The 142166-nt window shown below is 38.7% G+C and overlaps 1 protein-coding gene across 1 annotated transcript; it reads right to left on the reverse strand.

The window, feature by feature from the left end:
* Positions 1–49800: 49800 nt before the first annotated feature.
* On the reverse strand, positions 49801–117742 carry LOC134542722 (pickpocket protein 28-like). Its single transcript, XM_063387196.1, has 11 exons — positions 117411–117742; positions 111291–111527; positions 101866–101962; positions 100912–101063; positions 99200–99404; positions 87126–87429; positions 74539–74725; positions 74070–74161; positions 71894–72013; positions 63865–63974; positions 49801–49869 (listed from the first exon to the last, which is right to left on the reverse strand). Exons 1-11 carry the CDS (start codon positions 117740–117742, stop codon positions 49801–49803), a joined length of 1905 nt encoding a protein of 634 aa, XP_063243266.1.
* Between the last annotated feature and the right edge of the window lie 24424 nt (positions 117743–142166).

Here is a 142166-nt window from a genome sequence, read left to right on the forward strand (position 1 = left end):
CCACACACTGAGGACGGACAGATGCTGGACCACACACTGAGGACGGACAGATGGTGTACCACACACTGAGCACGGACAGATGCTGCACCACACACTGAGGACGGACAGATGGTGTACCACACACTGAGGACGGACAGATGGTGTACCACACACTGAGGACGGACAGATGCTGCACCACACATTGAGGACGGACAGATGCTGCACCACACACTGAGGACGGACAGATGCTGGACCACACACTGAGGACGGACAGATGGTGTACCACACACTGATCACGGACAGATGCTGCACCACACACTGAGGACGGACAGATGCTGGACCACACACTGAGCACGGACAGATGCTGCACCACACATTGAGGACGGACAGATGCTGGACCACACACTGAGGACGGACAGATGCTGGACCACACACTGAGGACGGACAGATGGTGTACCACACACTGAGGACGGACAGATGGTGTACCACACACTGAGCACGGACAGATGCTGCACCACACACTGAGAACGGACAGATGCTGCACCACACACTGAGGACGGACCGATGCTGGACCACACACTGAGGACGGACAGATGCTGCACCACACACAGAGGACGGACAGATGCTGGATTACACACTGAGGACGGACAGATGGTGTACCACACACTGAGCACGGACAGATGCTGGACCACACACTGAGGACGGACAGATGCTGGACCACACAATGAGGACGGACAGATGGTGTACCACACACTGAGAACGGACAGATGCTGCACCACACACTGAGGACGGACAGATGGTGTACTACACACTGAGCACGGACAGATGCTGTACCACACACTGAGGACGGACAGATGCTGCACCACACACTGAGGACGGACAGATGCTGCACCACACACTGAGGACGGACAGATGCTGGACCACACACTGAGGACGGACAGATGGTGTACCACACACTGATCACGGACAGATGCTGCACCACACACTGAGGACGGACAGATGCTGGACCACACACTGAGGACGGACAGATGCTGGACCACACACTGAGGACGGACAGATGGTGTACCACACACTGAGCACGGACAGATGCTGCACCACACACTGAGGACGGACAGATGCTGCACCACACACCGAGGACGGACAGATGCTGCACCACACACTGAGGACGGACAGATGCTGCACCACACACTGAGGACGGACAGATGCTGCACCACACACTGAGGACGGACAGATGCTGCACCACACACTGAGGACGGACAGATGCTGCACCACACACTGAGGACGGACAGATAGTGTACCACACACTAAGGATGGACAGATGCTGCACCACACACTGAGGACGGACAGATGCTGCACCACACACTGAGGACGGACAGATGCTGCACCACACACTGAGGACGGACAGATGGTGTACCACACACTGAGGACGGACAGATGGTGTACCACACACTGAGCACGGACAGATGCTGCACCACACACTGAGGACGGACAGATGCTGCACCACACACTGAGGACGGACAGATGGTGTACCACACACTGAGCACGGACAGATGCTGTACCACACACTGAGGACGGACAGATGCTGCACCACACACTGAGGACGGACAGATGCTGCACCACACACTGAGGACGGACAGATGGTGTACCACACACTGAGGACGGACAGATGCTGCACCACACACTGAGGACGGACAGATGCTGCACCACACACTGAGGACGGACAGATGCTGCACCACACACTGAGGACGGACAGATGGTGTACCACACACTGAGGACGGACAGATGGTGTACCACACACTGAGCACGGACAGATGCTGCACCACACACTGAGGACGGACAGATGCTGCACCACACACTGAGGACGGACAGATGCTGCACCACACACTGAGGACGAACAGATGCTGCACCACACACTGAGGACGGACAGATGGTGTACCACACACTGAGGACGGACAGATGCTGCACCACACACTGAGGACGGACAGATGCTGCACCACACACTGAGGACGGACAGATGCTGCACCACACACTGAGGACGGACAGATGACGGACAGATGCTGCACCACACACTGAGGACGGACAGATGCTGCACCACACACTGAGGACGGACAGATGCTGCACCACACACTGAGGACGGACAGATGCTGCACCACACACTGAGGACGCACAGATGGTGTACTACACACTGAGGACGGACAGATGGTGTACCACACACTGAGCACGGACAGATGCTGCACCACACACTGAGGACGGACAGATGCTGCACCACACACTGAGGACGGACAGATGGTGTACCACACACTGAGCACGGACAGATGCTGTACCACACACTGAGGACGGACAGATGCTGCACCACACACTGAGGACGGACAGATGCTGCACCACACACTGAGGACGGACAGATGGTGTACCACACACTGAGGACGGACAGATGGTGTACCACACACTGAGCACGGACAGATGCTGCACCACACACTGAGGACGGACAGATGCTGCACCACACACTGAGGACGGACAGATGCTGGACCACACACTGAGGACGGACAGATGGTGTACCACACACTGAGCACGGACAGATGCTGCACCACTCACTGAGGACGGACAGATGCTGCACCACACACTGAGGACGGACAGATGCTGCACCACACACTGAGGACGGACAGATGCTGGACCACACACTGAGGACGGACAGATGGTGTACCACACCCTGAAGACGGACAGATGCTGCACCACACACAGAGGACGGACAGATGCTGGATTACACACTGAGGACGGACAGATGGTGTACCACACACTGAGCACGGACAGATGCTGGACCACACACTGAGGACGGGTTGATGCTGGACCACACACTGAGGACGGACAGATGGTGTACCACACACTGAGCACGGACAGATGCTGCACCACACACTGAGGACAGACAGATGGTGTACCACACACTGAGCACGGACAGATGCTGTACCACACACTGATGACGGACAGATGCTACACCACACACTGAGGACGGACAGATGCTGCACCACACACTGAGGACGGACAGATGCTGGACCACACACTGAGGACGGACAGATGGTGTACCACACACTGAGCACGGACAGATGCTGTACCACACACTGAGGACGGACAGATGCTGGACCACACACTGAGGACGGACAGATGGTGTACCACACACTGAGCACGGACAGATGCTGCACCACACACTGAGGACGGACAGATGGTGTACCACACACTGAGCACGGACAGATGCTGTACCACACACTGAGGACGGACAGATGCTGCACCACACACTGAGGACGGAGAGATGCTGCACCACACACTGAGGACGGACAGATGCTGGACCACACACTGAGGACGGACAGATGGTGTACCACACACTGATCACGGACAGATGCTGCACCACACACTGAGGACGGACAGATGCTGGACCACACACTGAGCACGGACAGATGCTGCACCACACACTGAGGACGGACAGATGCTGGACCAGCCACAGAGAGCGCGCAATCTGTCGAGGCCGGACTCTTGTTTGTGTGGTGGCGGCAGTCTCACATTGAAGCGTTTCTCACCTCTTTTTTTTTTTTTTTTTTGATGGTTCATATTTATTTCTTCAGTTTTGTGTCTGGTTAAGGGCGCGTCCATTAATTACGTGAGGCGATTTTGGCAAGTTTTCGACACCCCTCTCCCCATGGTGAAATGTTGTGAGATTTGTCTCGACACTCTCCTCCCTAATAACACGTTAGTTTTTTTAATGCGTAGTTTTAGTGTAAATGCGTTAATTAATGTGCTTGAATGCACCTTATTTATGTAACAAAACATAATTTGCTTAAGTATTTTTTAAGACTAGTAAAGAAAGCACGTAGTCTAGAATCCCAGTGAGAATATCGAACAATGAAATACTTAAATAGGAACTACTAAAATTTGTAAAAAAAAAACCTGAAAAAAAAATCATTCTAATTCAGGCCACGGGAACTCATGTGTCGTCTCAAGTGTGACGTTTTACTTTGCGCATAACCGCGATAAATAGGATTTAGCCAGATTTTAGTGGAGAAACATGTTTTACTTAATTGAACAGCGTGTTCTCGCCATTCTACACTGTTTCTTGCGGGGAAAAGAAAAGTTGCATGATATTTCCCGAGACCCATTGCCCCCCCCCCTCCCCAATTAGTGAGATTGGGGGAGATTCGGCTCGATCCCCTTCCCCCGTAAACGCCTCGCGTAATTTATGGACGCCCCGTAGTTGGAAAGTTTGTTAGTAAGATAAATGGTAAATTTTTTTTAAATCTTATTTACATTTCCTGAGTTTAGTTTTAAAATATGTATTGCTTAAAAAAGACAGTGTAACAGAAAGAAGTAGCTGTTTGCCGGCTGCGGTGCGGCGCTGCTGTCTCGTGGAGCGCCAGACAGGCGGAGAGCAATAGTGCAGAGCTCGGCGGAGCAAGGCTGGACCTTGCCATGTGCTCACAGGAGTGTGTCACCACCACCTGCCAGTGTGTCCCCCCCCCCCTCTTGATCAACAAATATATTCTACTGCGAGAGGTGGGAGTCAAGTCTTCAACGGTTCAGAATTTCGTGCGAACCACCGAAATGAACTTAGTGTAGCACTAAGTTTATTTGCTGAGTACTTGAATATTTCACAAAAAAAAAAGTGTATTTGAATTGGGGCGGAATTGCCGAATTGTGAATTGAAAGAAGTTAGTTTTTTTTTGTTGCCTCACAAACTAGTAATAAAAAGTTGCTGCATTTAGTCATCATATAAAATGGCTGTGCGTTTGGTTTTTAGTCCTTCTGAGACGTATGAGTAATATTCATTTTTATTTTAGCGAGTCGTGACTACTGTAGAGAAACGGTGTGTGCGATTACTAAGCGTAACAATGTTAGATTTTTATGACAAAAATATTTTGTTATCAAATTGCGAGGCCGTAAAAATGTAGTATATTAGTTCATCGGTATAGACGTCAGTTGGTAAGAGGTCACAAAAATGATGAAGGCTTAAGGAAAAAATAATGCATAGATGCTTGAAGTTTGGGGTAAAACATTAATGCAGGCAGTGTACGAGGTTCACTGCATCGCCGCGGGATCCCCACATAACTTAGAAACACATGACTTAGAAAAGTAATAACTTAGAGCTAAAGAAAATTCCACATCACTTATAACTGCCATAAGTTAGAACGATCATAATTTTGAAACATGTAACATAAAAACACATTACGCTGAAATACACCACTAGGAACATTATAACTTAAAAAAATCTTAACTTAGAACTAACATTGTGAGTAATGAATTGTTGCCAATAGCAATTTCGTGTTTGTTTCGAATTGTAAATATAGGAGTTAAATTTGATATGTTTTGATCATTTTTGTTCTTTCTGCGCAACTATAAAATTTATCCCAATCGCTCTGAATTTGTTTTTCTTTGAATTTTTTTATCATTTTAAAACCAACAGCGAACTCATTTGTGAAAACTAAAGACCAGTGAAGTTGACAGATCTTAAAGTTGAGTTTTCTTAAGATCTAACTCGCTCCCAGATTAAAGGTGACTTTACCTTGCCTCCCCAGAATTAGGGTAAGTAGTTCCGACACGTTGAGGTAGGAGAGACCCTTGTTTGGACATAGTGGCCGTGTGTTTGCCTCTCTGGAAGAACGCTGCGTGAAAGCCCGCACTATGGGCCGTTTGGTGGTGAGGTCGGACAGGCGCTTGTCGAGGCACTGCTCAGCGCAATCGGCCCGATCCACCCACCTCGCTCTGCTGATCGGCAGGGAGAGTTCAGTCCACCTGGCGGTTGTTACGTCGCGGGGCGGGAGATGTATCGCCACGTGTAAATCATCGCGGCTCGATTGAGCCATCGCACACTCGCCCCGGTCGAGCAGGGAGTTAAAGTTCATCGCTCTGCGCACGCGCATCTCGTTAGCAGAGGGTACACTTTCAGCGGGCAAGCTACTAACCCAAAAAATACCTCTTTATCTTTAACACATCACACTTTTACTTTTTCTCAGTATCGGTGAAGAAAACTAGAGACGTGTTCAATCAAGCCGACACGCCAATTTGCTATTAATATTGACGTGTTTCTTCTATTAAAATAATTGAGATATATAAACGAACATATCTTTGTAAGCTTTCTAAGTCCACTATACTTAAAAGGGACGTATCGTAACGGAGGTCTTTTTACCATCCCCATAAAATATTTCAACATTTCCAAACTCTAAACACATTTATGCCCTACCTATGATTAGAACCAGAAATCCTAGATTTTTTGCCTTTTGCCTTTATAGATTTATACATCTGCTACATTCGAATTCAAGCGCCACCACGTGACATAGGATCGTCCATTTATTTTATTGAGAATCTTCTCCACCAATTACGTGTCACGATACATAGTTGGCTGTAACTCTTCGGCATATAAGCCACAACTGGTAGGCTTGTGGTCCAAATATTCGGTTTATCGGTTCTAGGCTCCGATTCAAGAACATGGGTCACATGGATTTACTTTTAATTACGAGACGCGGTTCTCCGCGGGACACTTCGCGTCGCGACTGCAGACGGACCTTTTCGCGATTATCGGCGAATCGAAGAGACACAGCAAGACTTCCATCCGGCCGCAACCGACTATGTAGTTGCCTAAATAAGGGATGCTATCCCTATAATCTTTTCAAGTAGTTTAGTCCATCTGCATAGTACAAAATGTAATAATTATTTTTCTTTTAAATTTTTTTGAAATGAAGAAATCAACCTCGCCCAGCCGCGTAATCGCGGGATCCAGTTCCTGGCGGGTGACGCATCAGTAAACAGAAGCCAACTCCCCTGTCTGGTGAGTGACGATCCGCGACTTTCCCCAACCTCCCCTTAACTTTTCTGGGCATTTTCTGCCCCGTATACTGTCTGTGTTCTAGTTCTGATCAGTTTTGATTCGGACTGTTCCAGACAGGGTCCGAGAGCCGGACGCCGAATTGGCATTTTCATCTCCCTTCCACAACAGGACACAGGCGTCCTGGCATCATGTACCCGCATGATCTCCGGGAAACGAAGCCCCGACCTCCGGTGCTTCTGTATCTTTTGACCCTTTTCTGAACTTTCTTTAAATTACGTCGTCAGATGCAGTTAATTAGATAAACATAATTTATGGACTTTAAGTATATAACCTGGGATCGTTTAAACATATTTGTATATTTTTTTATTGGATTATGTATTTTTAGCAAATAAAACTTTTGATAATTCCATGTACGGCCGGCCGATATTAATTTTTTTTTAATATACCTGAGAGCTGTGTAAGAATATAATTAATATTGTACGTTAATATTTTCTTGTATCTGTTATAAGTTTCCTCAGTATGGAGTAATTATATTTCAGACGGAATCACACCTTGTTTTTGTTCTTTTCTAATAAACTGGTGAAACCTAAAGATCCACTTAGCAAGGCAAAGATGGTAATCAGACCGTGGTTTTCTGCTACAAAAATAATAGCAGTTAGCATGGTTTGAACCTTGCTACAAAAATGGTAGCAGAGCGTGGTTTCGATCCACGGACCTCTGGGTTATGGGCCCAGCACGCTTCCACTGCGCAAACTCTCTGATATATAATGTGCCATTCGAGCTACATTTTTCTGGCTGCAGATTCTGTGGCTAAGGAACGAAACTCGCCAAAAGACTAGCTCGATCGACGTGGGCATAAACTCTCTTGACGAGAAGTGCAAACAGCGCGATATTGCGTATTCCCTCGGCAAGGATCTGGAATAAAGGCACCAAGCCGACGAGATCCTGCCTCAGGAAGTCGAAAATGTAAGTAAATCGCAAGGCGCAGGACCTTGTTTACGGATATGTGTTCATCCGTGTATTTTTTTGTCACATGTATTGTTACTCTATATTGTATATTTACTTAGTATGTTTTTCTTACAGTGTTATTTCGCGTGATTGTGTGTTTTGTTATTGTATGTTTTATATGTTGATTTATATATAGCTCCAGCTGTTGGAAGCTAAAACCAAAATAAAAAATTAAATAATGAAAAAACCCACTGAATTTTTAAGAAACATAAAAATGTTGTAAATCACTTGGGCTAACAACTTCGCTATTTACATACGAACATTAAAATTAAATTAACTATAAGTTAAAAATGTGTTTTTTTATGAAGTATAATTGGTTGTTAGGCATTTAAAGTTATGTTTATCACTCATAATGTGTTACTTAATTAAAATTTTTGCGTAAATTTTAGTAACCAAGTAATGTTAATGCATATAATTACGTTTATTCTAACATCAAGTATCATTCAAATTTAAATAATAATAAAATTTTCTTATTTGACATTAATTTTCCTATTTTGCATAGTTTCCTAAACGTATGGCCAAAGCAAATAAAATAATCGGACACTGTTCTTTTAAATTCATTAATTAATTTATTATTTTAAAATACGAAATTTTTAGATTTTACGAAAATATCTTTGTAACTAAAAATATTTTCGTGAATATATTTTAAAAATAATCTTAGAATATATATTTTTATATATTTTTCATGAAAAAAAATTGAAGCGGAATCATTCTTCAATAAATATTAGTTGTAAATTAAACATTTTCTTTTCCTGGAAGTAATGATTGGATTATAATTTTTCTCACAGAGTGTAACAATTTGAACGTGCTGAAAGTTTTTTTTTGCAATCTCGCGCAACGAGTGTTTGGAAATGATTCACGCAACCGGCGCGAGACAAGGTGTGGGCATGCTATACACGAGCGCACTGAGGAGTGTCCAGTGGTTCGAAAGAGGCCCAGTGTTGCAGAGATGCTGGCGAGTGATAGAGACGGCATGTTTTCAGGAGAGGTGCCGTGAGGCAACGTCTCTCCTCGCAGGCTGCGCTTCCAGCGCGCAAGTCCACTTTCATGTCGCAGCGACTGACAGCTCGCTGCCATTAACCCTGCGTCACGAGCGTCTCGAATAACGAGTCCTTTTAGAATCGCACAAAAGAAGCGTTTAAACTTTTACTAAACCTTACGTTGAAATCTTGCGAAAAGATTTCACTCGTATTGAAACACGTTATTGATGTAGTGTAACCTACCTTCGTAACATTGGTCAATCTACTATAAAACATTAACTATACAATTACTTGACATATCTGTCACTTACTTCTTTAAAGAAAATTACTATTAGTTACATTCCTGGGATTGTAAACATTAATAAAGTTCTGTTACTATGAATTTGTTATATTTTTATATAGTGGTTTTGTACGTATATCCTCTTAATAACTGTGCAAATCTGTTTATTTATACTTGTATAGCATCAAAATATTTTGGAAAATGTTTGTTGTATAATAATAACATTAAATAAAGAAAATAAATATAATGCAAATATTTTCTTAACAAAGTATGTTAAACTGATTTAATTCTTAAAAAAAAATAATATTTTTGAAACTTAAAATCCTTTTGTCAAATAGACCTTCTTTTTCTTGACTATTTTTACATCAAGATGTGGAAAAAATGAATCTTATTTGTTTGAACAAGAAAAACCGTTTTGGGAAACGACATAAGCCCAAGGAATTTGTATTTTCATTAAATATTTAATCACATTGCTTAAACATGCCTGTTCTTCCAATTTTATTGATTTGGTTGTTGATTTTATCAAAACACATAGGTTCGAAAACCTTAGCTAAATCTAAAATTATATTATAGTCCTAATTAAGATCTAGAATAATAATAATATCATTATTGAAATAAGTTTACATTATGAACACTAGATATGTATTTAATTTTAAAAAATTGTTCTTTTTCGTCTAAAGTTATGTGGATGGTTACGAAATTTAATCTCTAATGGGGCAAAAATATTTTTTAACCAATCACATTTTTGATGCTAACGAAGCAAAAGATAAAACATTTGATATTAAAGAAAAACCTACTGCAGAAGAAGTTAGTAGGAGTGTGGTGTTGGTGTCAGTATGCGCCATTTTCGAATGTGACGTCATAGCCGTCAACTCGGATAGAATTTATCTTGACATTTGAGCTTGGTCTTGACTTGGGTCACCATATTTAAACTTGATTTGATGGCGCTCGTGGTGACACAATCCTTTATTACCAATTTAATGACATATAACACCTAAGGGGATACAAATAGGGTGAAATTGGTTTAAAAAATAATAAACATTTCTCCAAAGCTAAAAATCTCAATTTTAGCTATCGAATATGAAAAATAAGTTAATTAGTTTTACAAAGTAATAATCATACCTTAGTATATTTTCAGCTATAATGTTTAAAACACTATCACTAACACTAAGTTGGCATTTTTTAAAACTATTCCATCGTTCAGGGTTGAAAAGCAATTCAATATTATACATTTAAATATTATTTGTATAATAATAGCCAAACAGAAATACACAGAACTTTAAACGGATAGCAGTCACAGAAAGTTATATCCGTTTATACTATTTTTATTTTATTTTTCATTCTTAATAATATTTTAAAACATAATATCATAAAATATTTCAAATACCTACTCACTTTTGTCGGGAATATTAAAATGAAAGTTATTAATCTAATGGAAGGTAAATAAAAGTTTATAGGTAATTTTTATGCCTTATAAATAAAACTTTATATCATGGGTTATATTAAACCACTGCCTCTCCGAAACAAATAAAGAGGGATATGAGAATTTCTCATACAAATTTTACACTAAAATTTTTAATTTTATTCTTTGTATAGAAGAAATTTAGAATTTGGAACTTCCGTTTAATGAATGTAAAGAATTTACTTCTTAATCGAGTATAAGAACAGAAATTTTGCTCATTAATATATGCAATAATAATTAGCATTCAAATGTTTTACAATAATTATATAATTTTATTAATAATTAGTTGAAAAAGAATCCATTATAATTTATTAAGGCTGGACATTAAATTTTAAATAACGTTAAACGTACAATGCGAATGTTGATATGAAAATTATTAAGGAGAAAATATTCCAACTCTTTAAAATATAATAACATATTAAGTGAATATCAGGTATATAAAGAGGATGCATATCTACGAACCCGTCTTGGCTGGAGATACGAAACTTTGACAAGTCATCTTGAAATTATTTCATGAATGAATTCATTTATGTCTGGGATTTCTTTGTGTTCTAAAGGTTATATACGAATATTTGGAAATGAACATATTATTTTCATTATAGCGCAGGTGGTAAGCTAGTATTTAGGCATATTTAAATATTAAATTAGTTTTTAATTTTAAAATGTTACAACAAAATATCAGTTATATTATTCACAAGCTTTATATATATACTATATATTTACTATTATATAACTGTAACTGTCTATTCGAATGTTTGATTGTGTGTTCGAGAAAAACTCAAAAACCTCTGGACTGATTGTAATGAATATTTATGTGTTGTAAAGCCTACAATTAGAAATTATTAACTGGTATAAATTTTATTTCTCTACGATTAGAGGAGCCAGAGATATAGCAGTAAAACTAAACATTACCCTTCTACCTGACAGATGCTAACGCGTGTGTAAATATTTCTTGCGTCGGGTCGGCGCGGAATGACGCGACTGGCTCCAGCCGCGCTGGGGAATTCTAGAAGTGGCACCTGTGATATATAAGCCGAGGACGCCGGCCTCAGAGTCAGTTCAGTGGAGTCGGGAGTTATCCCGCGGCGGAGTTTCCGGGCGATATAGCGGCGAAGTCCCTGGACGAAGGTTCCAGGGCGGAGATTTGAGTTCCGGGCGATAGTGTCGCGGGCGCGGCGGAGTCCCGAGCGAAGTTCCGAGCGAAGCGTCGAGTGAAACCTCGGTGAAGGGAAGTGTGACGGTGGCGGCGAGAGTTGCGCCAGAGGTGCGGCCCAGCGAGGTGTGCGATGTGTAAAAATAGTGACTGGGGAATAAACATTTTAAGTGTAATTAATTGTTAGGCATTTTTAGAAGAATATTGGTTAGTGATTTAAATATTGGCAATAAATAAAACTATGTAGTGAAATCTTTAATTGGGCTATCATTTACGAACCACGAAGATTTTCTATTTTAATAAATCGTAACAATATGAACATTTGGAGAAAGTTTGAGCAGATGTGGTAATTGGTACAGTTTGAACAGTTTGAGCAGTTGGAGCAATGTTCGAAAATTATTTGTGAATTTTTCAAAAAAATTTCCTTAGTTGTGTCTCCGCAACTAGTAAATATTTTTTTGGAGTATAAGCTTGTAATACAGCTTATTGTATTCGATACGCACATCAGCATATACTAGCACCGTAGGCCTCACAGTTCGTTGATTCTCGTCATACGAGATTGACATCGATTATGGCTCTTGTTTAAAAGAAATGTCGAGAAAAGAAAGAAATTTTGCTTCGAAGACGCTTGGCCTATTTTCCTGACATTGACATGACTTGGTTGAAATGTATGTCAAATATAAAAATATATGGCGTTGTTTTACAGATACGATTGGTGTATAAACGTGTCATTGGCTTTTACTTTGGCGTATTGCATACGTATCATTGACAAAGAAGGGTCTCTTGGTTCGGAGTCAAGTGACCTAAATGCTTGTATTAGGCAGTCTATTAGTCATAAGGTCACCTAATTCGACCTTCATGGAAGTCGTAATGATATTTAGAAAATTCATTCCTACGGCTAGTTGTCTTTTATACCGTTATTGTTTATTGAATTGAAGATAAGTAACTAGTCAAAAGGTAATGGGAAGACATAATTGAGTTTATATTTACAATAATTAACTTTTTTAAACTGGTTTGTTGTCATGTAAAACATTTAAGTATTTTTCTCTTCGTAGCTTCTTGTTAAAACTGTTGAAACATTGTATTCCTTGTTTGTCGTTATCAGTTGGTCCACCATCTGCTACCCGGTCTCTTTTTTCTACAAAGTGGCTTACAATTGTGACCCAAAAATCTATTACTACAAATAATTTCCCCCATCCATATCCACTTTTATAAAAAAGAAATGGGATGTTGTCTGTAAAGTCGGTTTACGGACGATGATTTAACGTGATAACGTCATAAGATAACATTTATGAAAAATTGCATACTTTTTAATTTTCAAATATTAATTACAGTTTTTGCAAATTTAATTTAAATAATTTGTTTAAATATAATCACGAACAATTTGTTAAAAACACCAGCATTTACCAGTTTGATATTATAGAAGATTTTCTCGCAGGTGGTTGGCCGGTTCTTGCACACTCGGCTCAGGCGGAACATGACAATGAGTCATGCTTTTTCGTGCGTGCAGCCGGCGTTCATCGATTTATAAGACGTTATCACGTAAGAAAAAAATATATATTTTTACTCCCGTAAATTTAATTTCCATTTTATTTTTTTCCAAAACTGTAGATCGTAGATGTTTGCAGCCATTAAAGGTGCTTGGCTGCACGATGAGAGGTCCCCAAGCAGTCTCACTAACGAGCGGGTCGTGTCTCCCGACTCAGCTGATTAGACACCGTGCGCCGTGTCTCCCCGGGGACTGTCTGGTGCTCGCCCCACTGGGCGCACAGGTCACAAGAGGCTGCAGCTGTTATCAGGGCGTGCCTCGCCGCCGGGAGCGATACGCCTGACCATCACTTAACCGGCGAACATGCGGGTCACGTGTTAATATTTTTGACGTGACTAGGTCTAATAAATCAATGAACGCCGGCTGCACGCACGAAAAAGTGTCCCGTTACGCAAATTGTTCCGTTACGCTGTGTCCCGTTACGCTGTCGGCGAGTGCAGTAGTAATAGGTTATGTTACAATTGACTAAAAAAATGATGGTAATCCATATAATTGATGATATGTATTTGATTACAGTTTATTTATATGAAAACTTGTTCGTAATTATATTTAAACTTTAAAGCTAAACGCCAGTTTTTAAAATTAATTACAAGTCATCTACACGTGAACTGTTTCGTCGACTGTTTATAAAGTGAAGTGAAACGATATTGTGGTTTTCATTGCTTATTGCAACATTAATTTCGGCAATAAAGGTTAATTATTCTTGCATTTTAAAAATCTGATTACTAGTATAATTTTCAGTATTTATTCTTTTATTATTAAAATAAAAATGATTCAATTTTATCCATAACAGTATGCAATCATTTCATCAATGTTTTGTTATGAAGTTGTCACGTTAAACTATCGTCCGTAAACCAACTTTGCAGACAGCCAATTTTTTAGTTCTTCGTAGAATCTTATCATTTATTATTTTCTACATGTTTTGTAAGAAGCCCAAGTAAAATTAAATTGTTGTCACTGGGTTGGCAGGTGTTAACGTAAATAATATAGAGAGGGTCGCAGTAACTAGAAACACATTTATTCATTACCAAGCAATTAACAATCATATCGTTTATTATTTTCTACATGTTTTGTAAGTTGCTCAAGTAAAATTAAATTGTTATCACTGGGTTGGCATGTGTTAACGTAAATAATATAGAGAGGGTCGCAGTTACTAGAAACACATTTATTCATTACCAAGCAATTAACAATCATATCGTTTATTATTTTCTACATGTTTTGTAAGTTGCTCAAGTAAAATTAAATTGTTATCACTGGGTTGGCATGTGTTAACGTAAATAATATAGAGAGGGTCGCAGTTACTAGAAACACATTTATTCATTACCAAGCAATTAACAATCATATCGTTTATTATTTTCTACATGTTTTGTAAGTTGCTCAAGTAAAATTAAATTGTTATCACTGGGTTGGCATGTGTTAACGTAAATAATATAGAGAGGGTCGCAGTTACTAGAAACACATTTATTCATTACCAAGCAATTAACAATCATATCGTTTATTATTTTCTACATGTTTTGTAAGTTGCTCAAGTAAAATTAAATTGTTATCACTGGGTTGGCAGGTGACAACGGAAATAATATAGAGAGGGTCGCATGAATTATAAACACATTTATTCACTATAAAGCAATTAACAATTTGAATGATTAACATTGAACAATACTTTTACACTTCAGTGGAAAACATTTGTCACCAAATACTTGCCGTTACTCGGTAATGACACTGCAACAAATAAACGAAACGTTACCGATCCTACTTTCACGAAATTATGCATAGGCAAATAGGATTTTTTACTAGTTACAAAATGTGACTTTGTGCTTTGTTGCCATACCAGACGTACGACGTCCCAGCAGCGAGACAGAGTCACAAAGAACCACTGCTTTCCTGGACGACAGACTGCTCTCTAAGCGTGCAAGCTCTGCGGGTTGCAAGCCCCGCAGGCGTCAAGTACAAGTACAAACTAAATAATAATAATAAAATTAAACCAAGGGAGAAGGCATGCACCTAAAACACAACAAAATCTTAAAAAATTGTAAATATCTGGCTGTCAAAGAGGCCCATTCAACTCCACCCTGTTTTTCAAGGCTATATTTTACCAAGCAAAATGTCATAATAGTGTTACAAGGTTTTTGCGAAGCCTAATTAAACTGACCTAATGTCAGTTATACCTTATTTTACAAAAACACTCTAGCGATAACTAGAGCACACTTGAATGAATGGTTTCGAGAGCCCAGGCTGTAGTCATATCTCTCCGCCACATGGATGAACATTGTCCAATCCTAGTGGTATGTAGGCGTGCGTTGACCAAATAAAATGTTATTTTAATGGAAATATAACAATAAAATGTTTATGTCCATACAAAATTAACCATTTTTAAAAGAAAACAAATTCAAACACGAAACGTTTTAAAGGACGTCTGGTTGAGGGACCGATTTTTGCATACACTGACATCTAACTGACTGTCTACCGCAGTGTGATGTGATGTTATGCTTCCAGTTCGAAAGTGGTGATCATTTTTCAGGGTTAATTTAAAAGTACCTAAACAATTATAAATGGTATGTTGCTGCTTTTAATGTTCCTTACCACCACGTCCTCAAATATAGACGTTAGTCATTTATTTCAGGAAATTTCTAAATAATTAAATAATTGTTTTAATAAAGGAATATGTATGCCAAAAAAATATATATATGTAAATCATGCAAAGGCTTTAATTTGTTATTTACAAGAATTACTGCAACAAATGTTCCATTATCTTAATAAAAGGTGAAATGAGGGACTTTACAATCGTAATTTTAATTGGATTTGATCGTAATTTAGACTTTATTATTTGAGAAATGTAAAATAATCAAAACTTTTTATAGAATTCAGCCGATGCCAAAACCCTGATTGGCGGTGAGCGAGCGGAAAGTGGTGGATGGTAAGGCAGCACTGCTGCACCACTTACACAATCATCCCCATTCCCAACCTCGCAAACATACCTCACTCCCCGCTCTGCCCCTGTAGCGTAGCCGCGGCCTTAATGCATAGCCTGGCAACACTATGCGGTTAAAAAACAATTCATGGTCCCTTCACAAAACATGTAACTGACCTCTGTTTCGATTGCAATGCTTGACTGCAAAGCGTGTTTTGAGACGTTTACTCTTATTACACAATATCTTGACATTAGTTTGATTTTCTTTAGATGTATGATTTTTACAACATTTTAACTTTCTTATCCCCCTTTCATCCCATTATCGAACGATTGGATACGAAATAAAAAAAATATTTTCCCAAAATGTAGTTTTATTTATTTAAATTATATATCTTCCTACAAACTGATCGTTTCGCCTTGAATATGCGGTATTATAGTCATTAAAATTAGACCTAACCTATTTTAATTACTTAAAATTAAATAGGAAATAGCAAAATGGTCATTTTAGTTTTATTGTTCACTATGCAAATATAATATTTTAGCTTAGATTAAATGAGCAAAAACTATTTTACAATCCGTTTATTGTAGGGAAAGGTTGCTATCGTTGGGCCGGCTCCTTCATCGGGCCTCCTCGATAACGCCACACGTATAGCCAAGTGGATCGCTCTGTTGATTGTAACGTGAACTACTTGAAGGCAAACACGTGCCATAGTTGTCACGAGTTGTTCCATGCAGCTGCACGGCACATATAAGTGAAGGTAAGTTTTACACATATTAATTGTAATTAATTAGTGTTACAGAAACAAGAATATAAGGGAAATGTTCATTATGATTTATTCTTCACTTACATTCACTGAAAGCATGTTTCATGCCCATTATGTTAGCATATTGATGTTATAAACGAATGTTTTACAAGTATAGAAATGGCCGTGTAGGTTAGGATAGTGCGAGTTGCCTCCAATGAGCTATATCGAGTCGCCTTGAATGGGCCACTGGCCCAATCAAGGAAACACTGGCTCAATGAAGGTAACTGTGTTTGCTGGCGATCACAACTATTATTTTGAGCTGTAGAATACACAATTGCGTCCGTTAATTTAATGCTGGAGTTAATAAAGCGTTTAACGTATATTTTCACACAAAAACACCTATTTTTCTGTTGTAGATGGCTGTACGTAGGAAATACGGTCGGTGGGAGGAGGATGATATGAGTCGCGCGTTAGCTGCAGCGCGGAATCATGATAATGAGCGTCAATGAGGCTGCCAGAACGTACAGCATACCACGGGCAACACTGCAGAGACACTTGGCAGGTAGGAATAGTTTTGCCGTTGAACAGAAAAAAATGACAGGCTGTACTGCTGATCTACCTGCAGAAGTAGAACACGAACTAGTTTCACATGTGCTAAAATTAGAGTAATCCATGTTTGGCATAACACCTACAGATCTGCGTAAATTGGCGTTTGAAATTGCTGTGACAAATGAAATCCCACACAGGTTTAATACAGAAAAACTATTAGCAGGGAAGAATTGGTATTATGCATTTATGAAGAGACATCCCGAACTCAGTTTGCGACAGCCAGAGTCAACTTCTTTTGCTCGAACGAAAGGTTTTAATAAGGAGAATGTGCATCATTTTTATGACATTATAGAGAGGACCTTTGATGAAAACCAGCTGGATGCAACGCTAGTGTTAAACGTTGATGAGACTGGTCTGTCAACAGTACAAAAGAAACCAAGGAAAGTGGTAGCTGAAAAAGGTAAAAGGGTAGTAGATTCGATAGCCAGTTGAGAACGGGGGTCAACTACCACGGCAGTTTGCTGCGCGAGTGCTGCTGGCCAGTATGTTCCGCCGTTAATAATATATAAGCGTTCTCGCACTGCTAACGAGCTGGAAGGAGGATCTCCACCAGGAACTATATTTGCATATAACCCAGAAAGCGGATACATAAACAAAGATATTTTTGCAGTTTGGTTGCAACATTTCATCAAGACTATACACCCTACAAAAGAAAGGAAAGTTTTGCTCCTTCTATATGGTCATTGTAGCCACACTAAAAACCTCAGTGCATTAGAGATTGCTCGTGAAAACGGAATAATAATGCTGTCGCTTCCAGGCCACACCACACACAAGCTCCAGCCCCTTGATGTGTCTTTTTTTAAGCCACTGAGTAGCTATTACATAAATGAAATTGAAAAGTTCCTTCGCCATAAACGCAGCGAAGGCAAACCTGAAGTTGTCACTCAGTTTCATATAGCTCGATTATTTGAAAAAAGCATATGGACAAGCTGCGATAGTAGGGACTGCAGTGAATGGGTTTGCAAAAACTGGAGTTTGGCCAGTCAACAGGGATGTGTTTCAGGATTGCCATTTTGTAACAGCAATGCAATTTGAAACATATGACATCCCCATTACTGAAACTCCAGAAACAGTCTTACCACTCAGTAGACACATTCATCCTACTACATTTTCAGCTGAAGAAGCTGTACCCTCTACCAGTAACGAAGATCAAGAATCACCTCCATTAGTTGAAACACTGGTATCACAAAAGTGCATGATTCCTTAGATAAAATCTCTCCATTTCCAGAAAAAATTTACGCTGGACGAGGTTCAAATAAAAAGGCACAGAAAGCGATAGTCATTACAAGCAGTCCTTATAAACAGACTCTGGAAGACACTGAAATAAGGAAACGAATGCCCAAGAAAAATCAGACTACCAAGAAACGACGTCTCCAATTTCATTCTTCCGGCAAGTCAGCAAGATCCAAACTCTGTTTTCCTTCACCTTTGTCAGCAAAGTCCCATTCTAAGGAAGAGGCATGGTTTTGTGCAATCTGTTCCCAGGACATAAAGGAAGATATGATTCAGTGTTTAGGGTGCAAGGAGTGGGTGCATGAAAGTTGTGCTGGTGTTAAGAAAGGGGTAAAATTATTCTTTTGTGAAAACTGTGACTAATTTGTAAAAGAATATCGCCTTGCCTGTTTTCTAGAATGGTTTTGATGGTAATTGTTTTGTATTAATATTTTCAATGTATTTATCTGCAGAAAACAGTATCTGCATGACTATGTAGGCCTATAGCTTTTATGTATTAATGACGAAATAGTTAGGCTATGTTTGGTCATAAAAACTTTGTTCATGTATTTTCCAAAGAGTTTTAACAGTAAACGATTGGCTCAGGCGGGGACCAGTCAATCAACAGAGGTCCCACATGTGACTATAAATACTGACAATGGAATATATTAACAGGTGTTTCGTGTTAAACAGTTGTTATACAACAGCCCATTCATGGCAACTGCCTGGCCCAATGATGGAGATGGGTTTTCTTCGTTGAGCCGTTTACACCTTTTTTAGTTTTTTAAATATGTATTGACATTTACATCCTTTTGGCTTGTAATGTTTATAAAGTGTTTATCAATAGACAGAGTTCACATTTACTTATAAAACTTGGAAAGTTTATTTAATTTAACGATTTTATGAAGAGTTTCGTTTAACTGGCCCATTGATAGCAACCTTCCCCTACACCTGTGATGCAGAAAATAACAAACAACCAAACAAAATTTTGTTTTAAAATATTTCTTTTTTCATTTTAAATAATGAAAATAGCCTGTCTGTTCCGTATGGATTTTAAAATAAAAAATGCTAAGACAGGTTTATTTCTATGAATATTTTATTATTTGTAAAGAAATTATTCCAAATTACTTTGGAAGAGAACAAATAATGGTAGACAAACAAGATTGGAAAAATTCCCCACATAAACTTGAATTTTACTCCATCGAAATCTATAAAAAAATATATATAGAGGACTTTATTAAAGATTTCTAAGATTTTACTTTTATATGTTTGGTCTAATTTGTTTGCGAAAAAAAGTGCAAAATTTAGGCCAGTAAAAAAAATTGTAAAGTTTAAAATATGTATAGCATCAGTGAGGAATATATTTTGTGTTCCATTTTATATCATAACAAAATTAAATGTATAACTATTTTTTTTTGAATGTGCGCCAGTAGTATATAAATGTATTTTCGGGTGCATGTATTTCCTAATGAAATACGTTTTTATGACTTGTTGGCTTATCAATCGTGATATTCGACTATGATCGGGCATGTTCGCCGCCTGATGCTTGTGATCAGGATCCGGGAGGCCGTTTAGTATGACGTCATGCCCATCATTTTATTTTTCCGCCATTTGACAATTTTTAATATAAGAATAAAAAACGCGAAAAACTTTAAATTAAAAAAAAATATTTTAATACAATTTTTAGTAAAAAAAAGACGGCCATCTTGTCTGCAAACTTGAAAATCTGTAAATAATAAGCTAGAAATCTGGAACAAGTTTCAAAAATCATTAATATAATTGCTTATTAAAATATTAACTTATTAGACTAATTTCAGTCCTTAGTTGAATCCTTGTACGATGGAAAAATGTTCTTTAGGTGAAAAAATACTTATTTAATAAAAAATTATGAAAAATGCTAACAGCTGTTTAGATTCCTCATCTTCCAGCCTCCAGTAAACAAATGATGACATGTGGACTACAAATTTTAAATTATGTAATTATTTGGAAATAATTCCGAAATAAATTTTTGAAATTCATAAAAACATCACTTATTATTGTACTGATAGATCAAAACGATTTCTCTCTTTGGTTTAATCCCTAGTCGAGGCAACAAATGTGATATGGGATAGAATATATTTGTTTTATTAGATTTACCTTTTAAGTGGGAGACTTGAAAGAAAAACAACAAAAATATAACAAAAAAAATATTATTTATATTCCACAAGTACTAAAACAAAACAAAAATTACTAGCGTTTTTTTAATTTCTACAGACTAATGGAGTGCGAGTCCGTTGCATGCCTTGACATGTGTTTTCAGGGTATTTCCGCATAACTGTCGATTAACCAGTCACGTCTCTTAAGTGGCCAGGAACGTATTTGAAGGCCAGGACTATTCAGTTGTTGGCCAGAAACATCCAGTTCGTGACCAGGACAACCAGTTGTGATCAGGCACATTCAGTTGTCTAATACCAGGCACAACTAGTCTACTGTCCGACCTATAGGCAAAGCATATCCGATCCAAGAGTCCTTTTTCGTATAACATAGTTAAATATTTTAAACATATATATTTCAATCTGACAAGTCTTCGAACTTTCGAATCTACATTATGGGTATAAAAAAAACAACTAAACTTATTTTACGCGTACATTATGACCAATAATCCATGAAAAATACTTTACCAAGACAAAGAGATGCTGTAACATTAAGTCATCAGTCCTGAATACAGACTTGACAATGCACTATTAACGAAAAGGAATTAAAACTGGGCGAACATTTGGGAGAAAAAAAGTAAGCACATTTAGAACCACATTTAATAAAGGAAGCACTATCTTCGGATCCAATTGCTCCAATGTTTTTGGCACGAACTTCTCCAACTGTCTCTGGCTCCAACTTCTCCAACGACATATTGGCATAAAATTCTCTAACTGTCTTTGGCTCTAACTATTCCGACTGCCATTGGCTACAACTACTCCAAAGACATTTTAGTAGGCCAGTCAACAAGAGGCAAAGTAAGCACTTTTTACCAGCAGACCTGAAAACTTATACAAGGGTAATTCGAGGACCCTAAATCGAATGGTGATATTTTTTTTTTGAAATAGGACGTGAAGTTTTTGGAGAAAGGGGTTAAAAATTGGTTTTACTCAACTTTTCTCAGAATCTAGACGTTTAAGCGAAAAATGTTACAAACAAAAGTTGTGGACAATTAAAAATTACATAAAAAAGGTTCTCATGTCCATCTTCGTATTTGCAAACATTAGCAATAAATATTGGAGAGAAAGTAGTACAGCATAATTGTAAAAGTGGGGCTAAAGTGCGTACGAGCGTACGTGTGATTTAAACAAAAACGAAGGGTCTTCGGCTATTCTCGGGTCTTCCCGTCAAGACTAGAGAGTGCGAGTGAAAGACCAAACCGTTTGTTCTCTCTTTCTATTTTCTCACGCGTTAGAGAGTAATTTTTGTCTTTGGCGTATCATAAGCTTACAAACGGTAACAATACCTCTGCTTACACAAAACTTGTATCTTTGTGTGTACATGTTCACCTAAATATTAACTATGTTTATCATTCATTGGAAAAATATATGTATATTATTAGTATTTTTTAGCATAAAGGAGTATTATGGTAGTAACTTCCGTAAACCGTACAACTAGGCATTATACAAAGTAATAAAGACGTTTCGATAAAAAGGAAGAACGCTTGTAAGCACATCAAGGTTAGTTTCCAAGAGGGTGGAGTGCAAGACCTGCGCACGACCGCGCCGATGGAGAACACGCCCCGCAGTTGCCACGAGGCCGGCCTAGAGGAAGGAACTGGTCGACATGGCAACACCGCACTCAGGCTGTCGTGCCTGCTGCCTAGACCAGGCGTGCCACAGATCCTAACCAAGGGTACAGAGGGGGAGACCTGCGCACGACCGCGCCTATACAGCGCAGGGACGGGAGCGGCAGACCACGCTCCGCAGTTGCCGCTAGACCACACTAGAGGGAGGAACTGGTAAACATGGCAACACCGCTGTCGCTCATGCTGGCTAGACTAGGCGTGGCACAAGGGGTTGAAGGGGGAGACCTGCGCACGACCGCGCCTATACAGCGCAGGGACGGCAGCGGCAGACCACGCTCCGCAGTTGCCGCTAGACCACACTAGAGGGAGGAACTGGTAAACATGGCAACACCGCTGTCGCTCATGCTGGCTAGACTAGGCGTGGCACAAGGGGTTGAAGGGGGAGACCTGCGCACGACCGCGCCTATACAGCGCAGGGACGGCAGCGGCAGACCACGCTCCGCAGTTGCCGCTAGACCACACTAGAGGGAGGAACTGGTAAACATGGCAACTACGCTGTCGCTCATGCTGGCTAGACTAGGTGTGGCACCAGGGGACGGATAGGGAGACCAGAGCACGACCACGCTAGTACAGCGCAGGGGCGGCAGTGGCAAACCACGCACCGCAGTTGCTGCTAGACCACACTAGAGGGAGGAACTGGTAAACATGGCAACACCGCTGTCGCTCGTGCTGGCTAGACTAGGCGTGGCACAAGGGGACGGAGGGGGAGACCAGAGCACGACCACGCCAGTACAGCGCAGGGGGCGGCAGTGGCAAACCACGCACCGCAGTTGCTGCTAGACCACACTAGAGGGAGGAACTGGTAAACATGGCAACACCGCTGTCGCTCATGCTGGCTAGACTAGGCGCGGCACGAGGGGTCGGAGGGGGAGACCTTTGCACGACCGCGCCAGTACAGCGCAGCGGCAGCGGCAGACCACGCACCACAGTTGCCGCTAGACCACACTAGAGGGAGGAACTGGTAAACATGGCAACACCGCTGTTCCTCATGCTGGCTAGACTAGGCGTGGCACAAGGGGTTGAAGGAGGAGACCTGCGCACGACCGCGCCAGTACAGCGCAGGGGCGGCAGCGGCAGACCACGCACCACATTTGCCGCGAGGCCGGCCCAGAGGGAGGAACTGGTCGACATGGCAACGCCGCGCGCGCGCTGTCGCGCCTGCTGGCTAGACTACGCGCGCCACAGCTCAGTGCACGGCTTGCGTCGCATCGCCACGCGGTCCGAGCATCTAGCAGAGAGGTGAGCTCCACCAGTTCTCGTCCCCTCGCACAGATCTATTATCAACTTTCATTCTTCGAAATCTGAAGGAAACCATTTGTAGAACACAAATTAATAAGTACTCTGTAGCAGTGCTGAACGTTTTTGAAGTCTTAACTTTAATTTAATCCTTTTCATATATTTTTTGGCAAATTAAAAATACTCATCACATCCATTCAAATTTATTATAAAATTTTTGAATCCCACAGTAAGTCCATAAAAATGCAATTTCAGGCTGATAGGAAAAACCATTTTACACACACCAATACTATAAAGTCTAAACATGGCCGTAAACCCTATTTTTTTCGCACCTAACAGTCTTTAAACTGCATTTAAAGAGTTCCCTTCCACTTCAAGAGGATACATACAGTCCATTCTCCTACCATATTCTTCTCCCCAACACCTTGAAGCAAAATACATGGGAATGGTTTTCTCTATATTGGTTACAGCAGTTGTGTCTAGAAAATAGTGTTTATGTATTATGTCACCCGCAATTTCTATTTCAGGGTTTCCCAACCGGTGGTACACGTACCACTAGTGGTATGTGGAAACGTTGCAGGTGGTACGCGATCAATTGCTCTCAAGTTAAGTTTCATTGACCCTTTATTGAATGTGTGATAATGGACAAACAGCAACAAGTTACCTACTAAATATAGCTGTTTTTTTATGAAAATTGATTTTTGGACTCACTTTAAAATAATTTCCTAAAATGTTGTTGTATTGGTTTTGTTGAATTTGTATTCATGTCTATATTTTTTTTTTTTTTTTCAAATTTTTCTGTTATAAAAAAATCTGCTATTTTGCAATAGACATTATATTTTTTTCCTAAATTAAAAAATGATTTATTAATAAATTAAACTAAATGATTAAGTACGATTTGTGCCTAGTGGTACACCAAAGTTTCTAAAATTTTTGAGTGGTACGCAGTTGCTAAAACGTTAGGAAACCCTGCTCCATATTAACCATTTTTGTTCCACATAAAGAGGATTTACTCACCCCATATCCCATTCTTTACTAATGCCTATTACGCACCCCTTTCCCCACCCCATGCTTCATTATTATTGTGTGTCACATTACAAAATTTTATCTTCGCTACGGTAATGTCACTTTAAGTATTTTATTTTTAATATGTATACTTTTATGAAATGTGATGGCGCTGTGTTAGTTTAAATTCATGATCGCAGTCAGAAGTCTTAAAGTCCAAATGCAAGGGCCTTAGAATTCAGAAGAAAAAAATAACACTAGACATTAGGAGTTGAATATGGTACATACGAAAAATAGCGATTATCTGTTTTCTTAATTATGTTGGGCCCCTGAGAAGCCTTACTTTATACTATTAATTGGGTTTTGTAAAATAGGCTGCTAAATGGTATCACCATAATACGAGTATCAGCAACCAGTTCGTCTACTTTCATGCCAGAACTTCCTTCAAGGGGGTGCCACATTTAATGTCAATATTATGTGCTGAAGTGCGAAAGTTATGTTTTACTTATATTCGTTCGACTGTCCGCTTTATACCTGAGGTTTCTTGTTCTTTGAGACTGTTTACCATATATAATTCCAGTGAAGGCTTGCATGGCTCAACACAGTCGTGAAATATTTTAATGTTGGGTTTACCTAAAAATAAAATAATAATATGTAAAAACAAATCAGGGTACAACACTTAAAATTCTTGTCAAAAAATAAAGTTACTGTATATTGGGGGGGAAGCCATATATTAAATCAGTTACATATACATAATTCATTGTTCTGGGTAGAGCAGTCATTATGCCCAAGTATTTTAAACTTGTTAAAATAGTTATATCAGGGATTGGCTAGTTTCCCTCCTGTAAAGGATTGCTAAACAAGTGGCTAATTATTTCAAGGGATTTTAATCAATTAGAAATGACTTAAAATTGTATTCAGTAAAAACATTTATTTTAACAATAAAAAATTACTAAGACAAATAAAATATAAGTATGTTACTGACGTTCCACAAAATCAGGTATTGTACCATTTTCAATTTTTTAATATGCTTCATAGAATTTTATAGGGAAAATATAGAAAACATTTTTTCATTGTATAGGTATTACGAATTACTTGATTTACGAAAACATCATAACTATCTTAACTTATCATTTCTTAAAAGGAGGGACTTCGTTTAGTGACTATGTAAAACTAGAAGCTTCGACGTCTTGAACTACCAACCCCACTGAATGGTTCTCTCCGGGAGCATATTCCCTACCAGAGAGAGACTAAATGGACTTACAGAGTGGAGCACGAATTTAATTCCTCAGTGCTCCTTACCACCGAGATCCAAGAACAAACTCAATAACCTGCTAAAATATCCGTGTATCTGGCTTACCAGAACGGTTCTGCTACTAACCAGGACAGATGAACAGGCTCTGAGAGGCTGAAAGACATAAGAAGTTTATACACGATGGTTTACTCTATGCCACAAGAAAGACAATTAATGTTATTCCCGTCTATAATACATGGTAGTGCACACTATCCTTTAGAACAAAATTGTTTATAATATATGAAACCCTATAGTGAGTAATTGAGTTTGCTGTATGAAAGTAACAGAATGTTGCTAAACAATAATCAAATGTAGTTTTAGTTAATCATAACAAGAAAAATATTTTTGTTATAAAGGATGTTCGTTTTGAACCAGAAGTTTATGATAATAATCATCAAAGAAGTGTTATCGTAGAAGGTTTCTGTATATGATTATAGTTGTTAAGCGTATCGCACTTCTTAAGAAAATTAATTTTTTTAATTTGATGCTATATAAATTATTGATTTAAATAAATGAATTTATCATACTACAAAAATTTCGTTATTCATTGCTGGACATTTTGATTACTGATGGGTATATTTCGTGGAAACCAACATTTATAATAATTCAGTAATATCATTAAACCAGAGGTTATTTTGATCAATAACCTAAGCCCTATTGATGAGTTAGCTGCCGGGCTATTAAAACTTGGATTTCTTTTTTAGGTAATGCTAAAGTTATAACTTAAACTAAAACCTGATACACGATTTTAAAGGACTGTTGTTATCGATGTGTGCAAAATTAATCCAGGATATGAACAATACAGTGTTGATACAATCATGTTCTGTCTATATGTATTAATTTTTGATTTATATCTAATATTTTGTGTAATACATTAAAACTGTAGTAGTATAGGAGAACCAGTCCGAACACTAGAGTTGGAGTGTGCTGCCGGTGTCAATAACTGCCATATTGGATTTTGACATCACGGCTGCCATCTAGGAATAAATACCTCAAAATTCCTCTAAAATTCCTCAAATTTACTAGTAAATTCCTTTTTCCGAGGGAAAAATTCCCGTTTTAAGGGAAAAATTTCCCATTTTATTCCTCAAAAATTCAAAAATATGAAATTCGAAAAATCTCAAATGCCTTAAAAAGAACCAAAATTGCTAAAAACCACTTAGGGCTCCTAAGAGAAAGCCACCCAAAGTTGCCAAGGTCAGAAACTTGAATTTGACCGTAGATATTAAATTTTTAATTTTTGTCCAAATTATTTAGAAAAAATTTTTAATTTCAATGTTCATTTAATCGATTACAGTTCTCGGTTCGATTCCCGACTAGAGTAAACAATTTATTTACGTATAAAAGATTAAAAAATTCTAATTTTAATTAAATAAAATTGGTTTCTAGAAACGATGCACTTTTCGCTTTTGGAAATATATATTTTTTATGCTACAAAACAGAGACAAAAATTATAATTTAATAAAAGATCAGTTTATAAAATATTTACACTTAAATAAATTTAACTATTTAAAAAAAATGCCATAATCAAAAACCCTAATTATTGTGCGATTTTAATTGAAAAACGATTAAATTAATACAAATGTATTTAATAAAATCTTAATAAAAACATTCTGGCATTTAATTTATAGCACGCCCGCCATTTAAGAAATTCGTAATTATTTTGTAATAAAATCAAGGAAAATTAAAATTTATTTAAAAAAATTACTAATCAAATAAATTTTAAGAAACGCACTTAAATCAAAGAGACTTCGGTTCGTAACAGGTGAGGGCAAAAAAAACGACAGATCTATCCTCCACGGAAACCATCGGCAAACTCACCTCCCCCACTAATGGCCAGTTATTATTAAGTCAAGTACGCCAGCTTATTTTCGTCTGCTGGAGGCGGACATCTAGCTTTCGTCTGTTGGAGTAAACCATTATGTTTTCTTCTGCTAAAGTGCACTGCGCCATGTTAGTTTAGTTTTTACCTGCTAGACTGCAGTGGCGGGAATGGGCCTGACCCTGCAGGGAAGGTGATTGTCCCCTGAGGTCGGAGCTGTTGCCGGCTCTAGTAGCCGAGACATGATCCAACAGGCTCACAGAATGGGTGCAAGGATGCGAATACATAGCCTCTCCGCACCAAGTGGCAATCTTCTGCCTCCCCGTGGGCACCGCTGCTGGGGGCGAATCGTGGTGACCATGCTGGGACGGGTAGCCTCAACCTTTGGTCATAGCATCGCCTTAACTGAAGAGGACAATGCCGGGCGTAACCCTGCCGCAGTGCATCCTCAATTGCATGTATGGGACCAGAAATGGTGGATTGGCCGAATCTGCGGGCAACAGCAGATGCGATTGAAACCTTTCTGGGGGGGTTCGACTGCCGAGCCTCGGTGCATCGGTCCCCAAAGGGCCCCATAGTGAATGTATCAGGCCTATGGTAATGGAAGGACCGAGTATGGCGCTACGGTGTTGCGTGCACCCGGGCATAAAAAAGATCTGTAAATCGCTCGACTAGGTGTGATACGTTCCCCAGGTCCAGTGTCAGGGGAGGTACCGAGGCAACACCGTGGCCATCCTGCATACTCACTGTGGTTACCATTTCTAGCCTGGGGCTTTCTGCGATTGTCGCCGGATGAGTTCAGGCACTTCCGGGCCTTAATCGGCTGTAAATCCGCCGGGCCGAGGTACGGCAGGTCGGAGGGTAATCCGAGGAGACGAGGACATCCAGTGGAGTAACTCTGAACAGTGACGATTTGGTTAGCTGCCGGCGAACTGTCTGCCAAGTCGACGCCAAGTTAGTAGTAGTACGGGAAGGATCCATCATTTTTGAATGGAGTCCCGCTGAGGTTTCCTCCAAGGCCCTGGATTCTTGTTGGATAGGCTTCGTACTTGGTATTGGTGGCTCTGATCGCTTGGAGCAGGCTCGGAGGGTTCCCTAGCCTGATGCGGAGTCGACGTTGTGAGCGACGACACAGCTCCGGTACTGGCCTGGACAGCTGGCAGAGGTTGGATTGGCCTCCACCGGACCACGGGTTCACTGGGTGTTTTGAGGGGTCTCAGTGTGATGTGGGAGATCGGGGTAAACGCCAGCTTTGCTGCATCTTTAGAGATTGGGACGCAGTCACTTGTCTGGTTAGCTGAGCGAGGCAGGGGGTGACGGTGGTGTCTATACTGGGATGAGTAGCCTCAGCCTCTGAGCATAGCTAGATCTCTAACACCTCTCCTGTTTCGCGTATACGGCATATCCGTATCCACGCCCGTGGGGGCCTATGGCTGGCAGGGCCCAACGGCTAAGAGGGCTGGGTTAACAAATAAAAGGGGGAGCAATCCCTTTGACATTCGTGCTAGACTGCAGTAATCATTTATTACTGTGGTGCCCGCCATCTTAAATGGGACGTCATCTTGGAATCTGTGATAATTTAGCTATGAAATCAGGAAAAATCCCAAAATGCAACAAAAATTTACTTATTAAAATTAATTTTAATTAAATCAATTCATTTCATTGGTCAGAAAATTGAACGACGAAAAAAATTTTAATTGATTTGAAAATATTTATTCAATATATATGAAAAAATCCTTAAGGCAGCTAAAATTCCTCTATTTCCAGTCTCCAGTAAGCCAAAGATGACATATTGGTCGCCATTTTGACAATTTGTATTTAGGCTATTAGGTTAGAAATTCGGGAAATATGCCTAAAATTATCAACAAAAAAATTACTCATAATTTACTGATTGAATCGATGGATCATTGTCTTTGCTTGAATCCTTAATCGATGAAAAAAGTTTACTTAGTGAAAATTACCAAACAAATTACAGGTTTGTTTATACTTAAAAGTAAACGACTTATAACTATGTTACAAAGCAACTAAGGCTGCACAAAGGGCTGACAGAGCAGGACTCAGCTGGAACTTGAGAGCGACATTTTACTTCCTTTGTCGAGAGAGCCACCCCCCCCCCCTCCTTAACCGTATAAACCCAGGGTCGAGCACTTCAACAGTTCCCAGATTGCCTTACTCGCTTCGTCCATTTTTATAGGGCAAAGCACAAAAACTATTTTAACGCATAAAGTAAATAAAATAAACATAATTTTTAATGGATTTAATTAAATAATATAACGATTAAATTCCACATTATTCTTGTAATAAGCACAAGACATAAGAAATCCATACGATCGTGCTGAGGTGAATATCTCAATATTTATGTGCATGAAGATCAAAGTATAAGGTTGGTATGCTGTCAAACTTTCTAACCTCAATACCGTAATTTCATGAAATAAAATCTACATTATATTATGAAAAGATATCGAAAAAAAAAATTGGTTGTCTGTAAATTCGGTTTACGGACGATAGTTTAACGTGACAACGTTATAACAAAACATTGATGAAATGATTGCATACTTTCATGAATAAAATTAATTGAATCATTTTTATTGAATGATTACTATTTTGTATGGATACAAAAAAGGAGTGAAATGAAATCTAACATTTAATTGAAAAATTAACTTTTATTTATACTTATTAATTCAAATATGTTTATTACTTTAACGAAGAGATTATTTTAACTATAACTTGTATGCGTGTTTGCTATTTAACTTCTTCCAATCTGTGTTATTCTGTTAAGGATAGGACGATGATAGGAAAAGTAGGAAACGAATGGGAGAGTTTCAAGTTTAATGTGCCTCGAAACAGTCAAATAGATGGTTGTTCCAATCGAGTGGAAGAGAGATAGATGCGGCGCAAGCGTACAATGAGCGTAACTAGACACAGCGTAACGGGTCAGTGTGCGCAACGGGACACATTTTCGTGCGTGCAGCCGGCGTTCATCGATTTATAAGACGTTGTCACGTCAAAATAAGAAGCGATTAAGAAATTTAAAATGGCGCGGTTAACACTTGTGTTGTTGTTTGTTCGCAGGTTGTTCTGGGCCCTGGTGATGGTGCTGAGCCTTGGGCTGTGCTCGCAGCAGATCTACAACATGTGGCTCAAGTGGACGTACGCCCCTGTGATCCAGTGTTGTTGCTTGTTCGCAGGTTGTTCTGGGCGCTGGTGATGCTGCTGAGCCTGGGCCTGTGCTCGCAGCAGATCTACAACATGTGGCTCAAGTGGACGTACGCCCCTGTGATCCAGTGTTGTTGCTTGTTCGCAGGTTGTTCTGGGCGCTGGTGATGCTGCTGAGCCTGGGCCTGTGCTCGCAGCAGATCTACAACATGTGGCTCAAGTGGACGTACGCCCCTGTGATCCAGTGTTGTTGTTTGTTCGCAGGTTGTTCTGGGCCCTGGTGATGCTGCTGAGCCTTAGGCTGTGCTCGCAGCAGATCTACTACATGTGGCTCAAGTGGACGTACGCCCCTGTGATCCAGTGTTGTTGCTTGTTCGCAGGTTGTTCTGGGCGCTGGTGATGCTGCTGAGCCTGGGCCTGTGCTCGCAGCAGATCTACAACATGTGGCTCAAGTGGACGTACGCCCCTGTGATCCAGTGTTGTTGCTTGTTCGCAGGTTGTTCTGGGCGCTGGTGATGCTGCTGAGCCTGGTCCTGTGCTCGCAGCAGATCTACAACATGTGGCTCAAGTGGACGTACGCCCCTGTGATCCAGTGTTGTTGTTTGTTCGCAGGTTGTTCTGGGCGCTGGTGATGCTGCTGAGCCTGGGCCTGTGCTCGCAGCAGATCTACAACATGTGGCTCAAGTGGACGTACGCCCCTGTGATCCAGTGTTGTTGCTTGTTCGCAGGTTGTTCTGGGCGCTGGTGATGCTGCTGAGCCTGGGCCTGTGCTCGCAGCAGATCTACAACATGTGGCTCAAGTGGACGTACGCCCCTGTGATCCAGTGTTGTTGTTTGTTCGCAGGTTGTTCTGGGCACTGGTGATGCTGCTGAGCCTTGGGCTGTGCTCGCAGCAGATCTACAACATGTGGCTCAAGTGGACGTACGCCCCTGTGATCCAGTGTTGTTGCTTGTTCGCAGGTTGTTCTGGGCGCTGGTGATGCTGCTGAGCCTGGTCCTGTGCTCGCAGCAGATCTACAACATGTGGCTCAAGTGGACGTACGCCCCTGTGATCCAGTGTTGTTGTTTGTTCGCAGGTTGTTCTGGGCGCTGGTGATGCAGCTGAGCCTGGGCCTGTGCTCGCAGCAGATCTACAACATGTGGCTCAAGTGGACGTACGCCCCTGTGATCCAGTGTTGTTGCTTGTTCGCAGGTTGTTCTGGGCGCTGGTGATGCTGCTGAGCCTGGGCCTGTGCTCGCAGCAGATCTACAACATGTGGCTCAAGTGGACGTACGCCCCTGTGATCCAGTGTTGTTGTTTGTTCGCAGGTTGTTCTGGGCCCTGGTGATGCTGCTGAGCCTTGGGCTGTGCTCGCAGCAGATCTACAACATGTGGCTCAAGTGGACGTACGCCCCTGTGATCCAGTGTTGTTGCTTGTTCGCAGGTTGTTCTGGGCGCTGGTGATGCTGCTGAGCCTGGGCCTGTGCTCGCAGCAGATCTACAACATGTGGCTCAAGTGGACGTACGCCCCTGTGATCCAGTGTTGTTGTTTGTTCGCAGGTTGTTCTGGGCCCTGGTGATGCTGCTGAGCCTTGGGCTGTGCTCGCAGCAGATCTACAACATGTGGCTCAAGTGGACGTACGCCCCTGTGATCCAGTGTTGTTGCTTGTTCGCAGGTTGTTCTGGGCGCTGGTGATGCTGCTGAGCCTGGGCCTGTGCTCGCAGCAGATCTACAACATGTGGCTCAAGTGGAAGTACGCCCCTGTGATCCAGTGTTGTTGTTTGTTCGCAGGTTGTTCTGGGCGCTAGTGATGCTGCTGAGCCTGGGGCTGTGCTCGCAGCAGATCTACAACATGTGGCTCAAGTGGACGTACGCCCCGGTGATCCAGTGTTGTTGTTTGGACTCAGGTTGTTCTGGGCGCTAGTGATGCTGCTGAGCCTGGGGCTGTGCTCGCAGCAGATCTACAACATGTGGCTCAAGTGGACGTACGCCCCGGTGATCCAGTGTTGTTGTTTGGACTCAGGTTGTTCTGGGCGCTGGTGATGCTGCTGAGCCTGGGGCTGTGCTCGCAGCAGATCTACAACATGTGGCTCAAGTGGACGTACGCCCCTGTGATCCAGTGTTGTTGTTTGTTCGCAGGTTGTTCTGGGCGCTGGTGATGCTGCTGAGCCTGGGGCTGTGCTCGCAGCAGATCTACAACATGTGGCTCAAGTGGACGTACGCCCCTGTGATCCAGTGTTGTTGTTTGTTCGCAGGTTGTTCTGGGCGCTGGTGATGCTGCTGAGCCTGGGGCTGTGCTCGCAGCAGATCTACAACATGTGGCTCAAGTGGACGTACGCCCCTGTGATCCAGTGTTGTTGTTTGTTCGCAGGTTGTTCTGGGCGCTGGTGATGCTGCTGAGCCTGGGGCTGTGCTCGCAGCAGATCTACAACATGTGGCTCAAGTGGACGTACGCCCCTGTGATCCAGTGTTGTTGTTTGTACTCAGGTGGTTCTGGGCGCTAGTGATGCTGCTGAGCCTGGGCCTGTGCTCGCAGCAGATCTACAACATGTGGCTCAAGTGGACGTACGCCCCGGTGATCCAGTGTTGTTGTTTGGACTCAGGTTGTTCTGGGCGCTAGTGATGCTGCTGAGCCTGGGGCTGTGCTCGCAGCAGATCTACAACATGTGGCTCAAGTGGACGTACGCCCCGGTGATCCAGTGTTGTTGTTTGGACTCAGGTTGTTCTGGGCGCTAGTGATGCTGCTGAGCCTGGGGCTGTGCTCGCAGCAGATCTACAACATGTGGCTCAAGTGGACGTACGCCCCGGTGATCCAGTGTTGTTGTTTGGACTCAGGTTGTTCTGGGCGCTAGTGATGCTGCTGAGCCTGGGGCTGTGCTCGCAGCAGATCTACAACATGTGGCTCAAGTGGACGTACGCCCCGGTGATCCAGTGTTGTTGTTTGGACTCAGGTTGTTCTGGGCGCTAGTGATGCTGCTGAGCCTGGGGCTGTGCTCGCAGCAGATCTACAACATGTGGCTCAAGTGGACGTACGCCCCTGTGATCCAGTGTTGTTGTTTGTACTCAGGTTGTTCTGGGCGCTGGTGATGCTGCTGAGCCTGGGGCTGTGCTCGCAGCAGATCTACAACATGTGGCTCAAGTGGACGTACGCCCCGGTGATCCAGTGTTGTTGTTTGGACTCAGGTTGTTCTGGGCGCTAGTGATGCTGCTGAGCCTGGGGCTGTGCTCGCAGCAGATCTACAACATGTGGCTCAAGTGGACGTACGCCCCGGTGATCCAGTGTTGTTGTTTGGACTCAGGTTGTTCTGGGCGCTGGTGATGCTGCTGAGCCTGGGGCTGTGCTCGCAGCAGATCTACAACATGTGGCTCAAGTGGACGTACGCCCCTGTGATCCAGTGTTGTTGTTTGTTCGCAGGTTGTTCTGGGCGCTGGTGATGCTGCTGAGCCTGGGGCTGTGCTCGCAGCAGATCTACAACATGTGGCTCAAGTGGACGTACGCCCCTGTGATCCAGTGTTGTTGTTTGTTCGCAGGTTGTTCTGGGCGCTGGTGATGCTGCTGAGCCTGGGGCTGTGCTCGCAGCAGATCTACAACATGTGGCTCAAGTGGACGTACGCCCCTGTGATCCAGTGTTGTTGTTTGTTCGCAGGTTGTTCTGGGCGCTGGTGATGCTGCTGAGCCTGGGGCTGTGCTCGCAGCAGATCTACAACATGTGGCTCAAGTGGACCTACGCCCCTGTGATCGTGTCCTTCGACGAGAGGAGCACGCCCGTCTGGGAGATCCCCTTCCCCGCGGTCACCATCTGCAGCGAGACCAAGGCTCGCCAGACCATCTTCAACTTCACGCTCATGAAGGACAGGTTCCAACAAGGAAACATCAGCAAATCGGAGTGATTATGGCAACTTTTTTTAATCTTCTCTCACTGGACAACAATTGCTCTGGTCTCTCTAGTAGATACTAGAAAAGTAATAGTCATTAAATACATTTTATATCAGAACCAAGCAATTTATATTTTATGATAAATGTAACATCATGGTTAGAGACCTGAAAAATTCACGTATTCATTCCGTGATAGGCTAGAATTAAAACACATATACCTCTTAGATAATTTTGCTATTGGCTTACTGTTCATCTGGACGAATCTCAACCAGTTATAAACACTCAACCAAAGAAGGATTGAATCGAAGACAAACCAGCTGAGACGACTTACAAGTCGGCAGCCAATGAACTTGCGTTATTTTCCCGAGTGTTCAGGGGTATGTGCAGTCTATCATGAAGGCCATCGAAACCGAGAATTTTGCAGGTCTCTAATCATGGTTTTTCGAGGGCTATAGGTCCCTCCATTAACCTGTACCTTTAGTGATCTCGTCAGAACTAATCATTTCGTTATAAATCTCACTACTCCTTCTGCTATGCTGTTTTTTGCTCACATTGCTTGCCTCGATCTTCCTGTGCCTATCGAGTACATATGAGCATGTGTGGGTGCGTGGTTTTGCCGCTTAGAAAATTTATCATGTGTCATTGTTCCAGGGAGAAATTATTCCAAACGCTTTCTGTGCATAGTATGAAAATAGATAATATTAATTTATTTAATTCTTCAATTTTTGTCCCCTGGGCTAAGTTCTTTTAAAGTTCTTGGTTTATGTTTTGTTGCCAAATATATCGCCGGGAATCAATAAATTAATTTATCTATGGGTGCAAATAAATGAAATAGAACATATTTTTAACTCTTTGTACTTACTTAAAAATTATTTCAGACTGATATCCTAAACGAATATATTTATGGCCGCTGACAGAGATTTTAAGCAAGTTTTTTTGTAGTAAATCATTTCAGTTAAGAAATTTATTACAAACAGTTGATGTAAATGCTATCAAAATAGTACTATTATTCCACATTATGTAAAGCAAAGATGCATATACTAATTTAAAGAAGAGTGTTCACCATTACGACAAGTATTTTCCTTGTGTTGAACGAGATTATGCTCATAGCTCTTCCGATCTCGTCAAAGAACTTAAATTGAAGAGCGAAGATGATTTATGGAAGAATAAAGACAATGGAAGAATCCTTAAAATGAAAAGTGAGAATACATTCCAGCCTAATTCAAGTAGATCCTACGTACTTTGTAAATAAGATGAACTCTTTAAAAAGTAAGCTTGAAGACGATGAAGAAACTTCGACATTAACGATTTGGTATTCTTACAGTAATCTGGATGAAGACATTGACTTCTACGATTGCGTCGACAGTGACTCTGAGGCTGGTGACAAAATCAAACGACTGTGAAGAAGCACCTACAGCTGTCAAGATCGAAAGCTGTGATAAAGCCCTGACACAGAAACGGTGGAAACATCGTGATAAAATAAATAATATTCTGAACAAGCTTATGATGAACACAAGGAAGATAGTGATCTTAAAAAGATTAGGAACCGACATTCCAGGAATATGGTGATAGAAAAAGAGATTGATTATATGTCATGGGAAGATCCTGACATATTTGTTGATCGCCTGAGACTATTGGTGGCATCTGTTCATTGAGGAAACTACTCACATATTTACGAAGTAGCATCCATACTTTAAGAACTGAGAAAACGTGGTTACATACAATAATCACTTGTTTAACATTCATGTGTATAATATTGAAAAATTTATTAATTATTTTGATTTAAAAAAAAAAATATTTCTGGTAAAGTGATTTCTAACTAAGACTGAGATCTCGTAATGCAGCTACCTCTTCGTTTATTGTGCTTCCAATTGTGCTTCCTTTTAGTTGATTGTGCTTCCAAATGTGCTTCATTTTTATCAAATGTGCTTCCAAATATGCTTTCTTTTCGTTAATTGTGCTTCCTATTGTTCTTCCTTTCGATGTTTGCGCTTCCGATTGTGCTTCCTTTTCTTTTAATTGTGCTTCCAATTGTTATTCCATTTCATTTTTTGTGCGTCCTTTTCGTATATTGTGCTTCCGATTATGCTTCCAATTGTTGTTTCTTTTCTTTGATTATACTTCTAATTGTGCTTACTTTTTTATTGTTGATCGTAAAGTCTTTACTCAGGACATGATTGGTCTTGAAGCTTGGTGGAGGGACCTCGACCTAACTCCACCAAGCGCGTATCAAAAAACAGAGAAAATGATCGGGTTCCTAACATTAGGAATGAATGCAAGTTCTAAGTAGTGTTGAACACATGAGTACCAAAAATATAAGCTTCTTTGCGATATTTGTGGCTAAATATTTAACAAAATAAAACTTAAAATTTGTGTATATTAATATTTATAGTAAAGCATAACACATTTTTTTTAAGTTATTGTTTCATCTGTGTGTAATTATTTTAAAATATTTAAATACTTTTTTTCAAGAAATACTCTTAGAGCATTAAATAAAATAATATAATTTCACTAGATACAGACTTTGGGTTTAATGTGTGGGATTCAATATTTCCCGTTTGGACTTGTTTGGAAAATATCAGATTTAATTAGGTGTAGAAGACAATTAAATTTCCGCTTTAGCGCATGCTTCATAGTCGAAATAAAATGTTTCATAAGCAATTACTACGATAATTATATAACTACTGACTTTTGGATAACAATTTTGATAATTAAATAAAAAGTGCGCATTCCTTGTTTCTATTATTTTGAATATAAACAATGCACAAACATTAACCTATATATCATTAATATTCACAGATTCGAAACACTGAGTGACGTATCCCTACTATGCGAAGAGACGCAGTTTGTCGTGGGAAAAGAGTTTACAACAGATGACGTAATACATGTTTTTAAAAATGTGAGTATTTTCTTATATAGATTACAGCACATTCGGTTAAACATTTACTAAGAAATAATTAAAAATTCTTAAACCTCATTACAATTCACGTTTAAAATAACACTTATATAAAACAGCATATTTATATAACACTTAAACAGCTTATTTATATAACACTTAAACGTACATATTCGTGTTACGATGTAAAGTAGAATGTAAAAACTGCCCTGGTATGAAAATGTTAAAAAAAATAGGTATATAAATACTTTTTTTTATTTTTCAGACCAAAATGTTTACCTTTGTATATTAAAAAACTGCTATTCATGAAAATAAAGTGGATGAAAACAAACAAAATTTAAAGATATAAAAAAACATTTTTGTATAAAATTATTTATATAATTTTTCTAAACATTTCTGAGTCTTCATGAAAATTTTAACGTGAAAGTAAATAGGTTTTGCCCTACAATACAGCTGAAGTTGTCTAGTTTTTTTATGAACAATTTTCTATCGATTACATGTTGTTAACTATTGGAAAACTACAAAATGCCTAAATTACAATATTTAAAACCACTAATTTTAGTATAATTAAGTAGAAAAAATTCCATAAAAATAAGTATGTACTTTGATAAAGATATAGAGGAGAAGGTGGTAATATGGACCCCGCTGATTTTATCGATAGCCTCAATTTCTAAGCAGTGTTGTGCTGCACTCTACTTTAGAGCTTCAACAATCTATTTATGAAGCACCAACATCAGGTAGATGTCGGAGAAGTCCAATAGTGTCACGTTATATGAACAGCGAGGCAAGGAAAGTTTCGAACGTTGTGAAAACCTTTGCAAGGTATGTAAAATGTTATTCTAATTTAATTTTAATGTAGGTTTATAACAAGAAATGTTATTTAACCATAAAGGTCAATATTGAGGCTGTAACAGTACATTGTCAGAGGTCGATATAATATGTTTTTGTAAATATTATTGAATTCCAAATCCAACATGGCACTGTCTGTATTATGGACCCTCTAGCATGTCTGTTTCTTACAAAAAAAATTACGAACTATAAATATTTCTCATGTTATTTAATGTATGCGATTCCTAGATTAATTCTTAACTCCAGAAAATTAAATGTTACAATATATAGACCAAATTCAAAATCCATAATGAAATTGATTACGAAAGTAACTTCATGAATTATTCATCAGATGTTATGAATAACGTAGACAAGTAGAGTATAATTTTTAAACACATGTATATATATAAATGTATATAAGATAATTAAACACTTTATTTTTCCTTAATTTTTGAACATATTATTAGCTTTATCTTTTGTAGAAGAGTTGATATTTTTTGTAGGAAGAATAAAAAAACTAAACATTAATTAGTGTAACTTTTATATATATTAAATTGTTTGATAAACAATTTTCTCCTCTTTTTTTTATCCTTTTTTTTTCGGGTTTTTAAAGGGTTGCAATGTTAGTAGTTATATTAAATAATCATTTATTATTTTCTTTCATTTTAACTATTTTTTTTATTTACAGATGCCTAGAAATTCATTGGACTGTAAACCTAAGGCACGCCCGAAATACATGGAATAAGGGGACGATTGCAGCTGCTGTGAGAATGGTGCGAGAACAGAATAGGAGAGTAAAAAATAGGCATCGAATCATTATGGTGTCCCAAAAACAATTTTGAGAAGGCTTACTTCTGAAGTTATGAGTGATCCCGAAGTTGTCGTAATGAAAAAATTGGGGAGAAGACCAGTGTTTCCTAAGTTATGGAAAAAGAGCTGTTACAGTATGTACTGCAAATTGAATCCATGTTATTTTGTCTTACAATACAGGATGTACGCAACAATATACAGCATTACCTTCATGATGAACAAGCAGGAAGCGCATAGCTCGATCATTCCCTTCATTGGCACAAGGAAATTTTGTCACTTAGGAAACCCAATAAAACATCATATGCTCAAGCATAATGTTTTACTCAAGAGCAAGTTCTTCATATTTGACTTGCTTGAAGACATTTACAAACAACACAATTTGACGGCTGAAAGAGTGTGGAATGTGGATGAGACTGTATTCAGTGTTGTGCAAAGTAAAACTCCTAAAGTCATTGGGTCGAAAGGAAAACGTCAGATTAGCGCACTCGGTGCTGCTGAGCGTGTTTCACTTGTTACAATGATATGCTCCATCAGTGCGGGTGGACCCTTTGTTCCACCAATACTCGTTTTTCCTCGGAAGAACATGAGCGATGAGGGTTTGTCCCCCTGGTGCAATAGAAAGAGCTCAGACTTCAGGATGGGTTCAAGAAAACCTTCTTAACTCAATGGCTTCAACACTTCATTGACAAAACGAAAACCCACTTCTCCTAATCTTGGATGGGCATTACTCACACACAAATAACCTGGACGTAATCAGGTTAGCATGGAAAAAACATGTTCTCATCCTATTTTTTCCAGCTCACACTATGCACAAACTTCAACCTCTAGACAGGACATTCATGGGGCCATTAAAAACGTATTACAGTGAGTTCATATGACAACAGCTATTCCATGAGGAGAAATGTATAGACCCATTATCATTGCAGGTCTGTTTTGAAAGGCCTACTTAAAATGCACAAGGGGGTCTATTGCAGTGAACGGATTCCGAGTGACTGGTATCTGGGCAAGAAACCGCAATTTTTTTCCAGAATCAGAATTTATCGCTGCAGAACCAGCTGCTGAAATACTTAATGCACATTTCCAAGCTTCCAGCATCTCCACAGTGTCCAACAGTCCACCATCCTTAATCTCCATACCTTTGCATTCTTCACGGACTGCAACGACCACTTCCATTATCCCTAGTTCTTAAGTTGGCCACAAGCCTTCTCTTATTTTACCTAAGGATATTCAGCTTCTTCTTCGACCCAAACATAAATCAGAACGTGGAAGGAAACAATCATCCACAAATGTAATAATTGGGTCCCCATACGAAACTGCTTCACAGGTGGTAATTCAAGAAAAAGAAGCAAATCAGTCGGGAAAAAAATAACAGGTTGAGGAAGTTGTGTAGGTGTCTCTCTACATCAACGTACAACACCTGGGCTGACTCAGACGCAATCATCTACATCTGGTCTTACCTTTCAGCACACAAGAACAGTAATATGTCAGAAGAAAAGGAGATTGGCATTTGAAGGATCAATTTATGGTAGTGACCCTTATGCATCGTGTGCCAAAGTCTCCCCTTGAACTCCCAGTGGGAGGAAAGGCTCCAGATACAGAAGATTCTCTCTGCATGTTTTGTGAAGTGGCATTCACTGATGACTGCAGTAGAGAATTGTGGGTAAGGTGCGAGATGTACAACCAATGGTCACACAGTGAGTGTACTGTGGTTTGAAAATGGCAGTTCCTATAAGTGTGACTTTTGTCTCTAAACTGTTTATTTAAGTGAAGTTTAGATTTCTTATATAGGTATTTAGTTGATTATTAACCTTAACATGACTATTGTGCAATATATTTGAATTTCCTAGGTCTGTGTTTTATTAAAGCATTTAAAAGCTGATGTAGACAGTTAGGAGTCCATATTACCAGCATATATGGGTCAGTTGGTATTTTTGCACTTTGAGAACAAACTAATGTCAGACCATTTGTGGGTCCAATTGAATTCTAGTCAACGCAAGAAATGTGTTCATGATAAGTTAGTGAAGTTATGCACGCATCAAATAATTGATCAAAGCCCTAAAGTGACAAGTAACTTTCAAAAAACAAAATGGGGGCCGTATTACCAACCTTTCCTCTAATACCTTAGGGATGATATTAGATATTTAAGTTTTTTTCTGTTTCATTATTATTTAAGAAATAAATAATCCTTAAATTTTTGTTCATGAATATATTATTTAATTCATAAATATTAGAAAATATGTTTTTAAACTCTGATGAAACCTTTAATTACTAAAATAATTTATATATCCTGTTTTTAGTTTGTTTTTACTAAATTTTTAGTACTATAAATGTAATTTAATTGATATACGTATGTTTCAAAAAAATTTTGTTATTGTTTTCATTAAATAAATATATTGAATAATCCCATACCTGTAGTTGCATAAGGATGTTACCTTTTTCAAGTAGGCTCATACTGTTTTGTCCTAAACATTTATATTAGAACTGCATTTTTTCCAGGTATCGCCTTCACTAAACGAAATACTTGCGGAAGTTTCTTGGTGCAAGGAACAGGTGCGCAACTCTGAAATATTTACGCCTATTGTTATTGGGGAAGGAATATGCTACACTCACAACATGCTCGATCCGAAAGAAATATTCACAAACATCACGTAAGTTTTATGGTGATAATCATATTCTCAAACGAAATATAAAGAATAATCATCCGTTAGTTTAATTTAAGGGATAGAATATAAGTAATATACATTGGCTGGAGCAAGAACTGGGTTCGGTTCGTGGAGCTGGCAATCTCCATCTTGGATTGTGACATCACGGCAGCCCTCTTGGATAAACTTGACTTTTCACTTGGACATATGACATTTAACTTGACCTTGGCCATGACCTTGGTCTTTGAACTTGATATTGGCCTTTAAAATGATCGTTGAGCTTGACATTTGAACTTGATTCTGACATAGAACTTTTCCTTTGAAATTGACATTTAAATTCGACATTCGACCTTGACCTTGGAACTTAGCACCAGCTGCCATTTTGGAATCCGCCATTTTTATAAATTATGACATGTTAAACATAATTAATTTTGACATCACTTCCGCCATTTTGGATTATGATGTCACAGCAATTTTCTTTAATTCTGAAGTCATCACCAACATATTGCTTTCGTCTGCTGGGGATAACAATCATGTATATTTTCTGATGGAAATCGTCATCTTTAATGATGTAATATAAGCCATATTTTTCCCCTGTTTGTTCCTAGAGTGTTCAAGTAGCTCTCTGGCTCATGCATAAGTTATATGTTCCATTACTTATCATTGTTTTTATGGCCCATATAGACATAAAATTTATTTGTTTATACAAAATACATCACCATTGAGGTGATTCGAACCATGACAGCTTGGACCTGTGAAACGGAAAACATACACATTCGACCACACGATCATCGAGGCTTTTACCAGACTGAGAAATAAATAAGTTATAAATAAAAATAACACTTACATATTTGGACTGGTAAGTTTTTTTAATATGGAGGTATTAAGTCGTCACCTTTTGAAGGCCGAGCCGCAACAGTATTTTTCAATACTTGCATACGAATGCTTGTGCTATGTAGTGCACATATCATGTGCTAGAGGGCGATGCCACAATATTTGTTTTCAGTGCTTGCTACTAGGAGTTTTTGTGTCACAGAGTACACACATCCTCCGCCAGACGGCGCTGCCTCCATCTTTGTATAATTTTTACCCAATAGAGTGCGGTAGTAGGTATCTATTACCAGATCGTAGTGTAATCCACCATTGTATCAGACATATTGGTAATTAATTAAAAAATCTATAACTATTAACTAAGAACGTCAAAAAAAATCACCAATAATAATCAGAAATATCACTTATTTATATATTGATTGATTCGATCTATTTCAGTCCTTGGTTATATCATCGATCAATTATAAGAATAATTAAATAGTGTCTCAATTTAATATTCTACTATAAGAGTTACAGCTACAAGAAAAAAAAACAGTTTCTTACCAATACAAATGTATTATATATTTAATTATACTCTTCTACAAGATCAAGACTCACACATCATAAACATAATTCATTCAATAACACACGATTTAAAAAAATGCCTTTGCTCCTCTTGGCAAGTCTATTCAAGGCATTTTGTCATGTCACTTGATTACCACAACCATCACACTTGTACCGCACTGGAGCCACATTTTTCGAGCAATTTGCTTCATGACATTTACGATTGCTATTATGTAAAAAAGTCAAATCGCAATAGATGCAAAAGTACCCAAGCGTATGCAATGATAGCATAGTAGTATCGGTAGATATTGAGGGCGGTGGTGTTATCAGCCCCCCTCGCTGACATAACTGTACTCACTAAAGTCTCCTCTATCATTACCGGGGTATTTAATACACCTTACACCATAGTATCCATCTTCGTTGGCATCGCTGACACCAGGCTCACTGTTAATGATGGAGTTGACATTTCTATGGTAACAGGTCAGACTGAACCGGAAAAGTTGCAACTTCTGATGGTAAGGATGCCATCAAAGTCTTCATCGTTGATGCTACTACATGATCAAGTCCGAGTAATAATTAACACTGTTAAATAACCATCAGGTGAGTGTGTCCTCGATTTTTCTCAAAAAAGGTGAACTGAGAGTTACACTGAAGATTAGCCATTAATATATATTTATACTCGAAAGTCTTGTTACATTGTGGAGTCAATGATATTTCAATTTGTAGCTGTACATGTTTTATGGTGCTTTTTGAGACGATTAGGACGACAGATTGTTTCACCACATTTTTTACACAGCAAAAAGTTTTATAAAGCGTTCAATTAATATTTGTTTCTTTCAATTAGTTTAACATTATATTTGTGGGAAAATACCTTGCCACAGTTGTTACAATTAGGTCCTTATGATTGTGCAACTAGGCCTCTGCAATATTTTAACATGCTTTTTTTAAATTTTCATATTTGATATATCGACTACAGCACATGCTTCACTGGTGTTAAACATTCAGAGTCATTATAAACACCTATCACATACCTACACAAATTTTCAGATTATATTATTTCCATAGTAGGGACACTTTAGTGATGGAACTGTGTCAGTTGATAATGGTTTGATCATTGAAGTAAGTGCAGCTGATTGTATAGATACCATCGAGTTCTCATGAATGGCCACCGAACTTTCGAAACAGAATAGTCAAACAAGAATACCCACACACCACGAAAGCTACAATTTAACTGGAGTCCCTTCCACCTGGAACTCACGTATATGCTTGCAATGACTGAAATAATAGGTGCGTTAAAAAACAACCATTTGAATTAATGGGTCATAAAATACACTTACTGTCACTTGTTTAAATAAGAGTTTTATTTTATAAAAAATTTAAGATAAAATATCAGATTAGATCAACAAATCCAATAGTGTACAAAACTAAATACACATTATGCCTGAGAAACGAAAAAGAATCCCTGATTTGTGATATGCTTAGTTTATGACCTTAGGTACTTTAACCTTACTACAGTCTTAACTCCACACTATCAGCTAAAATATCACACAGTTTAAAACACTTTTCTCATCTAGGACACATGTTGGGTACACATTTAACAAAAATTACACATACATGAAACTAATATAATCTTGAACACACATTTGTTCACACGTTTGTCATATAGGACACACAACTGGACACACACTCGTCGTATAATACAGACAATTGGACACAATTTGAAAGAAAATACACACATTTGGACATACTTTTAACGAAAAGGACACATTTTTGAACAAACATTCAAATTTGTACCGTACGATCAGTAGGATATAATTAGGTATTATACGATCAGCTGGATACAATAGGATACGATCAGTAGAATATAGCCTTCATTTGGCTCCATCTTGCTACAAAAGCTCAATCTGCATTTGGATCCATCTGGCTACAATCCATTCATCTAGCTATAGTGGTTCGCAACTGCAATGGCCTTTTGGTTCATAATGCAAATCATAAACTAACATTTAGGTCCATAGTAGCTGAGTCGTTGGATATACCAAAGTTCTATTACAGTTTTTAATCTTTAACTATAAGTAAGTACGTATTTGAAACACAGCAAAACTTTCTTAGTGTGACAAATATTTCACTAGCGTATTCCACTTGGTAGTTGGGAGGGAAACTCACAAAAATAATTCAAGATACAGAAAATAAAATATTTTTACAATCTCATTTCCGTGCATGACCAAACAAATTTTCTGTAAATCACAGAGACATAGTTATAGTTTTGGGTGTTGATATTGCAATTGGGCCTATTTAGATAGAACCGCTTCTAACTAACTATTTGTCTCTACTCCATAACACTTACTGTCATTCCAGGTGAATTAATAAAAATCTCATACATAGCTAATGGTAACAAAAAATGTTTAAATATAGTGTCAGAGTAAATCATTCCACAACACTCCATCTCGTTAACTGTGCTCTTAAACATAATTTTAATGGGATTTTAGAGTTTGTTCAACCAGCACTCTTTAAACCATCATTATACAAATTAAATTAAATGAATGTTGCTGAAAAAAAATTAAAAGCCAAAACTCTCACTTGTTTAAATGATTAAGGAACACCGATATTTGCCAATGCTTCACCGTTATTTGGCTGAAAAATATTAGAATCGTCGTTTTGTTGATTGCCCGCTAGATTTAAGAAACTTGTAATTGCATAAAAATAAGGGGATGATAGAACAAAATTTTTCCTATTAGAACAGCAAAGTATTTATCTCCAAGGAGTATCCGAAGTCAGCATCAAAAATTTCAATGAGAAAATTGTTATTCAATCATTTCTACACTATCACAGCGATTACTACTAAGTTGTTTGTCTTAGAAAAAATACTAAGTTGCTTTTTGGAAGCTTTTCAACATATTTTAATCTGTAAACTAAATCTTCTAAATTTGATGGTTGGTAATGAAGTTTTGGGTCATGAAACTAACCATCTCAGAATGGCCTTTATGATGATGTCAGAACAGGGTATTCATGACTTGTGATCAAGTCTTCACAGCTGTTTATGTTCACTGGTATGCATTTAAGTACAGTACAAAATATAATTTTGGTAGCTGGAAGTAGAATATTATTGTGATATTTATCGCTAACTCCAACGATTATCTGCACAATTAAAGTATACAACCAGTATATGTGTTCTATATGTAATATTGATCAGTGTCACGTTCTTGGTGTAAATGACAAGTATTTGTATAGTTTTGTTATCATCTCTAGCGAGCAGTACAAATACAACTTCACGTTCCACGGCCGGAGAGCGGACACTTGGAGCATGGACCGTGGATATGCACAGTCAGCTGCAGTGGATACTTATCCAAGGAGAGCTCTAGGGTCAGGGTTCAGCAACAGCCTCGTAGTGCTGCTCAGATCGTTCACCAAAGACATCGACTACATGTGCAAAGGACCCGTCCCTGGCTTCAGGGTGAGCATTAGTTACTTACTCGTTTCAAACTTTTAAACTTGCTGTTGACGCCGACCTTCGGTGCTCCCTTTGGTCGCACATGCCATTATGCCTCATCGACGTCACATTTCTGAGCGCATCACAGTTCTCCGATTTGAACTGTCCTCGTCCGCGCTGCTACCAACCAGTGAATGTGTGTGTTCTTTCCCCGATTGAAAAGTGTGTTTATGTAAAATTTCACCGCTGACTTCTATACAAAATTCAATGTTCTTCTTCTTACAAAGAACAAACAGAGGCCAAATTAAGAAATAACCTAACGTTACACAAACAATCTGAAAAGAACTGTGCACGGAAAGATAATTTAAGGATGCTGGAAATTTACAATATAATTTTTTTTTCGGAGTTCATTAGAAACTTACCCTCAACAGTAGCACACCTGGAATATTTGACATGGTATTTTTCATCGGGTCAGTCCTACATTTCTGAGGTGACCAAACACTTCACGCAGTTTCTGAAGATGCTTCGTACAACACAATATTAATATAATAAATTTTATATTCTGTATATTCAATACAAAATATAGTTTTCGTACCAATAAGAATGTGGTCTAAGACTCTCGTCTCTCCTTAGGACCTTACTACCAAGACTCACACCCATTGGAATCAGATGAAATTGAAATGATACCCAGGGTGATGAAAATGCTAAATATTTCCTGTAATATGGGTGCAAAATACATTGGTTGAAGCTGGTATTCAAATACATCACCAGGAATATTTTTCCCCAAGTTGCTGTGAGGGGCTCTCTACAATAAGAAGAAAGAAGTGGTCGTAAAAACCCAAGGGTTAATTGTAAAAATTTGTCAACAAGCCAGAGTAACTAGTCGTCTTTCTTAGGCACTTAGAATGTAGGAATGCTTTTAATCGAATACTGATGGAGTGATCACTTCCTTCTATGTATTTTAAAATGATGGACAGGATTTTCATTTTTGGAGAGAAACCATGTGATACTTAGAGTACTCTAATGTTACATCTTTCAAGTGAAATTTTTAGCACTTAAGGTCACATTAACAAAAGGCGGTTAGTAATAAATTACCTGGGTAAGACTGGACATAGACCACAATGGTCTTAACTTCGTGACTTTCGTCGCTAAAGGATTTGGTGGGAAAATTGATAGAACTCTTATATTTAGAGTTTAATTCACGTTAACCAAGGAATCGAAACTTAGCTAGAACTCACGAATGTACACGTTCATAATACAACATGTTTTACCCTTAATATCCAGTTAAAAATTGATTTGTAAAATTAAAAAACTACGATAAATTGCTAATTTCACAAGAATATTTGTATGCTAAAATACCAAATCATTGTTTGCCATAACTCATAACATTTCATTATGGAAACAAGTTAATACATTCCAACCATATCCTGCATTTTTCTGCAAAGCACGATGTCTGTGTAATAACTCCAGTTGGAACACCACGTTTATTCAGAACAAGGCGCAATTGTGTCAACTAAAGCCGGGTAAAAATCTAAATACCAAAACAAGTATACAAAATTAAGGGAAATATTGAAAGGACAGTTCTTATTTTACGATCGCAACAACCACCAATGGGCATGATCAACAATCGTTTCCCAGACACAAGGTACTGAAATTCCTGACCTGTTTATAACCGAAACACTTGCGCTGGGAAATATTGAGAGCAGTAAGCGAGCGCTCTGAAATTACAGCAGTTGGCGAACTTGAGCTGCACATTTAGATGGACAAGCACTTTTTTCCTGTTTAGGGCAGCAGTTCTAGCCCATCTAGCCGCGAGGCTCGTTTATACTGGTTTGAGCAGTTACACTAGGCGCAACATGCTTCAAGGCAACCTGATTAAGCTCATTTAGCAGTCAGCCACTAAGACTCCAGGCGCGATACTCTTATATTTCTACCCGGAGCCTCCCAAACACTCCCCTGAGATGGGAATGGAAAATCTTCATGGAATTTATGACCACCATCACACTTGGTTAACAAGGCCTTAAAAATATCTGAGTTAGTGACAAGCTCAAGGCAACTATCCATTAAACTTTCATACCAGTTTGGGTCACCGAATTCGTTAATGGGGCATTATCATTTCCATAAAATGATATTAAGTTCACAAACAAACTACAACTAAACACCTTATAACCAAACAAAAATTTAAACGACAACCAAGACTCGTTTTTAAAAGACATTTAAAAATCTAACTGTCATCGTCACCTAATATCTCAAGATATTAACACGACAATCACTTACTCTTTACACAGACGACATTAAATCTGTCTATATATAAACTCTTAAGGCTGAATAAGACTTACACAGCTCAAATGGACTTGTAGGGAGCTCAACCCTGCTCGAACATCTTCGCTATCGTCGGCTTGAAGGGAAAGGGGCCAGACGCCGAGGACACAACACAACAAAGAGAAGGAATAGGGTACACGTTGCCTCAACGCCAGGTATCTTTCGAACTTCTCACATTCTGAGTTAGTAGACTGTCACCAGAGCACTAGAATTTTATTTTTTAATAATAAATCATTACATCCAAAATCTTGTGTTTATAGTATCACTTATAAAAAGCATTATTAGTAGAAAGAAGAGTGTTAACTGCACAACAAATGTATACCATTTGTATTTATAACATTGGGTCGGGTATGGAAATATTCCACACTAAACTAACGATTCCTGAGTCTTTGGACCTATAACTGAATCAGCTATAGATTGAAGAAATAAAAATGGCCCTTCTGCGACAATTTGGGAATAATAGTTATGTAAGCCTCTGTTGGCAGGTGCTCCTGCACAATCCATCGGAGCTACCGTGGGTGAGTCAGCACTTCCTGCGCTCCGACCTGAACCAGGAGCTGGTGGTGTCCGTGAGGCCGCACATGATGGTCACCAACCAGGGCCTGCAGCAGTACTCGCCCTACGTGAGGCAGTGCTTCTTCCCCTTCGAGCGAGAGCTCAGGTACTTCAGGGTGTACACCCAGAACAACTGCCAGCAGGAGTGCCTGGCCAACTTCACGCTGCTCTACTGCGGCTGCGTCGGCTTCTACATGCCGCGTGAGTGTTCCAATAGTTTTCCCCTCAGATAACCCAGACTTCCCACTGCCCACGAGCTTTCAGGGCTTTTCCATTAAAAATTTAATAATACATCCAGTAGTATATTTTCGTGCGAGACTCTCGCCGTATTCTCATTAAATTAAAAGAACACCAATAAATTGAGAAGATATTGTTTCAAACCAAAACAAATTATTAAATAGATCAACCTGTAACTACGTAACATCCTCATCAATAATTATTTTTGAAAGGAGTAGTACGTAGCCTACTAATGTGATGTATCTGACACATTTATCTTCCTTGGAGGTTTTATTTTTTTTAAAACCTTCGTATTTTATTCATTAATTAATTTGATTCTTTATTTGTTTAAGATTTTTTGTATTTATTTTAATTAGTTAGATTTTTTTTCTTTTTTTTCTTTTTCTTTTTGGCTAGTAGGCGCAGGCAGAAGGCTACGGCTTCCAGAATGCTACAGTTCTTTTAATTAAATAAGTTAATTATAAGGCGGCATTACATAAATTATTGGGAAAAAATTGTATAAAGTTATTTTGTAATATTTCAGTCTTAATATTGCTGGATGTATTTTAAATGGACTTAAAATGTTAGAGCTCAATGAATGAGTAATTCACGGATTGTCTTTATGTTGGAGGCGTGCCTCGAGAGGGCCCGCGACTTATAGTTTTTGGTGCATTATCTGAAACGGAATGTATATTAGTGTTGTGTTTAGACGCTTAGAAGTACCTGTGAAAAATAAACTGTGGTGTTAATTGTGCCTACACAGTATGTCTATAGCACGGCTATGCGTGCGATACAATCTTACGTCAATCAGCCCTATGACGTAGCACGTAAGAGGAAGAATGCCGTTGTCGTGTTCAGGTAAGAGGTGGTATGGAGATTTCGAAGTAAGTGGACACGAACAATTATTATTTACGTCTAGCAGTGTGCCGCCAATTAGTATTTTTGGCACAATACTTAATATGAATTTTTGAAAATAATGTCGCCAATTATTTTTTTATGCAAGAACTTAAACTTTTTCCGCCTCCTGTACACGACCATTTAATCTTTGTCAGGCCAGTCTCCCCAATCTTTCCCAGCATTACATCTAATTGTTCCAACCATCTAATGACCCAGTAAGTGCTAACGTCTTATCCCCGCCTTGGTGCACATTTGTCGCCTGTAATTCTCCTCCGAGCCGTGACAAGAACTGCTATGTCCTGCAAGCTATTAGAGAAGCTAGGTTCTGAGAGCCAGCCTTACGCGAGCGATTCCAGGCACACCCGCGGCTCGTCTTAAACACCTCCCCGGCACGACCCGTGCCTCTGCCGAGAGAATTTCCCACTGGCAGCAGCCTTCCCAGGGAACCAGGCCCAGTTCAACGGCCAGCCGACAACCCCAGCTTGTCTCAAGGCCACGACACCAGTCAGTCTCCGAATGTATCGCATCTTCACTCTCGTGGCAGTGTTGCGAGTTATTTCCCCTGGGTGTTTACGCGCCCACTAAACGCCTGCCCCCTGGGGCCTCATGCAACAAACAGTGCCCGGTAGTTCATTTCCAAGCCACCAGAGCGCTGCACTAGTCCCCTCCATAAGCCCAATGCTTTAGCAGTTGCCTCGTGTGAGTCGATCTTTCCTTGTTTCGGACACCCCTCAGTAGATCGCGCTGACAACGGCCAGTACCACCAACTTTAAGATATCAAAGTTACTATTTCTCGACCACTCACTCGGAAATCTTCGGAACTTTTCGGTCCATAAGCCGAAGGCCCCACCTTCCTTTCTTTTGATTGACTTCGTATTTTAATTACGAGTCGCTGCCGACCCAAACTTACTTCGCGCCGCGACAGCAGACGAACCACACCGCATCTTCGGTGAGCCGCACATCAAGACTTCACTCCGGTCGTTGTTTAAAGATGTAATCAGCTAGGCAAGGGATGTGGTCCCTACGACTATTAGTAGTTAGTAATTAGTCAGTCTGCGTACCTCGTAGAAGTAGTCATGCTTCGTTGATAATACTTCATAATATTTTTCTATCTTTTAAATCATGGAAACGTCCGCGACAACCGCGTGTTCGCGAGTTCCGCACCCTGGCTGATGCTGGAAGCCGTCTCCTTGTATGGTGGGTTTTTAAAAAACCTTATTCGTCGACCACAATCATCTTTGTTAGTGGGCATTTTCTGCCTATTTTGCTAACTGTCTGTGATCATGTTCTGATCATGTTTGATTCGGACCTGTTCACAGACAGGGTCCAAGGGCCGGATGCGGACCTAACAACACCACCCTTGAGTCCTTCCTCCAGCAATCAGGACGACTAAGGTGACCTGACGCCTCGTTAACAGCTCAACTTCGGCCAGCGAATGTCAAACCTCCGATCCTTCAGCCTTTTTTTATATATATCTTCAGAATGACAGTTAGTTCACGATATTGAAAAGATCAGAACACCAGAAATTTTTCTTTGGGGACTTTAATTGCTCTAAGCTATCACACTGGGATTGTAAAACGTAACCTGTTTATTGTTTCGGTTTCTATTTTAATTATGTCCAATGAAACTTAAGGGTAATTTTCTAAATAGGGCCGGCCCATTCTTTAGATAATGTTATTTTAAATCCATGTTAATATAATTAAATAATTTTAATATATTTGTCACTCAATTTACCAAGTGTTATAATTATATGTGAAAGTAATAACAAGTTATATAAACATAGAGGTATTTATATCTAGACGGAATCAAGATTTAATATTTAGCCTTTTGAAAGTAACTGATCCACCAGTTACACAAGTCATCGAAAGAGAGTGAAGTGTGACAAAATGGTATCAGTTTACTGTTTACTCTGTTATTACATTGTGTAACAGCAGGATAATGTGTATTGGTTTGTGTGTACGAGACTGATAAACTAGACCAATTTGCAGTGATGAAATTGAGTCCCTAGATACTATCATAGACAGTGACGATTTTTTGCACAGGATCACACGTAAGAAGTTTAACTGCCTATTGTAGAGGCGTATAATTCGTGGTATGCAGAATTATGTTAACTTTGGAAATGCTGGGATAAAGTGTGAGGTTAACGATGTCACGCCCTTTTAGACTTGCAGATAGTGTACACAACGAACTTTAATATATTGGCCAGGCAAAGAACTGTAATGAATTTTAGTTCAATATATTTTTAAGTAATTTTTTCAGATTATTTAAATGCAATTACATAGTATTTAGACGTCTTGCCTAAGAATATACGGGAGCACCCAGATCTATTATGTAAATTGCAATAAAAATCAGATTCATACATATGTGTTATAACTGTAGCCTATTTCATTTTTTTTTTTTAATTATATTCGAGCTTGACAAAGTATGAAGGAAGCCGCATGAAATTATTGAAATGTGCTTGGTATAATAATAGGTTTATTTTAAGGCTACTTTTTAATACAAAATATAAGTTTAGCTAGAGTGATACCCAATTTATAAAACTTTTTTTATCGCTTGAAGATGAGTATAGAGTTTGTCTAGAAACAAATTAAGTACAAATTAATTTTTCAAAAAACAATTTTAATTGTTTTGAAGCGGAAATTCAGATTTTACCTTCTTTTTTTTAATTGAAAAGATTTTAAATGAATTGTAATTTGTATGTATTTTAAAATTGTGTATACTCCCTTAAGGAAGGGTTTAAATACGTCAGAATAATTGCACAAGGTTGAGTATTTAAATGATAATTCCATATTATGTTGTGCAAATCAGCTGTGAACCCTAGCCGATTGCGGAAGTAGTTGCCTTTAGCTCTGGTGCAGAGTAAAGGGGATGCGAGTTTGGTGGTGAACGTAAATTCATGTAGGCAGCAGTAATGCTGAGTATGCATACATGCAAAATTAATTCAAACATACTAGTTTAGAAAGAAATTTATAACCTATATCCCGGGGCTTGAAATAACATCGTTTACCGGAGGAGTGTTAAACAAGTTAGAAACCAATAACTGCGTCATTATGACCACTAAAGATTTTATGAAATTCAAATTAACTAATTTACTTAAAGCTTTGCAACAATAAGTTATATCTAATAAAACATATTATGTAAAATACATCAGAAAATATATCAAGTTAATCTTGCAGAATCAGGCTAGTAACTAAGAAACTATCGATGGTCAGAGCTAAATATAGCCCATAGCGTTTGTAACTTGCATACTTTGGTAATTTTGTATAAACTACAAAATTGTTGAAAGCTCAAGTTTAAATTTTATCCTTGTAGAAAAATACGATTTACTGAGTCGTGCGGCTCAAACTTGTCCATTTTCTTGAAGACATTCGTACACCTACAAGACGTCTGGCGCGCGCCTCACCTGTCCCCCACTCCTCCCTACGACCTTTCCCCTCCCTTTCCACCCCTCCTGAACTTCTCCTTATTTCCAGGCGATTCTCGTCCTGAACTCCTCACACGCTCTTGTGAGTGGCACCTGGGTTTCAGTTCACTCGTTCACTTCTCGCGGTTGAGGAGTTTTGCACGCCTCCGTTCGCTTTATTATTTTTTATATAAAAAATAATACAAATGTTGTAAATCGTTTTTGCTCTAGGTCTAGTGTTAAATTATAGAAAAGTTTATCTTGGTCAAAACGCCCTGTAATGCGCAGCAGCATATCGAACGCTAGCGCTTCGCTGTTTTTGTTTCAACTCGCGATCACCGCACGGCGCGGCAACTTTCGTAATATCAAGGAGGAAACCCAAAAAGATAGACTGGACGGTTTAGTTGGTCCGGAATAACAAAATTAGGACTCTGTTTATATTTTTATTTAAATATACCTTTCTTACATTTTATTCCCATCTGTTGTAAAAATTTTGTTTTGGTAAATAGTTTTTAAAGTATTGTATTAGTATTATATTTTGTACTGTTTTTCGCGAAGGCTGCAGCCCGTAAATTACCGTGAAGTTGTGTTTTTGTAAATTAACTTCAAGTCCATGTCATGCCGAAAATCTTGTGTTATTAAACAGGCTCAGGGCAGTAATATATTATTTCATTTCTGGTATCATCCTGTCCGGTTTTGGTTTCATAGTTTCCACGCTTTTTAGACATCAAAGCAGGCGAATGCGTACCCCGACTCGTGGTCGGAGTACCTCGAGCTACGCCTCACGGTGAGGGGGGTATTGATTTGTATCTCTTATTTAAGCTTAAGAAAAGCTTGGTGTTAGTGTGTCGAGGCGTAATGCGGTACAACCATTTCAATAAAATCCCTGTTATGTACATGCCAAGAAGGTACAAGATTGAAGAATCATTTAAATGTAAAGCCTAACTATGCTTCTCTAATACTTTGTCTAAATATCTGTTTCGGCGGCTTCCTGGATAGTTGTTTCCTGAAAGAACTAAGGCCATCGTGGTCTTCCGCATTTTCTACTTCCTTTTTGTGTAAACGAACATGGAATATGTACCTCTCCAAGCTGGGATGTGTCCCGCATTCCTGTCTTAGCCGTGTTTGGCGAATCTCGGGCTTTGTGCTTGATACGTCCTTAATTTGCGGCTCGATATTTTCCTGCAGAGTTTTGTGCTTGACGTTATATTTTTAGTGCTAATATTGATTGTTGCCCTTTTTTAATTTTACTGTAAACTCTCATTAATATGCACATATAATCCTATTTTATGTGCAAGAGCTCTTTATATGTTTTTAGTTTTGTGATCATATTAGTTGCCAATTTAATTTATTATATTAGCTATATGCATATTTGTGAAGTGGCTGTGGTGCCCTCTCATGTTTAACTGACTTGCTAGAACTTATTTTAAGCATCGCTGAATTTGTAAACACTGTTGTGGTATCCTCCCTCAATATATGTTTTGATAATTAAGCTGGCTGATGTGGTTTATATAATAAATGTTATATAGATATCAGTCTTTAACACTTTTCCTTTCATTGCTTTAACAAACACTGCCTTGTGCCTTGTGAATTTTTGTTGATTGCACGATTGGAGGCTGCTGAGGTTGTCAGAACTGACCAGTCTTCAGTCTAAAATTTAGTTAACGTAAATTTAATAGACAGCTTTATAACATGTACAAATTTTGTGTTTTATTTATTTGTAAATAACCAATTTTATTATTTAATTTTTATTTAATATTATATGTGAGACATGTAAAATATTGAAAGTTATGTATTTGACATTTTTAACTTTACTCAAACCTCACTACATTTATTTTTCCAGCTAGCGGTAACCGAATTGTTACTTAATAATTGATTATGATAGCATTTAAAATTTTGCTAAACATGTTAAATTCGAAAATGATTTATTACATGTATATGTTCATACTTATGTCCTTATAATAGTACTTAAATTTGTGGTTGGCTAAACAATGAGTATTGTAAAATGTGGGTACACAATACAAGTCATAATCTTGAATTTTTTCAAAGTTTGGTTCAAGCCATGCTCTCACGAAACCCATACTCGTTAAAGATATTGATTATGTTAAATTTCAGGTACTGCTCACATGAGAATTTGCGGCTCTGGTAAGAGGTCGTGTATGACTAATGCTGCAGGTAAGTGACAAAAACTAAGTTTTTCCCAGTGCAAGCTTTTTAAGTAATAATTTTATTCTAATTACAAAAAAATCATTAATGTGCTTATGCTACTTGTAATATTTTTGTTAATTAAGCTAAGATGTAATTATGATTAAAACTAATAAAGCTCGCTTCACATTTGTGAACATATTTAAAGTAAATATTTCTTTTTTATTAAATGAATATAAGAAAGACTTGTACCTATTTTTATAAACCTAAAGAAAAATATTTTTTCCAGTTGGTATCGCAAATGTGAAATCGTTTTGCATTATTAAGATAACCCGAATTCATAAGAAAAATAAAGGTGAAATCAATCACATTTATTTTCTTATCAACCGTGATTAATATGTTGCGGGTGTCATTTTGAGCCCTGTAGCTTGGACAGATGGAACCCCTGGTACCAGATTAACTGTAGCGCTTGTAAGCTTTGCAGGTGGCGTGCCATTCAGGCAACGCCCCGCGCGGCTAATGTTAAGTGACCAGAAGTATGTCAGGTGATACGCAGTGGTCACATGATCCAAAATCGTTATGTGACCCGGATAAAGTTCTTGCGCCATATCCCTCCACCCGCATTTCTATCCAGTTCTGGAAGGCGAAGGCGGTTGGCGCCAAGGAGTATAAATATGGCTCCCGCGAGCAATACAGTGCACTTGGCTGGCTGGCAGCCCGGCGGGAAAAGACCAAAGTCGTCCCCGAAAAAAAAAAAACAGTGCCACCCAAAACAATGCGCACAGCAATGTGCAAGCCCCCAACCACCCGCATGGTAGACTCTTTTCTACTCTGTCAAACTCTTCTTCCTGAACCATCCTTCTGTTTCCCGTATTCAACCTGCTTGGCAATAATGCATGAAGCTTTGCATCCCGCATGTCAGTGCCCAGGGCTTTCTCTGTGTCTATGCAGGTTTTACCCGGGCCCAACTTATCAAGTTTATAGTCTAGAATAGTCAGTGAGAGGAGTTATTCATGGCGCCAATATCTGCCATGGCTGGCCAATCCCCCTCCTAGCACACGATGCATGCTCCCTCTCCCGCATGGCTTAAACCCAGCATGATTAGAGCGTATAGGCTTCGGCCTGAGACGCACTTAGAGTCTTTCCCTACCCCAGACCCCTCCCAAATACACTTAGTTTTAATTTAGGTTAGGAAACAAAATAAAATGATACAGTGCAGATGCCGTCGACACCCCAAGAGTGGGGAAAGCTCTCCGCCGAATAATAGTGCTACGCTGCTTTGACAAACATCACTACGCTAATTATCCGACATTTCTGCCCTTCAGGACATCACACTGCCCCAAATGCGCTCCGACTTGAGATTCTGGACTTAGCATCTAAACTGGGTAAGAAGCACTTGATTTATGTTATGAGTTTGGGCTTAGCTCGATCGCCAGAAGCAGTGGCAGTCATCACGGTCATAGTGTATCACCAAGACAAGGTAACTCGTATGAAGACTGATTGATTCCACTCGTAAAATTTCAATTCCGCAATTTTGAAATCAGTCCACCCACATGGATATTATTATATATTTAGCTAGAAAATCAGGAATAATTAAAAATTCTGAGAAAATCTAATTGTTTGAATTTTGATTATAAAATTTATAAAAAGATAATGGTTTTGCTGGGACGAATTTTTTTGGGAAATTTGCTTTTGGATTGGGATGCTATTGAATGGATATACTAAATAGGACCTAGCACATTACGAATCTCGCCAGCGATTTCACCATTTTTATTCGCTGGGCGAGTGAATACGAAGCAAGTAGAACGAAGTATTTTGTGCTACAAAGGAGCAGTAAGCAATGATGTAACGTGTCAGGTTGGTTTAAGTCAGGTTAATGTGTGACAGTTACCCATGTTGGAGGCAGTAATTAATCAGCGAAGAGTGACCTGTGCATTGATCCCGAGGAATCACTTGTAGTGTTCCTGATACATAATCAGGATTTTCGATGTGCATGCAGTAAGACCAGGAAAATAAAGCAACTTGCTACAGTTTAACATGAGCAGTGAAGCGACACTGGCCCACGAGATGCGGAAGATGGAGTATGGCTATTCCTTCGCCAATGAGCTGAAGTCTTCGCAGGAGGTGTCCTGTGAATTTTCCTCACTGACATGAGTGAACACCGAGTCAAGTGCTGTAAAGAGGTAAAGAGCACTACTCGGCAGATGTGTCGAAGGGAGACAGCGATTTTCTGCGTCTCGGGGACTGGATGCCACCATACCTAACTTGAGGCGAGTTACCACTGGGGCTAATCCCTACACTTTCAGGGAGATTTTCAGGTGTGTCGAAAGTGGGCCTGTCTCCTGCAGGAGAAGTTGACAGTCTTCTGAGCTGTTGCCGGTTCTAGTATCCAAAAGATGACCCAAGAGGTCCACGGAAAAAGGTGTCTGAAGCGAAGATATAGCCTCTCAACACTTACTGCAATCCTTTGCCTCCACATAGCACCGATAGATGATCGAAATATCTGCAAAAGAGGACCCTGATGGATGGAAACAAGCCTCGGGCATTCTCAATTGCCGGAAAGGTACCAGAAAAATGGTGAATGGGCTGAATCTATGGGCAACAGCAGATGCGAATGAAACCTTTTGGGGGGGTTGCAGAGCCATGGTAACCATTGGGTCCCAAAAGTCTCTCTCACTTTGAAGAGACAATGGCAATAGTGTAAATAGAAAGGACAGATATCACCGTTGGTTGTTTGGAAGCAACAGGTCCGAATCAGCAGTAAATCCCTTTGGCCGGGACAAGGGGTCAGGGGAATTATCCAAGGCAGCCACGGTGCTCCTACGTTCTGATGGCTGCTGGTTAATTCTAGTGGTTGGTCGCGTACTCTCCACAACACTTTGGTGTCACTAAAAGTTGGTAGTAGTGCGGGATGAATCTTTAACTGAATATATCCATGCTGTGGTTTTCTTTGTCAGCCCAGTATCGGATGGGTAGGTTTCGCACTTGGTATTGGTGCTCCTATCGCTTGGAGCAAGCTTGGAAAAGGGTACCCTATCCCTGTGAAAAGCTGACCTGGTGATCGACGATATATATACGGTACTAGACTGTAATGTTAGGAGAGGTTGGACAGGCCTCCACCGGACAACGGGTTTTCTGGGTGATTGAGGAGTTCCAGAATGAAGTGGTGGGTAGGCACCAGCAGTACTGGGACTAAGGCACATTACTGCTGGTTCCTACCAGTGTCATGACACAGTCAACTGTCTGGTTAGCTGAGTAAACATAAGGGTTTCTGGGGGTGACGATGCTGGGATGGGTAACCTGAGCCTCTCGTCATAGCTGGGCTCTAACAGCTTTCCCCAATTTCTCCAATTTCGATTGAAAGGAGTGTATCACTTTCTGATGCGGGATTCACCGCCTGTACCCAATATTGGTTCTAGTTGACTGGGGCTGTGGTTTTGGACAGATGCAGAGTGAAAGGGATATTAAAATTGGTAGGTGAGGTCTGGAGGTAGAGGTGCCGAAAGCTCTCTCCTCCTCACATAGGAACACCCCGGCAGGGGTACTCTTTCATGTAAAGGAGGATGCATCCTGCATTTGCCAATTGGTTCTAGTCCTGGTCCTCAATAAGATCTGGACTGTTAGAATCACCGAAGGCTACCCTGATTCTACCCTTAAAGGGCGCACATGTCTGGACTCAGGCAGGCAGACGAGGTTGGCTTGATAACATGTCATGTTTTAATAGTATTTATGTTTGATGTATGTTTATCTGGTACATATGAGACAGTAGGTTAAAGGGTAAATTAGGTTTGGCCATGTCTCACATTTATTGTGAGTGGCAAACGCATTATTTTTTTCAATGAATAATGGCAATGTTAAGAGAATAATTCCCATTAATGTTTCATTTTGACGAGTAATATTTCATAAGCATAATCAGCCTAGTTTGCAGGATGAGTTATATTATACAATGTGCAAAAATCTCCAGTAGAGTTTTTAGGGCTTATATAATGTATATTAAAATCTTTCATAATTTTGTTAATGTTTTCATCATAGCTAAGGCTTGTGTAGGTTAAGCGACTACCAGCAACGAGGCCAGGAAACGTCTAGTGCCAGGCGTAAAGTCCAAGAGTATTCGTACCACGAAAACTTCTTGACCATACCTGTTACATATTTTAAAACATTAAAGATATTTTTGAATCAGACAAGGCAACAATCTTCGAAATTTCGGAACTTCAGTATGTATTGAATATATTACACTGGCTCAAGGTCCAGGTCGTGGTATGTGATGGGGTCAGTGACCGAATGACCGATGTCACTGCGTATATCTTGGATTACCTTGACCTTAGAAGTTGAACATTGACCTTGACATCGTCCTTGACCTTTGATCTTGGTCATGAGACCGTTGACCTTGACCTTGACAATTGACATTGTTTTTTAACCTTTAATATGACCTTCACTTTTGACCTGGACCTTCGACCACAGTTGCCATATTTGATCCCACCATCTTGTCATCGAGCTCCCCAGTCCCAAATCACTGCTAGTTTCGTCATGGTCGCCATATTGAATTCTAATAACATGTTCACCACCCTAGATTGTATCATCACAGCAGCCATTTTGGATGACGTTGACCTTCAAAAATCCTAAAAATCCCTTAAATTTCCTAGAAACTTCGCAATTTCGAGGGAAATATTCACATTTTTAGGGAAAATTTCCTGTTTTATATCTGAAATATTCGAAAATCCAAAATTGGGAATGCCTCAAAACCGTTTTGCCTTATAAAAATTAAACTAATGTCGTAACAGCGCCCTCTAGCAGATGAAAATGAGATGGCGCCCTCCACCAGACGACAACTATATGTCATATCCAAAATGGCATCATCCAGCAGAAGAAAACAAGCTGGCTGCCTTGACGTCACAATAAATGAGCGTAATATATGCCATGGCATTAGCGGTGGGAGGTCAGTCTGCCGGTGGCTTCCGTGGAGGAGGGTTCCGTCACCATTTTATAATCGAATGACCTCGCTGGTTTCCAAACAAGGAATCCATGACGTATGTACATTTTTAATAAAAATATGATTCATAAATTTTTTTATAAAAGTTAAATCGGGTAATAATTACGTAATTTCAAGGTGGCAACTGTAACTAGTGAAATTGTGATGTCATAGTTTAATATACCGTAAGTTTTAATATAATTATATTAATTTAATTTTTTACGAATTTGAATTTTTTTTAAATTCTAGCATAAAAATATGGATCTTTAAGACGGCGACCATAACAAAAAGTGTAACATTTATAGAATCCAAGATGGCGTGTGTGACATAAGTAATATTTTTATTATTTTTTTTAAATTGTAATTAAGAATTTTAAATTTCCCTATACATAAATTGCGTGTTTTCTTTCACTGGGAATAGAACCAAGGACCAAATAGCTATTAATATTAAGTAAAAAAAAATTGGAAATTGTTTTGAAATTTTTTGGTAAAAACTTAAAGAGTTTCAAATTTTTGGTCATAGTCAAGGTCATGACATCGGTGGCTTAGGGAGGATTGCTTTTAGGAGCTTTAAGCTGTTTTTAGGAATTTTGGTTCTTTGAAAGGCAAATATATTTTGAGGAATTTCGAACTTCAAATTTGTGAATTTTTAGGGAATAAAATGGAAATTATTTTCTAAAAACTTTATTTTTCACCTCGAAATAGAAACATTTTGAAGAATTATGTGTCATTTAAAATCATTTTTGAGGAATTTTGAGTCCAAGGTGGCCTCCGTGACGTCAAATCCAAGATGGCGGACTGCCACCACCACACTTCGATTCCATGTCCCAGTATTCCCTATTATATACTACTGTAGTACATTTTTGTCGGTTTCAAAAAGTTTGTGAAGATCTGACTCATTTTAACCTTATAGTACTTAGTAATGACCGGTTTTATATAATCGCAACAATATTGCGTAATATTAATCTTGCATTGTCGAAGTAAGTACCTTCTCTTTTTGTTTATAAAGTTAACAATGGGGTTACAATTATGGAATTAATTGAAAGCAATTAACACAAATATTATAGATATTTAACTTACCTGTTCGTACTCAGTTTCATAGAAGGCCGTTGTCAAATCATATTGCTAGTTCATTATGCTAGGTGCGTTTATCTCAAAAACAATTATAGCTGGAGGTTTGCAACAAGAAAAGGGTTTAGTTAATCAGATCGTTACTTTAAGAAACGGCAATTAAATAATTTCAGTTATTCTTGGGATTTTTTTATGATGAATAAATGTGACTTCCTATTAGTTAGGACGTTATTCGGTTTGGTACCATTTTACAAAATTAATTTAAATTTATAATATCACACGTATTGAAATTTTGACACTCGAATTTAAATGATTCGCTATCTATGAGATGGTCCTCAATCCTATTGTCGGTTTGGGAATATGGAATAATTAGTAAATTTTTTTACATTTTTCTGATAGGTAAAGAAAATGTTCATTTATTTAATAACCAAAAATGTGATATTAATTTGAAAATTATTAAATTTCACCCATAGAATTAAACACTTTCACATATTTATGTACACCAAATTTACAGAAATGTATGTTATTATGGTAAAAATAACATATTTTAGCTCATTTGGTTCACGCAATCGTGGCCTTCAACTTTATATTTCTTTTTTTAAGATTCACCATAAATTCTTTAGTGTAATTACTAAAAAAATATGAGGTAAAAATGAAATTCTTTAAAACTACTCAAAGTTGCAATGAATCATTAATAGGGGCAGGCATTTTCCGCGAATAAATCTGAACGCCTATTAGTCTGCAAAAAGATATACCCGTACTAGCGGTTTATTCCCTGTGATTGTCAGTCGTCTGCGAGAGAGGTCGATTGCCTTATCTGACCGAGCCACTCAGGACGCGTTTGCTTCCACTCTGAATCACTGTGATTGGTTTTGAAACAGTCGACATGTATATTAAAGCAGGGGTGGAGCCAGGGGTGTGGGGTGCGGTTAGGGGTTAAACCCCCCCCCCCCCCTTATCAACAAATATTTAATTAATTTCTTATTCATCACTCAAACAAATTTCATATTAAAATTAATAAAAAATTTATTATTACAATATTTAAATTTAAGTACCGAAATCTGCTAAAATAGCACTATTTTACACATTAAAATCCAAATTTTCCCGGGGGAGGAACCCCGGATTCCCCACTTTAATACGGGGGGAGGGCATGCTTCTTAACACCCCCCATACACAAATCCTGGCTACGCCACTGTGTGAAAGAAACTCGCCCAATCACGAAACACAGACGATGCTACAGTGTTTTGACTTTCAGCTGGTCTCGTATTCTTTTCCGTGAAATCTGCATGTCCCTAATCATTAACCAAAAGAAAGTTGTAAAACAGGAACTGTGATGGTTTGTGTCGAGAGAGATGCTCAGAATGAAGGTGTGCCAGGGGAGATGCAGAGGCGAGCCGTTGAGAGGAAGCTGCACGGACCGCAGCTGACCGGACTGGCGTGCGACTGCCTGGCCGCCTGCACGGACATACAGTACCACGGAGAGACGTCCAGCGCCAGGCTCTTCTGGCAGGAGATGGTCGCTGCTAGAAGCCGCAACACTGGAGGCGCCGCATGGCACGGGTTCGTGTGGTCATCCGTGTGGCTGCGAAGCTTTCTCATTCTAGTCTCCTCTCCTAACATTTTTCAAACCCTTAACCGAAAAAAAAAGGGGTTGACAGTTATAAATTAATATATTGTTACGAACGTGAGCAAGGCCGGGACACGTGCAGGTGCAGAGCTGGCTGGCGGCTGCTGCAACATGATATGCGCCGCGCGCGTCTGGAAGATAACAAGGATTGTCGCTTTTCCCCCCCTCCTTCCCAACCACTCCCCGCGCGACACCATGCCTTTGACACGTAACTGAAACCTGCCAGCTGCGGAGTTACGCGAGCCGCCGACACGTGTTTTCGAGAGATTTCTGCCGTCGTGTCGGCGCGGAATGACGCGAATGGCCCCAGCCGCGCTCGGGAAGTTCTGGAAGGTGACTGTGCCTATATATATGTGCCCGGGACGCCGGCCAAGAGTGAGTCCGAGTCGAGCAGTGAGAGTTCAGGCGGGAACTTTCCCGCGGCGGAGTCTCCGGGGCGATCGGTTTACGGGCGATAATTTTACGTGATAACGTCATAAGAAAACAATGATGAAAAATTGCATACTTTTGCATTTTCAAATATTATTTACAGTTTTTGCAAATTTAATTTTAATAATTTGTTTAGATGTAATCACGAACAATTAGTTTAAAAGCCCGCCTTAACCTGTTTGATATTCAGGAGATTTTCTCGCACTGTGGTTGGCCGGTTCTTGCACGCTCGGCTTAGGTGGAACGTGACAATTTTTCGTGCGTGCAGCCGGCGTTCAACGATTTATAAGACGTTAACAAGTCAAAAAAAATTATAAGATAGTTGTATTACTATAGTAATTATAGACATTGGTCATCTCAAGTGGGTGTAATTTACTATCTACTTTAGTCCGCATGAATTATTTTCCAGCTGTTTCTGCTGTGTGGTACTCGATAACTTATTGGTTACTATCGTATGCTTGATATTAACGGTTTTTCTATTCCAATAGAAAATAAAAAATATACATTAAAATCTATATTTCAAAAGTGACATTTGTATTTTATCATTTGTTTGTCCAACCAGCAGAAAACGATGCAAGGATCCACAACGTTCCGCTTTAAAACATGTCACCTTCTTCATCTGTGACTTGGATGCAGTGAAGACTTGCATCGTCTTGTTTATTCGTGTTACCTGTTGTTTACTTTTGTGTGGCCTATGTGTTCGGTGAATTAATTTTTTTAATTCTACGTCGATGCTGATATATTTTGTTTTTGGTCTGGATTTTTTGTTCATTTTTATGTTTCACGCTCTTGCTTCCCGTCTGGTTCTTGGCACGACGTGTTCTGAGATCTGTGACTAACGCTTTGATTATCTCCTCTTCGCTCCAACTTGTTAGATGCACTTTGCTTAGTTAAGATTCCTTATCACCTATATTGAATATTAAACTCTCTTAAAGCTATGTAAACTAAATAAACATTAATGAAACAAACCAAAATAAAATAATAACATAAATCAAATTAAAAATTTTATTCTCCCTTACTCATTAGATATTCTTGGATCCCATCTTTGGCTTATTATTTTGTCGCCGTATCAAATTTCCTTGTTCTTAGAGCCTGACAAGGTTTTCAGGGCTCATTGTAAACATTAGGTCTGCGCCCTACACGGGGTGAATGTTTTCTTGTGATGACATCGAAATGGGTGATTAATTACTTGTGCTGATTTTATTAACGACAGCCCTATATTTATTAATTTCTTCATTTGCAGCATCAAAATGTTAAAACTTCTGGTTGTGGTATACACGGTGTTTTGGAAAACACTGACAACAGCCCTGTTTGCACCTTTTAATTGGTTGAGTTTTGAAAAATGAAAATTTTCTCTGACCTTAATTTGCATTCATAGTGTTATATCTCAGTTTATTCACTACCACTATAGTAGATGTAGAGATATGAACAATTTATTTTATAAAATAAATTTATATTTTAAGGCCCATTATGGATACATGTAATCTTAAAATCGATAATTGATTTTATTTCGATAAACAGAATTTGACATTTTTTCACCCAATTAAGTGGGTATTTGATCGTTTTTAACCCTATAGCCTAATGTTTAGTTTAGCAAAGAACCTTACAAAGAAAGAGTTTTCATCGAAATCAGTTTGTTTTTGCATGATGCAAAATCAAATAGACAAACAAACAGGAAAACACAGTGACAAAATTTTAAAATCTCCATTTTTTAATTCTAACCAATGTAAAAGTTAATTCCCTTTAATTTTAATTCATATTTGCAATGCAAGGTTTTTTTTCAGCTAACGTTAATATTCTTCTATGATATTAACACTATTGTATTACTTGGCATCAGTTATCCAGCATAGATAGAAATATTGGGTGTTTATTTTTAAACAGTCAAAAGCTGTTTTTTCTATGCATTTTGACAAATTCAAGTAGGTGGTGAGAACTTAGCGACACCACGAAACCATGGTTTCTAATATTATAGCTATTTGATGTTTCTCTTTTCCTAGCACCGCAAGATATTTGTTAGGGTGAAACATTATACCAATAAAGTCTTTTTTATTACGTAGTATTCGTTTGACTGAAGGAGTCTGTATGCAAAGATGGCTTTTTTTCCAATAGTATATATGTTTTTTTTTATAAAAGGCGTTTTTAATTGCATTTAAAACATGCCTGTAGTATAGCATCTTTCTTCCAAACACTGATGTACATTCCATGTTACAATTATATATTTCGTTACTATAAATGTTGCCAATAAATTATTATTTATTATAATGACCATTATTTAGCTAATTTTATGTGCAGTTAATAACGTTTTTTATATCTTATTTTTTAAAATCCACACACCATTGATTAATATTTGACATATTTTGTTCTTGTTCTAGGGCCAACATTAGTCGTGTTGTCGTATTCTTTAAGGATTCGCACTTCGTGAAGTACATTAAGAGCGAAGGATTTGGGGCTACAGAGTTTTGGGGTGAGGATATAGTGAAGTTTTCAGAAACGTTAATATTTCGAGCTGTAATATCATTATTATAATAAGTTTACGCTCAGGAAAACAGGTTCAACGTGTTTAAGCCACGTCATGCTTGTTTCTAATAACCTATTTTACCAAATGTCAGTAGCAGTTTTACAGTTTCATAGTTTTTGTGAAAATAACATCTTAATTTGATAGCTGAATATATAAAAATAAGTTAATTTAACAAGTGAAATAAACTAGTTATAATATTATTTTCATTTTAATCAATATTAATAACTGAATATTTTATAATTTTAAATTTTTTTGGCTTAATGATTATGCTTAATTTTTATTGATTTTCATTGAATTATTTTGTGAATGACGTGTTTGTTTCTTCTAACGTTAAATTATTTTCTTTTTCAGCTAACTGTGGTGGAATTCTCGGCCTATTTCTTGGAATGAGCATTCTTAGTGTCTTAGAAATTGTCTATTTCTTAACGGTTAGGATGTGGTTAGAACCCATAAAGAAACGAAGAAACTGATGCAATAATAATTTTTTATCAAAAAGTTAATTCATGTCCTTTAAAATGTGTTTCTCCTATTTACTAGATCAACCTAAGGCTATACTTGTTTATAAAGTACGTGTCTTGGTTTCAACTACATAATGCAGTGTTCAACTGCAATAAAAAATATTTTTTTTGAAAACTGAATTTTTTAAAATTTTAATGTTAGGTATAAAAATACTTGTAACACAATGTTGAATTTTTTATTCTTTAATATGTGCTTTTACATTGATTTTCATAAATTATTTTTTTAGAATGTTATAGTATCCTTACTCAAGCCAAAAAGCTTGGGCCTCAGAAAAAGCAGTAGACATATACTATCTCATACTTAAATAATAAAAAAAATATCAAGTTCTTTAGAAAAACTATTTAAAAAATTACTTTAATAAATTGTGAAAAATTAAATTTTTATTTAAACGTATTTGTATCAAGAAGTGAAACAATTTACGTAACTTCACTACTATGCACAAAATAAACCTGAACATTTATTTTTTTACTATCGTGTATGACTAAGAATATTTCTGCAATGTAGTAAGAAAGTGTCGACATTTTATTCTTTTATCATTATATACTAATGCAATGCCTATTAATTATTTAAATGTTTTTTTTCATGTCCTGGTACTTTTTTTATAATTTAGGACTGAATGCCAGGATTGTTATTGAACGTTGTGAAAGCTGTTGGTGAGAAAAAAGAAACCAATTGCTCTTAATAATAATATTTATGTTCTTTATATTTTTCAATCTCAGATTAAATGTGAAAATAATATATAGTTGGAAAATTATACTAACATGTCCATTTTTCATTTATAAACTAATAGACCTAAAGTGACCATCATCGTAAAATATTACATGTATTAATAAATAAAAAGCAACACATTTACGATGAATCAAAAGATTACATGAGTCTTTACAAAGAACCTTAAAAGTACTTAATTGTTTGCACAAAAGTTTTCGTTTTAGTTCGTGCTATTGATCCGCATAATTCTGAAACGTGGTGTTTATAAACGTGACAAATGATTTGTTTTGAATGTAGTAAGTAATTGTTTATGGAAGATAGTGCAATAGTTCCAAGAAAATATAAATAAATAATATTTTGTTTTTAAAAATTATAAACTTTTACGTGTATTAATTTTGGTATAGTTATATTTGCGCCAGTCTTGATAGCTATAATTATTCAGAATAAATTGTAATATTTTAAGGGACAACCAATTGAAATAAACTGTCTTTTTATAAGCGATATTTTGAATTTCAGCTGCGCTCACTAAAAATTCAATAACCTTGAGTTTCACCTGAATACTAAACATTTGCATCACGTTTTGAAGAGTGAGGTAAAAAGTAATTCAAGTGATTACTTTCGTTAGAAAAATGAACGCATAATATATTCATTGTATAAAATGTTATCAATACCTAGTAAGCATTTGTGAATATATTGCAAAGCAATGATGTGAAAAAGTGAATATTCAAAGTAGTTATATTTTAAACGCTTAGGTATGCCTAGTGAGATGTGTGGCAACAGACAATAAAATCATATGCTCCTTAACGATTGAAATTCCACATGTGTACATACTGTCTAATCTATAAAGAGTGTTTAGTGTTGAGTGTGATTTTTAACTGTTTTTTTTTATTTCGATTAGTAATTGAATATGTTTTTATAAATAATTATTGTATATTTACTCAATAATATATTAATTTATTTTAATATAAACAGATTAGTCCAGCGTTCCTCAAACTTCAGCCACAGTTAAGATATTTCGTTTAGTACGATGAGTGTAATTTTTTCTAAATCTCTTTTTATTTATTTCAAAAACACATGTTTAAAGATTTTTCTACCTTTAACAAATGTATATTTTATTAATTAAGATTTTTTTTGCGAATATTGAGGATACATAATGACTTCTGTTTGTTCATCTGGAGTATTGGGAAATGTACATGTGTTAAAGTTCCTCTCGTTTTAAACGTCAGGTGTGCAAAATTTCATCAAAAATTACCTAAATCATGTCGCAAGGTATGGAAAAGAAAAATAAGGGAGGTTTATTTAAAATATTACCAGGTAATTTAAGAAATTCGGAATCACTCTCTACAAAATAAGTCACAATACAAAATAAGAGTCGCACCCGTGTTTCCGTACCATGTGCGTCTCTGCCTGAGGACGGGAGCAGATAGCAGTTCCCGAAACGTCGCTTGTTTCTGTTTTATAAAACTGTTGTGTTTGTTTCGTCTTTTCGTTTGGTCGTGTTTTAGTCTCGTTTTGACTGTTGTACTGAATTTTTTTGGGTTCAATATTTTTGTGCTGTCATCATTTGTGGGGTTTTTTTTCGTTTCTCCTTTGTTTTTGTTTTTTTTGTTTTTGGAAAACTATTGTGTTTGTTTCTTCTTTTCGTTTTGCTGTGTTATTGTCTCGTTTCAACTGTTGTGCTGAATTTGTTGGGTTCGGTATTTTTGTGTTGTCATCATTTGTGGTTTTTTTTCATTCTGTTAGTCCATTTTTCTTTGTTTTTCTTTGTTTGTTGACCATATTCCTGTTATGGAGTATTGTGTGGCGTTAAATCCTGACAACAGCAATTTTTTGCTTAATTTGTGTTTTTTGTCATTTGTGTTTTTTTGTCATTTGTGTTTTTTTGTAGTTTTCTTCTACAGACATATATGTGCTAAGCAATGGCGTATGTCCAAAAGCTTACATCAAGTCATGCACTCCCATTGCACAAATCTTTCAAAGATAATACAAAATAACTACATTAACAACATACATTAATTTAGATGAGTTGGTGGTAATATAAACCCAAGCAAAGAAGTTAACATACTTGAATTGCACGTTACCCTCGCCTCAATAACGAACAAAACACAAACAGTACATATGTACTTACCGCAGACGACCCGATATGGCCTCGACAACCATGCTTATTCATTGCTTCAATAGAAACTGAAGCAATTAGACGGAAGCAGAGCTCGAGAGCGCTTGATTGCATTTCTGTTGCTCGTTCCACGCATGCTCGGAGCCGTGCCCAGACCTTAGTGTGAAGTGGGGGGGGGGGGGGGAGGTGTTCACGGTCCGCTGTGACGGGAAGCCTAAGATGTACATCAAGTTCTGTCCCTGCCCGAACACGCCCGAATATTCACCTGAGGCCAACCTCGGGGTTTATTTGTATATATATTTATATTTCTCTGTTTATTTTAATGTAGCTATACTAACCTAACTAACCGTCCATGGTGTTTTAATGTAGCTAACCTAACCGACCATTTTTAATATTTGAATTCATTTTTCCTGCGTAAAAATAAAACAAATCCCGAGGTTGGCCGAAGGTGAATATTCGGGCGTGTTCGGGCAGGGACAGAGCTTGATGTACATCTTAGACTTCTCCGCTGTGAGTGAGACAACGAAGCGCAGTCGCTGCCACTTGGATGGCACCAGTGCCATACGAGGCCGTGAATTCGTGTAGTGAACAGGAGTTGCTACTATTTCAAACGTTATGGAACTAACGCTATCAGTCTGTTCGTGCACTGAAGGGGACAATTAGTAGTATCTCAATGATGCATGCAGTTTAACTTCAAATGCGCAGGTCATTGTACATTCTAGTCAACACAATACCTAATAACTAGGGGCAGGCTTTTTTTTTTTTTTTGCGAAAACATGTGAACGCCAATTACACTGCAACTAGGTATACCCGCACAATAAAATTTGTGCATTTTGTAGGAGTTGTGTAAATATTATTTTTCCCCTTTGTTAAACAATAATAATTTATTTTCACAATTATATTGAAATGAATTTAATTATGAAGCAACATTTATGAATATTTCTTTTATTTATTCTATTTTTCTACAAATTATTTTTCATTATTTTTAAACAAAACTTAAAAAGATCTGTGTATTTCATTTACAATAATGTATAACATTAAAAAAAGAGTTAATTAATGTGTTTTAAGACTTTTTACAAACTCACGTATATATGAGGAATACAAAAACATGGTAAAAATACGGTAATGAATAGAGATCTTCAAAATTCGCGGTTTCGATGACCTTCAGAATAGACTGCACATACCCCTGTACACTCGGGCAAATAACGCAAGTTCATTGGCTGCCGACTTGTAAGTCGTCTCAGCTGGTTTGTCTGTGATTGGATCCTTCTTTGGTTGAGGGTTTATAACTGGTTGAGATTCGTCCAGATTAACAGTAAGCCAATAGCAAAATTTTGTTAGAGGTATATGTGTTTGAATTCTAGCCTATCACCGAATGAATCCGCGAATTTTGCAGGTCTCTAGTAATGGATATATTACATCCAATAAAATAAATGAATCAGGAGCAATATGATATAAAGAGTCTATGCAGTTTTGTAGGGAACATCGTCCAGCATGTGAGCGCTAATGGTTCCGCCCAAGGATGGCCTGGTATTCCCACAGCAGAAGCGCTGCTTGCTGCCCGGCTCAAGCCACACGCGCAGGGTCAGGTAGTAGCCCATCTCCACTATGCTGAGCACGCTGATGCCCAGGAACAAGCCGAGCAAGCCGCCGCAGTTGGCTGCAACAAAGCCAGCAAATATAAATTGTGAAGCTACTTGTAAAGCTGGTTCATCATTATGCTCAGCATGTTGCTGCTCAGGAAAAAGCCCAGCAGGCCACGGCAGTTGGCAGTAACAAATCCAGCATCTGTAAGTTGTAAAGCTACTTTTAAAGACTGCTCATGCCCACTATGCTAACCATGGTTTATTCCATGTGTCAAGCCCATCTAATTATCTACAGTAGGCTGCAACAAAGCCAGCCATTATAAGATATAAGCTACTTGCAAAGCTTGCTCCACTTAACTATGCTCAGCACGCTGATGCCCACGAACAAGGCCAGAAAACTGTCATAGTGCCTTGCAAAAAAATGTAGCAAAATATTAAGTGTATAGCTACTTGTAATGATAGCTCATTCTCTTTATGCTGTGTATCCTTATGGACAGTAAACAAGTACAGCAGATTGATGCAGTTGGCTCCAGAAAAATACCAAAAATACAATGTTTAAATGTTTGTAACGTGAACTATTGTCATTAAAGTTCAGTATGATGATGCCCAGGAAAAATCCCAGCATACCAATGTGGTTTATTGCAACAAATTTAGTAATTATATGTCGTAAAGCTTACATATCCTTATGCGCAGTATACTGACGCCAAGAAACAAGTCAAGCAGATAGCTGTTGTTTACTGACACAGAACAAAAAAAAACATATAAAGCTACTTAGAAAGCTAGCACATCTTTAAATGCTCAGGACGCCCAGGAACAAGCCCAGTAGCTCACGACAGTTGGTTGCCACAAAATCAACAACTATTAGCTTAGAAACTATTTATAAAGCTAGCTTATCTCTACAAATCTCAGCATGCCAATTCTCAGGAAACAGCACAGCATACCACGAGAGTTGGCTGCAACAATTCCAGTAACTGTAAGTTGTAAAGTTTCTTGTAAAATCTAGCTCATCCCTAATATTTTCAGCACACATATGCCCAGGAACAAGCCCATCAGTCCACTATATTGGGCTGCAACAAACCCGGAAACTATAAATTGTTAGCTTATATCGACATTTCTCAGCACGATTATATCCCGGAAATAAACCAATAAATCACCGCAGATGGCTGCAACAACAAAGCAGCAACTGTTAGTTGAATAGCTGATTGTAAAACTAGTACATTACAACTATGCTCAGCAAGTTGATCCCCAGGAACCAACCTAGCAACCACTGCTTTTGGCTACAACAGAGCCAGCAACTATATGATGTAATGCTAGCATAATTTCCCTATAACTCAGCACGCTGGTACCTATGAACAAGCTCATCATACCACTGCAGTTGATTGCAACAAAACCAGCAATTATTACATGTAAGGGAACAATCCCCACAGACCGCTACAATATTTTGCAACAAAGTCAGAAACTATGCAATTACTCACCTGGAGGTTCAGAGAAGAATTGTAATGTATTAAAGAAAGTATTTTCCTTGTAGGTTTTAAATTTAGTAATCTCATTCTTTATGTTTGAAATTTTGTTATTACGTTTTTTTAGTTATACTTATTTTGCACATTATGAAACAATATGAGAGTGAATTTTTACGTTACGCGCGCAACATGCAGCGATATTTTCCCAGGTTGAAAAAAGGATACATACAAATAACTACATTCAAATAAAAATTATAAATACTTTTAAATCTTGTAAGCAATATATATTGTCTGGTAATGCGGTTGGTTCCTGGTTCAGTATTGAGGATGGGTTCAATGACCTACCGCCCTGACGTCAAGGCGACTTTCTTGCATTATGTTGACTATCCAAATCTGCTGAAAAGGAACATAAAATTTCCCAAATTTTCACCAAAATATCCAGATTTTAGGAAAAAAAATTACACCGATAAATCCCACGAAAACATAAATATAAAAAATTCCTTATTGAATGGAAAATTGTCCATTTTATTTTTCAAAAATGCAGGAGGCTTTACATGTTCAAAAAGTGGCTTAATTTTCCATGTGAAACGGTTTCTAGGTAAAATAAAAACTTATATTTTTTTTATGATTTTGTTTTAGTGAGAATTTTTATTAATTTTTGATTACTTACCCCAAAAGTCTGTTGTTCCAAAAATTTCACTCCTCTTGCTGGTTATGAACTGGGAATCCTTAAAGAACACAACCACGCGTCCTATGTTGGCTCTGAAATCAGAACAATTTCTACATTAATGGCGTGTCATTTTATCCGTTAACCCGTTGCTCCATCTGACCACTTGGCATTTTTCCGACGCGCCACTAGTGCATAGACTAATTCAATCAACTGCTACAGTCAAACTGAGTGACCTGCTGGCTTGTATAGCGAGCTAAGGGTGGGGGAAGGACCATCAGACACAGTCATGTTCAAACATGTCACGGAACGCTCGCAGTTTGCTGGGAGCAGCATCAGCCCGGTTATCTAATAGCCACACCACGCACTTTAAGAAGTACGATATGGTTGTCAATACTATGCGGTAAGGGACGGTTCATGCGCGTGCACACAATGAGACGTGCAGAATGTGGACGAGACGGAGCGCACTCACCCGTCCCACTCCGGGTCGGCGGGGTCCATGTTCTGGGCCACCACCATGTTCCTCCAGGAGAAGACGGCGGTGGACGTCTCGCCGTTGTACTGCATCTCGGTGCACGAGGGCAGGCAGTCGCAGTCCACGCTGTCGTCCAGACCCGCGTCGCCCAGTCCCTGCTCCACGTCCCGCTTGCGCATCTCGTCTGGGACAGACACCGCGCGGCCGACATGGCGGTCAAACATGGCCCAACATGGTGCCCTAAGGTGGGGCCAATATGGTCTAACATGGTGCCCTAAGGTGAGGTAAACATGGATCAATATGGTACCCTAAGTTGAGGCTATCATTGCCCAACATGGTGCCCTAAGGTGAGACAAACATGGCCCAACATAGTGCCCTAAAGTGAGGCCAACATGGCCCAACATTGTGCCCTAATTTAAGGCAAACATGGCCCAACATGGTGCCCTAAGGTGAGACAAACATGGCCCAACATGGTGCCCTAAGGTGAGACAAACATGGCCCAACGTGGTGCCCTAAGGTGAGACGAACATGGCCAAACATGGTGCCCTCAAGTAAGGAAAATATGGTCTAACATGGTGCTCTACGGTGAGGAAAACATGGACTAATAAGGTACCCTAAGTTGAGGCAAATATGGCCCAACATTGTGCCCTAAGATGGGGAAAACATGGCCCAACACATTGTCTTAAGTTGGGGCAAACATAGCCACACAAAACTGCGTGTACATGGCCGAATATAGCACTTCAACGTGGGGAAAACATAACTTTCCCCGCTTACACAAATAACAGCTTCTTTCAGGCGATTATGTTCTATCCCCATAGCATGTGGGACGAGAATGATCATTATTTACTGTCCCAACAAGATGTTTTTACACATCGTTTATTGCATTAATTATTTCTTGTGATCATCGATGTCATTAAAGATGGATGATTTGTGAAATGTGACTGGAGCAGCGATGGAAAAGACCAGTTGTGTAAACTGGAACACTCCAAGATAAACCTACTGTACTAGGTCGTATGTTACATTTTCGACTCTCGAATTACCTGGTTTACCTCTGCTGTTTAACTGGAATCCGATAGGCCTTGATGGCAGGCGAGTGAAGGCAGCTTCCACAATTTCAGTCGGGAGATTATAATTCAAGTATCATTCACCTACGTTTGATACGCATGATCCATACGAAACAACAAAATAAATATAGTCTAGTGGTGTTTTATCACGGGATCGAAGAACATGAAGAGTTATTGCACCTTGACTAATCCAACGACCAGAGAAAATTTCATTCAAAAAAACATTTTTCATTACAAATTCCAGAGTGGTAAGTGCACCAGCTGACTGGAAAACCTCTAGTTTCATGTATTTTGGCTTAGTTTTGATAGTAGTTCAAGCTTTTATATTAAGTAAATTGGTTGCCTACTCTGTTGTCTGTTTCATGTATGAAAAAAAAAGGTTATTTTAATAATATTCTTGGAGAGAGCACACAAAATAATTATTTTAGGAATGTTGAATCATGTTATGCTATTATATTATTTTGACTTTGTCAGAAAGATGTCGTGCCACTGTATTACAGAATATTTCATTTATTGAAAACATACGAAGACGCCCAAGACGTCAATTAAAACTGTGCTCGTATACGTTTACCAATTATGAAAGCATTTTCGACCCTTTTAGATGGTCTAATCCTCCGTTATGTGGAGCACATTAATCTTTGTGGACATGCAGAGATCATGTATGGAACGAATACACATTTGGGTTGGGAGAGCAGTGTGCAAAAAATTTGTCCTCTAATGTAGTGAAAAAATTCAAGATGTTCTTTTTGAGAGAATATTGGTAGCAGACCCATTTCTCTTGTACGGTAAAAATTATTTTTGGTTTCTTATTCCAGTAAATTTTTTCCCTTCAACCTGCCCTTTTTGAAAAGTTAAGATCTCTGACGAGACCATTTAGTTCATTCTTGTTGAAATGTTGAGAAATTGTTGACATCCCATCATAATCACTGTCACCATCATTAGTATCAGAAGGGTTGTTATAGGGACAACGCTCGCCCTCAGAAAGCTCTGTAAGCTGGTGAAATGTTGGGATCGGTACTTCCTTTGAGTGAGGGACCGGGCGTCTTGCAGAGACTAAATCAGGATTAGTTCCCTTGCTACAGTGGCTTAGTTTATTAGACAGAAACAACCGTTATCGATGTGGTTTTTGAGTGCTCTCCAAACCATCGGTACGCTGAATTTCAAACTTTTTTTTTCTTTTCCCGCTAGTTCACTGGCGTAAATGTTCTACACAAGTTATACAAACCAGATCCTAAGTGATTATTCTTCTAAACGTAGAGCTAATACATACTAGGATTGTACTATCTTCGTTCATCTAAAATATAGTTTTAAGTCTTTGGCAACCGTTGGCAGCAGTGTCAAAGAAATGTTACATTAATACCTATTGGTGATTGGAAACTATTTGAATTCGCTACAGTCGATTGCGATATGTCAAGAAAATTATTGATGCATTTGCCGCAAGAGCATATGTGTTGAACTTTAATGACGATATAAAAGCACAAACCGATATTTAAAATCTACTACAGAACGAAACTGTCTGAAATTTATATAGGTTTAGTTTAAATGTAGTTTATATTTAATATGGAATGTATTTTGATGAATGAAAAGCCATATTATAGCATTTTACCATTGTAGAAAGCATTTTCAATATTTAACGTATGTATGTCATGTGAAAATTAGTTCTAAATGTAGAAAAACTGAATTTTCCGTATTCATAATTTGTATTATACCCGTCTGTTTAAAACCATAAACATTCTTTAAGTCCGTACAATGTATTTCTGTTCACGCTACATTTAAATGAAGTCTTATGTTTTCTGAACCACCAGTTGTTTGGTTCATTCTAAGGTTTCCAATGACGTTCGTTCGACACTCAAAACACAATGGTGCAACATGATATGTGGTAGAATTAAGATCGAACAAGTTAATGATACAAGATCACGCTTGAAATCTAATTGTGTAACTGGCAACAAGATTAGCGCACAAAGAACATTGCAAATAATAGGCCTTCTAATTAATTAAAAATATATATACATACCAGAATTACATACGTATATTATGTGTTTTTTGTATCCATTCATGTAGCAATGTAAAAAGGCAAAATATTCCGCTTAAAGCAAATAAAATATATATAAATATTAAGATATGTAGTGAATTTTTTAAATTAGTTAAAAATGTTTATACCCAAGTTTTTGTTAGTAAAATTAATTATATATTCAATGAGAATTGATTAAAAAAATTGCTGCTTTTTTATTTTAACTATATTATATAAACACTTACTTCCAGCTTCTATCATACATGTCCTCTTCTTAGAGCTGCATATAGTCATATTACTGGTACCTGAAAAATAAAAATTTTATTGTTATTATGTAAAACGTATGACGCCAATTGAATTTCATATACCTTGTATATATAAATAATTTTAAGAGTTTAGACAGGCAAGTACAATCATTAACTGAGGCAAAAAGAGAAATTTTACTTATTTTGATGAACTTCCGACGTTTTACTCTTAAAGTTAAAAAATGAAATTGATGTTATACGTAATAAACACACCGAGAGTTATTTTGAAATGTTAAGAAAATTAAATAGTTGTAACGACGTTTTATACAATATGTGTAGCCAAATAATTGCTTAAAATATTATAATAAATATTTGCTTTGCATTGTTTATGTGATTAATGCTATACCTAAATGTCGTCTAGTGAATCGTCTTGAGTTCAGTATCTACTCTCTTATCTCTCTTCAAATTGAACATTCAATTTCACCGTTAAAAGACTACGTGAAATGACGCAGTGGTAAAACAACCTACTCGCATTAGGGAACACCCACGCAGAAAACACTTTCTAGTAGGAAAGGGGTCAATAAAATTCTGAAACTCTCAAACAATTTCAAATTATTGTCATTCAAAGGATTTATAATCGAGGAAAAAGATTTGAAGGAAAACATCAGAGAAAATCAAGTAAATTTAAAAAAAAACATACCTTTCAGCTCAGCTTACAGGCGTACGTATATTTAGAAGTACCTATTTCTTCTGGAAAGGTTTAAGAAGCTTCTATAAACTCCAGGAACATTTTAAGAAATTAATGTACATTACATACTATATGTTTGCCATTATTCAAAATATTGGGGCCTCTCCGGCGGGGAATCGAACCCCGGTCTCCTGCGTGACAGGCGGGGATACTGACCACTATACTACCGAGGATTAATAATTCAAATCTCAAAAATCTGGGAGTTAGATAAAATTTAGTAATGTTTAATTTTATAAATATTTAATTTTAATAAGTAATATTTTACTATTTATTACTGAAATCATTTATTTCTATTTATAAAAGGGGGTTGTCTGTAAAGACGGTTTACGGACGATAATTTTACGTGCTTTTAACACATGTTTTAACACATTTAGCCTCATTTACGATCTACACAGATTACAATAAATAAATAACGTGATACATATAAAATAAAATACTAAACCATACATAAAATCTATTTTAACCTTTCGATCATTATTTAAAGTAACATTAAATTAGTATATTGATTAAATTCCTTTTAATGTAGTCCGGAATTTATTTCTGTAAATATTTCTTTTTATTTTATTTGGTGTTATTTTCAACTCTAGCAGTAAACAGACATATAGGTACTCAAAAAACGATAAGAACCGTAAATTCAATTTTTAAATTTTTTATTATTATAATTGCACTCTTATAAAAAGTTTATTAGAAAGTATCCCATTTACAGTAATGAAACTCTGCAATTGTCATAGTAAAAAATAATGACAGGTTTTAAAAGACGTGAGAAAATTCCAATATATTTTTTTTTAATTCATAGTTTCCTTTTCAAAGTTCAAACTGTGACGGTAGCGTGGCGGCAGAGTATGCGCTTGAAAACAAAAGAGTTATAATTCTTAGCGTAGTTGAAACATCGTCTCGGTAAAATCGTATTATTTTCATTATTTTTTAATGTCATTGAATATAATAATATTATATAATACTAATGCTTAATCAGCTTACTAAGAGTAAGGCTTTTTTGTAGGAAGTATTTACAGATTTATTTCAGTGGTTTAAGGAAAGACAAATATACAAACATAATCTTACTGTAATTATATGTGTTTAAATATGTTTCAGGTTAATGTATGTATTAGTAATATCATAGAGAATATTCTTCCAACACGGCCGGAAACTTTATATTATTTTATTTTTTAGTGAATTTTTACAAGATGCGTAGTATTTTAATAAAATACCTTAACGAAAATCAGGTACAAAGCCGGGATTTTATCGCAGTCGTTTCTACTAGTTTATAACTTCCGGGTGCATCGTGCTGCTTATTGCTATCTACGTTTGTTGTTGGCAAGCAACGTTTACAATTCAGGCAGTTAATTCTAGCGGTGGGCACAGAAAGTGTGTGATTCGCGTCTAGATACTTTAAAACTTGATAAACAAATATTTTATTTTCAGTATATTTAATAAGATAGAAATTATTATAAAGAGTTTTACTTAAAATTTGTCGTCCGAGTTTGGAATTATAAGTTAATTTTCAACATGAATAATATGAGAACACGTGCATTTGCTAGTTGTTGAGTTAAGATATTGACACATCGTTGCAATTACTGGAAGTCCAGCACATTTTTTTTTCTTTTTAATTATATTATATATTTTTAAAACCTGTTCTCATTCACAGGCTATTGATTTTTTTTAAACATTTAAGGCAATATTAGAAAATGTTTAAACACATCTTATTTTAGAAGGCATTATTTAGAATAAATTTTCAAGAATATTATAATTTATTGCTTCTTCTGAATTACAGGTCAAATTGGGAACTAAACAAAACTTTGCTTGGCTTTTAAAATTTAAATTAGTATTGTAATTGTAAATTAAAAATAATTATTAGTTTAAAAATTTAACAATGACATTAATATGCCTTGAGACAGCTGAAATGCAAGGCGATTTTCCCTTCCGTTTGAGGTCTAACGAAGTCCTCTTGCGATCATGAGTTGGCATCCCGCTTCCTACATGCAAAATAAATAAAATTACCTGAACATAATACGTGGCTACATGTTGACAAAAACCTGAATTACAAGAAACAAGTTCTTTTACATGAGATAATTAACTCTCGCTGCTGAATGCAGCTACTGTAGCCAGTTGATGAGTTGTAGACTAGTAACCTCTTAGCCATGAAGTCTCGTAGCCATGTAGCCTTATAAGCTTGTATCCAAATGTCGTTGAAGCAGTTGGAGCGAAAGATAGTTGGAGCCAAAGACAGCTGGAGCAGTTGGAGCATACCGTATATTTACGATCGTATCCTATTAAGTTAAATGTTCGTGTAAATGAAAGCCCTTTTCGTTAAATATATTTAGTATCATATCCCTTTAATGAGATCGTATCCCTCTGATGAGATCTCATCCCTTGAACGATCCTACCAAATTGTGCATATCCAGTGTGTGCATTGCGTGTCCATTGTGTGTCCAGTGAGTGCATTGCATGCCTACTGAGTGTCCAGTATGTGCATTGTGCGTCGATTGTGCGCATTGCGTGTACATTGCTTGTCAATTAGGTCCATTACGTGCCCAGTGTGTTCAATGCGTGGCCATTGCGTGTCCAGTGCGTGCATTGCGTGTCCATTGCTAGCATAGTGTGTGTATTACCTGTCTAGTGTGTGCATTGCGTGTCAAGTGTGTGCATTGCGTGTCTTTTCTTTGGTATAATGTGTGTCGTGTTGTTTAATGTTCGTAGACAAATCTGTAGTTAGATCTGAATATCCACTGGTTAAAAACCTCTTTGTGTTCATAAAACGTCTTTCAGGTTTTTTTGTCCTTTAGTAATTATTAAACATGTTCCGTTGGTATATTTGCTTGTAATTGTAGGTCAGACCGTTCGGAGATTTTTTCTTGTCTGCTTGAAATTTATAACAAGTTTCAACGAAGAAGGCCTTTTAGTCCGAAGAAACTTGGCCTATATGCCTAAGACCTTATTGTATGTAATGTATTCTATGTAGCGAAAAATTAGACTTTCATTGTAGATGCAGCCACAATGTATTTATTTCGTCGGACAGCTATCTTGTACCGAGTCTTTTTCGTAGAGATAATTATTAATATACTCCACGAAAGTTAATGGGAAACAGAAATGTAAAATTAATTTTATGCTTACGTTACCCCTATTACTGGCCGATAATAGAATCACGGACGAAAATCATTACATATGACCTTTTTTATGATATTTAAAAAAAATTCTGAATTTCTTGGTCAATAATTGCATATTTTCAAGATGAGGGCGAAGATAGTTAATAGCAACTTGCTGGAGGCTGGTAGACTAAATTTTAAGCCAATTTTCAGATTTTTGCAATTTTTTTATTAGTTAAGAATATTTACCTAAAATTACCTTCATAGCATTGTCCAGGGATCGAACCGAAGGCAGTAATCGGTTTAAAAATGGGTGATTTTTAGATGATTTTTTGATTTTTTTTTCAATTTTTCTAACTTAAAACTTCCGGATTTTCAAGATGGCGGACAAGCAACCGACAAGATGGTGGACGCCAAGGTAGTAAATACTAATGAACTCTAGCGGATAAACGTTAAACTAATATGGTGGCAGTGCACTGTTGTTGATGGTGTATGTACTGTGTTGACACTAGTGCTCCTTGTATCGATTATTGAAAACAAGAGGGCGGCGGTGCCCTTTAGTAGGCGATGTGTGTTAACTAGCGCTCCAACTAACAATAAAGCTAGTAGCAATGTTTTGTAGCAGATAATACTATCAATCATATCAAATTTTAAAAAATAATAATTTTTCCGAATATGTGTGATATTTGTTTATATGCCTTATTTAATTCTTCGTCTTGTAAATATTCCTATGTCAGTGCGGCCAAAGACGTATGTTTTCCAACCTAGAGGCCGAAGCTGTCACGGTTTGAATCACCTCGCTTTAAATTTAATTTTTACATAAAAATCATATTTGAATATCTCGATAAGTACCACCACAACATTGTCAGGTGATGAAACATCGACCTTATGTGCATAAGACTGAGCGATGCTGGCGCTCTCTACGATGTTGGTATCCAAAACGGCAGCTTCTCGCAGAACAGAAAAAAACAAAATGGTGGTCCAGAAGATGACAAGATGGAGGCTGTGTAGGTATTATCGAAAAAAAAATGTGAACGTGATATCAGATCCATGATGGCAGATGTGGTTTTAGATCTCAATACGGCAACCATAACGAAACATGCAACATCAAGGAGTAAACAACTCGATGGCGATGTCAGAATGTTCTATATCCCAAAATGGTGGTAGTAAAAATTGGTGGAACATTCTAGAATTAAAAATGGTGGAATCCAGGACGACGGATCCAAAATGGTCCAGGTGAAGTTTAAAGGTTATGGTGAAGGTCAACCAAGATGGCCATCGTGACGTCACAATCCAAGATGGCACCCGTAACATCAGAGGTCGGTGTATTCCTCGGCTCCTCAGCCATGAACCAGTAGCAGGACCGGCCAAGATACACTATTTATGTAAATTATTTTATTTCTCTATGCCAAGGATTAGTTTAATTTACAAGTGTCTCAGAAGTATGATTTTTGCTCTTTAGTGGGCTCTTATAAATGTGTGTAACTTTGGACACCAAATCGAGGATTTAGTGGATTTTTACTGCGCCACATGATGAAATAAAACATTTTGGGCCGAATCAAAAACACAGATGTTATATCATTACTTATAAACATAATTTCTTTTAATTGTGTTGCGTCAATGCCTGCTACAGTATTGATACTGGCCATTACAACAAACACTCTTAAGTCATCATACTCAAGGCAGTCCAACAATATTAACGAGGTGAATTGACGTGACACAGTGAAACAGTAAATAAAATGTTTTTTATTGTATTTTTAAAAATGAAATACGCCAAAATTAATATCTGTGAGTATAACAAAGTCACAAACATTGTTTAAGTTTTAGTTTTGGTGCTATACAGTGATTGGTGAATTAGGTTCCATATCGCCTATACCCACTAACCAATCAGGGCTCGCCATTATAAAACAAACAGTTATAAGATTTTTAATTAGTTATACCGCAACAACGTTGCAGATTTGTTGATATTATTTATGTAACGTAATGTAATAAGTATTTGTATTCATAAGTGTATTTTATGCGTAAAGAAAAAGAAAATACTTAAAAATGGTTCTATCCAATGACAAACTCTATGTCCAAGGAGCATTCGTTTATGACAAGGCTGTAGATCCCTCTAAGGGCCGGTTTTATGACTTTCGGTTGAACCAAGGTCTACAATTTAACTCCCAGATAGCCCTTTGTGTGGTTTTACGACCCTGTTAACACCTGACTCTTGAGATATTCTTCCGGTTAAAGTAAACCATGTATGAACTGAGGGCTAGCAGCTTAACATGAGGCTACCGAGAATCAGAAAAGAAAATGGTGAAATATCAAGCGAGGTTAGTAAGTTGTTGACAGTGATAGTGAAGATGGCTATTAGATAATTTCCAACGGAGTTTGAAACAGTTTTATATGAACTAATTCAACATTGCGCAAAAAAATTCTTTTGTCAGTTCATCGTAGTTTGGTAACAATTTACTTGATGAAAAAATAGTAACATAGTTTGGTTCCTCCTGACAATGGTTTCTGGTTGCGAATTGCGGATAGGTTAAATAACCGACCACCTCTGACGTCACGGCGGCCATATTGGTCTCAAATTCCTCAAAATTGCCCAATAATTACTGAAAAAAAAAAATCCTGTCTCGAGGGAAAATTCCCGTTTTGGGAGAAAATTTCCCATTGTTATTCCAGAAAATTTTAAATATTTTAATTTTCCTCCAAGAGGCTTTAATTCACCATGGGCAGGCCTCTAATTAGCTTCTGGAGAGGATTTTTGAACTCGGCCTTTAAATTCTGCCAAAAATTTCCAAATAAACTCTAAAATTGCAAATTTGTCAAAAATTCGAGAAAATCGACCAAATTTACCGTGTTAAGGGGATGAATTCCACCAACAAATCTTTAAAAATCCTTAAAATTCAAAATTTCCCTATTCCAAGGGGAGAATTTCTGTTTTGAGGGAGAAATTCACGTTTATATTCCACAAAAATTCAAAAAAATTCGAACTTTGATACCCTTAAGCGCGTAGTCAAATCTGTAGTAACTGTGTAGGAGCTCTGAATATATACAAGTCCGAAACCTCTTTGTCTTGATAAAACAATTTTCAACGATTTTAGTCCTCTTGTAAGCGTAAAAACATCATCCGTTGGTTTAAACGCTTTCATTACTGGCTGAAATATTTTATATCAGCTATCGACGAAGATGGTCATGAGGTTTGCAAATGTCTGGCCTATATGACTGACATTGTTAATGACCTCGTCTCGTGGTCCGTAGACACTTGGCCAATACATATATAGCATTTTACATAAACTGTTTTGAATGTGTTCTAATAATTGAAAAATTAGACTTCCGTGTTAGGAATAGCGACAAAGTATTTAATACTTTGGACAGGTATTTTGTATAGTGATGATTTTCGTAGAGAGAATGATTAATAAACTCCATGAAAGGTAATGGGAAACAGAACATAAAATTTATTTCAAGCTTTAGTTATCCTTATCACTAGCCGAGAATCAAACCAAGGACGAAAATCTATCGCGGCAATCATTATTTTAAAATTTAATTTTTTTTATTATTTTTGGAATACATTCCATATTTCTAGCTACATAATTACAGATTACCAAGATGGCGGACAATAACACTTACTTAAGGCTGGTTTATGTAGAACTTAGGCTACTTTTAAAGTTTTAACACGATTTATTAAATAAAATTTATTTACATAAAATTAAAATATTTGCATCGGTTAAAGATCGAACTAAAAACATTAACTAATCGAATCAATCGGTATAAATTGTAAATTTATTTACTGAATTTTGTAATATTTCCTGAATTTCTAGATATATAATTACGAATTTCTAAGATGGTGTCCAAATTTCAATATGGCGACGCCACAGTAATTATATATGGTTACTGCACTCTAGTAGGTAAAAATTAAACTATCGTGTTTGTAGCGCACTTCAGCAGATAGCATGTGTACTATGTGATACTAATGCTTCTAGTATCGATTACTGAAAACAATATGTCGACAGTACTCTCTAGCAGATGCTGAGTGTGTTAACTAACGCTCCCGGTAGCGAGTACTGAATTCAAGATCGTGTATCCAATATCGTCACCATGGTCAAGATCATAGGTCAGGGTTGAAGATCAAGGTTAAGGTTAAAGTTCAATATCATGGTCAAAGTTCAAATCAAATTTCAAGGTCAAGGTATAATTTCAATGTCAAGCTCAAATCTAAAGGTCAAATGACTAGGTCAAGGTCATGGTCAAAGTATTAGGTCAAATTTAAAGTTCAAGGTCAAGGTTAAATGTCTTGTGAACGAAATATAAACTAGCATGATGGTATTGCTCTCTAGCAGACTAAAACCAGATGGTGGCCTCAATAGGCTAAAACAAGATGGCTAGCTGTCGATATATACCTTGGCCTTTAGTGGTGGCAGGTCAGTCTGCCTGTGGCTTCCGTGAATGAAGTATCTGTCATAGTTTTTAATTTTTTTGCTCTTGCCGGGTTTGAACCAAAGAAATAAGTCCTTGTTTTGAATAATATTTTATTAATATATGATTAAATATATTTTTTATAAATTAAAATTTTTTTCAATAATTAAAATTTTATAATTATCGCTTATTTTTAAGGTGGCGACCGTAACGAAACGTGGAATAGTGTTTTTACTAAAAAATATATATTAAATTTTTATTTATTAATTTAAGTTTTTTATTAATTTAAGATTTTTTTATTAAAATCGGATAATAATAACAGATTTTCAAGATGACGAACATGATGTTATACTTACTGGCGATATAATATTCCTTGGCATAAGTGGGGGGAGGTCAGTTTGCCTGCGGCTTCCATTGAGGAAGGATCGGTCGACATTTTTTATTTTTGTCCTCACCAGGTTCGAACCGAGGTCTCCAATACGTAAGTGCCTCTATAAAAAAAAATTATTAAATTTTATTATTTTTTTATAAATTTTAAATTATTTCCAAATTTCTAGCACAAAAATTACGGATTTACAAGATGGCGGCCGTAAAGAAAAATGTAACGGTGACTTCATAATTTAAAATGGCGGAAAGTTCTAGAAATCGAAATTGTGGAATTCAAAATGGCGGATATCTTGAGGAAAGAAAATGGCGGATCCAAGATGGCCGCCGGGGTAAAGGTCAAAGGTCAAGGTCATCTAAGATGGCCGCCGTGACGTCACAATGCAAGAAAGTGGTTTGCTCCTTTTCCGCATAAATTTGGGCTCGGACATACATTTGTACACTACTAGATAAGTATTCCATCGAAAAATGGTTTTAATAATTACTTTCATTTAAATAGATATATTGTTAATTATATAAAATAATTTTAATTTCTCGCATATTCGACACCAAATTGTAATTAATACTGTTAACTAATTATCCAGGGTGGCATTAATCATATGTATGGAATTATTGTTTTTTTTCAAGCTATTGTTGATAATTCACATACAGGGACATGTACATAAGCATAAGACTCACGCGGCATGTAGAAGCCGACGCAGCCGCAGTAGAGCAGCGTGAAGTTGGCCAGGCACTCCTGCTGGCAGTTGTTCTGGGTGTACACCCTGAAGTACCTGAGCTCTCGCTCGAAGGGGAAGAAGCACTGCCTCACGTAGGGCGAGTACAGCTGCAGGCCCTGGTTGGTGACCATCATGTGCGGCCTCACGGACACCACCAGCTCCTGGTTCAGGTCCGAGCGCAGGTACTGCTGGCTGACACGAGGCAGCTCTGCCGGGTTGTGCAGCAGCACCTGTGAGGTAACACCAGTCGTACCAACTATCAACATGCTGGATGTTATACTTCGTGTAGACAGTGTGAAGTTTGCTCGGCTAGGAAAGGTCCGCAGCACTAGAGTCGTGGGAAATTGAGTGTCTACAATGTGGGAGCCCCAGTTGAGAAGATAGCCACTTACATCGCTGGACCATTTCCCAAGACTAAAGATGCTAACCAAGATAATCGGGAAGAAATTGTTTACTTCAGTAAGTGTCCAGAGGCTTATGCACTACCTGACCAAGAAGACACTACCATTGCGGATGCACTTGTAAACAACTTCATTTGCTGAATGGAATTCCATTCAGACCAAGGCCATAATTTGGAGTCCAAAGTTTTTCACGAGGTGTATCGGTTTCTTGGAATGAATAAAACCAGGACCACGCCCCTTCATCATCAGTCCGATTGGATGGTGGAGAGGTTCAACAAAACTCTCGAACAAAGTTTGTGACCGACCATCAACAGGATTGGGATTTAAAAATCCAGTTATTCCTGATAGCATATAAAGCTTTCATCCATGACTCTTCTTACATGATCAAGCTCGTAAAAACCTCTGAATAGCGACAAACTGAATGAAGACGAGGCATGGCCTTTTGGATAACTAGACTAGATACCAGGAAGGTGATTTGGTGAGGCTGTACAACCCGCAGCTAAGGAATAGCAGGTGCCCCAAGCTTCAAGTGGCATGGGAATACCCATATGAAGTGTTTAAATGGCTAAATGGTGTGGTGTACTGCATCCAGAGAGGAAAGACGGGACGAATGAAAGTGGTATATTAGGACCGGATTGAGAAGAAATTTCAGAAGAGATGTGTTACCTGTTCTAGACGAACTGGGGAGTCGAAAGATATTTCTTTACATAAATCTGAGTGGGCCTTTCGGCAGTAGTCTGGCCGGGGGCCTTCTACGGCGCCACTGATCTCATGCCCGCATACCATTAGGGGGATTAGCGGCTCGACATCGCGACCCTCCTGCCCCCGTGTCCACCTTCCACGGCGCTGTTATCTGTCCTCTGGAGGCCTCGAAATTCCGCATGGAGTGGTGTTAATAAGCACTGTTATTCTGGATGCTTCGAGCATCGGGTCAGCCCGGGATGACGCGACATGTATCCAGTCGGTTTCAGAATTACTGTCCAAGGTAAAAAAGCTGCGGCGCCAGCCTTGTTTGGAATTCGGAGAATTCCGAGAGTGGAGTGAAGTGAACAGAACGAGAGACCCCTTTTGCAAGCGGCGCGACGCGGAGTGACGAGACCATGAGAGTGCGACTGTGTGTGTGTGTATAGATATGTGCGTGATAAGAGGAGAACATATTTAGAGCCTAGCTCCGGTGAGGAGTATCAACTGTGGAATGGACAGATATTTAATGAATAATGAACATAATTTTTTTTTAAGTGCTAGTGATTTGTGAACAGACATTAAGTGTGCTATTTTAATTAGTAATGTAAACATTAGTAGTAAATTAAAATATATAAAAATTAATTGGGCTATCTGTATGAACCCATATTTGTCACTCGTAACAATTTGTAAGCAGTATATCTCTATGTAACACACTTGAATGTTATGTAGAAAATTGCAGTCTAAACTCCACTTAGTCTATTACCACCATGTCAAGAACCGAATCCAAGGTAGCATGTTTCCAGTTGACATAACAGCAAAACTCGTTACATTTCTTACATTGTCTTCACATAAGAACACCTGGGTTATTGGTAAATTATGGTCAAGTTCTTTTTAAAATCGGGCTGCTCTGCACATTCTAGCTAGACGACCACAGCCACTGCATACATAACTGAACACCTTAATATCCATATGTCAATACGCTATGTTAAGCGCCCGCGTTACGACTAGGCGAGGTATCAAACGTTTTAGTCCCGGTTGAACTTACCAACTTCAACTCTTGCTCGAAAAATTCCTATCACCAAACCTATATGATATATCGCTGGCATAACATTCTTCCGAAGTCCTGGCGGCTGTCGGCATCACAGCGTTGCGGTGCGGGTCGGCGCGTCGGCGGGCGTCTTCTTCGTAGATCTACTTTGCAGCCGGTAACATAGATGAGTAGAAGCACTGCTTACAGCTGTAGTTCTACGTCATATCACTATCAGCGCTGCCTGCAACGCTGATAGTAACCTGACGCAGAACTTTAGTAAAAATACAATGACATGCTATAGGTGTTGTTTACATCTTAACCAACTTCGTGCGAACAAAGCGAGGCTGGCATTGCGCCTGCTGGCATTTCCCAACAGTGCGTGCGTGAAAAGCGATGTCACCGCATGAAAATGTGCCTGGCTTTGGAATGCGGGGCGCACGTCATCTAGTCGCTTCCTGTCAAACCCTCCTTTACCTTCTCAGGCGTCGCGATGTCTGGACGGGTCTTCGACCGCCGTAGTTGTCACCCTGCTGTTTTCACTCAATTTTTTTTCCTAACCTAAATTAAAACTAAGTGTGTTTGGGAGGGGTCTGGGTTAAGAATAGACTCTAAGTGCGTCTCAGGCCGAAGCCTATACGCCCGGTCATGCTGGGATTAGCCATGCAGGGAGAGGGTCGCATGCATCATGTGCTAGGAGGGGATTGGCCAGCCATGGCAGCAATTGATGCACATGACTAACTCCCCTCACTCATAAATCTAGACTACAACTAGAGATAGGTTGGGCCCAGGTAAAACCTGCATAGACACAGGGAAAACCCTGGGCACTTACATGCGGGATGCAAAATTTCATGCATTAATTACATGCGGGTTGGCTACGGGAATAGAAGGATGGCTCAGGAAGAAGATTTGGTAGAGTAGAAAATATCTACTAAGCAAGGGCGGGCAATTGGACATTTTTGTCCGCATTGGGGGTTTTGGGCATAACTGTTTGTTAGGGGGCGACTATCGTCGTTTCCCGCCAGGCTGCCAGCCAGCCAAGTTAATTGAAAGAACATAATTATATGACCGCAGCACCCAGGTTGCCCCTGCCGCCGCGGCCATGTATGTCAGACACATTGTTTTCACTCTCAGCGGCCCCCGAGGCCCTGGTTCACAACACAGTCAGCGGGCCGCGACAAGCTTCCATGCTTGGTGGGGGGCGATGGGGGGAGATATAAGGCCCTGGCCCACTAGTGCTACGTGTGGACCCTGAGTCTATGCAGGTTTCACCTGGGCCCAACCTATCTCTAGTTGTAGTCTAGATTTATGAGTGAGGGGAGTTAGTCATGTGCATCAATTGCTGCCATGGCTGGCCAATCCCCTCCTAGCACAAAATGCATACGACCCTCTCCCTGCATGGCTAATCCCAGCATGACCGGGCGTATAGGCTTCGGCCTGAGACGCATCTAGGTCCCTCCCCTAATCCGGTCCCCTCCCAAAAAACGTAGGTTTAGTTAGGTTAGGAAAAATAAAAAAAAATAAAAATATTGGTGCGTGTGTACGAGGCGTGGTGCAGGAAACACGGCCGAAGTATGAGTTGCAGTTGGAGTGGTGGTAGTAGTGACACCGGTGCGCATTCGGGTGCTGCGGCGACGAGCGACTGTGCGGCGACTTCTGTGCGAAGATGAAGTCTCAATGGGAATCTCTATGGGGAGTCCGCTACGCGGTGCATGCGAGTGTGTAGAAGGGCCATTCGTGTGCGGACACACGGGACAAAAGGAGCTGGCAAATAGTAAATTAAGTGTTATCAATAAGTAAGTATAAATTATTGTAAATTTTAGTGTAATGAAGAAAGATAAATTTGAATTAATTTAGGCTCATTTCGAAACCTTGTTTTCCCAAGTTAGTTACAATATAGTAAGTGAGGCAAACACCTACTATGCATTCTAAATGATATCGCATAAATTACAGTTAATTTGGCGATACGCTTACTTTTTGATAGGAACACAAAGTCAACATGTTTGCCTCTTATTTGTTGTGCATGGTAGTGAGTGTGTACATTTTTTTCTCGCAATATGTAAATATTTTTGCATGCATGCAGATTTAACATTGGTTTACATTTTAAATGTATACAGCAGCCTCTATGTATTAGGAACAATGCATGCAAACGCGATGCCTGTGCATGGAGTTAATTTGCTGTTTGAAACTCATATATAACTTTTATTTTTGTGTAGAAATGAAATAAAATATAAAAAATGTGTTAACGCTAAAATCGTGATAAGAAAAATATGCATTAATAACATACATATATGCGGAGATTTAAGAGTTAAGATAAAAATTATTTTTAGTTTTCCTCAGCCACCACTTAAGAAAGGAAAACAACCTAAGTAATTAACAAACACACTTCTACAGACAAGAAATTTTTTTTAAATAATATATCTCTATATAGTAATATTGTTACCAACGCAGCTAATACCGCGACACGCACCAGGCAACTGGCGTCCTGTGCCATGTCACGTGCCGTCCACTGACGTAAGGCACGCCTGGCCGGATTACAAGGGTCATCGCTTCCCCTTCGCCCTGCCCTCTGCTCACTGCGCGTCGTCCTGCCTCGGCACCGTTATCTATCGCTGAGCGGCCTTGAGAATTCCGTGGACCGCCGCGTGAACGAGCGACGCTATTCTCGACGCTTCGGGCGTCGGATCGGCGCGGGATGGCGCGACTCGTTACAACTGCTCTCGCCAGTTCTAGAAGGGCACCGTAGACTACTTAAGCCGGGACGCCGGCCTCCGCGAGGAGAGTTGTTGGGGCGTCAGAGTCTCGCGATGGTGAGGACTGGTGAGTGCCGCGAGTGCGGCGAGAGTTCGCTGACGGAGTTTTGGGGAGAGTTTCGAGAGTTCCGAGAGTTCCGAGAGTGAAGGGAAGTGCGACATCAGCAAATAGGGTGAGAGACCCTCTCCCCCCACCCCCCCCCCCCTCCCACCGAGAGTGGCAAGACGCGCAGTTCGACTGGATCGTGCGAGTGCGACTGAGTGGCGCGAGACTGTGCGTGTGGACAGGCGCGAGGTGAGGGTCGAACCACTGTCGAGCCTAGCTCCAGTGAGGAGTGCGAACTGTGGAACTTGACAGACATTTAATGACTTGGGAATAAACAATTTTAAGTGTTAGTGGTTTGTGATCGGAAATTTTGAAGTAGGTAAAAATATTAATGTTTAATGTAAATATCAGTTATAAATAAAACTGTGAAAAAAAAACCTATTTGGGCTATCACTACGAACCCAGTTCACCCCACATCATAAATCGTAATAATATGTTGGTAAATATAACGTTGATAAAATCTTACATCAATTGACCGATCTCCATGAAAGTTGGCACATCGAAGTGTTTTTTCGTGGAGAAAGTTTTTATGCTATCCATTTTTTGTAATTCGCCCCTATATGGTGCTGCAGCACATCAACTTCGACACTTTTCATTCGATCACCATGGGTAAACAGAAAATCACAGGCCATGGGCATACAAACAGCAATTGTGTGTGATTTCTCTATGTTCACCACACTGTTGTGTGCCATCAATTTGGCTTCAACTCGTGGACAATATATGACCCTGTGTTCAGCCCGGGCAACGCCAGGTACTGCAGCTATTATATTCTAAAATATTAATTTTAAGATAGAATTTGTACAGCAGCCACAGAACCGTACAAAAAATAAGGGCCAACAAGGAGATACGATTTTTGAAACACCGTAAGGGATGTGCAAACTTTGCTGGGAAAAAAAAAAAAAACAAGTAAAATGAAAAAAATTAGGCCATGTCAACAACGCAATATTATTTATATATTTATATAAACTTCAATTGAAAATTTAGGTTCAAATATTGGTTTGTATATATTCTTTAATTCGTAGATTCCAATGAGGTCATAGGCACTAGTAAATCTACTATATAAAAATAAGTCGGGTTTTCCTTCCTGACGCTATAACTCCAGAACGCACGAACCGATTTCCACGGTTTTGCAGTCGTTGGAAAGGTCTCGGGCTCCGTGAGGTTTATAGCAAAGAAAATTCAGGAAAAATTCAGGACAAACCAACATTTTAAGTAGATGGCGCCGGTGCGTGATACATTGTTTGACAGCTACTCATTGTTCTCTGCTCAGTTAATTTCATGTGAAAAACCGGTATTGTGTTCACTGTGAAATTATGAAAAAAAAAAAGAAAAAAAAATAAGTTATTCGATTCCTAACATTTCAATTGGAAACCATCAAATCAACTACTCATTGTTCTCTGCTCAGTTAATTTCATGTGACAAACCGGTATTGTGTTTACTGTGAAATTGTGAAAAAAAAGTAAAAAAAAACATATAACGTATATTGTGCAAATTTTTATTCAATTTCAACAGCAGGCATTTGTCTTTAAGGTCGTAAGTTGAACTGTGTAAATTATGTGGATCGTGCATTTGAGGTTTGAGGTTAAATTCACCACATATCGAGAAGCATGTCAACTATTGGGTTTGCTGGAGAACGATTCTCATTGGGATTTAACACTTGCGGATTCAGTTGTTTCATCAAATGCGTAACAAATACGAACTATGTTCGCAATTATCATCACCACATGTTTTCCTTCACAACCAATTCAGTTATGGAACAAATACAAAGACGACATATGTGAAGATATCTTGCATCACTTGCGCATTCAAACGAATAATCCTGACATCCAAATAACCGATGAAATCTACAATGAAGGATTGATTTTGATTGAGGATCAATGCTTGACTATTGCAAACAAGCTACTGATTGAAGTAGGAATGATTGCGCCAAATCGATCGATGCACGATGCATTCAACCAAGAATTAAATCGAGAGCTGCAATACAATGTTGATACATTGCAGGAATTCGTTCGAAATAATGTGCCGTTGCTGAATGAACAGCAAAAACAAGTATACGAAACATTAATGCAAGCGGTGGACAATAATACTGGTGGTCTATTCTTCCTGGACGCGCCTGGAGGAACAGGGAAAACATTTGTCATTTCATTGATTTTGGCCACTATTCGATCAAGATGTGACAAAGCTTTGGCGTTAGCATCATCTGGAATTGCGGCGACTCTTCTAGATGGCGGTCGTACTGTACATTCTGCGCTTAAGTTGCCACTCAATTTAAACACAATTGATACTCCAACATGCAATATTTCCCGATCCAGTGCAATGGGAAAATTGTTGATGCAATGCAAGCTCATTGTTTGGGATGAGTGCACAATGGCACATAAGAAATCACTTGAAGCACTTAACTTCACACTGAAGGATCTTCGGCGAAATAACAACATCTTTGGCGGCTTGATGATATTGTTGGCAGGCGATTTCAGGCAGACGTTGCCAGTAATTCCCCGTGGAACGCCTGCAGATGGATTGAATGCTTGCCTGAAGGCATCACCTTTATGGAATAACGTAAAAACATTATCGCTAACCACTAATATGAGAGTTCAACTTCAAAATGATCAAAGTGCTGCACAATTTTCCAAACAATTGTTAGATGTTGGAAATGGAAAAGTCCCAGTTGATGCGACATCTGGATTAATTACTCTTACCAACGACTTTTGCCGATTTGTAGACTCTCAATTAGCTCTTATTTAAAATGTTTTCCCAAACATTAGTGAGAATTATCAGAATTATGCTTGGTTAAGTCAACGAGCAATTCTTGCCGCAAAGAATAATTATGTACACGCACTGAATTTCACCATTCAATCAAAAATTTCTGGCGATTTGGTGACATACAAATCCGTTGATTCCATAACAAATCCCGATGATGTAGTAAATTATCCAACGGAGTTTTTGAACTCTCTGGAGTTACCAGGATTTCCACCACATAACTTGCTACTCAAATTTGGTACAGTTATTATGATATTGCGTAATTTGAATCCACCGCGACTTTGCAACGGTACTCGACTTTCGGTAAAAAGACTTATGCCGAATTTGATTGAGGCAACCATTATTAACAGAAAGTACGCAGGTGAAAATGTATGTATTCCTCGAATACCAATGATTCCGACTGATCTTCCGTTTGACTTCAAACGATTGCAATTTCCAGTTCGCCTTGCGTTCGCAATGACAATTAACAAGTCGCAAGGCCAATCGCTTAGTGGTTGCGGAATAAATTTAGAAAATCATTGTTTTTCACATGGGCAGTTATACGTTGCGTGTTCACGAGTTGGGAAACCATCCACTTTGTTTGTGTTAACATCAGACCAAAAAACAAAAAATGTGGTTTACCAAAGAGCACTTCAATGAAACGGATAATTTGCGGACACGTATAACGCTTCGATTCAGTATTTACTTTGGATTCACTTTCATTTACTTAGAGAAGTTCAACTAAATAACACTTCATTTTTGTAATCGAAATGAATTCATTACTGTTGTGAAATGAAATAAAATTTTTCCTTTTCAAATATAAAACAAAAAAAAAAATTTCTTCATCTTTTAATCACCAAACGAAATGCTACATAAAACGAAGCCATTTGGTGGCGAAACGGAGTTCGCCGGGTTTGCTAGTAAAGGTATATTTAAATGCAAATTTAGAAGATATTAAAATATTTGTATATTATACAAATATCCTATGCTTAGCTATATATGTGAAGTTTTACTTCTACTGCCTTGGTGGCCATGCATATATGTTTTTGTTTTACTAAGAAGTAGTGTGTAAATGTTCTTTCTGGTGAAGACGTCTGACTGGGGAGCAGGAAGCGAGTCAATGACTCATCGTTATCTTGGATTGTGATGTCATGACAGCTAAATTCGAATGAGCCTTCCTCTCAGCAAACATAATATAAATTTGAGCCTGCATTCCACTGTCATGGATTTTGCCATCTGGGATGACCTTGACTTCGGTTGTCATCTTAGATTCCGTCATCTTGGATATAGAACTTCCGGCCATCTTGAATTAGGCCGTCTTGGATTCTAAAACATTAAGTTATTTTGAATTCCGACGTCGTGGATTCTATCAAGCTTCACCATTTTGGAGTATAGAACTTTCCATCATCATTTCCACCATCACGACAGCCATCATGAAAATCCGTTATTATTTAATTTACAAATAGGAACAAAGTTATTTAAAATTGACTAACAAAATATTTTAAATTTTATAAATAATTTATTTTTAAAAGTTATGCATTTTGTCATGTACTATGGGGTCTTCGGTTTGAAGCAAACAAGGGCTATTAATAAAATTTATGAAATAAATTACTTATTCATATGTTTATTTACTTGATCGATTTCCAACCCAGTTATGATCCCTGTAAAGTGCAAGAAACGTAAGTTTAGCCTAAAATCACTTATTTAGTATAACATCACCTGAATTTTACATTTCATTATCAAAGCCTTAGTAACAGGATCAGGAAATAAAAAAAACATATTATTAGAAATAAAAATATTGTGAAATACGGCTGTCTAATGCGAGGGCTGTTTTTTTTTTTTTTTACCTCTGATGGGCTATAAAAAAAACAAATGTATATAATATAATAATTTTATCACTTAAAGTACAGTAGAGTCTTACTTTTTTTCTACATATTCGCCAAAACGGTTGAGCCATTTATCTTATTGTGACCCAAGCTTCTTGACGCCTTCTTCAAAGACGTTAGCCGCCAGTGAGGATAGATAGAGGGCCAGCGCCTGGATCTCTCTCCCCCTCACGACGCTGCTGTGAGGCGGGTGGACTAACAGCGCGGCGCACTTACTCCCGCGTCAAGATTTATCGCAAGAGAAACGAATAATGGTGGGGCATAATGCGCCGCACTATTAGACTAACCGCCTCACAGCGGCATTGTGTGGCAGAGGAAGATCGAGGAAGATAACGGAGCTTGACCCTGTATCTCTCCTCATGTCTTTGAAAGCTTGTGACACGATATGACAAATGCTTCAACTATTTGGCAATTATGAAAAAAAATAAGTAAGACCCTGCTGAACTTTTGGTAGTTAAATTATAATGTTATAAAATTTTTATTTATTAATAGCCCATCGGAGGTAAAATAAAACAGCCCTATGCGTATTGCGTTAAATATAACGTATACAATTTGGGGCATTTGTATATTTACTTGTTGGAAAAGTTTAATAATTCCTGTAGAAAGAACAGAAGATATAACACAAAACTTGATAAATTACAATAATTTCCTCCTTTTACTTCTATGGGTGCGATTCTGATTCTAATTTCGGAATGATATAGAACTGATAACTATTAAATAAGAAAATTATATTTTCGCTCAAATAGATCCATCGTGAAACGGTTCACTAATATCATAACCATTCTATTCAGCAATAGTTGATGAGTATGTGTTACCCAGAATACCAGTGCAATATTCCGAATACGATTGAATCCGTCTGTTAAGGACCAAATATGCACAATTGCATAACATTTGTAGGCATTGAAAAATCCCAGTTTGTGGGAAAAACCATTAGGTTAACTTCGTGTCCACATTTCTGTAATTTTTCCGTCTACATTAACAACCCTCTTTCTCACGAGCTGATTCATATTTACTTTTCTTTGCTGTTGGTGTGTCATAATCAAATTCTGTTTTTTACAGTGATAGGTTCTTTCTTCCTTTTAAGATCAAAGCGATAAGTTATTTGTTTAAATTTATTTCATTTTTCATTTCACGTGAATGTCTGGGTATGTCTTATAGCTAGTAAATATTTAGTGCAGACAGACTGTAGAGCACGTTGTGGTTCACTGGCCATGTTCGACACAACTGGCTAAAAATAGGTTGCAACACCTTTTTTTGTGCTATTTATTCGTTCGCACTAACATTATCAAATTCTTCCATATATTACTTAATCATATTCTTGCTGTGTTTAGCAAGATCTCTTTGCCAAGTTAGAAACAGATACATTTCGGCTATCTTGAAATGCCCTCATTTCGTTAAATCTTTGCACATTCGATGCTTCGATTATATCACAAATTCGGTGATTGTGTTATTCGATTGCCACCAGGTATTCTAGTCATTTTCTCCGTTCTCCCTTTGGACCAACTAACGAAATGTATTTGTGTTTCGGTGTTGTGAGCCAAGATAAAAGTGTGCAGTTCGTTTTTAGAACTAAGGGCGTGACTGTTTGACCGAATAATTATTCATTTTTGATGATTACACGATTATAACCTTGTTGGTAGAGGCCTGCTCTTGACTAAAAATTTAGAATCCATGCTTGGTTTTTACCAGCACAAGGAACACCTTTTTTTATTGGATTTTTTAAGTTGTTATTTACTTGGTCGTCCTAAGCCAATGTAATTTAAGTTTTTCCACGTAAAAAAAATATGATTTGCAATGTCTTGCAGTAAATGTTTCTATAATCTGCTGTACATCTTTAAAAAAACACACATTCTACTCTTGCATGTCCTCCCACGGATAGGTAAACTTTAATTAGCTTTGCTTCTCGCACACGAGGTCTTTGAAAACCAACAAGGAATTGCCTTCGATTAACTAGAAGTCTCAATGTAAACATTTTCAGTAAATAAAAATATTTTAGTCCTAACTTTGAGCGTAAAATCGTAGCCAAGCTGGTACTTGGCTGTTGCAGCGACTTATAATACAGGTACAATTTATTAGAACGCACAACTTGCTGCAGTGTGAAAGGCCTGCAATTTCGTATCATATGGTAGGAGGTAACAACGAATTGTGTCGTGATTAGCGCGTACTGGCTTCGTTGGACTGTATAATTCACACGAGCAAAGATACTTCGTACTTGATGATTCGCGTAGCATTGCAAAATTCTATAAAAAGGAAACCCCTTTATTCTTGAGATGAATAAGTGTAATGTCCCGAAGAGGCAAGTACAAACTACATATTATTGGCTACAGAAACTGTGACCTACCCCTAAATTCATGCAGAAGCACTATTGATATACCACAGACCAGCGCTATGCCACGTGCATACACACCCTGAATCCTGGCACCGCTCCCTTGCACAGGTAGTCGATGTCCTCTGTGAAGGACCTTAGCATCACCACCAGTCCCACATTGTAGCCCGCCCCTAGAGCTCTGTTGGGGTAGGTCTGAAGGGGAGTGAGTGCGTCGTATCCTTTGTCGAGCGTCCAGCCGCTTGACTTCTTCCCATGCTGCGTGAACTTCTGGTTGTACTGCGCACTGAAACACAACTCAGGTGAAGATTGCACACACTTGTTAGAATTATATTTATTAATTATATTAATTCCCAATACTATTTAACAACATGACAAAGGAAAAGAATACATAAAACCTAGCGCGCATGTTACACAGCGGGAAACATTTGCAGGGGCTGGAGGAATATAAAAGCCCTATGTCAAAACATATGTTTTATAATAGGCACACATTTTGTTTAGTGCAGCTGTTTTTGTTGATTTATTTAAGAACGATACAGTAATAATAGATGCATAAGCAGAAGTTCTTAAGTGGTGAAATTTATGTTCAGTAAATATTTTAGATGGTCTGGAAAGATAATTACTGCAGGGGTGATAAAGTGTTTAAGATGCGCGGTTATAGACAGAGATTTAATGTGTAAATATTTTCAAGATTAAAGAACGTCGTAAACCAATTTAGAACCAACTCAGTTATATTTATTTTTGCTAAATATTATTAGTTAGTATAGAGCTATGGCCCTCACTACTGGGACATGAGCGTTAGTAATCACTGGCACAAAGGACCTAGCTGGAAGTGCAGTCATGTAGTAAACATATTTGAATGCGAGAAAAGAATAACTTCAATAAATGGGAGGTAAATATTTTATCATTTTTCATGTATAGCTTCAACATGGAACAAAAGATAAAATGCATACAATGTTCTTCTATGAGAAGTTATTACGAGCAAAATGAAACTAATAAATATAAATATATTTTTTTTGAGAGAGAGTTCAACAAAAACACAGTGTATATTCCTATAAAATTTCAGGATTTTCCTCGAAATACATGTGATCCCCGCTCCAGATTATGACTTGGTGACAATAGGACCACCTCGTGAGAATACCCTTTCAAAAAAAATAATAATTTCGAAAATCGATCCACAATTGACAGAGAAATCGGTGAACATACAAAAAAAATACATACAGTCGAACATATAACCTCCTCCTTTTTTGAAGTCGGTTAAAAATGGTTTGTGTCTTAGTTTCATAGTTAAGAAGAAACAAATTTTCGTTTGAAAATAGATTGACAATAAAAAGCAAGGTTTTGCTAAAAAAAAAAAAAAAAAAAAAAAAGAAACGCAAATATATTTAAGACTGAAATATTTCATATTATAACGATTAAAGTACAAACCCGATACCACGCTCAAAGATTTAATAAAATTTGATCTTTTTCATTTAAAAACAGGAGTGGTTCTATAAGCCCCTGTGTATTTATTTCAAAAACAAACCATTAAAAAAAATCTTCGTTTAAACCAATACGTTTGATGATTGTGAAAAAAAAGTTTGCAATTTAAAATTGTAAAACAAACTATTCTCATTTGAATGATTATTACTTACATTTATTGCACAAATATATTTCAAAATATTCATTTTTACTTTTATAAAACCCAGGGCACATTTGGTAGTGGCAATACCATCACATCTTCACGCGTCCAAATCAGTAGTGACTCGATTTAACTGTGCGCAGTTCAGTTTAAATGGGAAAACTTCACTCACGCTATGTTTGTAAATATCTCTGTTGGATCGAGCATGTTGAAAGTGAAGCATATCCCTTCCTCCGTCACGATGGGTGTGAATATGTCAGACACCAGCTCCGGTTTGTTCCTCCACCTCACCTCCTTCAGCACCTGGTCCATCGACGGAGAAACCTGTTGGAAAACCAGGACTCCTTCGCATCATTGAAAAACAAGAATTTGCAAGAAAATGTTTTTACATTTGAAATTAACTTTTGTAAAGTAAACTGAATATACATATTGTTCCTCATTTGCTTTTTACTTTGTTGGCAAAAATTCTCCTCTCTAGGCTTCCTTAGTGACACCCGCACCTCAATAAATAATTCCCATCCCATACCAACCCCACAATAAGTATCTCCTAACAAACACCTACACCACCATAAAATATATTACTGCTTTCCCACGCCAACACCTGTACCACATAAAAATAACTCTTTACTTACACCCAATAGTTTTCTTGTTAGACTTCAATTAACTTTTTCCGGAATAACTCACATTTGATAATTTTTACCCAAATCACTTTCCGGATGAATAACAATAAATAACGTTAATTAATCCAATATAATCAATCAATCAATAATACAATCAACGTGATAAGCCATTCTATGATGTAAATAAGAGTACCAGCAGTAAGCAGTAAGCGGCAAGAGTAAGCAGAAGAGCAGGACGAAAATCCTGCCTCTAGAATAAAATATTTATATTCCTATTTAATATTACTTTATTTTCTTACGTAAAACAATTAACTATACTTGCACAACAATGTTAAGCTTACGATGGTTTTAAGGAAATTAACCTTATTTCCATTAACGTACTCTAGTCTATAATATGTATAGTAAATCATGGTCGTAGTCATTTGCACGTTTATATAAGTAACCAAATAATTTTATGATAAAATAATATGGTTTGCAAAGCAGACAAATTTTTACTTTTTACTTACATTTCTGAATAAATCTATGACTTCCTCTGTTGTAAAGTTTTCGCCTTGGCCGTACTGTTCATCACACATCAACGCCACATCAGTCAAAGTCTTTAAGCTGTGAACATACACAAATTTATTCCCTCTGCTTAGCTAACATATTGACAATAAATAATGGTCGGTAGCGAAAACCTTAGTTCGTTACATTAAACACAACCCACCTGTAGACACACAATATGAGTTGTTGTTTACATGTACATAATGTTAAATATATATATGTTATAAAATAACTGTGTGGTACCCCATACAGCACACTTTTTGCTAGCAAATATTCTTATAAAATTTCAACGTTCAATAATCGTCGCAGTGTTTAAAAGCACGTTATATGCACGTCGCCTCAATGTTATAAATGTGACATTATGTTTGTGTAATTCGTAACATCATATGCCCATTGGTGTAACGTTGCAATTTAGACGTAGTAGAATGTGTCATTCAGCAAATTACATGCACATTGTCTCCAAGTTTTTAATGTGGCATTGTGTTTGTGTCACTAGGCATATATTATTCTCGTTTATGTAACGCTACAAGTGCAACGTAGTTGTATGGGTCCTTCACCACATTACATGTACGTAGCCTCAAAGTTATTAAAGTGACATTCCGTTTTTGTAACTCGGCATATTACATGACATTTCTGTAATGTGACATGGGAAATACCAGCCTTGGGATCAACCATGTCTTTCGAAATCTGCAGGTGTCTTGAGCTGCCTGATGAAACTAAGGACTGACCGAATTTTTTAATCAGGATTCCAAGTACCTTTAAATACTTTGTTGATGGGTATCAGTTATTCATGTTGGTCTCTTACAGCACGTCACATGCATGTTGTCGCATAGTTATAAATAGGATGATCTGTTTGTATCACTCGGCACATTACATGCCCGTTGCTCTATGTTGCAGAAGCAATGTAGTTGCACGTGTCTTTCATCAAGTTACATGCACAATACGTAAAAGAAATAAATGTGACATTTGCTCTGTATCATTTGGAACAATTTATTTGACTCTGTTGCCGCTTGGCATGTGCGAGCAACGTGCTTCCTGGAATATGCAGACAACTTGTTGACTAGAACGAGTGAGCAATGTGCTGCTTGTAACATACTAGCAATGTGCTTCCTGGAATATGTGGACAACGTGTTGCCTGGAACGAGTGAGCAATATGCTGCCCGGAACATGCATGTAACGTGCATTGGGACATCGCTGTCCTAGGACATTAAACTAGTCCAGCAATAGTCAGTGCATATCCCCTGCAAATTGCAATACTTTGTAGCAATGTTACAATGTTATAGTGCGATGTGTAGTTGTGTGCTTTATGGGGCAGTATTATGAAACATTTTTAAAATATAACTATATGATTTGTAAGCAACTATTTTTGTATATCCAAACCCAGACAATCCTTTCATATCGCATAAAAAGTCAACTAAACCTTATACAGAAACATGCAAAGCAACATGAGTTAAAAATAAAAAATATATATAATTATTTACATATATATTATCCTAGTTCTTGAATTTGGTTTCTGCTACACTAAAAATGATACAATTACTATTGTCAAATAGATTTTTCCTTTTTTTTTTTGACATTGCAGTAGTAGTGCAATGGAAAAAATAAATAAAAATGCTGGGAACTCCAAATTCTTAACCTCTAACCCAAAATAAATCGTAAAATGATCCACACCACAAAAACGATCTCATAAATCACACCTACACAAACTTACTTACCTAGAAATGCTCACCCAAAATAAACTTTTAACCTTTTACCCACACCCAAAACAAAACAATTAACTCTTTACTCTCACACAAAACAACAAAATACTCCTTACCTCCACTCATACCACGATATCCACCTTTCTCACACCTCCATAGTGGTAACTACTTAATTATCTGCACCTACACCACAGTAACTAACTCCTTCTCCACATCTACACCATAATAACTAATCCTGCCCACATGTACACCACAATATATTATTCTTTACCCACAATCACACCAAAACGGCGGAAAGTTCTAGAATCCAAGATGGCAGAAAACCAAATGGTGGATGTTATGTAATAATTAAAAATGACAGAAAATTAAATAGCGAAATCCAAGATGGTGGGTCCTATATGGCAGCCGATTAAAGGTCAAGGTCATGCACGATAGCCAGCATGATGTCTAAATAAAAGATGGCGGATATCGGCTCTGGCTCCACGCACCGGAACCAGTAGCCGGAATTTTTTTTTATATACCTACTACTTAAAAACGAGACATTATTTGGCGGAGGTATTATCTTACTCTTTGGTGACATTATGCAACTGCCTCCTGTCAAAGATCACGGGTGTTTTTACAATCATATTGTTTTGTAACATAAATTAATTTGTGGCATCAGTTTTAATTTCGTGAGCTCACAATAAATATGTTTATTTTGTGAAAGTCGCTGAATATGTTTAACAGGATAGTTTCCTGATGGATTTTAAATTCAAATCAATCCCACTGTGTAATATGTGAATGCTTACAAAGATACCATGACAGCAAAATATGCGAAACACGTGTAATTTACACCATAAACGCTGTAGATGAGTTTCGTGAAATAGCCACTTATTGAATGAAGCCGCCGAACATTGTTATTCCGAAAGATTTATTATCAACGCTGAAGTTACCTGAATAAGCCAGGGTCATACTAAGCTGAACTAAATCGCTCTCAGGCGGACTTGTAAATTTAGCAATGGGGATTGTCAAGAAATTAAAGTGGCCTGCTCTTTAGAGAGAACAATTTGAAGAAGGTGAACTACCTAAAAGTGTATTTATAAAATTGGACGATGATACGATTGGAAGCAGAATGTAAGATGAAGATGGCTTGGTTGCGATAACTCCTGTGTTGCAACATTTCAGGCGACTGAAGGATACGAAAACTTCGAGCGCCGAATGTTACCTTTGATTCTAAGCTGGGCACAAGTTACAGGACACTACACTTGATAAAGCTATTATAGACCTTGGAGACAAAAATTTCGCTAAAGAATAGGTGTATGTACTGAAAAATACTACAGTAGAGTTTCGGGTGGCACTGTGTTAAATGATAACAACTGTATGTCATTGATTTAAAGTTTATCTTAACTTAATGTGATTACAAGGGGTTCCAAAATATGGCATGGATGTAAAACATTCAAACTGCTGGTATCAGGGACTATACCTGAACTATTTAATTGTGAAAGACGCCTGAAATGATCCAGTAGGTGTTTTGAGGTGCGTCATGTGTGTAATCTGCGAGACGGGAGCCACGCCCTGTATTAAATTACATGCGTATGCCGAAATATTGCGTGTCGCAGTGTCACGCAGTGCTGTCCGTGCGTGAGGTGTGTTCGTGTCACAGCAGCAAGGAGCAACCTACTGCTGCGTTCACGTCAGTTTCCACGCAGCGACTCAGCGAACACTTCGTATCACAATAGCCCACGTGTGTGCGCGGATAACAATGATATTGTAGAAATTTTATCTCATAATAAGCTTATATCCAGCGGCTTCGCTCGTGGAAAATTTAGGATATTTTTGACATTGCACCACTGTCAGACATTTTTGTGAATAATTCCAATGGTTTAACTAAAAAAATTGGTTGTCTGTAAAGTTGGTTTACGGACAATAGTTTAACGTGACAACGTCATAACAAAACATTGATGAAATGATTGCATACTTTTATGAACAAAGTTTACTCATTTTTATTGAACTATCACTATTTTGTATGGATACAATGAAGGAGTGAAATGAAATCTACAATTTAATTGATAAATTTACTTGTATTTGCACTCATTAAATCAAATATGTTTATTACTTTAATGAACAGATTATTTTAACTATAACTTTTATACATGTTTGCTATTAAACTTCTTCCAATCTATGTTATTCTCTTAAGGATGGGACGATGATAGGAAAAGTAGGAAACGAATGGGAGTGTTTCAAGTTTAATGTGCCTCGAAAAAGTCAAATCGATGGTTGTTCCAATCGAGTGGAAGAGAGATAGATGCGGCGCAAGCGTACAATGAGCGTAACGGGACACAGCGTAACGGGACAATGTGCGTAACGGGACACTTTTTCGTGCGTGCAGCTGGAGTTCATCGATTGATTAGAAATTGTCAAGTCAAAAAATCACATTAAATATTATATATGTTTAAGATTTCATTCATAACAAAAATATATAAGGTTGAAATTTTTTATGTTGTAAAAGGTTACTTGAGAATCGACACCTAGTGTCTACATGGCTCACATGTCTGACACTCATAGGAGCCGGTGGCCCTATACGAGGGAATATGAATGAGGGGAGATGATATGAGGTATGAATTGGTGGGGGAAACGGGAGTTACCTCGAGAAAACCCACAGGCTATGACATCGTCCGCCACATTTCCCACGTGTGTGAATCCGGGTTCGACTCTGCCCGAATTCGAAAACTGGTCACCTTAGGCTGAGGGGATGAGGCGAATGTTCTAACCACTCAACCACCGCGCCTCTAACTGTTTTAAAAAAGTAATATTGATTAACTTTAAATACATTTTAAGAATGACGATTTTTAAACTCTCGGTTTAGCATGTTAGGAGATATATTAACATGATGAAATCACGTTTATGAAATTTTTTCATTTTATGACATGCACGTATTTTAACTTTAATTTAATTCTTTCATCTCTAAAATTTCCATTCTCATTTTATTTTATTTAATGTACAGAATTTTAAAGTTAAACTATCTCATTTTTCAATTCATCACAGACACATTTATTCATTTAAGATTTTTGAAAACATCGCATCTTAATTTTAAATGTATAATACTGGTATTATTATTTTTTTTTATCGTGCGTATGAGTAGATTAAAAGTTATGCTTAGTAAGTAGTATATAAAAGTTCCTCCGAGGACTGGCTTCTGGCTGTGGATTGGGATTGTCGGCCGCCATTTAGTATTGTGACGTCACGGCGGCCATCTTGGATAGCCTTGACCATGACCTTCAAAATTTGCCAAAAATGGTACAAAATTACTGTAAAATTCACCAAAATCAGCCAAAAATTTCCGGTTTTTAGGGGAAAAAATCCGCCAAAAATCTCAAAAAAAAATTTAAAAATGAAAAATTCCTCAATTTCAAGGGTAAAATTCCCGTTTTGAGGGAAAATGTAACGTTTTAGTCCTCAAAAATTCCGATGGCTTAAAAAATCAGGAAGTGGCTTCAGAATCCATACTACGAATCTCCCTAAGCTACCTAGGTCATGAACTTGTAAACAAGGATGTAATGGCCACCATCCTGAATTATTAAGTTACTGTTGCAATTTTCGTCACGACCGCCATTTTGATAATCTTTAGTTTTTATGTTATAAATTCGAAAAAATCTAATTTCATAAATAAATTTAATAATCAAATTTCCATAAAATATTATTTAATAAATACCGTTACACATTTCGTTACGACCGCCATATGGGGTGTGTTTGATGTCATAGTTGTATGTTTAGTTACGGCCGCCATATTGGGTTCTAGAACACTGCAATTTTCGTTACCACCACCATCAGAAAAATCCTTTTTTTTTTATGACAGAATTTCGGAAAAAAATTTAAAGTTTATAAAAAGGTTAATAAAAATTTTAATAAAAACACTACACCAACTGGGTCAACATGGTCAACATGTTGAAAAACATTAATATTAATTAAAAAATTAGGAAAAATAATTAAAAATTTCTAAAAATAAAATAATAAAAAATTAATAAAATTTTAATAAAACACACACATCATGGAGTCCTCAGTTCGAACCCAATGATGGCAAACTAAAAATATATTACGACAGATCCTTCTTCCATGGAAGCAAATTGCATACTGAACTCCCACCACAAATGACAAGGTATATGAGTGTATTATGAGTTTACAAGATGGTGACCAATATGTCCTCATTGACTTACTGGAGGATGTTATTAGAGGAATATGAGCTTTTTTAAAGGACTTTTCACTATATTCATTGAAATTAAATTTTTTTACATAAATCACCCCCTTTTTTTTACATCGATCAAGTATCAAACCAAGGGCAAGAGTCGACCTCAATCAGTATATTAATTTCATATTTATTTGATGAGTTTTGAAATTTTTCCTGAATTTATAGCTTAATAATTGCGGTAGTGCATTCTAGCAGACGAAAACAACATGGCGACCTCCATCAGATGAAAACAAGATGGTGCACATGCTGTAATACTATCTGGATATATATATAATACACTGCCGCCATATTAGTTCAACTTTTATCCGCTAAAGTGCAGTATTTATTTATTACTGAGGCGTGCGCAATCCTGAAATTTGGATGCCATCTTGGATATTTGTATTTATTAAGCTATAAATTCAGGAAAAATTGCAAAATTCATCAAATAAATATGAAATTAATATACTAATTGATTCGGTCGAATCTTGTCCTTGGTTTGATATTGATGGATGCAAAAAAAAGGTGATTTTATGTAAAAAAAAATTAATTTCAATGAATATAGTGTAAAGTCCTTAAAAAATCTCAAATTACTCTAATAATATCCTTGAGTAAGTCAATGAGAACATATTGGTCACCATCTTGTAAATTCATAATTTTTTAGCTACAAATTCGGAAAAATTTCGAAAAATAAAAACAAATCACTCATTAAAATAAGGATTGACGTGATACTTCCATCGTTGGTTTGATTCACGACCAGTGGGAAGGGTAACTAAAGGTTTAAATAAATTTTTAATTCTATTCTCATTACCTTTCGTGGGGTTTATTAATCATTACCTATACGAAAAATAACTAAATAACTCTACACAAGGTACCTGACCGACGAATTAAATACGTTGTCGCAATTCCTAACGCGAAAGTAAATTTTTTCAAAGCATGAAATACATTAACAGTTAATGTGCAATGCTAATACGTATAGGCCAAGTGTCTTCGGATCACGAGACTAGGTCAAAATGTCTGGCCTATAGGCCAGACATTTTTGAAACACAAGACCTTCTTACTCGATAGCTAATATAACGTATTTCAAGAAGTCAAGACAAAATCTTCGAACGTTAGACCTAAAGTTCCGATAAAATAAATTACAAGTAATTAGCCTGCAGCAAGCAGCGTCGCATGGCCTAAAAGTCGCAATAATACATAGAGTCCTCCAGTTTGAGCAGTCGGCATGGTTGAGCCATACATTCAGCTGAACACCAACAAGCGTAAAGCAGCAGCCAATGAATTCGAGAAGGAGTTCTTTAAGCTGGCTGTGAACTCGACATTTGGTAAATTGGTGGAGAACAAGAGGTGGAGGCTCAAAGTGGAGTTGGTGTGCTCCGAGAAGAGGTTTAAGAAACTGGTGTGTCGTCCGTCCTTCAAGGACCGCACGATGTATGAGCCAAACTTGTCTCTCGTTCACCTTAATCACGAAACCATCATTTTAGACAAGCCGATCTATGCCGGACTAGAAATACTCGACCTCTCAAAAACACTGATGTATGAATTCCACTATGACACCATGAAACAAATATCAGGAAAAAATTAATCTGGCATATATGGACACAGACAGTTTCGTATATGGGATTCACACAGCAGACTTCTACAATGATCTAAGAGCTGACCCTATACTAATGGATAAATTCGACACCAGTTGCTACCCTCCCGACCACCCATGCTTCTCCCCCGTCAACAAAAAGGTTGTCGGCAAATTCAAAGATGAATTTGGGGGAGAAGTGATGTAGGAGTTTGTATGCCTACGGGCCAAACTGTATGCATACAGGTGTGGTGACAAGGTAGAAAAAGAGCCAAGGATATCCAGCGCTGTGTGGTCAAAAACCACATAACATTCAGTGACTACCTGGATGCCCTACAAGAACACCGCACAAGGAGGGCAGGCGTTAGGGCTATTCGCTCACGCCAGCATGTACTCTATACCGAGTACCTACAGCAATAAGCTGGCCATCACGTGGTAGGATGACAAGCGCCGAAACTGTGGGGATGGCATACGTACGGTCCCTCACGGGTATGTCGGTGATGACATGTAAATATTTAACTGTATATGGTTTTCTGCTGTAGTTTTTCAATTTTTGAGATATAGTTTTCCATTTTTGTTGTATAGTTTCTGATTTTGCTCTATGGTTTCAGTTTTTGATGCATAGTTTTATTTGATGTGTATGTATTTTTCTTTTCTTGAGAATTTTGTTTTTGTAGCGTCCGAGCTTATTTCAATAAATATGATTATACCTACATATTGCTTATTATTTTTAATATATACCTTTATTCCTCAAGTTAATCATGTTAAAAAGAGTGAAATTATACGCAGACATTAAAATATCTGCTTCCATGCAGCTTTTAAAACACGAGTATGCTAACACGAGAAGAGAATATTACTTGTAAGTTAGTACTCTAAAAATTTCTGGTCCTAAATGGAAAAAATAAATTAAATTTACAAATTGTTTTTTTTTAATTATTACTATTACTACAGCCATCAGATCCACAACGATGAGATGTTTAATTTGATATATGATAACATATATCTTGGTATATAAAAGTTTAAGTAAATGGTTGTGGACTTTGTATATTTATAGTCTATAAGGTTCATAACAACACTGCAGAGAATTGAAACTCGAACTTACATACATACACTAAGGTACTTTAGGATGGTGATGACGACATCGGATGAAATCATGATGGCGGTGTCCAGCAGACATAAACAAGATGCCTGCCTCTGACAGATGCTGGAAATGATATAGTAACATTATGAGCAATACATAGAAGTGGGGTACTCTATTATAAGATGATGGTTGAAATTGATTTAAATTTTATTTTATTATTTTTTTTAATTTTTTTTATTTCTTCCCGACTTTCTAAGTTAATAATTATAATTTTCAAAGAAGGCGGACGTAACGAAATGTGCAACGCATAATAGTGGGGTGTTCGATTATAAGGCGATGGTGAAATTTTATAATAATTTTATTATATAAATTTTTTCTTATTTATGATGTCATAAATCAAAATGGCGGAATGTTCTAGAAAAACAATGGTGGTCCTAAGTGACGTAATCCAAAATGGCCTCCGTAAATGATGTAATCAGATATGGCCGCCGCGTATCCCCGGATCCCTACCCGGGACCCGGTGTCCCATGATGAACCTAATACGCCTACTGATAAAGATATTAATTATCCTCTGCTCACTAATGAGCTATTTATTCCGAGTAACTGATCACCGTGACTCTCTTTAAGTATTTAGTTTCTAAAAATTATTCAGGGATAAATTGCCGTTGCTTCCACAGTCTAAAAAAAAAAAGGAAAACACTTTTCCCTTTTCCCTCCTCAGGAAACTAATTTAGTAAGTTTTTCTAATCCCATTCCCGGGCAGTTATACGACTAATCAGACATCCTTGTAAATGGATCAAGGGTCGCGGGTTATGACACATGGAAATTCATACTCGTCTTCAGTCATGTTCTGGTCGTAGTTGAACAGCGCCCACGTGAAGTTGAAGATGGTCTGGCGAGCCTTGGTCTCGCTGCAGATGGTGACCGCGGGGAAGGGAATCTCCCAGACGGGCGTGCTCCTCTCGTCGAAGGACACGATCACAGGGGCGTACGTCCACTTGAGCCACATGTTGTAGATCTGCTGCGAGCACAGGCCCAGGCTCAGCAGCATCACCAGCGCCCAGAACAACCTACGTCCAAACAACAACACTGGATCACCGGGGCGTACGTCCCCTTGAGCCACATGTTGTAGATCTGCTGCGAGCACAGGCCCAGGCTCAGCAGCATCACCAGCGCCCAGAACAACCTGCGAACAAGCAACAACACTGGATAACCGGGGCGTACGTCCACTTGAGCCACATGTTGTAGATCTGCTGCGAGCACAGGCCCAGGCTCAGCAGCATCACCAGCGCCCAGAACAACCTGAGTCCAAACAAAACACTGGATCACAGGGGCGTACGTCCACTTGAAACACATGTTGTAGATCTGCTGCGAGCACAGCCCCAGGCTCAGCAGCATCACCAGCGCCCAGAACAACCTGCGTCCAAACAACAACACTGGATCACAGGGGCGTACGTCCACTTTAGCCACATGTTGTAGACCTGCTGCGAGCACAGCCCCAGGCTCAGCAGCATCACCAGCGCCCAGAACAACCTGCGTCCAAACAACAACACTGGATCACAGGGGCGTACGTCCACTTGAGCCACATGTTGTAGATCTGCTGCGAGCACAGCCCCAGGCTCAGCAGCATCACCAGCGCCCAGAACAAACTGCGAACAAGCAACAACACTGGATCACCGGAGCGTACGTCCACTTGAGCCACATTTTGTAGATCTGCTGCGAGCACAGCCCCAGGCTCAGCAACATCACCAGCGCCCAGAACAACCTGCGTACAAACAACAACACTGGATCACAGGGGCGTACATCCACTTGAGCCACACGTTGTAGATCTGCTGCGAGCACAGGCCCAGGCTCAGCAGCATCACCAGCGCCCAGAACAACCTGCGAACAAGCAACAACACTGGATCACCAGGGCGTACGTCCACTTGAGCCACATGTTGTAGATCTGCTGCGAGCACAGCCCCAGGCTCAGCAACATCACCAGCGCCCAGAACAACCTGCGTCCAAACAACAACACTGGATCACAGGGGCGTACGTCCACTTGAGCCACATGTTGTAGATCTGCTGCGAGCACAGGCCCAGGCTCAGCAGCATCACCAGCGCCCAGAACAACCTGCGTCCAAACAACAACACTGGATCACAGGGGCGTACGTCCACTTGAGCCACATGTTGTAGATCTGCTGCGAGCACAGGCCCAGGCTCAGCAGTATCACCAGCGCCCAGAACAACCTGCGTACAAACAACAACACTGGATCACAGGGGCGTACGTCCACTTGAGCCACATGTTGTAGATCTGCTGCGAGCACAGGCCCAGGCTCAGCAGCATCACCAGCGCCCAGAACAACCTGCGTCCAAACAACAACACTGGATCACCGGGGCGTACGTCCACTTGAGCCACATGTTGTAGATCTGCTGCGAGCACAGGCCCAGGCTCAGCAGCATCACCAGCGCCCAGAACAACCTGCGTCCATACAACAACACTAGATCACCGGGGCGTACGTCCACTTGAGCCACATGTTGTAGATCTGCTGCGAGCACAGGCCCAGGCTCAGCAGCATCACCAGCGCCCATAACAACCTGCGTCCAAACAACAACACTGGAAAACCAGGGCGTACGTCCACTTGAGCCACATGTTGTAGATCTGTTGCGAGCACAGCCCCAGGCGCAGCAGCATCACCAGCACCCAGAACAACCTGCGAACAAACAACAACACTGGATCACCGGGGCGTACGTCCACTTGAGCCAGACGTTGTAGATCTGCTGCGAGCACAGCCCCAGGCTCAGCAGCATCACCAGCGCCCAGAACAACCTGCGAACAAGCAACAACACTGGATCACCGGGGCGTACGTCCACTTGAGCCACATGTTGTAGATCTGCTGCGAGCACAACCCCAGGCTCAGCAACATCACCAGCGCCCAGAACCACCTGCGTCCAAACAACAACACTGGATCACAGGGGCGTACGTCCACTTGAGCCACATGTTGTAGATCTGCTGCGAGCACAGGCCCAGGCTCAGCAGCATCACCAGCGCCCAGAACAACCTGCGTCCAAACAACAACACTGGATCACAGGGGCGTACGTCCACTTGAGCCAAATGTTGTAGATCTGCTGCGAGCACAGGCCCAGGCTCAGCAGTATCACCAGCGCCCAGAACAACCTGCGTACAAACAACAACACTGGATCACAGGGGCGTACGTCCACTTGAGCCACATGTTGTAGATCTGCTGCGAGCACAGGCCCAGGCTCAGCAGCATCACCAGCGCCCAGAACAACCTGCGTCCATACAACAACACTGGATCACCGGGGCGTACGTCCACTTGAGCCACATGTTGTAGATCTGCTGCGAGCACAGGCCCAGGCTCAGCAGCATCACCAGCGCCCATAACAACCTGCGTCCAAACAACAACACTGGATCACCAGGGCGTACGTCCACTTGAGCCACATGTTGTAGATCTGCTGCGAGCACAGGCCCAGGCTCAGCAGCATCACCAGCGCCCAGAACAACCTGCAAACAAACAACAACACTGGATCACTGGGGCGTACGTCCACTTAAACCACACGTTGTAGATCTGCTGCGAGCACAGCCCCAAGCTCAGCAGCATCACCAGCGCCCAGAACAACCTGCGAACAAGCAACAACACTGGATCACCGGGGCGTACGTCCACTTGAGCCACATGTTGTAGATCTGCTGCGAGCACAACCCCAGGCTCAGCAACATCACCAGCGCCCAGAACCACCTGCGTCCAAACAACAACACTGGATCACAGGGGCGTACATCCACTTGAGCCACATGTTGTAGATCTGCTGCGAGCACAGGCCCAGGCTCAGCAGCATCACCAGCACCCAGAACAATCTGCGTCCAAACAACAACACTTGATCACAGGGGCGTACGTCCACTTGAGCCCTATGTTGTAGATCTGCTGCGAGCACAGGCCCAGGCTAAGCAGCATCACCAGCGACCAGAACAACCTGCGTACAAAAACAACACTGGATCAGCGGGGCGTACGTCTACTTGAGCCCCATGTTGTAGATCTGCTGCGAGCACAGGCCCAGGCTCAGCAACATCACCAGCGCCTAGAACAACCTGCTTCCAAACAACAACACTGGATCACCGGGGCGTACGTCCACTTGAGCCACATGTTGTAGATCTGCTGCGAGCACAGGCCCAGGCTCAGCAGCATCACCAGCGCCCAGAACAACCTGCGTCCAAACAACAACACTGGATCACCGGGGTGTACGTCCACTTGAGCCACATGTTGTAGATCTGCTGCGAGCACAGGCCCAGGCTCAGCAGCATCACCAGCGCCCAGAACAATCTGCGTCCAAACAACAACACTGGATCACAGGGGCGTACGTCCACTTGAGCCACATGTTGTAGATCTGTTTCGAGCACAGCCCCAGGCTCAGCAGCATCACCAGCGCCCAGAACAATCTGCGTCCAAACAACAACACTGGATCACAGGGGCGTACGTCCACTTGAGCCACATGTTGTAGATCTGCTGCGAGCACAGCCCCAGGCTCAGCAGCATCACCAGCGCCCAGAACAACCTGCGAACAAGCAACAACACTGGATCACTGGGGTGTACGTCCACTTGAGCCACATTTTGTAGATCTGCTGCGAGCACAGCCCCAGGCTCAGCAACATCACCAGCGCTTAGAACAACCTGCGTCCAAACAACAACACTGGATCACAGGGGCGTACGTCCACTTGAGCCACACGTTGTAGATCTGCTGCGAGCACAGCCCCAGGCTCAGCAGCATCACCAGCGCCCAGAACAACCTGCGAACAAGCAACAACACTGGATCATCGGGGCGTACGTCCACTTGAGCCACATGTTGTAGATCTGCTGCGAGCACAGCCCCAGGCTCAGCAACATTACCAGCGCCCAGAACAACCTGCGTCCAAACAACAACACTGGATCACAGGGGCGTACGTTCACTTGAGCCACATTTTGTAGATCTGCTGCGAGCACAGGCCCAGGCTCAGCAGCATCACCAGCGCCCAGAACAACCTGCGAACAGACATTAACACAGCCATCGCTCTGGTGATGGAGATCGATGTAAATAACCCGTGCCTCTCTTTTTTTTTCTCTGTGAGCGTTTCAGTCATCTTTGACACTCAATGAACGCATACAATGTTTAAGAACACAAATTGCAATCCTCCCCTAAACCCCAAATAACTTAGCCAATTATTACTGTTCTATCTACCCTACCATGGCTCCACTCGCACAATTTCGTATCGGTGGCAAAATTGTAGCCAAGCACCCAACAGATGTGCGTTTACAATTCAAATTTTTCTTAAGAATATCTAAAGCAGAATATAATAAAAGTTGTATGTTATGTTATCATCATGCCAGTCTTAAACTGGAATAAGATTTATTTGAAACATGTATATCATTTTCCATAAATTCCTACTTACGTGACACTAATTCCAAAAATATATATATATATATAAAGTACAGGAATGCATGCTGCGAAGAAGAATCGAGGAAAGGCACAGGGAATAGCGGTATGCAGAAAAGGCACGCACTTCAGGTGTCCGTGAAGGAGACTGAGGAAGGAAGCTGAGAAGGGAAGGAACTGAAGTGAAATTAAGCTACCAGCTCCCATGCTGTTACCCCAAGTTGTGGAGAAAATCCTGAATTGACATCCCAAGTGGGCCGAGAAAGTACAGAATAGTTGATGAAAAGGCAAAATCAAAACCACAGAAATCTACACTAATGAAATAATGGTTGATACATTATAAATATTTTTAAATGCGTGTAGAATGTATATAATGTACCTGATGCTATTTTTCTTTAAAACAACATTTTAAACACTTTCTTTCTATTAAGCAAAATAGCTTCTATTACCACAGCATGGAGTCTACTGCAGTGTCTGTTTTGTGTATTTAGGTGGTTCCATCTTTGAGCAACGATGTTGCTATGTCAAGGATTTTTACCGTAAAAATTGTATTAGTTGATGAGAAGCGTCTGCTAGAATGCGTTAAAACCAGTTTATAGCATCGCGCAGTGCACTGCTTATTAAAATGGCGGCCGATCTGGTCCCTTACTAGCATTAGACTTGGCCACGCTCTGGAATACAGCCCGGGAGAAAAGCTACGGTTGTGCCCCAACATGGCAGCGCTTATCGCTACCTTACCAGGGTGTCTTCTACTACTGCTCTGAGAGATAGTTTACAAACCGTCATGCATTGAGTATCGTGGGACGCGGGGGCGGAATTAATGCCTCGCTCAATACGTCACTGTTTTTTTTTTTTTTGTTAGGGTGGCCTTCAGCGGCTACACCAGCAGCCATAGGGTAATGCGTCGTAATGCAAATCGTAATCATAGCATATCAAATCAAGCAAACCTCAGTAAGCAAACCGGTCAATGTATCGTAGTGAAATCATCGTCGGCAAACAATTACCATCATGTAATTTGGCACACCCATGCCTTACCCGGGACTCGAACCCAGAACCCCTCGCACCGTAAGCCGGCGTGCATCCGACTACGCTACGGAGGTCGGCTACATCAGTGTTGAATGGATCGACGTGCTCACTGGTAACACACTGGACACGCACTCCAGAAGGGAAGCCTAAGATGTACATCGAGTTCTGTCCCTGCCCGAATACGCCCGAATATTCACCTTCGGCCAACCTCGGGTTTATTTAATTATATATTTATATTTCTCCGTTTATTTTAACGTAGCTATACTAACCTAACTAACCGTCCGTAGTGTTCTAAAGTGTTTTAATGTAGCTAACCTAACCGACCACTTTTAATATCTGAATTCATTTCTCCTGAGAAAAAAATAAAACAAATCCCGAGGTTGGCCGGAGGTGAATATTCGGGCGTGTTCGGGCAGGGACGGAACTTGTACATCTCAGGCTTCTCCCCTCCAGGAGATCCGGGGGCTGGTGCAGGCCCAGGGGGTGAGCTGCCGGCGAGTCAGGGGCGAGGGGAAGGCACTCACTTCTCCACCAGGTGGCGGTCCTCCTCGCCGATGTACTTGATGCCGTCCACGGCCGCGTTGCTGGCGTAGTCCTGGAAGTACTCGCGCGCGCGGCCCCGCAGGCTGTCGCTCTCGCGCGCCGGCGCCGCGAACATGACCTGCTTGGCGTCCGCCCGGCGCCCCGCCGCCCCTGCTGACCGCGGCGAGCTGGACATGGCTGCTGCCTGCGCTGCGCCTGCCGACACCGCGGTCACCCCTGACATCCCTGACATCTCGTACACCCCTGACATCACGAACATTACTGGCAGCCCGGACACCTGGACCTCAGCACTGCTGCGGTACTTGGAAGCCATGCCGTCAGGCGGCTATACCTCCTTGATCCGTCGCAAACTGGGCGGCGATAATATTACGACAAGAAAACTAACGACAACATTAATCGCAAAACGTGTGAAATGTTATACTTAAGAAAAAATTTTTTTTATAATTATCAAACAGACAGATATTGTGATGTGCCATACATAGGGACCGGAAAAATTCGCCGGTTCAATGACCTGTAGGATGAACTCCATTGTTCTACGTAAACTCGGTCAAATGCCACCCACTCATTGGCTGCTGTCTTGTGAGACGTTCCAGCGTAGCAGCCAGTGATTCGATAGATACAGCTTTGGTTGGGTGTTTCTCATTGGACCAGAGTCATCCAGGTGAGTTGTGAGCCAATAGCAGAGGCAGCACTGAGGTACAACGATTTGTATGTTAGCCTATCGTGAAATGAATTTTGCGAATTTTTCCGGTCTCTAGCCATACATAATTTTTTTAGCGATTTTTTAGTATATAAAATGTTAAAGTACCTTCAGACGCGCTGTGATCGCGCTGCCATGCCGGCGCCTCGAACCAGAGCGGCAGTGTGACTACACGCGTGTCGCACTCGGCGAGGTCACTGTTACATCAAGGACACGCCCAATCCTGTCTCCCCTGCCGTTCCACCCCCCGCCCGCCCTTCCCCGTGTCACACCGCGCTGGCGTGCGGGCGTAGGCCGCGAGGAAGTGGTTTGGAAATGTACAGTTCTCTCTCATTTTCCCCTTGCGTCTGTTTTCATTACCGTAATGGTTGTGCATTTCTTTTACTGAGAATTGTATGGTAGTGCGTGATTGCCTATGTTATTACTCTTACAAAAAACTTGTACTGAAACATTTTTACTTAATAGTAAGGTTCATGCTTTTTCTCAACTAATTTGACAGTGGAAACCCAGAATAAATTTACAAACTTGTTAAATAATATTCACAACTAAACGTCTGAATTAAGGTGAGTAAAAAAACTGAACACAGTGACAAATACACTTTAGTGATTGGGAGTTGACTAAGTTCGTTTAGTAGATTTGTTTGTCAAGGAAAATAGTTGTGTTCATCAATCGGTTTATTCGCATTGAGGTAAGAATTGGTATTGATTGCTATTTACTGCATATGTAAAGACATTATTTTAATTTTAATTCCACAGTTTATAATTTTTGCTTGCTATTTTACTTCGAGGAAAATATTTCTACTTCCGTAGTAAAACTGTTGATTCATATGAAACACTCTGATTTGCTACAAATTTAAAATTACCGCTGTTTTTGTCCGCGCTTATGCAAAATTAAAATTGAAATATATCGTCTGAGCAGCTTGTCTAACAAAATTATTGCTTCCTCGCTTTAAGGATGAAATAAAGAGAATTATCGGAACTGATTAGAAAGGTTGATGCTAAGAAAAAATGCGTTAAAACAATAAACACAAAATAATTAAATTTTCATTTTTATTTCTAAGATGAAAGAACTTTATATAACTGTATATAAAAATATTAACAAATGATTATCTATAACCGGTCATTTTATGAGATGCAAGATTTATGTTTCAATAAAATCTGTATATTTAATACGTTTTAATCATTGAACGAGCAACAATTAAGAAATTTGCCTTACACTTTTCTTCACAGTTGATTTGTTACATAAAGGCTAACATACAGGGCCGGATTTAGGGGAGGGCAACCGGGACGAAAGCCCCTGGGCCTCCACAAACGGAGGGCCCCCAAAATAATTTTATATAATTCTTGTCTCCGATTATATTTATGTTTTTTAAATACTAAGAGAATCTACTTCATTTCACAATAAATTATTTAATGGAAAACTCGACTGAAAAAAAATGGTTCATTTTATTTGGAAAATAATTTGGGGCCAAGATGCCTCCGCTCCTCTGTTGCTTCAAGGCCTCCAGACCTCTAAATCCGGCCCTGCTAACATAGGTTACAAAGAGGATTGAAATAATCCGACACGATGCAACGATATTTTCAATCCTAAAATATTCCCTACTACAGCTCGGAGATAGCACATCCAGCTCGTATATTGACTCGCAATCGCTCTCGTCCAAGCAGCGAGCAGTGCACTCATGCAGGTATGTATTCTGCTTCATCGCGACGTTCCGCCGGCTGTGATCCTGTTCACAGCAGTGGCATTTTCCCCTCCCTTCATCAGCAGATAATTAGCCACAAGTTATTTAGATCATGTATTGCGTGGAAAGTCATATTAAACGTGTAAATCATTTTATACTTTGGCGTTTGTACTGAGCAGAAACAACACTAAAATATCACTATTATATGATTCTGGCTGTTTGGCATTCTCCTGGTCTAATATAACGAAAGTTTGTGCTACGCCACTGGTTCACAATGTAAGTAGGTTTCTAAATTAGTCACATTTGGGTCCTGCCTTTCTCTGCGAAGCAGTTTGTTGATGCAACTACTTCTGTGTGAGGCACAGACGTGTGTGGTGGTTTTGAATGTAGCTCTGGCCAAACTTCGGCTGGCAAGCTGACCCACAGCTAGCCTATACTGTACAAACACCACGAATGCAATGCTAGCGTCTCTCCACAAATATCTTGGATAACATTTTTTCACAACACCGTGTCATCATGTCAGTATCTGAGAATTTATTTTTATTTACGGAAGATGTTAATATTTTTTGACGTGACAACGTCTAATAAATCGATGAACGCCGGCTGCACGCACGAAAAAGTGTCCCGTAACGCACATTGTCACGTTACACTGTGTCCCGTTACGCTCATTGTACGCTTGCGCCGCATCTATATCTCTTCCAATCTATTAGAACAACCATCGATTTGACTTTTTCGAGGCACATTAAACTTTAAACACTCCCATTCGTTTCCTACTTTTCCTATCATCGTCCTATCCTTAAAATAATAACACAGATTGGAAGAAGTTAAATAGAAAACATGTATAAAAGTTATAGTTAAAATTATCTCTTCGTTAAAGTAATAAACATATTTGAATTAATGAGTGCAAATAAAAGTAAATTAGTCAATTAAATTGTAGATTTCATTTCACTCCTTCTTTTTATCCATACAAAATAGTGATAATTCAATAAAAATGATTCAATTTTATCCATAAAGTATGAAATAATTTCATCAATGTTTTGTTATGACGTTGTCACGTTAAACTATCGTCCGTAAACCGACTTTACAGACAACCATTTTTTTTTTTTCCTTTCTTCTAATAGCTGATGTACCCGTGCTTCGCTACGGAAGACGACATACATAACACTCTCTCACTGCTCATTATAGATGCTGCTCTAGGAACTACGATGAATCTAACTATTAAACCTTGTTGTATTTATATAAACAGTGATCAGTCAATGAGTGAGTGGGTTTTGGATTTTATAGTTAGCCTCTACGGTAACACCTCATCTTTACTTTTAACATGATACCAGACAGTATAGCTAAACCACATTTAATTTATCAGTTTACCCCAAGAAAGTTTGAAAACCAGATATTGCTGTCATTTAACTTGAGCCAACTTTCAACAATTCAAAACATAAGCTTTCCTAGAACGATTAAAAAAAAACTACTCACAAATTTTTAGCGCTTTATGCTTTTGTATCCAGAAATAAGGTTGGAAGGAACCACGTGAACAGAACTTAGTTTTTCATTCAAATATTTGTACAAAATTTCTTAATATTTTCAACATTTTTTGTTTTACTAAACGACGTTCAGATGTAATTTCTTGATTCTATAAAAATTTCAAGTCGTTCTGACCATATGATTTTACGATGTGCTTTAACGTATACGAAAATGTAGAAGAAGGGAATTTTTTCTAATATTTAAAAACACTGAAAAGTTGCAACGTGAGATAGAAATACGGTACCGAATTCGTTTAACTAACGTCGTAGAGCTCTGCACAAGGAAATAAAATTGTTATCCTAACTAATATTATAAATGCGATAGTGAGTTTGTTTGTTTGTTTGTTTGTTACGCTTTCACGCCTTTCACGCCTTTCACGCTTTTGACCGAAAATTATGAAACTTTTACACTTGTTCTCTAGTGTATATTAAAGAACATAATACACTTTTTATATTTAAAAAATATTTTTTTTTCCGAAGGGCCCGAAAAAATTGATATTGGTATGCATGATCGTCAGACTGAGAGTTTGAGTAAGTTGAATTAAATTTAACGCCATCTGGCGTGTCAATAGTAAATTAAATAATTTACTAATCTAATACTGTAATACCAGCGGTCAATTCACTTTTCAATTTTATTTTCCTGTCACCGCCGAGCAATACTTAAACTTTATTTTAATTTTTGAGGTTAGGTATCTGTTTATTTTCTTCGGTGATGGTTGTTTGGACGTTGATGCTGAAGGTTATATTTTACTTTTAAGAGAATTTTGTAATGATGTGGATCTTATAGCCCAAGTTTTCCCGAACTTGCAACCAAATTTGAATAGTGATCAGTGTTTGTGCGCAAGAGCAATATTGGCGCCAAAAATTATATTGTTAATAAAATCAACAGATATTTTAAAAGAGGAGCAAGAGGAAATAAAGGAGTATTTGTCAATAGATACAATCATTTCGAACTTTCGGGTGTACCCTCACAAAAACTTCAAATGAAACTAAATGTGCAAGTCATGCTTATGCGAAATCTAGATGCTCCTCGACTATGTAATGGAACGAGGCTTCGGATCACACAATTGGGGCAGAATATACTTGGTGCCACAATTTTAACATGTGTCGGTAAAGGGGGAAGTGTTACCATTCCTTGAATTCCAACTATCCCCACTGATCTATAGTTCCAATTCAAAAGATTTCAGTTTCCCGTCAGGCTTAGTTTTGCTGTTAACATCAACACATCCCAAGGGCAAACATTGCAGGTAGCAGGGGTGTATTTGGAAAAGCCGTGCTTATCCCATGGCCAACTATATGTACCCTGTTCGCGAGTGTCCAATGCCCGAAATCTACACATGTTTGCACCGGACAGAAAAACTTATAACATAGTATACAGGAGCATCCTAGAATAATACTTAATTTATTATACGTTAATACTTTGAACTTTTTAAAATGTTATTATTTAAAAAATATTTATTTTTGTAATAGTGAAACATATTTCAATAAAGTATGTTTTCAGTTTTTTAAGCTAAATTGTATGTTAGAATTTTTAATACCGATGATCCCAGTCACGTAATAAAAAACCTATTACCATATTATTTTATTTTCTTTGCAATGATCTTTGATACTTATTGAAGGACATAAACGCGAGCGAAGCCACGGGTAAAAGCTAGTTTAAATATAATTGGAAGCTCTAAGAAATAATAAAATGTTCTCAAAATTTTAAATAAATTAAATTTCAAAATTAAATTAAAACTAATTTTGAAAAAATTTGCTTTGAGCTGCACACAGATAAGCTTTCCCCTGAATAATTTATGTACGGCTCCAGGCCTTTTCGACATCGCCCTACGCGAACAATGGGCAGGCCGAACAGACAGACCACCTCTATTTTTTATTATTATAGGTTACCGTGTAAACATCCTATTTTCTTATTCAAGTTAGCAGAGAGTGATTTACGTTAATGTTTTATATTTAAATTAATTACAGTGCCTGGTTAATGTAGGTTGTATAAAATATGTTACCTATAGTAGTAGTTAAATGGGGCTCCTGCTTTTGGATACGGAGTGAGGATTGTATTATTGGTCCACCATCTTGATGGTGACCTCATGGCAGTGATGTTGCATGACGCCCTTAATAATAACCCTAACCTTCAAAAATTGCAGAAATTTCCAAAAATTCGCCAAAATAACTCCAAATTTTCAAATATATGATAACATTCCTGCCAAAAAGAACTAAAAATCTTAAAATTAAAAAATGTTTTCGATGGGCAATTTTCCATAAAAAAAAATAAAAAATTCAAATTTGTAATGACTAAAATAATGAATACTCTCCAAATCGGCTGGGGATTGGTACAAGACCCTAACGACACAAGCTGGACTGTTCCAGGAAGCTTCTGCGTGATAGCCTCTGAACTTCATTCCCTCTGCACTAGAAAACAATATATGCCATGAAGTAGCTTCTGACATTTAACCTTGAAACTCAGTGGCCATCTTGGATGATATCACATTTGCCATAATAGATGACACCGTATTGGATTCCTCCATTTTTAATTATGACGTCACATCCACCATTTTCTTTTCTAGAAATTTCCATTATGATATTGTTACGAACGTGAGCAAGGCCGCGACACGTGCAGGTGCAGAGCTGGCTGGCGGCCGCCGCAACATGAGACACGAATCGCGCGCCTTGAAGATAACAAGAATTGTCGCTCCCCCTCCCCCCTCCTTCCTTCCGCTCCCCGCGCGGCGCTGAAAGCTAAGACACCTGACACGTCGCAGCTGCGGAGTCGCGCGCGCCACCTGGCAGCCGCCGACACTTGTTTCGAGAGATTTCTGCCCTCTGGTCGGCGCGGAACGACGCGTCTGGCCCCAGTCGCGCTGGGGAGTTCTGGAAGGCGTCTGGGCCTATATATGTGCCCGGGACACCGGCCTCGGGGAGAGTTTTAGTCAGTCGAGAGTTCAGTCGGGAGTTCTCCCGCGGCGGAGTTTCCGGGCGATAGAGCGGCGAAGTCCCTGGACGAAGGTCCCAGGGCAGAGAGTTCAGTTCCGGGCGAAAGTGTCGCCGGCGCGGCGGAGTTTCGAGCGAAGTTCCGAGCGAGGCGTCGAGCAGATCTTCGGCGGAGGCGGAGTGCGGTGACGGAGTCCCGCTGCGGAGACCCACGAGGTGTGCTGCGGCGAGAGTTGCGCCAGAGGTGCGGCCCAGCGAGGTGTGTGGATTGTGAAAACGAGTGACTGGGGAAGCAACATGTTTAAGTGCAATTGATTATTTGCCATTTTAGAAGATTATTTGTAAATGATATAAGTAGTGGCCATCAATAAAAATGTGTAGTGTAATAAAATCTCTAATTGGGCTTACTTGCAACCAAGTTCCTGAACTATAGTCGTACTGCAAATGTCCATTGTAGACTTACCTCGCACAACTCCGCATTAGCGTTACTCGTTACCTCTTCACTCGTTCCATGTTTTACACTTGTCTTCAGCGAAGATGGGCTAGGTCCTGGTTGTAAAATAAAAATTGGCGTCTTACCTGACGACAATGCATGACTCCAGCTGAGTCTTCGACGCCTCTTCGTCGGGCAGCGCGGCGTTGCGTTGCGGCGATCGGGCGACCGTCGGTGCGATGTGAAGGCAGATGCGGCACACTCATCTCTGTTTTTGCTTCTGCTTTTCGACCTGCTGGGCTCCCCTATTTGTGCCAGCGAGCCTCATAACGAACATTCATATCCAGAATGTCCTACAGAGTAGTCGCCATGTAGTCACGTAGGGGATGACATCATGGCCGGCGCAGGCAGCCAACTTCTGAAAGTGGCGACGGGTCCGCGCGGCGAAGAGTTAAATCGGCGGTTGGCCCGCCACCAAGCAGCATTGGCAGGTGGGTAGCCTGCCACCAGGGGGAAATACTCGGCGCACACTAAGTTGTTTACATAAAAACTTAATATCGTACGTTATGTACGAAAAAAATTCGCCCCCTAACGGCCCCGTTTACAAAAAGACGCATTTTTTTAATCATACCAAACAAACAGAATTACAATATGCCCGTCTCATATAAATACAAAGACAATCGGTAAATATAAGTTATAGAATACAACTCGAAAAATTCAAATTTGTGATAACAATATTTTTTTTTAGATTTTGTTCTAACAAACCATTTTTTGTGATATCTACATGGGTCCAAAAAGTACATTTCTCCTCATCTTCCAAAAGTATTGTATGAGGTGTTGGTAGTATGTTTTGGCCAGTACTGACGCTGGTGTCTGTAGGAGGAATGCGGCTAGGGTCAATTACCGACCAACCTGACGTCACGGCAGCCATATTGTACGACCTCGACCTTCATAAATTCCTCATAAATAATTAAATTTGCTCAAAATTCTTTAAAAATAGCCATATTTCTAGGAAAAAATCCCTTTTTTAGGAAATATTTCCCATTTTATTCCTGAAAAATGTCAACGAATTGAAACTTCCTAGAAACGGCTTAAGACTCCTAAAAGTTAGTCACCGTAAGCCGCTGAGATCAGGAACTTGACCTCGACCGCCAACGTTGCAATTATCGTTACGGCCGCCATCCTGAAAATTCATCATTGTTTTGCTATAAAATTGAGAAAATTTCTTATAAATAATAAAAAGAAATTGCCATCTTCAATGACGTCCCCGAAGTAATAATCGTAACGCTCGCCATCTTGAAAATTTTGGTGGTTCACCCCATCCTCAATACTCGCACCACTAGGACCAGTACCGGCCAATACATACATACTACTGGTGTTAAAAAAGTTAAGATTTTGTAATGACATTTGTATTTTAAACTTAATTTAGCACTAAACTTGTCCACTGTCTTGCTAAGGTGATGTGTCTTAACCAGTGGCGGATCCAAGGGGGGGCCACCAGGGGCAAGTGCCCCCCCCCCCCCCCCCCAAAAAACCAGTTGTCTGCTACATTAATATTGCCGACAAAAAATATTATTTCTGAAACCAATAAAATATTTTAATATAATTAACGAATTTCTTGTAGAATCATAAAATCTGGTTGTTGGATGTTATGTGTAATATGAGTAGAATAAATACAAATTTAGTAATTTTAAGACATTTTTTCTGGCTATTCTTAAATCCTAGAGTGCCCTCTCCGAGGTGAACCTCTGGATCCGCCACTGGTCTTAACTAGTACTAAGTCATTCATGTCACAGTCAACTTCTTGTCGTCTTTTGTCATGTTACTTCTTCATGTTATTATAATACTTGTTACGATGAGCGCTTGCCCCTTCACAATACTGACGAGCCCGTGCCTCATTGCTGTCAAGATTATCACCCATTTTTAAATTCCATATACTAGCCACTGGATGTAATAGGACCCTGCCAAAAATTACTTGCGCGTGTGTTTTTCCTGTCGCATGACTTTTATTGCAATTTATTCCTAACACTAAAAAATGTACATTTCTATCCCAATCACGAAGACACTCTGAATGGAAAGTCCAGAGTAACCATTTTATACCTCGATTGTATCGTTAGGTCATGTTACTGCACTATCTTGATCCCCCAAAGGAAGTCCATGTTACTTATTTTCATAGAAGTAAAATTCTTGGCATTGACAGTTAGCAGGTGCGCTGTTGACCCAAAAAAAGGGGGAAACCCGTACTGTTAAGATTTTACAAATTGTACTGGTTCGTTGATCACGTACAGGAAATGTTATAAAATATTAAGGGAAGCCATCAACTGCAACTAATAAGCATATAAGCATTTCTTCCAGTTTAATGGGATATAACAAAACCAAAACAATCTACATAAATTCTTTCCCATATGAAAGTAGGCGGTGAACTTACTATAAATCCTATTTCCTTAGAATTCCTAGCATTAGTCTTCTGACACAAGACACAGTATCTTGTTTTGTCTCGTATATTTTTGTCCATGCCAGGCCAAAACAAAAGTTTTTTTTGTAGATTCTAGCATTTGGGTTTGCCCAAAATAACCCCCAAAATACCTCGGGTATTGTAGTGGCCAGGCTTCATCCACCCCCCTTGCACCCGCGCTCTCCTTCCTCGGCGCTGTTATCTATCCCTTAGGGGCCTGGGAATTCCGTGGGCCACTGCTTGAAGTGGAGTGAATAAGTGCCGTTATTCTGGATGCTTCGAGAGTCGGGTCGCCCAGGAGGACGCAACACATCACAACCACTCCAGTCTGTTCCAGAAAGAATGACAAGGGTATAAAAGGGCGACGCTGGCCTCTGCGAGTGTTCCGCGAGTTTCGAGAGTTCAACAGGCGAGTGGAGTGAGGTGTGAGTTCGGTGAGTTGGACGAGAGAGCCCTCACCACCCTTTGCGAGCGGCGCGACGTGGAGCGAGTGCGACTGAGTGGCGCGAGACTGTGTGTGGACAGGTGCGTGGTAAGGGGCGACCACTGTTGAGCCTAGCTGCAGTGAAGAGTGAGAACTGCGGACGCGACAGATATTCATTTGATTAATGAACAGACATTTTTAAGTGAGAGTGATTTTTGAACTAACAGTAAGTGTGGTGATGTAATTAGTAACGTAAATATTAGTAATAAATAAAACTGTATTAAAATGAAATGGGCTATCCTACGAACCCGTTTCCCCCACTCGGAACTATATTAAAGAGTTTTACGTTATTAAATTTCTTACTGAACTAAACTAACTTAATATCACGCAACGAGGATTTTTTCTACTACAGCCCGCAACTTTGCACCATTTTCTGTTGTTAGTTCATTAAATATGTTTTTCATGTCTAATCTAGATTATGGAAACTGCTCACATAGAGTTCACAAGATAACTGACGTTTAAGATTTGTAGACCATGAGTGATGTGATTTTGAAAGAAAATTTTACTAGCGTTCACAAAACACACGTTAAAATAAACATAATTGTATCCTAATGGCCATAGTATAACTTGTTTATCAAGTGGGCGCTAAAATGTCATGTTAATGTGGTGTTGGTCACGGATTTAGCACAACAACAATTTCCGCCCCAAGATTTCTAAGATTTACGATAACTGAGATCGTTATTAGTTGTTTTGCATCCGACATTAATCATGCTTTGTTTACTGACAGCAAACACTTGTTAGTCAAATCCAAATTGTTACTATAATAGATCATTGAAAACTCGAGTCCACGTTTTGAAAGAAATGCAACCCCGGTGGTAAAGTGTATTTTGCCGTATAGTGACACAACATTATGCCACGCCCGCAGGACTTCCATATTTAATGAGCAGAAGGGCGCGCCTGTTTCAGGCATGCCTCGAGGTGGCCTTGTAAAGCGCTGTCCTCTGATGTCTTTATCTTCGTCATAAAGCTAGCTGACAGCGGTGCGCCCTGCGGTAATGGGTGCGTGCCATGACACCCCTGGGTCACGTGAGAAGGAAGATAATATTTATAAACGAAACAGGTTTCTTTTTGCATTGAAACATTTACATGCAAACTACATTATAAATACATTTTTCTATGCATTGTATCTCTCACAAATTTCTTTAAACAGTTTGACTGCTTTTGTCTCATATTCAGATAGGTATTAATTTTTAGTATAAACAATATGCCCCGGTGAACTTTGTACCGCCTAAAATTTTTTTTCATTGTAACTCATTATATAACGATTATCAATCATAAACAGCCTTCCAACTCCAATTCATTGAGATCGATAGTATTAACCGCATCATGTACAGTTTGAGTTTCGTTTGGTTATTAAATTATACACGTTTGTAATTCAAATGAATTCAGTGTTTTTTTTTTACATGAAAGATAAATGGTTTTAACATTTAATGCAAAGATGTCTGGTAAACAAAGTTATTCGATTTGTTTTCCGGCGCGTAAATAAACAAAGATGATGGCTTTCGGACACGCGAACACGCAACACACAGTTGTCCATGCGCGAAACACTGAAACTCCAAGTTAATTCCGCAAACTTCCAACGACTGGCCTTGTGATTTGTTTATGGTCTTCGTGAAGGCCAGACGCGCGGGGAATTACAGCCGTTTGAAATCGAATTGCAATCATCGGGATACGCGGAATCAAAACATCCGCTCCTTTGTACTTTCCTTTGATAATCGTCGTCTCGATGACGTTGTTCATAAGCTTTTTCACGGCCAGTCTCGTTCCATTGCATAGTAGAGGTTGATTGATATTACGCAACATGATGATGACTGAGCCTACTTTCAATTGCAAATTGTGAGGTCGCAATCGAGGCAATTCCAGTGAATTCAAAATCTGTTCGAATAGTTGACTACCTCGTCTTGGTTGATAGACTGACTTCGAAGACCTATGTCTGCTCGTCCTCTTCTTGGCGTTGTAATAAACAATGTAAAATGACACGGGATTGTTTTCACACTCACTCAAATCTGTTGAACTTACCATCAAAACTTTACAATATTGAAATCCTCAAACTAAATCTTCGAGTCTCGCTAAAACATTTTTAATGAATTTGTGGTTAAGTCTAAGCCTGCAAAGTCTATTTACCTTAATAGAATGGCTGATCAAAATAAATGTTCGCAAAATGTAATTATATTCGCTTTAATCAAATCTATTCTCAAAATCCACTAACTTTTTTTAAAGAAAAAATGCCTTTTAATGTAATCGATTTCACACAACTGCATGTAATGAATAACATTTACGCATGAACAGCTATCAAACGATTGCTCCGCCACGAACGCTATCTATTGAAAGTAATTAGAAGTGGTGATTTCCATAAAAAGGTAACCAATTTCGATTTGTTTGATTTTTCGGCTGTTTCTTTGGGTTTTTCTTAATGTTCGTTTTTTCTAAACCACTACAGTTTAACAGCAAACAAAAAAATATTCATATCTATAGAGCCATTTTTGAGTTTTTCAATACTGAGGCACGGCAATTGATTGATTTATATATATATATATAGATCACAGTATTCCATGCACATTTAGGTAAATAGTTGGATCAAATGAGGTTTGGTTGTAAATAGTAAGGCTAGATCTGTTTACTGTCAATAAATAGAAGCAGCACACACCATGTCATATATTAACACATTATTTTGTGGGTTATTTTTAGACTTACACTGGCATAATGATATTGCCAGCCTGCTTGTTAAGTGGTGTGAAAAATAATAAAGCCATTTCATTATTATGTAACTCATTCGCATGCAGTATCTCTACATACTTGATGATCCTGTTTGACCCAAAACCCATCCTATATTTCACGCGAAAAAAGGTTATGACACATATTATTATACAACATAATGTTTCTTAGGCTTATTGATGGCTTTCAGTTATTTTTATTTAAGCATGCGTGTCAGTTATTAATTATATCTAAAATGGTTATGAACTCTTTCAATCAAAAAGTTATAGCTAAATTTACACAAATAATAATAAGACAATTGTTTCACACTTCAGCATGAAGATGAAAAACGAATATTTGTTGTTACTGAATTCTTATTTCACAAGATATACAAACAAAAATGCCTTACATTACCTTTTCAAAAGTTTTGTAACGTCCCAGCCCAAGATACTGTCTAGGGGTTTTTTTTTTTGCATATTTTACCAAACACAACAATATTTTGTATTTACCTTTTTTTTCCTACATACATGTTCTAATTCCAACACTTAACAAATCAGACCTAAAATAAATAATAAATATTTATGACAGGTAGATTTAATAGAAGGTGTTATTTAATTGTTTCAGATTATTAACTCTTCGTCCGAGCATTGGATCACTGTAGCGATCATGTTGAGTGCCTCTATGTCGGCAAACACGCCTGAGTTTCTGCCTGAACAAGGTATAGTTCATCGTCTACCTGGAGAGTTTTTGGGGGATCCGGTATACCGTCCGGAACCGTACAGGACCTAAATAGCAAAATGGTTAATTACATACGCAGCTTTCTTGAAGCACTGTCTAAGGGTATAAGTGGGAAGCCAGCCATTGTAAGTGAGCCCACTACCCACAATTTCAGTATTATTGTTCTTTAGCAACCTGAAAGCTGTACGCAGGCTTGATGAGAATGAGTCTAAGGCGTGTTGTGGTTTTCTATGGAAGCCATTGACATAATCAGTTTGCAGTATTGGGCTGAAGGCTCTGTAGAGCAGAAAACTAACAGAAGTCTTGAAAATTAAGCTTAGGGAAATTATTTAGATGTTTGCTTGCATATTTAATGTAATAATATGCATAGCATAGCTATAAACATATTTTGCATAAGTATATTTGTAACATTTTAAATTAAAAGAATATTATTATACTAAGCATTATATATATGCATATATATAAATCGTGTCAATGCAACATTCACTGAGCTTAATTTTCAAGACTTATGTTGGTTTTCTTCATGTGCTTCTCATTATTCCTGCCAAAAATTTGTTGGTTTATGGTTATTTCTGAAAAAACAATCTCTGCATGAAGAAATTTACTTAATGAGACATGAAATTTTATTCATGGGTTCATTTAATTAAAACAATTTCTGATGTTAAATCAACACTTAACAATATTTTTATCAGGTGAAATTAAACAATAATATCTACTACTCACTTACTCAGTCAAATAATATGCCTTGAGATGGCCTAAAATCACTATCATACAAGACGAACTTCCGTCTCCTTGATGTTTAGCGAAACCCTCCTCTTGCAATCGTGAGTGAGCATCCTGCAACCCACATAATAAATAAATAATATTTACCGCTAGGCAATACGTGGCGACGTCTGTTGTTAAAAAGCAGAACTACTTGACCACGAAAATTTCAAAATTGCAAAGTAACTCTCGATGATGAAATATTAAAAATTATATATAAGTATCTGTTCCCAATTAAAAATCGTATTTGCATGTGGTATTAGTCACAGAAGCTATTTCGAAATTAAGAGTATTCGACATTGGTTGGAACATTTTCTGTTTGAAATGTGGAAGATGATTTTGATGACATATCAAAAACAGTCTGCATGTTTCCAAAAGCAGTAATGTCATCGTCGGCATATATGTGTCGGATCTGTGACATTTCGTTCTCTTAAACCAACAATGCTCGACGTCATGAGAAAGTCAATTGTGCAAAGATTCCTTCGCGGAAAGTGCTACGTTGTGACGATTGCGGCTTTCAGTTTGGACGAAAAACAAATTAAAAACTCATTAAAACCTGCAAAGGTACACTTTTTTCGTCTACTAAGAATAATCCTGTGTTTAGACCAATTTTTGTGGAATTGGCAAAAATCGTCACACTTGGAAATCTGCATTGCCTGCATTGAAATGTAATGAGAATTAACGAATTAACGGTAGCAATATACAGTACTACAGGAAAAAAATTACGACCAGTTGCATAAGATGAGTCATAAATGATTTAATCTTCCTACATAATTCTCTGATGGATTTTCTGTTAATGAAGCTGAAGGATTAAATAATATTACCGGAAACCTTGGCAGCAAAAGTGGCTTTACAGAAAATGAGAATAATATAGAAGAATTTAAGCCTACCAACGATGAGGCACTGAGACCAAAAAGATTGAAGTGATGCGATAAAATAAATTATTCTGATCAAGCTTACGATGATCACTGGGACGATAGCGATTTTAAAAATATTAATAACAAACATTCCAGGAAGATAACGATAGCATAAGAGATTGTTCATACGTCATTGGACGTTCCTAACATTTTGTTAAAAAGTTAAGAATTGTATTTGTTTTTCTTAGTGAAGGAAAATACTTGGACTTTAAAGAAGTAGTCGCCATACTCAAAGAACTAAGAAATGCAGTCTACATTAAATAATGACATGTTTTATCTTATTGTGTATACTAATTAAAAATAAATCACTTTTTTGTATCTCAAAAATTGTTGTTTTATTCTCGTAGACTGATTTATAACTAAGACTGAGTTCTCAGAGTATCCTACCAGTCGTATCCTACCAGTCGTATCCTACCAGTCATATTCCTGTGACGAGATCGTATCCCTGTGGCGAGATCGTATCCCTGTGGCAAGATCGTATCCCTGTGGCAAGATTTATCCCTGTAACCAGAACGTATTCCTGTGGTAAGAACCTATCATTTGGCAAAATCGTATCTATGTGGTGAGATCGTTATCCTGGGGTGATATCGTATCCTTGCGGCGAGATCTTATCCCTGTAGCAATATCTTATCTCTGTAGCGATAGCTTATCCCTGTTGCGAGAACGTATCCCGTTGGCCATATCGTATTCCTGTGGCGAGATTGAATCACTGTGCTGTATCCATGCAACGAGATCGTATCCTACTGAGATGAATTTTCGTCCAAAGCTGCGTTCTTTTCGTTAAATGCACATGGTGAACATATCGTCAGGACTGAATATTTAATGAACCAAAGCTTCTTGAATTTTTTTATTGTTTTTGTGTTGTATCCATAAAAATTGGTCTGACAGTTTGATGACTCATGTCTGATTGAAATAGATCATTACTCGTTTGAAAGGAATACCATGTATCGAAAAAATACGTCATTTTGTTTGGTATGATCTTGGCTTATACGCCTAGTATTGTACATGACCTGGCCTCTTGGTTTGAAGAGATTTGGCCTAAACGCCTGGCACTGGACATGACCTGTTCAAAATGTTCGCCGAACATCGTCGAAAAAAAATCCTGTTGGTTCGGAGAAGCTTGTCCTATACGAAGATTTGTTGTTTCTTATTATCCTTGGCGATATCTTTTTTTTTGGTGGCATTGGCCTGGGTTCGACTCTGGTCAATGACCACAAAAATTTTCGGGGCGCAAATATTCCATTCGTAGGCTCGTTTTTTAAACTCTTGATCTGTTTTCTTGTACACTGAAGTCATTCCAACAAGTACTTTCCATGGTCCGAGTTATTATTTAAACCTTGTTTTTACATATTGCCGTGACGGTTGGGAAGCGAGGCCTCGAGCGAGCGGCCAGGTGGACTGCCACCAAGTGACGTAGTTAAGGTGACTGGCGCCAATGTCCAGAATTGAAAATGGCGCCTCCTCTTGGATTAAAACAGTGGGAGGAGGGAGCGTTCAGTAACCACGAAACCGTCGCGGCAGCGCCCCCCCCCCCCCTGCTCCGGCGCCCCTGGCGGGGGCCATTCCTGCCCCCCGCCTGCTACGCCACTGCTGCCACCCGATACTTCTGCAAGCTTGCAAGTCTCTCCCAGCGCTCGGCACGCAGCGACATATGGGGCTCGTCCGGGCAATCTCCGTCTCTAGCCTTGAGAATTTTGTAAAACTTCGTGGTTAACGAGCTTGAATGATGGTACTTTAACTAGTCGTACGTGAATACTTTTAACTTCACATGTATTGGAAGTTATTTGTCTACATGAGGCAAGAAAAAATTTATACAAAGTTTGCGGTTGGTTATCGATGGTACTTGGTGTGTGTGCTAGCTCATCTGTCCTGCCGTTTCATGTGATAGTGATTTTTTTTTTGTTGTAGTTATTGTATCCCGGAACTTATACTGTTTAATATCTAATCAATCTATCTAATTAACTCTGATACTGCCTTTTATCAAACCGCGGAAGGAATAATCGAATCATTGATTATTTTAACAAGCTATATTTTTGATGAATTTTGGAATTTTGCCGGCATATCTAGATTAATAAATACAAATTTCTAAGATAGCACTTATTATGTCATTATCGGCATACTGGAGGCTGGTTAATGAGGCATCAGGCCACTTTTAGTATTTTGAACAAGATTTATTAAATACGTGTTTTTTTACCAAGAATAAATATTTTTGCATCAGTCAAGGATCGAACCAAGTACAGTAATCGATTGAATCAGCCATTATTTGAATTAAGTAATTTTAGTGATAAATTTTATAATTTTCCTTGAATTTCTAGCTTAATAACTATGGAATTTCCATATGGTAAATGGATTTCAAAATGTCGGGCGCTCTGACAATAAAGGATTCCTGCACTCTAGCATGCAAAAATTATACTAATATGGTGGCGGCATCCTCTAGCAGATAAAAACAATATAACAGTAGCAGCCTCCAGCAGACTAAAATAATATGGTGAGCATGACGTCATACTAGTTGACGTAATATCTTCCTCGGAATTAGCGGTAGTAGTTCAGTCTGCCGGTGGCTTCCGTGGAAGAAAGATCGGTCTGTATATTTAATTGAATGACTTCACCGGGTTTGAACCCAGTAACGTTTTATCAATTTTAGCATATAAATTACATTACTTAATATTTTTTAGTTATTTACTCTAGCATAAAAAATACGAAACTAAAGTTGGTGAACAATATTTTAAATGGTGAAAATCATTTTTATTATAATTTTCTTAGTTAAATTTTCCTTTAGTAATTTTAAATTTTTTCCAATAAAATGTGACAAAAAATACAAATTTTTAAGATGGCGGCTATAACTAAAATAGCAACGGTGGCGATTGAAGACAAGTTCGTGACCTCATCGGCTTAGGGTTGCTTGCCCATGAGTAATTGAAGCCACTTTAGGGAATTTTGAAGTTACTGGCATTTATTTGAGGAATAAAATGACATATTTTCCTTATAAATGGGAAATTGTTTCCTCGAAATTGGTTAATTTTAATTTTTACTGCTTTTTACAAAATTCTTAGCGAATTTTTTTCTTAAAACAGTAAATTATGGCGAATTTTGCATATTTTTTGGCAAGTTGGCAAATTTTGAGTCATTGTTTGGCTATTTTTGGCCAATTTTGAAGTTCAATGTCAAAGGTCAAGGTCATGGTCATCCAATATGGCCGCCATGACGTCACAATCGAAGATGGTGGGCTGCATCCTCAATCCTCAATCAGGAACCAGACGCAGGACATACTTTTATAAAACTCGTCCCCACTGTCACGAAGCAAAAGCAAGACAACAGAAGCGAAACGCTGCACCTGGGTTGTCCGCCCACTGCCACGAAGCAAAGAACAAGACAAGCGCAGAGAAGCGCAGAGAAGCGCAGAGAAGCGAAGCATCGCAAATTGGTTGTCCGTCCACTGACACGAAGCGCAGAACAGCGAAGAGAAGGGAAGCGAAGCGCTGCACCTGGGTTGTCCGCCCACTGCCGTGAAGCGAAAAGGCGCGAGGCGACCAGCAATCCAACAAACATTTCGAGAAAGTTAGGGAATAGGGCGCGCTTTAAAAACAAAGCCTATAATTTGGTCAAAAAACGACATATTGAGATGGCCACAAACTTGAAAATTCGTATTTATTGAACTAGCGCTACTGGAATCGTTTATCTAAATATATAAAAATTTAGCTTCCGTATGTATTTGGCCGCAAAACTCGGAAAGTATACGATGGTTTGGATTGAAATTTTTACAGAACATTGCATCTTAACAGAGGAGTGTTTATATGAAATAAAAGTTTGGGAAAATCCACCGGAAAAGTCGGAAAAAAAAAGTTTCTATAACTAAATATCATGGTCACCCAACTTAGTTGTGACCACGCTCGACGATGCTGTATCATATTGTCGAAGTTCAAGCACATCAGGCTACTCGACCATTGTGCCTTGACGACTATAATTTACACAAATATGTATATATATATATATATATATATATATATATATATTTCAAGAAAGAATAAAAAACTTTATTTAATTTGAAAGTATATTCTTTCGACTCTATTGATAAAAATACGTTTAAATTAAAAAATACATTTCGTACAATACATTTGAAAATTAAATAATTCTTATCTTATAGCTTATATCTTATATATTGCTATTATAATTTGTTATAATCACGTACGTTGTTATGATAATTGTTGATATATCAAACCGGTTGTCATATCAACCCTGTTGTCATAGCAAAATGTGTTTGTTGATTTTTCCAACAATAATCTTTTAACACTTTTGTTTTGTTTTCTAATAAGCCAAATATTGATTAAGCACAAAATGTGTCACTGTGACCAGTTTATGTGTATGGTATCATTTATAAATGTTTAACTAAAGAATGGAATTGGTTGGATTTCATCTGTAAAGTGAGTAAACTTATGTTTTATAATGAAACACTATTTTCAGAATTTTGTATTCATATAGTTTTTTTATCTTGGAAATAATTTAACTTTATTTTTTCACTGGAAATATGAATTATGTAGGCTACTATCATTAAACCTTATGGTGCCAAAGTATGAAAAATCGTGTTTTCTGTGTTGTGCGAAAATTGTCAAGGCCGAAAAATCCTCTTAAAGTATATATATTAACTAAGACACGTTTTTCGACACTTAACCACATTCTATCGTTGTGAGTTGAGCTACCCTATTATTAGCTGCTTTTTCTCATAAAATATTGCAGAAGTTTTATGTTTCTGGGCATCGCACAGCATGTGACACTGGAAATGTGTTTTTCATATTTATTTGTTTACAATAAAAACTTCACATTTTAATTAATTTAATTACATGTTTTAAAAGTATACATTTGTTTATTTTGAGTTTATTTTGGTTAATTATAAATTTTTATTCGCTTTTAAAACTTATATTTTTTTATATATTTCTTAGTAATTTTATCAATGAAACAGTCAGTATAACTTTCATAGAACGTTTTATATAAATTGACTTAATTTTTTTTCAATACATTCTGTGTAAACAATTATGAACGGAACAATAATTACAGAACTAATATTTCATTGTATTAAGAAAAAATTTAAGATTTAAAAAATAAAATCCATGAATATTATTTTATAACTACGTCCACTCCTCATTTTGTACATAAAAATATTAATTTTAATTACAATATTAAAAATATTAACGTAAAAATGGGATAAAAATTGTATATTTTTACTTAAGAAATGCCAAAAAATTAGAGTTTATTTATTAGCGTTAAAAATTATGAATATCTAATGAATGAGTTATAAAATAATTTTAATGGTTAATTTATATTGTCATTTTTTACAGTTCATCACCGTTCGTGTGATGCCTCGCCCACGTTCAAACATTGGCCGCCATACTCAACGTGCAAACGCAGAGCGTCAGAGATTATCAAATCGCACTGATCAACAACGTTTAGAATATAATGAACATCTTAGAGAACGAAGTATTCAAAGGCGAGCAGAAGAATTGGCCGATCAAAGGGAAGAGAGACTTCAACTCTTACGAGAAGAAGCGAGAAGAAGAAGAGCAGCATATTCGTCTCAACAACGCCAAGAAGAAATAGATCAACGGCGAAGACGAATGCAGTTACAACATCTAAATAACCAAGCTTCATACCACCGAATGGCTTTTTCATATGAACCGGATATACAATACAATACCTCATGTACATTTGTTCAAATCGGAAAAATGGATAAAGTTTGTCCTCATTGCAGAGCAATTAAATTCAAAGGAGAAACTCCAGGAATGTGTTGTGCAAGCGGTAAAGTGAAGCTACCTGAACTTGAACAGCCAAAAGAACCACTGAAAAATTTGTTAAATGGAATTACTGATGATTCTAAACATTTTCTCCAAAATATTAGAAAATATAATTCATGTTTTCAGATGACTTCATTTGGCGCTAACATTATAACGGAGCATTATATGCCGACATTTAAAGTTCAGGGTCAAATTTACCACAAAGCTGGTTCTTTACTTCCTTTCCACAATAATCACCATAAATTTCTACAAATATATTTCATGGGAGATCAAAGTGCTCAGTTGAATGCACGATGTCAAATCTACGCTGGAGTAAGAAGGGACATTGTTGAGTCGTTGCAACAGTTGTTACATGACGATAATAGTTTGATTCGATTGTTCAAAAATGCGATTGATCTTATGCCATCAGACAGTCATAGAATTGTTATTCATGCTGATTATACACCAGCAAGTGAGCATGTCAGACGATATAATGCGCCAACAATTGATGAGGTAGCAATTGTCATGGTTAGAGAAGAATTTCATCATCGCGATATCGTTTCGCAGTGCAGAAATGAGCAACTACAACGAATTGCTGACACTCATAGGTGCTACGATCCATTGCAATATCCAATTATGTTTCCAAGTGGTCAAGACGGTTATCATTTTAACATTAAAATGATAAACACAGTCACAGGCGAATACACTGACAAAAAAGTTAGTTCTATGAATTATTATTCCTATAGAATTATGTTACGTGAAAATGAAGAAAACCATATTCTGAAATGCCGTCTGCTCTTCCACCAGTACATCGTCGACATGTACGCGAAAATAGAGTCGGAACGACTACTATTCATTAGGCTCAATCAAACAAAGCTGAGATCAGAAGAATATGTACATTTGAGAGATGCTGTTATAAATGATGGTGATATAAGTAACATAGGCAAGATGACAATATTGCCTGCAACATATACTGGTAGTCCACGACATATGCACGAATATGCGCAGGACGCTCTTACATATGTGCGAAAATATGGTCGTCCTGATCTTTTCATTACATTTACATTTAATCCAGCATGGGATGAAATAAAAGAGTTACTTATCCCTGGACAATCTCCTGCTGATCGCCACGACATAACAGCACGTGTTTTCAAACAAAAGCTAAAGATGTTAATTAATTTCATCACTTCACTGCACGTTTTCGGAGAAACACAATGCTGGATGTACTCTGTGGAGTGGCAAAAAAGAGGACTGCCACATGCACACATTTTAATATGGCTTACTATGAAGATCATGCCTAATGAAATCGATAAAGTCATATCCGCTGAAATACCAGATACTACAACTGACAATGAGTTGTATGATGTTGTGACCAAGAACATGATACATGGACCATGTGGGTCAATCAATACAAATTCACCATGTATGATAGATGGAAAATGCTCTAAACGTTATCCTCGAGAGTTTTTAAAAGATACAATCACTGGCAGTGATGGTTACCCACTATATCGACGAAGAAGTACAGAAGACAATGGGAAAGCAATTGTTATGAAAGTGAGAGGAAATGACATTGAAGTTGATAATCGTTGGGTTGTTCCATATTCGCCACTTTTATCAAAAACGTTTAAAGCACATATCAATGTGGAGTATTGCAATTCTGTGAAATCCATAAAATACATCTGTAAATACGTCAACAAAGGCAGCGACATGGCCGTGTTTGGAGTTTCATCAACAAGTAACTTAGATGAGATCTCACAATACCAAATCGGCAGATATATTAGCAGCAATGAAGCTGTATGGCGCATTTTAGGATTTCAAATCCATGAGAGGGATCCAACTGTCATTCACCTTGCTGTTCATCTCGAAAACGGACAAAGGGTATATTTCACAGAGAAAAACCTACAAGACATTGCAATAAATCCACCGAACACAACATTAACAGCATTTTTTCATTTATGTCAAACAGATGATTTTGCAAAATCTTTGAGGTATGCAGATGTTCCAACTTATTTTACTTGGAATGTGACCAAAAAGAATTTTGAAAGAAGAAAGAGAGGGAAGGCAGTAACTGGACAACCTGGAATATTTTCATCAAATGCTTTAGGAAGGATATACACTGTACATCCGAACAATGCAGAATGCTTTTATTTACGTTTGCTTCTAATTACATGTCGTGGTCCAACATCATTTATGCACTTGCGAACAGTGAATGGAATAGTACATACTACGTATCGGAGTGCGTGCGAGGCACTTAATTTGTTGGAAAACGACGATCATTGGGACAAGTCAATTGAAGATTCATGTGCTACTTCTCATCCATCTCAAATACGTATGCTGTTCGCAACTATTTTGTCCGCATGTTTCCCATCACAACCAGCGCAATTGTGGGAGAAATACAAAGACTACATGGCTGAAGATATTCTGTACAAAATTCGCCAAGAAACAAATAATCATGACTTGGATTTCACAGAAGAAGTATACAATGAAGCGCTGATATTCATTGAGGATCTTTGTCTGACAATATGTGGTAAGTCGTTGACTCAATTGGGAGTGACGGCACCGAACCGGTCCATCAATGTGACATTTGACAGAGAACTACTTAGAGAACAATCATACAACAGAAATGACTTACAGCTGTTCGTCCAGGAAAATACACCGAGACTCCTTCAAGAACAAAATATAGTATATAATACTATCATACAAGCTGTGGCCAACCAATCCGGTGGATTGTACTTTTTGGATGCTCCAGGTGGAACTGGAAAAACATTCTTAATTTCCTTAATCCTTGCTACGATCCGTTCAAATGGCCATATTGCATTAGCTCTTGCTTCCTCGGGTATTGCTGCAACATTAATGGAAGGAGGTAGAACAGCGCATTCAGCTCTTAAACTATCACTAAACATGCAATGCACAGAAAGTCCAACATGTAACATTTCAAAAACATCAGGAATGGGAAAAGTTCTTCAGACGTGCAAAATCATTGTATGGGATGAGTGTACAATGGCTCACAAAAAGTCATTGGAAGCATTAGACCATACACTGAAATATTTGCGAAATAATCCAGATCCATTTGGGGGAGTGTTGGTGTTACTATCCGGTGATTTCAGGCAAACGCTCCCAGTGATACCTCGCTCAACACCTGCTGATGAATTGCATGCCTGCTTAAAATATTCAAATTTTTGGAGCACAGTAAAAAAAATGCATTTAACCACGAATATGCGAGTTAAACTTCAGAACGATCCAACAGCAGTCATATTTTCAAGACAATTAATTGAAGTTGGTAACGGCACTGTACCTACAAATCCAGAAACAGGAAAAATCAGCTTATCATCTGATTTATGCAACATCGTAGATTCAAAAGAGGAATTAGTAGACAAGGTATTCCAAAACATCGAAACAAAATTCAAAAATCATGCATGGTTGAGCGAAAGAGCCATTCTAGCGGCTAAAAATGTTGACGTACACGATATGAACAATAGTATTATAAACAGAATCGAAGGTGAAACAATGACATACAAATCTATTGATTCAGTAGTGCACCAAAATGAAGCAGTGAACTTTCCAACGGAATTTCTCAATTCACTCGATGTTCCAGGATTACCACCACATATTTTGAATTTGAAAGTTGGTGTGCCAATTATATTGCTTCGAAATATCTGT

This window comes from Bacillus rossius (genome assembly GCF_032445375.1).
Source record: "Bacillus rossius redtenbacheri isolate Brsri chromosome 9 unlocalized genomic scaffold, Brsri_v3 Brsri_v3_scf9_1, whole genome shotgun sequence".
In the NCBI taxonomy this organism is placed as follows: domain Eukaryota; kingdom Metazoa; phylum Arthropoda; class Insecta; order Phasmatodea; family Bacillidae; genus Bacillus; species Bacillus rossius.

Coding starts and splice junctions, on each gene's coding strand:
- LOC134542722 (XM_063387196.1), bottom strand. CDS start 117,742: ATGGCTTCCAAGTACCGCAGCAGTGCTGAGGTCCAGGTGTCCGGGCTG. Junction 74,162..74,538: donor GCCGACCCGGAGTGGGACGG/GTGAGTGCGCTC, acceptor TTCTGATTTCAG/AGCCAACATAGGACGCGTGG. Junction 72,014..74,069: donor TGGAACAACAGACTTTTGGG/GTAAGTAATCAA, acceptor GCTTTGTTGCAG/CCAACTGCGGCGGCTTGCTC.